This window comes from Spermophilus citellus (genome assembly GCF_964194105.1).
Source record: "Spermophilus citellus genome assembly, chromosome: 9".
NCBI lineage: Eukaryota > Metazoa > Chordata > Mammalia > Rodentia > Sciuridae > Spermophilus > Spermophilus citellus.
In genome coordinates, this window is record NC_138191.1 from 106691762 (window position 1) to 106817925 (window position 126164).

Genomic DNA, 126164 nt, shown 5'->3' on the forward strand with positions numbered 1-126164 from the left:
TGACATTTAAGCTAAGATCTGAAGGAGGAATGGGGGCAAGAGCATTTCAGGCAGAGAAACAGTATGTACAAAGATAAAAAAGGCATGAAGACCTTGGCTAGTTTGAGGAACTGAAAGAAGGCCAGTGTAGCAAAACCCTGGAAAGCAAGAGGCCAAGCAGCAGCCAAGCACTGGCCTCTGGCTTCCAGTCCATATCTTTTACTTGCTTTTGAGGACCTGAAAGTTCTGGCTCCGCTGACCCACTTCATATCTCATTTAAAGACAGTTTTCTTCGGTAAAGATAAAGCCAAGATGCTTCTTTGGAATAGAGAAGTCTTGAGTCCCGGAAGAGCCCAGCTACCTGGTATGATAATGTAATGGGCCGTCATCTTTGTGGCTGAACTTTTCTCGGAGGCGTATGCATTTTTTCCTGCTCTTGGGATCTGTTCTCCCAGGCAGTGGATGGCGTGCTAGCGGGCACACTGGTATGGAGGAGATGAGCTGGCTGTTGTGATAGGGGCAGGGGAGGGTGAGGAGGTGGTCACTAGAGTACTTTGCTTCTTAGCCTCTGCATGTCCCTTCTGTCTGCTGCCCCCAACACCTTCAGGAGAGCCTTGCTAAACAGGACAGCTAAGTCTCAGCTCTAGCCTTGAAAACTAACCCAAGAGCAGTGCCAAGAGTCAGTAAAGCAGACTGAGAAGGTGGTAAGCCTTGGAGACAACAGGCAGAAGGGGTCAGGAGGGCCTGTGGGCTTAGGTAGGTTATCTGGGCATTAGAGGGGCGTCTGGCTTCTGCAGGAAGAAGCAGGGGCTCTTGGGTTATATTCCTTTACTCTCTAGGACAGAAAGAAGTATCTTTCCTGGTACCTGTGTGTGGCTGAGTCTCCCAGGATGGGGCCCAGAAGCATTGCTAGAGGAAGAAGTACCTCTCAGAAATGGAGGTGCTGGGAAGGGCACTGCAGAAGATAAGTCTAGAGCGACGTGGATATCAGAAAAAGGAGGGTGGAGCTCTGCTTGTGGTCCTAAGAACAAGGTGTGCGTGTCATGCAAGATGGGGGTCCCTGTAAATTTGCATGTTTGTTCTTTAACTCTCTTCTTTTCCGTCACCTTTACACATACAAAAATCACCAGAAAGCCTCATGACTTTGCATCATGGAGAAGAAAATGTAGGTGGTGTTGTCTGGTCCTGACTTTACTGGCAAAGAAAGGAGGGAAGCAATGAGCAGAGTCGCCTACGAAAGAAACAGGCTGCCCTGTCCTCAGGCCTCAGGTGGCAGGAAGCCAGTCCCAAGCTCACTGCGATGTCCATGGTGCCAGGCAGCCCTGTGCCTGAAGACACAAGCAGCAGTGGCTTTGGACAACTCCCCAGTCCTCAGCTCCTCTCTTTCCCTCACCTGCCCTGGCCCTTTAGCTAAGCAGAAGTTGGACAAAGTTGTAAGCAAACACCTTTATTCTGACTGTATCCCCAGTTCCCAGGGCAAGAGAAAGGAGGGGTGGGTCAGTGTTGCAGGGACTGCCCGGACCCCGCTGTGAATCTGGCCTGGGGACAGACATGTGGTACTTGTGGCTCTAACTGGAGCTGGCTCATGCGAGGAATCACTTGCTCATCATATTGACATCTGAATCAGGCATGGAAGGAAGCCGAATTCCAGCAATAGTGTGGAACCCTGGAACCTGTTCTTGTTCTTGAATCTGGTCTCTGAGCCGCTGGATTTCTAGGCGTTGCATTTCGATGATTCTGTTAGTTTCTTCTTGCTCCTTCAGCCTCCTGATGGAAGAGACGCGGGGCAAGTCCCTGCTGGGGACTGTAAAGAACAGGGAAGGGCAAATGTGGCCTGTTTATTGGACTACTGTGGCCTCTGCCCTCCCTTCATCCCTCCTCAAACATTCACTGGGTACCTGTTGTGGGGATGCCACTCAGTCCTAGGGGTATGGAGAAAAATAAGCCCCTTCATTGTCTGGCAGAGAGACATACTTCCAAAAGATAAGGTGAATACCAGTGACGCAGCCCAGTCTCTCCCCTGGGCCCCCATGCACCTGTACTGAGATCCTGGCCAGTGAGGCTGCTCTTTGTCCCATTCCCCATGCCTCAGGCAGGATGGCACTCTCCTCTGGACTAGCTGGCTTTCATGCCACCAGCCCTACTCCTCGTGTAAACCCCTGCTCCCTCATGCACTCACGGTCCCTGAGGGCTTTCCTCACCCCCACTCGAAGTCTTCCTCCTTGTTTCAGGTTCTGCCATTTGTCTTGGGCAACGTTAGTGTTCACAAAAGTCCATGACTCATCCCATTCCCATGTCAGCACCTCCTTCTGTGTGGCTTCCCCTCTCTCCTCACCACCCAGGATTCTAAGTTTCACCCCAGCGTGCTGTTCTCTGGCCACAACCTCTCTTCCTACTGCTCAAGACTCAGGCTCTTTGACTCCACTTTTTTAATCACCACATGGGCTCCTTTGATACGAGCACCCCCTTCCGTGGCTAGTTAGACCCATTGAGTTTCTTCTCTTTCCTTGACAGCAGTCTCAGTATTCTAGTTGCCATGTCCTTCTGTTTCAGTGCCCTGCCTGGAGTGGTACCCCCTTTCTCCACAGAAAAGTATTAACTGGGCTTCTCCAGAAATCTTCACCATGGCTGATTTTAGGACTGTCAGCAAAAGTGTCTCTGCAAAAGAGTTCAATGTCGATAAACTTCCAATTTTCGTGTTGCTGTTTTACTTGGCCACTGGCCTGGAAGAAATCAGCACTACAGGTGCTGCACACCCCCACTAGTTTTTCACAAACATGTATCTAGTATAGTAGTTTGTAGAAATGTGTAAACAAGGCCTTTGGCCTTGAACTGAGCTTCACAGAGATGTTTACATTTCTAATATAAGAGAAGTTACCAATTGGGCTCCATGGTAACAGCTGGCAGGGGGAGGAAAGAAAGGGGAGAAGAAGCTCTCCCCTTCTCAGGTGTTGTCCTTGAAGGGTTAACGTGCCCAGAACAGTGGAAGAAAAAGCTGCTTTTATGTGAACTTCTACAAACTGTGAACCTCTGAGCCCCTCCCCTTACATGCTGGGTATAAAACTCTGAAATTACCTGAACTCGGGGTTCAGGGGATTGATTGATTACAGCAAAAGCTGTTCCTCTGAACCTGGCTGCAGCCAAATAAAACTGTTTCCTGCTATCTTCGATGCCTTGCTTCATCTGTCCCCACAACATGCCCAGTCCAAATCTGAGGTAACCAACCTTTCAGCGTCTCCATGTCTACATCTGTGTGTTACTGGAACAAGTAGCATGTAAGACTGAAATGCTTGGTCTCCAAACACTGAGGGGCTTCATAGTCAGCAAACTCTCCATTCCCCACAGCTGCATGTCTGACCTTTGAGTCCCACTTCTCCCTTTCTTAATAAATGACACTGCTACCTGTCTCCAGTTCCCTGAAACTGTCTGCAACTCCTTGACCCTATGGGCAAAGAGATGCTGGTGTAATCAGTGCTGCTCTAGTCAAATATCTCTCAGTGGAAAAGGGGTCTCTCTTTTCCACTACCCACCCTTCCCTGTACATCTGGAGGAAAACTAGAAAAGAACAGATATTGGAGGCAAAGGAAGAAAGAATTTCAAAGAGGAAGTGGTTTGCAGCGGCCAGTGGCCATACTTGCCTTGGGCCTCTAATTGGTCTAATGGGGACAACATTCAAACAGCACCTAACTTCCAGAAGTTTGGGCCATTCTCTCTCTGCCTTTGTTCCTTGAACACTCTTCTGCAATCTCTTTGTCCTCCTCACCCTCCATATTTTTTACCATGCATTATATTATACATAATGGTGGGATTTGTTGTTTTGTATTTGTTTATGATATAACAATATAATTGGTCAATATCTTTTCCTAGTAATTCCCCTTTCCCTCCCCTCTTTCCTCCCTCTGGTCCCTTTCCTTTACTCTACTGATCTCCCTTGGATTTTCATGAACCCCTCACCCGTCAACCTTTCTTTTTCCTCTTCCTCTCTACCTTCCACACATATGAGAGAAAACATACAACTATTGACCTTCCAAGTTTGGATTATTTTGCTTAACATGTTTTCAAGTTCCATCCATTTTCCTGCAGATGACAATTTCACTGTTCTTTATGGCTGAATAAAACTCCACTGTGTGTATATGCCGTATTTGCTTTTGCTTTTTCTATTTTTTTTTTTTTGGTACCAGGGATTGAACTCAGGGGCACTTGACCACTAAACCACATCCCTAGCCCTATTTTGTATTTTATTTAGAGACAAGGTCCCACTGAGGTGCTTAGCACCTTACTTTTGCTGAGGCTGGTTTTGAACTCATGATCTGCCTTCCTCAGCCTCCCCAGCCACTGGGATTTCAGGCATGTACCATTGCACCTAGCCTTTCATCCATTTATGAATACCAATCTCTAGATTCTTAATCTTTTAGTATTCCTTTTTTTTCCTCCTAGATTTTGGCTTTACATTTTACCTCTGCTACTGGTTGCTCCTGGAACCATCCCCTCAGCCAAGTGGTGCCCTAGGCCTGGGGCCCTGGGAGAGCAGAGCTCCTGGGGAAGGTACAAACCGCACATGCCTAGAAGTCCATCCACAGGCTCAGGTCTGCATTGGTCAGCTGTGCCTTGTTTCTGCTTAGCTCTCACCTGTTCCTTCAGCTACTAACATAGTCTGTGCCCTCTACCATTAGTCAATACACAGCTATTTACCTCATCATCATCTGGTTTCCTAGGGGGATCTGACCTGTTTATGAAGTCACAGTCCTAGAGGTATACTCAGTGGAATGAGTTTGGAAATTTCCCAGCACTTGGAATTCTCTCTGCCCTGCCAGGAGCAGCACTGATTACACCAGCATCTCTTTGCCCATATATGCTTCTGCAGGTGGCACAAGTAGCATTAGGGCTCTTCTGGCTGCCCCCAACTGTGAGTGGATGGACCTCAGAGACTGGGCAGTGGTATGCCCTGTACTGGCAGGCTCCTCCCACACACGAGGGGAGGGGGAGCAGATACAATGCAGGGCAGCTCAGGGCTGCGTGGAGCTGCAGGCTGGAGGCTCACCTCCAGGAGCTGTCATTTTGGAACATGACCCACAAATGTTCCCAGAAGTGTAGCTCACTTCCTGGGGGACCAGCTCACGTGGAAGATGGCCCAGTGGACCCAATGTGGTGCTTCTGCTTTGTTTCTTGGTCTATCTCCCCTCTGATCTGTGTCTCAAGGGCACAGGTTTGTTTTTCCTGTTCTTTCTTTCACTCCCACCATTCTCTTCCCTTTGACATTGACCAACCTGCTCACATACCGTGTTTCAGTCTTACAGGGGGCCCTTTGATGGTTCTTCCAGGAGCTGTGCCAGCGTAAGCCTCCTGGCCCCCATGGCTGTGTGAGGCCAGTTCTCTCCATGTGACCCACTCTCCTGTCTCTCCTCAGATCCCAGTCTCCTCGTCCCTTGCCCAGAACCTGTCATCTTCCAGACCTGGTCAGTCTTCTTCTCTGCATCCTTCCCACATGCTTCCTTGGATAGCTTCAAGTCTGATTTTAATTAATTCATTAAAAAAAATTTTTTATAGTATTGGGTATCAAACCTAGGACCTTGTATACATGCTAGTCAAACACTGTACTACTGAACTACATTCCTAGCCCAGATTCGGATTATTTTAAGTAATGGAAAATAAGAATGTGATTGCTAATACATCGGGGTTCAGTTTTACCTTTTTTTTTTTTCACTTTGTATCATGTTTTCTTTCTTCCTTATTAAAATGCTGTTTTCAAATTTAATATTTTTTCCCTTTATTGGTTTGTAAGGTTTTCCCTACTTCCTTCTCTTTCTTCTTCCAGTTTTTATCCTAGTTACTCTAAAAATTTTAACATGCATTTTTAACATGAGTCCAAAGTAGATCAGTATCATTAACCTCCTGTAAAATAACAAAGACTTAGAATGATTTAGCTCTGAGCCCTACTGGTTTTTATGCCAATACCCAGTGTTTTAGATGATGATGATGATGATGATGATTATCATTATTACTGTTGGCACCAGGGATTAAATCCAGGGGTGCTTAACCACTTAAGCTGCATCTCCAGGCTTTTTTAAAAAATATTTTTTAGTTATACATGGATATATAATATCTTTATTTTGTTTATTCATTTTTATGTGGTGCGGAGGATCAAACCCAGTGCCTCACATGTGGCTAGGCAAGCGCTCTCTGCTACTGAGCCACAACCCCAGCCCATCATCCCCAGCCATTTTTTGTATTTAATTTAGATACAGGGTCTCACTGAATTGCTTAGGGTCTCACTAAATTGCTGAGACTGGCTTTGAACTCACAATCCTCCTGCCTCAGCCTCCCAAGTCCCTGGGATTACAGGGTGTGCACCACTGTGTCCGTTAGTTCTATATTAATATTTTAAGACACAATTTAGACATTGCTTTTAGTACTTTGTAAAGTTAAATTTTTTTATTCTATATATTTGCCTTCTTTATTCATTGTTTCTTCTTATATTCATACTTTCTTCAGGAATAGTTTTTCTTCCTAATACATATTCTTTAGAAATTCCTTTAAAGAGGTTCTGTTGGTGACATATTCTGTTTTTGTCAGAAAAAAATATCTTTTCTTTTGGCTTCTTTTTCTATTTTGTGGTGCTAGGGATTGAATCCAGGATCTCACACATGTTGGGTAAATCATGTACCAATGAGCTACATCCCAGCCCTTCTTTTGGCACCATTTTTAAGGAGATAATTTCATTGGACAATTGTTACCCTTCTACACCTTGAAGATACTGTGTCACTATTTCTGGGTTTTACTGTTGCTATTAGGATGTCAAGTGCCAATTGAGTTGTCCTTCTTTTGTGTGCAGTCTACCTCTTCTCTCTGGCTGCTTTTAACATCTTGTTTCTAGTGTTCTGCAGTTTAGATGTAGTTTTCTTTTTAATTATCCTGCTTGGGCTCCATTGGGATTCCTGGATCTTCTGACTGGCATCTTTCATCCATTCTGAAAGACTCTCAGTTCTTCCTTATGGTAATGTTGCCTTTTTTTTCTTTCTTTCTTTTACTTCAATTATATATAAATTAAATCATTCTATTCTTTTTTTTTTTTTTTTGTCTTTTACTATATCTTTGTCTCTCTGGGCTATAATTCCAGCAACTTTTTTTCTTTCTTTTAATTTACAAATTCTCCCTTTAGAAATGTCTAATCTATTGTTCAATCTGTTCACTGACTTTCTAGTTACAATTATTATAGCTTTCGTTTCTGGAAGTATTTGTGTTTTTAAAAATATGCCTATACACATTTGGGAGACTCTTGCTTTTTTACCTTTTCAAATTCCTCTTTTATTTCTTTATACATATTAAACATTACCATTTTATAATTCTACCATTCACGGTCTTAGTTGGTTTTATTGTGTAGTTTGACATTTTTGTTGCTTTTCATGTATTTAGTGATTTGGGGTTGTGAGCTCCTGTTCCTTGGAAATGTTATCTATGGGAATTCATAGTTTGGATTTAAAATGTACTCTTCCAGAAAGAATTTGTATTGGCTTCTGCTTGGGATTTGGGACCTGCCAGCATGGAATCTTTTAAATGAAAACTTCAGCTACAGTTGCTTTGAACCAGAAGTTGACTGGACTTAAACCTGAGCATGGGCTTTTGATTAGAGATTCTCAGGGAAAGACTTTTTTTTTTTTTTTTCTCAGATTTTTTTTCTTTTATTCATCCAGAGCCAAGGCTGACAGATACTTATTTTACCCATCTCCCTATGCAAGGCAGCTTTCCCCCTCTAGTTTAGTTTCCTAATTCATTCTATATCATTTATACTACCCCCCCTCCCTTTAGAACTGGGGATTTACCCAGAGGCCTTCTAACACTGAACCACACTCCTGTCCTTTTAATTTTATTTGGAGACAGGGTCTCACTAAGTTGTCCAGGCTAACCTCTAATTTAGGACCTTCCCACCTCAGCCTCCCAAGCTGCTGGGATTATAGGTGTGGAGCTACCACTTCTTGCTCTCTTTCATTTTTAAAAAGATGGGTCTTCAGGGTGCTGGAAGTGTAGCTCAGTGGTAGAGTGCTTGCCTAGCATGTATGAGGCCCTGGTTTCTATTCCTGATACTGGGGGGAAACAAAAAGATATACTTGAAGTAGAAAATTGGAAGGCAAACATGCTTTTCCTAATGATATATTTTCTTAATTTGGTAATTATTATTTTCACAATATATGGCCATAATTTGGAGTGTATTAGCTCTTCACTGGTTATTACAGCAGTATCTCCCATAATATGCTTCTCCATTCCTCAAACCTCAGAGGCAAGTGTTTCAATTACTTTAGTTGATTCTTTTGGTTTCTACCTTTTACACTCTGCTTTGATAAATATGCTTATACTGCTTCTTTGATTTATTATTTTCAGGTATTATCTATTTGTCTTCCCACTAGGAGACAAGAGAATTTCTCTTTTCTTCAGCACCCTCCCCTATTCCAGGCATGCTTGCTATTCTCCCATACACCCAATTTTGAGTGGATTAATAGAATTTATGTTACCATGATTTATGTAACTGCTGGTCGCAGCTGAGCCATGTAGTATACAATGATTCAATTTCCTTTTCAATATAATAATTTGCTTTCCCTGGAGTTAATTATTTTGTTTTTTTTATTTGCTTGATTTTATAGGTACATGCTGCTAATTCAGTCTCAATTCTCTAGCTGTTGTGTAAATGTCCTCTCACTAGGTATTTAGACATTCTATCAACTTCATCAGGTGCCTTCTTACCTGTCCAGTCTTGACTGAGTACTTGCCAGTTCTGTGGTACAGCTACTACATGGGGCTCTTTGTCCACCATCATTTTGGGGGTTTCTTTTTGCCTCTTTCAAATTCAAATGTCCTGATTCTTGAATCCCATGTCTTTCTTGTTTTACTTCCTCACTTTTTTTTCCTGGTACAGAACACCCATTAGTGGCTTCCTGAGACCCCTGAACATCTGAAAATGTCTTAATTCCACCCTCTCCCTTGATTGATTGCTTGCCTGGTATGAAGGGTAATATGGATTGTCAACTTGATTGGATTAAGACACTTTTGTGTATGTTGATGAGAGTGTTTCCAGAAATTATTGAAAATGCGGGACAGCAAACTAAGGAGGACAGACCAACCCCAAATATGGACTGTACAGCCCAATGGGACAGGAGGGCAGAGAAAAAGGGAAATCAACTTGGACACAGGCACCATTTTCTCTCTCTCAGAGGGTGCTTGGACTAACCAGTAACTCCACAGGGCATTCCCAGGCCTCAGGTCCTAGACTGGGGCTGCACCACTGGTCCCTCTTCTGAGCTCTAGCTTCTTGGACTGAACAGCTACTGGCTTATCCAGTTCTTTAGTGTGTAGACAGCCATTATAAAACTCCACGGTTTCTGACCCTGTAAGCCAATCTAATAAATCCCCTTTTATAAGTCAGTCAGTCTGTCTGTCTGTCTATCTATCTATCTAATCTCCTGTCTGTCTGTCTATCTATCTAATCTCCTGTGTTTCTGTTTCTTTGCAGAACCTGACTAATACAAATGGGTATAGAATTCTGCACTGGAAATCATTTTCCTTTGGAAGATTAAAAGCCCTGGTCCATGTCTTCTGGCTTCCAGCTAGCTTCTAACTTCTAGCTATTGCTAAGAAGTCCAATGCAATTGAGATTTGTTATTATTGTTTGATAGTTTTAGATCCTCTAATACCACAGGCTAAATGAAGAAGCCCTTTTTTCCACTGTGATACATGGATGATTAAAAAATTTTAAAAATTATATGCTGTATAATTTTCATATATGCTCAAGTTTGGATCAGGAATGTCCCCCAAAGGCCCCTGTGTTGAAGTCTTGGTCTTTGACCTGTGGTGCTATTGGGAGGTGGTGGAAACACTGGGAGATGGGCCCTTGTGGGAGAAAGGTAGGTTATTGGGGGCATGTTCGTAAAGGAGAAAATGGGACCTTGGCACCTTCCTTTCCCTCTGCTTCCTAGCTGCCATGGGGATAAACAGGCCTCTGCTACCATGTACGTCCACTCATGGCATACTGTGTCATCACAGATTCAAAGCAACAGGGCCAAATGACCATAGGCTGAAACCTGTGGAACTATGAATCAAAAGAAACCTTTTCTCCTTTAAGTTGATTATCTCAGGTGTTTTGTCATAGTGGTAGGAAGCTGACCAACATAACAAAAAATTTACCATCCTAAATATACAGTTCTGTAGCTTTCAGTACATTCACACTGTTGTACAATTACCACCCAAATCTCCATCCATCTTCATATAAGCCAACTAAAACTTTGTACACATTAAACACTAACTCCCCATTATTCTTTATTCCCCAGTCCCTAGAAACCATCATTCTATTTTTCTTTCTTTCTTTTTTTTTGGTACTGGGGATTGAACTCAGGGGCACTCGACCACTGAGCCATATCCCCAGCCAGCCCTATTTTGTATTTTATGTAGAGAATTGCTTAAGGTCTTGCTAAGTTGCTGAGGCTCCTCTTGAACTTGCTAGCCTCTTTCCTCAGCCTCCCAGGTTGCTAGAATTAAAGGCATGTGCCACCATACCCAGCAATGGAATTGATTCCTTAATTTTCAGCTTGTTCACGGTTAGTATATAAAGAATACAATTGCTCTTGTACATTGATTTTGTATCCTATAATTAGGATTTTAAAAAATTTTTTTTGTTTGTAGATGGATTCAATACCTTTATTTTATTTATTTACTTTTATGTGGTGCTGAGGCACAAAACCAGTGCCTCATACATGCTAGGCAAGCGCTCTATCACTGAGCCACAACCGCATCCCTGTAATTGGGATTTTTGATTCTCTATATGCAATCTCTCTCTATCCCGCCCTTGGAAGTTTGGAGGAGTTTTTTCTTTGTACTTTTGCGATTTGAGATTTCATGATCATAGACTTGTTGTGGGTACTTGTAGCCATTATATTGGATACTAGGTAGATCTAAGAGCTTCTTAGATTTTTTTTTCTCCTGTTTTCAGCCCTATCTTCATCTGTATTTCCAGAGATATCTGCTACTGATAATTCCTGAGATTTCTGAGGGTTTTGTGGTTTATATTAGGTTCTCCTGTCCTCCCCTCCCCCACGCTTACCATTTCTGGTTTAGGATTTAGGCTTCTTGGGCCTATTTAATCAGTTCCCAGCTCTCAAAATTTTGTCTCTTACTCCTTTTGTGTTCTCCTTTTTTCTTATGGTTTATTTGTGCCATTTTAGCTTATTTTAAAGTAGCCATCTTTAGTAACTGAAAAGCAGGTGTGTCTTTTAGATCTGTTAGTTGATTGTCATGTGTATGAAAATTTAATATAAATGTTTAAATTTAATATAAACTTTTATATTATTTAATATAATATTATTATATTAAATAAGAGAAATTTGACAATTTCTCTTACTCAGATAAACAATTCTTAAATACCAACTGAACTGGCCAATTTCCTTCCCTTTTTTTTCTTTTTTGTAGTTGTAGATGGACATAATGACTTTATTTTATTAATTTATTTTTTCTGTGGTGCTGAGGGTCGAACCCAGTGCCTCATGCATGCTAGGCAAGCGCTCTACCACTAAACTACAGCCCCAGCCCCCCAATTTCTTATATAACTTGAGAATGTATATTTTGAGCTGACTTGTCTTGGTGGGCCATTCAAAATCAGAGGTCAGGGCTGGGGATGTGGCTCAAGCGGTAGTGCGCTCGCCTGGTGTGCGTATGGCCCGGGTTCAACCCTCAGCACCACATACAAACAAAGATGTTGTGTCCGCCAAGAACTAAGAAAAAATAAATAAATATTAAAAAAAAAATCAGAGGTCAGACATAGGCATTCCATGATCATGGTGCACAATTGATACAAATGAATGCTGCTCGAGTAAAACCTTTCAGCTACTTCCCCCCAGTGATAATATTGTAAATACCTACCATACATGAGACAACTGACATTTTCCCTAATCCATAGCCATGGGATGTTTCAGTTTATCCAGGTCTCTTAAGTTTTATTCCTGAACACAAACCACCACAAATGAAATACTTGAACTATGCTGGATTACTTTTCATAGATAAACCTTATACCTATGGATGTATCCGTTGTCCTTATGTAGATACCTAAAGAATGTTTCTTTATTGCCTGAAATGTCTATAATTTTTCCATCCACTGTTATGCAGCATTCCGTTCAAAAAGATCCATGTGGTAAATTTCTCATAGAATTTGGTGTCAGGCAAAGGCTTGTTTCTCCAGGAAAAAAACTTCCTTTTGCCATACAAGGACAACTATTTAAATAATAATATTTTCTTATTTCCCCTTTTATCTTGGCTATTAGTAATTCAGAGGCACCTGGAGTTATAACTAACTCATCGATTATTTCTTTTGTAATCATTCCTCTCCCCCTTTAATAGTTTCTCATCTTTTGGTCTTCATTTTAATTGTACAGATCCACAATCCCTTGACCACAATTCTAAAATGCAGAAAGATTTAAAAAAGGAATGCTTTTTTAAATTCATGAAGCTTAGGGTGAATATTCATATATCACTACAGAATACCAAAACATTTAATTTTTAGGGCACTACCCTGCACCCCTTTAAGGACATTACATAACATGTAGTATGCTCTCTCTAAAGCCTGAAAGATTCTCAATTCCAAATTGTAGCTAACTTGGGATTTCAGACAAGAGATGTGGACATGTGAGTGTTTGAATGTAGGCTGATCCTCACCATCCTACATATCTTTTGGAGTGCAAGCATGTGGCATGGAGAAGTTCTCAGAGGGCCATAGTGGATGTGACCTAATACAAGAGGAAGCTAAAGAGAGACCTGCTTATGGTTGCCATTGGTCCCTTCATCCCAATGCCCATCTCCCTAGCCACTGATGACATTACCTGTCTCTTGATCTTCTTGTGTTCGGATTTTTTTGGACAGTTTCAGAGCAGCTTCAAGGTCATAAACTTGAGAGCGGGTGAACTTCAGTTCCCTACGGAGTTCATTAATTTCCTTGATTAAGGAAACATTTTCCTTTAGAAAAGAAGGAACAAGAGTGAATATGTATGAATGAGTGACTGTTGGACACAAGGCATGGGATTGAGGGGGTGGGAATGGACAGTGTTGGTCTGGACCCAGGTTAACTCTCTGGATCTCTCTTGGGGTATGAGTATATTTGGCTTTCTCATTGTTCAGCCTCTCAAGGTAATAGCTAACTTACTTTCAGGTGAGCTCAGCACTATTCCCATCCATCTGAGCTCTTTTGAACAGCATCAATGTTTTCCTAAGTACTTTTTACACAACTTTAATGTATTTAAGCATCATAATAACCCTATGGCTAGATTCTATTACAATCATACTTTTTTTGGGGGGTGCAGAGATTGGACCCAGGGTCTCACACACACTAAGCACACTATGTCCAGCCCCTATGATCACAATTTTATAGAAGAGGAACCTCAGGCCCAGAGGTTGTGTAACTTAGCAAGTGGCTGAGTAAGGATTCTAAGCCTAGTGGTCTGGTTCCAGAGCTCTTAAATACTGAGCTGTCCTTTATTCATTTTTTCCCATTCATTTGTTGAATCTACATTTATGGGGCATCTGCTATGTCCCTCGGAATGCAGACTTCGGAAATAAAGCATGATCTCTGTCCTCAACATCATTCTATTTAGTAACACAGAAAAATAATCTGATAATTAACATCAGCTGTATCCACTGGAAATTCACTTCTCTTGTTTGTGTTTGACAAATATCCATCCATCTCCATCCAATACCTTATAGTGAATACCCATCATGCACCAGCCACTGTGATGATCCTGGCATTTTCAAAGTGAGACCTGGCCTCTGCTCTTGGTGGGGGATATGGGCTCATTTTAGCACGGAGCCACCTTGCTAAGGTGGAGGATAGGTCACAGAGGAAAGGCACTTAGTCAAGCCTGAATAGTGAATGGATTGCTAGGAACTGACCCCTGAGCTGAGGCTTAAAGGAGGTTCTCAAGAGAGGGTAAAGGGTGTCCCAGAGAACTGGAATAATAGGAGTCAGGACAGAGAAGTGTGAAACAGTTGACATAGGGGGACGGTAGCAGTTCTATATCACTATGAGATGGAAGAGGGAAGTAGAAGAGAGCGTGAATGAAATTTACTACAGGCCAGCTGCTGGGGTGCTGTGTGCTGGGACCAGATAGTCTCTTCTCCTTTTCCCACACCTCAAGCTTCTACCTTCCATTTCATATTTAGCATAGGGGCCCCAGGTGGCACTAAGGAGGAGGCCCCACGGGTCCAGAGAGACTCACTGCTTTGTTCCTAGAGCCCCTGGCCTCAGAATTCAGTTTGCTTATCATAGAGCCCCACCTAGGACTGTGAATAAATCATCTGAGCATCTTGTTAAATGAAGCTGCTGTTTGGTGGGTCTTGGGTGGGGCCTGAGAGTCTGCATTTTTAACCAGCTCCCAAGGGATGTTGCTGTGGCTTGTCTGCAGGTCAAATCTACATGAAATGGGCCTTGTCCAGGAATGAACTTGGGGCACAGTCTTAGAAGTGGGGAGTATGGGTCAGGGCTGGGCAGATCTCAGGCACCCTTCTCACTGATTTGTGCTAGATAAGCCCTTCTCTGCTAAGGGTATGGGCCCCTCAAGCCAGGAAAGAGCTGGGACTGCTGAAGATATCCCAGATTCCTTCCCTCCAGAGACTCTTCCTTTAAAAATAGATCTAGACTTTTAGAAGCTCAATATATCACTTACTTTCAGTTTTTCTCACTAAAAAAGATTCCCTCGCTCTTGGATGAAATGCCCAACCCTCACTGCCAAACCTGTTGTTCCCCAGGCCAGGCTTTGTGTCTATTTTTCTGTGTCAGCAGATTTTCTCCATGCAATGCTTTACCCTTCTAACCAATCCAGGCCTTGGTGATGAATTGCCTACATTTACTTTCCAGATGCTGCCCAGTGAAACTCTCTGATAGTCCCCTCCCCTGGAACTTCCCCATGCCAACTTTATATCATGACATGATTGATTTAATATATATTTATTGCTAAAACCCTGGATCCTGCCCTTGCATGTAAGAGGTGCTCAAAAAATATTTGTGGGATGGATAGGCAAATCAATATGAATGCACTGCATACCAGGTTGAAATAAGAGAAGATACTTACTAATAAAGAAATTAAGGGGTAAGGGTCAGGTAGAGGAGACTAGAATAGAAGAGAGGGTCTTAAAAAGAACCACAAGAAAGTCACAGGCAAACTTGCTGGCTTGGGAGCTCTCTCTATTCTTGGTTGGTTTTGCTTAGCTTCACTTGTAAAGTAATAATGGCAATCAGAATGAAGACTAGAAACTCAAAGTACCACTAAAAAAAAATTTGTTGTTGTATATGGATAGCATGCCTTTATTTTGTTTAGTTTTATGTGGTGCTAAGGGTCGAACCCAGTGCCTCACATGTGCTAGGTGAGCACTCTGCCACAGAGCTGCAGTCCCAGCTCCTCAAGATACCATTTTGAGCCCTCTCAGGTTACATCTTTAGTTATTTCCTTTTCTTGGTCATTTCCTTTTATCACAGAATCCTACTGATTTTGTGCTGGAGCTGCACCTTGTATTCACCTTGCTGTGATTATAACTGGCTCTTGGTCCCTCTCTCCTCTAGGACTATTGTGGTCCCACGGGAGCCCCTGCCCTAGTTTCTCCCTCCCCCCTCTACCACCTACACCCTGTGACTGGGATTTCTGGCTCCTGGTATATTTTGGTATGGTTGTTAATGATCCCACTGCCAGCCTTTGACACTTCCATGATCCTTCCTTGCCTAAATGGGCATCTCCAGGGCATGATTCCATCCTTATTAGAGTGTGATTGAGGCCCATGGCTCAATGAAAACTGATTCTCTTGTTTGTTCGTCCCTTTCTTCCTTCCTTCATCCAAAAACCAAGTCATCTATTAACCAGTTGTTCTTGAAACTTGCTGTGCTCTGGTCAATGTGCTGAACAGGGAAGGTTCCTCTAGGCTAATGCAGAGAGATGCCATCAGAGTTAGAAGCAGGGGCCCAACCCAGTGTGAGGAAGGTTCTCAGGGGAGACTGAGGTTGGAGAAGAGTATTCCAGGCCTGGAGCCAACAGGGAGCAAGCAGAACACAAACACTAAAAGCTTGCTATTAAGAATAAAAACAAGAATAATCATAATTGCAAGGGTCAATTGGATTCTCACAACATATCAAACATTTTACATAATCACCTTATTTCATCCTTACAACCACCTTATAGAGTAGGCATTATAGGACTTGCTTTGGATGTAGAAATAACGCAGAGGATAAATGGTAGCTCCCAAGGGATGTTGCTATGGCTTGTCTGCAGGCCACACTTTGACTAGCAAAGTCTTGCAGGTCAAATCTACATGAAATCGGTTTAAAGATGCCTGTCTGCCTCCAAAGTGCCCTGTTCCTCCCTGACTGCTGCCTTCAGACACTACTCTGTCACCACTCATTTACCTCCATTCCAATATCTTGCATAATGTGATGGCTAACGACATCCCCAATGAGTACAGGTTGGGTTCTTTATAAAATGTTTTCAAGGGTGGCCACAGTTCCGAGGAGTCCAAAGATCACACTCAGGTCAACTGTATGTACATTTGGTAGCTTTGTGAATTAAAAATTAACACACCAGGCTTCTGAGCCCTGTGTTCTGATAGCTCCCTGGTCAGGATAGCTTTTATAAACTCCTACAGTTCTCCAGACCCATTTAAGTACTCAGCTGCAGGAAAAATCTGACCTGAGCCTGGGAAATGTGAGAGAGACTAACTTGGGTAGAGGATGCTAAGGTCCATATATATGGAGGTTTCTAAACAAAGGGGCTATACCTAGCTAGGGTGACCAGAACTGCCATAGGCCTTTGGAACAGCCTGATGACCCTGGCTGTTCTTTCAGACACCCTTGATGGGCAGGGCAGGGAAAGAAATGTCTGTAGCACCACCTTCTGGCAGGCTCAGAGTCAACTATCTTTTGAAAAAAAGCAAGCAACAGATGCATTCATTGCTCTAGTAACTTGGAAACCTGGCATCCGGTGGTGTCTTTCTGGAACTCACAGTCGGTGGCATCTCCATCTGTCTAATTGCACAAAATGAACCATCTCAGACTCCTTTTCTGCTCTTCTTTTCACCTATATCTTGTGTTTAAGACATTTCTATTTGTCATTTCTGCTCTGAAATGCCTTCTGACATCATAACTTGCCCCTTTCTAAGGGGCAAATGCCCTCTCATTTACCTTTAATGCAATAGCAATCTCCTAATGAGTTTCCCTACCACCTGACTCTTTAGAGTGCCTATGGAGTGCCTCCAGTCTGTCTACCATGCCAAAGGAGTCCATCTTTACGAAACAAAGATAACATCCGTGCCAGCTTAAGAAGTCTTTCAGGTCATGGATGTGCTCAGGATGAATCTCATGATCCTGGCATGGTGTGGAAGGCCCTTTTCAACCTGACTGTAGACTACCTACCATTTCAATGGGACCTTTCTCTCCACCCCAACACTTTGCAACAAACTGAGGTCTGTGGACTCATGGGGTCTGCAACCATCTCTGTCCCCCCAAGACCCTCTCCTTTCTTTTTCTCAGGTTATTCTCTCTTCCCCTAGTTGGTCCCTGACTACCCTCTATCTACCCTGAGCTCAGCTCAAATGCCACCTTCCCTCAGAAATCTTCCATCGGTCTCCAAGGCATAATTGCACTCTGCTTCCCCCCATTAGCCCACTGCACTGGGATATACTAAATGGAGAAGAGATTACTTGAACCTGGTCCAAGTTTCCTGGGAGGAGCTTCTTGAGGGTAGGGACACCCTCACATTCATCTTGGAATCTTCCATGGCTAAAACAAACCTTACTGTATACGAGGCTCTCAAATGTGAACTGAATGTGTGTCCTAGATGTTTGTATTCCATAGCAACTCTAATTTCCATATCTGCAAGTATGCTGAGAATGCAGCAGGGAGGCCCCGAGCTCCTATCTGAATATACAAATGAGAAAGTGGCCTCATTTTTTGTTATTTTCTAATGAGTAGCTCTCAAATGCCATGTCCATCCCAGCTTTCCTCAGCCTTTTGGATTAAGGTGCCAGGGACCCAGCAGCTGCAGACACAGTTTCAGCAGGCTCCTGACAAACTCTTGCCAAAGGAGCAGGAGCACTTGAACACCAGCTGGGGGTCTGGAATCAGTTGTGCTGTCCCTTCACCCACCCCCAGGAGCAGCTACCCTGGCCCTTGGTTCCTATATGCAGTCTTTGTTAAGAAGAAGGGAAGGGAAATGACATTTTTTTATACACTTATTCTGTCCCAGGCCAGTGCCTTGTACTTTGCAAAGGTTATCCTGTTCAGTCCTCATAGTAACCACAGGGGTTAGTGTTTTCCTCTCCATTTTATAGATAAGGAGGGCATCTCCTGGAGAAGTCAAGGAATTTACCCATGTTCTGCTGGCCAAAGAGTGGCAGGAGCAGCACAACTCAGATCTACACAGTGACAGTGCCCATTTGCCTTCCATATCCTGGCTGGGAACATGATTCCAAGCTGAGGTTTGCTTGTATAAACCCTGCCATCTGGCCTGGCCCTGGCCCAGTCCTTCTTCAATTTTAACATCAAATAAGGAAACAATTTTTAGCATCCAGAACAGCCGTTCGAAAGTTTTCCTTTAAAAAAAACCTTCCTAACTTTTTGCAAACAGAATCCTACACAGAGCCCCACTGTGATCAGCAAGGAGCCTCTCTGGTTGAGGGGGAATGAACTCTGAGCCTGCCCACAGGGCCCCTTTCTTGTTCCCTATTGTTATCTGAGTCAATTCTCTGGATCCACAGGACTGCAAAGCACCTAGGCTTACAATGCTGCTTGGGAAGACACTCTTCTGGGGACTGGGCTTATGGGAGGGGCTGGGCTGGATAGGAGCTCTGCTGTATCTCCTTTTCTCCCCATCCCCACCTTGGCTTGGGGGGAACAGGAGAGGAAAAGAGGACACGATGTCTGCCCTGTCAGCCTCGTGTGGACTCCTGCATCCTATGACCAGCCTATGGTCTTCAGTTCCTTTCTTCTCTCCTTTTAGGACTGACATTTGCTTTGGATATCTTGCTTGGCATAGAGAAAGGGACCCAGTCTTCAGAGGACCTCTCCGGCTTGTGTGCCAGTACAGGCAGGGCACTTGAGACTTCAGCTATGACACCTGCTGACAAATATTCCTCTGTCATTCTGGTCCCACTGCCCAGTTTGCTACATTCCAGGGCCCAGGAATCTCTCAGTGCTCTGGGCACTTAAGGCCCCTTGCAATGGCTCTGTGTGGGGCTGTTGGCGCCAAGGGTCCTGCCTACTGGATCTACTCCCCTTTCTGGGCCTCTGACTGCTTTTGTGGCCCAGAGTTGAGTGATGGTTTGATGGAGGAGGTGGGGCTGGTGGTAAAATGACCTGAGACCAGCCATGCCTGGGTCTGGCCTGAGTTGCAATGTGCTCTGCCTAGCTATGTGTGCACTACCCAACTTAGGCTCTAGTTTCAATCTAACTGCAACCTGTTCCCATTCCAGCATTTTAATTAGGCTATTAAAGAAATGTAAATATAAGAAGGTATGTGTTTTATAAATGTGATTCCGATGTTCTCTTTTGATATTAATTCACCTTAATTGCCTCAGATGATACTGATACCAAACAGAAATCTGGCAGGAGCCTCCTGACCAGCAGTCCTGACAACATGCTTAGGTGAGGTGGCAGTATTGGGGCCAGGCTCTCTGAGCAGCCCTGTGAAGGATCCTGGAGGTTGGGCATGAAGAATTTATTAAGTCAGAGTGGGGCCAGCTCAGGTGGGTGTGGTTTGCTCTGGACCAAGAGATAAGGGTAGAGACCCGTGGCATCAGCAAAGTGAGGAGAGGCAGGTGAGACAGGCGTGTCCTAGCAGGAGTGAGCATCAGAATAAAAAGTAGCAAAACAAAATAAGATGAAACAAGAGTTGGAAACGGAGGAGAGAAGACAGAGAGAGTGACTTAGGAGAGCTAAAATACTGTGGATGAAGGTCCTGAGGGACAGGATGGTGAGAGGAATGAGTCAGGACACAGGTGTGCTTTGGATAGAGATGGGGCAGGAAGAGGAACAGGGATGCTGGTGAATAAGGGGGCACAGAGATGCCTAGAAAGGTTCCTTGAGTGGGCTCTTGGCCATGGTCACAGACAGGGCAAGTTCTGAGTGCACAGAGGACAGCAGCCAAAAGGGAGCTGTAGGGAAAGCTAGTGGGTCCTCTGGATGCCTGGGGAGCCCCGAGGATGGTGGTCTCGGAGGGACTCATCTCGACAGCTTGGCCTCCTGGGGGGGGTGGCAAGGGTGTGTGCTGATACCTGCATGATTCGGACGTAGTCGGTGCGGTGCAGCTCGCTCTCCTTGAGCACCTTCTTCTTGATCGTGGCCAGGTTCCTCTCTAGGTGCTCCCGCTGGCGGGCGTACTCCTGCTGCAGGTCTGTGTTCAGCCCTGCCATCTCCACCTGATGGAGCCCAGGGGGTTCTCAGCAAGGAGGGGAGGCTGCAGAGCACAGGGCAGGGCAGGGCTGCAGGGGAGGCTGCTTACCATGTCTGCCCGCTGCACGTACTTCTCAAACAGACCTCGGACCTTCTCCTTCAGCAGCTGGGGCTCCTGGATATATGCCACACAGTTGTGAAGGTCTGTCTTAAACCATTTGACCACTGCTTCCAAGTCCCGCTCCTGCAATTAAAGACATTTACTTCGGGCACGGTGGGCCACACTCCAGGTAGATGGGCAGAGGCTGCAGACAGAGGCAACAGCACAGAGAGGGACAAGAGACATCTCTTCTGGGACTTACAGCTGACTGCCAGGGGACGCACTAGGCACGGAGACCTACAGGGCCTAGTGGCAGCACTGAAACTTTTGTGCACCTGCCTGGGCCAGGCATCTGAACAGCCTACAAGACCTGGTGCTTGATCCTTGAGAGACCATACACAAGGCTTCTTTTATTGGCTCTGGAATCCTTTCAGGACCATGGGGCTTAAAAGATGAGAGGAGGCTCATGTGTCTACTCATATTCCTCTAGAGCCAAGATAGATGGTAACATCACTCTCTGGCAGGTCCCTGGCCAGGGCTTGCGCAGCTCCCCTTATGAGCTCATCTAGTGCTTACCCCTCCTGACAGTAAGGAGACGTGGAAGGGTATGGAGATAACCCCACAGAACTGGGCTGCTTCTTCGGCCTATTTGGACTAGTTCCCCCTCTTCAATCATGTTTCTCTGATACATGTTTTCCCTGACCCTGACCTAGAAAGGGTATTTCCTTTCTTTTCACTCTTCTAGCTCTTTATCCATATTCCATAATTTTCTACCTTGCATTACAATAGGCACATGCCACAAGTCACCCATTAGCCTCTCCAGCCTGTGAAGGGCAGAATCTGAACCAGCTCATATTTGTAGCTCAGCAGCTTCTAGTAAATGTTTGATGTGGAGTAAATGCTTGAGGTGGAGGATGGAAATTCAATCTGATTCAGCAAATGTTACCAGGTGGCTAGTGGTGGGGGTGAAGGTTCAACTATGTCCTGGCCCAGGACCAGAAGACTCAGGATGCACTAACAACTATGGATGCTGGATGAATTTCTTAACCTCCTAATTATTTGGGCTGATTGTCCTTATTTATAAGATAAAGAGACTGGTGCAGATGATCTCTGAGGTTCTCCTAGCCTCATCAATCTTTTTGTCATAAAAACCCTTAAATACTGACTACAAATGCCCTCCTGAGAATGTTCTTCTCCAGGCCAAACAAGGCTAAAGCTAAGAATGTTCCTCCAGTACTGTCTTCCTACCCCTGATCACTGTTTTGTCGTCTCAGATGAATTCTGAAATCAGGCAGCACTGTGGGCAAATAAAGAACTTAAAATGGGAAGAGTGTTTTAGCGATGGGCAGGCTGTCCCTGAGAAGCCAGCTGCCCACTGCAGGTAGGTGCCAGATTCCAAGTGCAATCGTGCCAGACTCTGAAAATCCTCACACCTTCTGTTTCTCTTTGCGCATCTCTTGATCGGTGGCTCTTAGTTTCTGCCACAGCTCTGTGATGTTCAGTTCCAGTTGTGTGTTCTGTTTATGAAAACGCTCCAGCTCGGCTTCCATCTATAGAGAACAAGGGGAAAACGCACCAAGAAAAAGAAGGTGAGAGCTCACAAATATATTTGAGAACTGAAGTCTTCCAGTGTATATGTGCCCCAAGATCAGGGTATTATTTTTCAGTTTCCACCTGTATCCTCTGGAACGAAGCCTTTCTTCTTACTCCCCACCATCCTAAAAGCCCCCACCTCCTTGGCTGATGTGGCAATTCAGGGCCATGGATATCTATGGCTTGATGGGAAGTTTCCCACTTGGCCACCTTCTCTTTCCTTAATTGCTGATCCCTTTCTCAAATCCCTTCTAACTCCATGACTCTCAAGTACCGAAGTCTCAACTGTAACATGAGGCAGGTTCTCCAGGGAAGCATCCTCTTTGCTGCTTGGTGTGGTTGTATGAGTGAACCTCACCCTCAGGGGCCGCAGTCATTCTAAAGCAGAAAGCTTAGTCTAAGCAGAGTTTGAGGGACTGGCATGGCTCAGAGGTATACCCAACCTAAGGCATAAAACTGGAAAGAGGAGGTTAAGTCAAAACCTCTGTCTCATCATTCTATTGAAAAGGTCTTAAAAAGTATAACTGAGGGGTATCCCATCTTCAAAGGAAGATCAAGAAACCACTAGGGAGCTTCTGAAAGATTTTCTGTACATTGGTTTATTTTATTAACTAAAGATGTGTCAATGAGGGCTGGGTTATGGCTCAGCGGTAGAGCGCTTGTCTAGCATGTGTGAGGCTCTGGGTTCGATCCTCAGCACCAAATAAAAATAAATAAATAAAATAAAGGTATTGTGTCTAACTACACCTAAAAAAATAAATATTAAAAAAAAAGATGTGTGAATGATAACTGAAACTTCCCATTAGGATGAGATGGGCCGTGTGTGAGCTTGCAATGAACTGAATTCCTGCCAAAGCAAAAGGTGATACTTGATTTGCGCCCGAAATTTGGTGGACACTAGGATTCCTGTTACTAGGGACGCTCAGTGGCGGGGAATGCTACAGCTCATTGGATGTTTTTCATGGCTGGATGGAGTAGCCTCCAAGTCTATCCCAGGCCCTTTGCTCAGATTCAAGGCTCTTGTCTCTGTGGGCTACCAGAGGCCCCACTGAGTCACATCCATGTTCTAGACATAAAAAGGGATGCTTTTAGAATTATATTTTCTTTGTTACTGGGAACATTGTATTTTGACAGAATAGCCCTTTGACACAATAACCTGGCATAAAGGTGGCACTCAATACATACCTGAGTGAATGGATGGCAGTGTGAAGGGCAAAGGGAGCCATGTGGGTGGTGCAAGGAGAGGGTGAAATAACCTGCCTCCGGAAGAGGAGTGATAAGATAAGCAGGGAGTGTTAGCAAAGCTATGCAGAGCCACCTTGCACAGGATGCACACAAGGGTTGTTTCGGCACAGCTAGAGAAAGAACATGCCCATTGGAAAGGTCCGCCCAGCTGCTGTGGGATTAGGGATGTAGAACTGATTAAGAGGGAGTCTTGTCTTCCGGAAGCCTCAGGACCAGAGGGATAGGAGAAGTAAGTGGGAAGTGAGGGAGCAATGGGAGAAACAGAGAAGGTGAGCAGGTGGCCCCCAGAAAAGGGATGCTTCAGCTGGCTTTTGTAGGAACAGTAAATATTAGAGAACAAAAGGGAAGAGAGAATTGCAGGCAGAGAGCAGCCTACACACAGGGGACCAGAGGCGTGGCAGCCTGGTGTATCTTTACCAGTGGTTCCAGGTGGCTGCAGGAGGGGGCAGCAGGAGAAGGGGAGGAGGAGGGAGCTGGGAAGGTCACCTGAGCTGGGTCACCCAGGCCCCAAAGGTAGAGGATCAAATGGTGAGAAGTTTGGCCTTTATCTGAAAGCTCTGGGGGCTGCCAAGGTTTTGCCAAGAGTGGCATGAGCTGCCTGATTTCTTAGAGGCCCTCATGCAGAGGTTCCGGTGAAAAGAGCAAAACTGGGTCCAGGGAGACCAGCCAGGAGGCTGCTGCTGGGGCCCAGGTGAGAGATGATAGTGTCCTTGACCAGGCAAAATGTAAGAGAGAAAGGGGTTTCTCCCAATTTGTAGGGCTCCCAAAAGTCATGCCTGAGTGGCTATCGTCAACTGTGCCTCTCTACAATCTTAAGTCAGCAATGACAAGTTGAGTTAGAGTGGAAGAGAGATAACAGGACAGCATTTTAAAAATCTCTGCTATTTTTTCCCCTAAGGCAAACCCTCAAATTACTATTTTATAGAAAAAATTATGAAATATGTGAAATTTGAGTATTTATCTAGACTGCCAGAAGGCTATCTTAGTAGTTGGAAGAAGCATCCTTTTCCTAGCTCGGCTTCCATCTATAGAGAACAGGACTCCATCTACATTTCCATGTTATTCATCATACTCAGTAATTCTCAATGTAATGGGGGAGGGAGAGGGTGCATCCCCACCTCCTGCTCCCATAGGATATTTGGCAATGTCTGGAGACATTTTGGGTTGTAACACCCTGGGCAGGGGATACAACTACCTCCAGTGGGGAGAGACTAGGGATGCTGCCAAATGCCCTACAATGCACAGAACAGCCCCCACAACAGGTAATCAATAGGTTGATGTTGAGAAACCCTTACCAGATGAATAAATTGATAATTGGAAACCCAAACAACAAGGATCCAGAAACCTTTCCCCTAGGAAGGAGAGAGGGACCCTGGAGTTGACAGTGAAAAGCTGGAAAAGTGTATATGAAGGGTGGTACCTGAACTAAGGAAGGCTATATGTTCATTCAGAGGTCTCAGCTATACACATGAACCAAGGGTTGAGGCCTCCTTCCTGCAGAAGAGGAACTTCACAGGAGATCTGCAGTGGGTGGGCAGAATAAGTCTGATCCCCAGAGGAAAGTTCCAAGGCCAGAGGCCCCTTGAAGGAACCAGACCCAGATATCAGCCCTGGTGGCATCTGGCAGGGGGAGGAGGTAGGAGGGGCCTTATTAAAATCATTCTCAAGACACAAGCATATACCCTGCTGAGTATCAATGCCATGCTTGGCCCCTGTTACTGCTTGGGAAAGTAATAATCCCCCATGTATGCTGGGATGGAAAGTTAGCTGAGCTTTAGCAAATTGTGATCTTAAATCCAGGTGACAAATATGTCAAATGAGGAGAGAGAATTAGGACAGTGATTTTCAGGAGTCTGTGGCATACTGACCTTCCAGGAGAAAGGGGGCTCCAATCTTTTTCTTATCTTCTTGGGATGCTGCTATAGTCTGAATATATGTGTTCTTCCAGAATTTATATGTTGAAACCTCACCCCCAAGGTATTGGTATTAAGTGATGGGGCCTTTGGCGGGTGATTAGGTCACAAGGGTTTTTGATTCTCTTAATGGACTCGGTGCCCTTATAGAAGAGGCCTGAGGGAGGCTGTCAGCCATCCCCCTTTGCCCTTCTGCTTGAGGGCACAGAGCAGTTGGAACTATGAGATATAGGCCCTTCCAATATGGAATCTGCTGGCCCCTTGTTCTTGAACTTCTCAGCCTTTACAACTGTGAGCAATTAATTTCTGTTGTTTGTAAGTTACCTGGTCCAAAGTGTTTTATTACTAAAAGGACTAATCAATTTTTAGGCCCTGAAGTCATTCCAGAATGGTAGGAGGCCCTGAGAAGGCAGCTCTGTAGTTAGGTGAGTTCAGAGAGAACAGCCTACAGCTGCTAGGGACACAGTCACTGCCACAGTCTCTAGATTCCTTTGTGCCCCCATCCTTGGACCAATCCCCACCTAGTTTCTTTAATGAACCTCCTAGAAAAAAGGAGTCTTTTCACTGGGCTGACCAGCACCCGATTCTAGCAGGGTCATCAGTGGTGACATACTTGTACCTATTATCCTTACTTAGCACAACCAACTAGAAGATGGAGGGGGAAGCAGGATCCTATTTTGTCTAGAGTGGTCAGAGAAGGTTCCCTTGAAGAGGTGACATACAAGCTGAGACCTGAAAGATGCAAAGAAACCAGTCACGTGACAACTTGGGGTAAGAGCCTTCCAGGCAGAGGGAACAGCCCTGAAGAGATCTTAGGATGGAAAAAGCTTGGCTTGTTGTAGGGTCTGTCAGAAAACTGGTAGATGGAACAGGAAACAGAGGCTGGAGATGAGACTGGAGAGCTAGGGAGACGCCAGGTGGTGCAGGGCTTGTGGGACTTTGGATGTTATATTCAGGGTGGGATAGGACACCATTCATTAGAGCACTTTTGCTCTGACCACTCCCTGGAGACCAGGCTGAAGCCTGGAGTAGAGATCAGATAAGAAATGGTGGAGGCTTGGGTGAGGATAATAGCAGCAGGGAGGAACAATGGATTTGAAATATCTTTTGAAAATTGATTAGATAGATGTTAGTGATGGTTTGGATATCAGCTTAAGAGAAGGGATGAATTAAGAAAGACTTCTAAATTTCTACTTTAAGTAACTGGGTAGATCACAGTACCATTTTCTTTTCTTTGTGCATGTGAGACAAGCACTCTACCAACTGTGCTATATCCCCAGCACCCTCACTGTACCATTTTCTGAGAAAAAAAGAAACTGGAGAAAGGGTGAGGTTTTAAAATCAAGAATTTGGAGAGGAAAATGCAAGAAAAATAAAGAATTCAATTTTAGATCAACCACAGACCTCACTGTAAGCTACTTTCTGCCCCCCGAGGGGAGGCTGTGAGGTAAATACATGTCACAAGGGAATGCAATGTGTAGGGGTCCAGGGGACAAAGGGGAACACTTACACCTCACTGAACTCTCAGAAACCCTTGTCCAACTGATCTTGCTTCTAATCTCTCCTCTCTCTACCTTCATCCTGTTTGCTTTACAGAACATATTCTTAACTGTGTCCTTCTTGGCTCAGGAGTCTTTGAGGACTTCTTATTTCTTATCAGATTAAGAAACACCATGCCCTGGCCTGGGCCCGACCGTTTCCAGTTGAGAATCATTGAACTGGTGGGTTGTGCCAGGTGGTGAGGCCGTTGGCTGAGTATACACTGCCCTCTGGTGGTCGAAGGCCTGGGGCTGGTGTGCTGAGGGTAGGCAGGGCCCCAACTTATCCCAGAGCCCTACAGCAAGCTTAATTCTGAAGCATTTTACTTTCACACTACTGAGCCCTCAGTTGCGCCAGGGCTTTCCTCGTGGCATGGTCTGTGGAGTGGAGGCTGCACATACCTAGGGAGCAGAGAGGGACTAGAAAGGAGAGTTTACTTTCATTCCCGAGGCCAACTTGGAGTAGCGAAGGCAGAGAGAAGGTCTGAGAGGCTAGGGTGTCGCAGAGGGCTCTCACCTCCTGAATCTGTTCCTTCATCTCCTTGATCTCATTCTCTCGAGGTTCTATTTGCTTCTTCAGCTCTTTTATTTTGTAGTCAAGCACAAACTTGAACTTCTCTAGTTCTTGATTCTTCTTTTTCAGATCATAAATTCGTTTCTCCTAGGGGTAAGATGAGTGAGAAGTGAGAGATCACAAGGCCCTGGCATGTGGAATCGCTTTTGGGCAAGGAGTATAAATCCTGTGACTCTCCTGATTGAGGAGGCCCAGTCTTCTCTGCTCACTGGGGATACAAAGGCCAACTCTCCCCCACCAGGTCACAGCACTGATTCCTTAGCTTCTGTGCTTGCATACTGGGTTCAAGAGTTCAGAATTTACTTGTGGCCAGGAACCTCACTCACTCACTCACTCACTCATATATAGGTTTCCGGCAGCTGCATCTCCTTCCCACACTGCAGCTCTTCTACAGTGTGACCTTGATGCTTCTGTAGCAGCAGGTACAATCAAAGTTCCTCCCCTTGCATCTGGCTAAACTTAAGACTTACTTGTCATTTAGCAAATATACCTGAAGGGAGGCTGTGTGTCTTTCAAGACTCAATCAGAAAAGTCACATGGCTTCTACATGAGTCTACCCATTTTATCAAACATTTACTGAATGAACATCTTTTGCCAAGAATTGGAATGCCAAATATGGGTGTGGCATAATCTGTCCCTCAGGAGAAAACAAGAGCTAGGAAGGCAGATGTGGAAACAAACACAACCTCAAGCTGTGATAAGTGCTGTCAAGGAGGGGTGGTCTGTTTTGAGGGTGCTCGGCATACCCTGCTGGAGTGTCTGGTGGTGGCTCACAGGGGAAGTGAGAAGTGGGGGCTGGGGGGATGGGGAAGAAGGCAAGGAGTTCAAGAGTTCAAAATTTACCTTGTAGTCCAGGGTTGGCAAACTTAGCCAGGGCTAAATTTGGCCTGTTGCCTAATTTTGTCAGGTCTTACAGAACACTGCCAAGTCCATTCATTGTTATTTTCTCTATGGGTGTTTTCACACATGATCTTTGGCGTCTTTCTTGTCTGAGAATCTGAAGAGAGCTTTGAGGCTCCCACCCAAAAGCCCAGACCCATACACAAACATTCATACAGAGAAATGGCTTGCAGGTTCTATCTCATTCAATCCTTATTAGGCCCCTTGATAGGGGTCTAAGAAATGAAGACTTGGAGAAGTTGCCCAAGGTGCAATGCTGGGCCTGACACTGAAGCCCATGTTGGCCCACAGGACAATTTCTGGCTAAGACAATAGATGCAGAATGTGTGGAGAGGAGTGCATGGAGTCTGGATTTGCTCAGAAGGATGATATTAAATTTTGCATGCTGAAATGGTATGGCCCTTAGAATGTGTGTCTGTGTTCTGAGTGCTTTGTGAGAAAGGCATCCCTAAAAGTGGTACCAGCTTCCTGGGGCACCCAGGAGGTACAGGTTCAGCCTCAGGGGAGTCCCTCTCTGACCAGGGGGACCATGTGGGCAATATATTCACAGATAGATACCTGGATCTGGGAGGGCAGGGGCCTTGGAGTCAGCTGACTGGGTTCCTGTCCCAAATCCATCCTGTATACACTGTGTGACCTTGAATACTCAATCTCTTGGAACTCATCAGCCATTAACACTGTATTGCTCATACCCTGGGGTTGTTGGCAGAACTGAGTGTGCCATGTTGACAGTAATCGGCACAGTGCCAAGTATACCACAGGCACCTTGCTGACCTCTTATTCCCAGAGATCAAGTTAAATACATGTGTTCCAAGAAGCCAGGGGCCCTCTCTTTTCCAAGCCTTGCCCTCATGGCTTGGGTCCCTCTGGACTGTGGCTGGGTAGGACAGGAGATAGTCTTCACCTTGTCTTGAATTGTCTCATCTCTCTCCTGGATCTCTCGTTTGAGGCCTTGAATGTCTTTCTCTAGGGACCTGATGACTGCCTGCAGCTTCTCCTGCTCTCCCTTCAGCATCTCAATGTCGTTGGTTCGCTCTTCGATCTCCTTCTGCAGGCTGCTGAACTGCAGATGCAAATAGCAACAGCAGAGACCCCTGAAATCTTGGAGCTCATCTCCACTCCTTCCAAACCATGAAAAAAGCTCCCCATCACTGACCAACTGTGAGCTGGACCGCCTCTCTTCTGTCAACTGAAAACTCCGAGTATACAACATTTCTAAACTTTGGGGGGAGTGAGTTTTTGCAGAATTTAAAATGGCTCAGAAATTTCCTAGGCCAAATAGATGATGGAATAATCTGTCTAATAATGTCCAGGTCCATCCCCTGTATGTGAGGATGGCCTCTTTCTGCACAAGAGGCTCCTGATCCCTGCATGGACTCTGGGTCTTCCATGATCATATTGACCTTAAAAAGTTTGAATCAGTGGCCCACCAAGTTCACAGATGCTGGCCCTACCCAATGGGCCATCTTAGTCATGTCCAAGACTATCCTCTAGACTTCCTAGCAGTATAATTTCTAATACGAAGAAACAGGAGCTCACTTTGAACTTGGCTTCTGTAAGGCTAAAAGTTTTGGTGAAACTGACAATTCCACAAGGAACTGTGAATTGAATAGCCCTTCACTCAATCACCAGTGAACTAAAAATACTTGCTCTACCTTGTAAACAAAGCTCTTCTACCTGTCTCCTTTTCCCACCTGTGGAGCCTGAACGGGAGCCACCAGAGCCCAGGACACTTCCAGACTGAGAAGACTTTATTTCCATTTCTAATTGATCTTACTTGGAAGTGAAAGCCCAAACAGAGTCTATCAGCCACAGGGGAGCTCAACATCACTGCCAAAAGGAGAGAGGCCAGATGGCTGCCTTTTCAGAGGATATGGCAAGGTCTGTCTGCCCCCGCAGGAGCACCTGCCAGTGCTCCTTTCCTAACCTGCTCACTGGAGGTGAGGACGTTCAGGTGAGAACTCTGCACAGCACCCAGGGCTTTCTATTCACCTGGCCCAGCTTTTTCTGCAATCCGGCCCTTGCCCATTCCCAAGTCTCTTAGAGAACAGCCTGATACCTTTTTCCTCATAATGCCTGTTTCTCCCTTGAGCCGCAGGTTGGATTCCTTCTCTTCCCGAAGTTTTTTCTCGTACTTGATTTTGATATCTTGGATTTCTCGGTCTTCATCTTCTTCAATCTGCTTCTTGGTCTCTTCAAATTCCCGCAGCTGCTGCCTGACATCCTCCTGGGCCTGGCTCAGAGAGAGAGAGAGAGAGGGAGAGAGTGCAATCATGGGAGAAGGGGCTCACGGATGCCTCTGTGCTAAGAATGCCTGGGATGAGACTAGTCGCAGAGCCCTATCATGGCAAATGGGAGATGAGTGTTATTACAGAAATGGAAACTGAGGCCGTTTGTCTCCTGACATGTGCACTTTCTTCCTGTTTCCCATATTTCCATCCAGGTCAGGCCTCGGGCTCCATCACTTCAACCACACATTTAGCAACATTCCCATATCCTGATTTGTCTCTGGTCTTGACACCAGCACCCAGGCGTCCTGTTTTTCCTTCACAGAACTGTGACAGCTGTAATTTTATATTTTTTACTAAATTACTTACTTTCTCTTCCATTCGATGTAAGTTCCTTGAGGATAGAACATTTTCTCTCATGCCCACCACTGAATTCCCAGTGTATAGCACATATGGGCACACAGTAGCTACTCAATGAATAGTCGCGAAAATACAACTGCTCTCCTTAAGCCAACCCATCCTGCCTTTTCTCTATGAAAAGGCACAGTGAGATCTTAGTTCCTGAGAGTACCTCTTCCAGAAGGGTGGTTTTCTCTTGCAGCTTGGCCTCATAAAATTCAGTCAGTTCCTCCAGGGCTTGGCTCTTGGTCTCATCATTATCTCGGAGCTGTTTTTCATACTCTTCCTGCATCCTTTGGGACTTGAGTTGTAACTCCTGGTATTTCTCATATTCTAGAAGCAACTTTTGGTTGTTGCAACATTCTGGAGAGAATCAAGAGGGAAGGTATTTAAGGTAGGTGAGAAGACCAGCCTCAGGGGCATGGAGCAACCCTGGGTGCTTTCCTACCCCTTCCATGCAGCCAGAGTAGCGTCTCTGGAACCAAAATTCCATGCCCTCAGCCAACTCCATCCCTCCTGCCCTAGGCAGAAATGTTTCTGGGAAGGTGCAGAGGGATGTTTGAAGGTTCAAGACCAAGAAGACTAGCCTGAGTATGCAAAATAAGTATTAGTGTCCTATTTTTACAGAACAGTAAGCTGAGGTTCAGTCAGGTTAGGTGTCCCTAGAGCACCCCACAAATGAGTAGTGAGTCTGGGAGCCAGGCAAGTCTATATCTCCTACTGGCAATGCAGTAGGTGTTTTTGTGTTTTGTTTTGCTTTTTTGGGGGGTACTGGGGATTAATCTCAGGGGCACTAGACCACTGAGTCACATCCCCAGATCTATTTTGTATTTTATTTACAGGCAGGGTCTCATTGAAGTGCTTAGGGCCTCACTAAGTTGCTGAGGCTGGCTTTGAACTTGCAATCCTCCTGCCTCAGCCTCCTGAGCTGCTGGGATTATAGGCGTGCACCACCATGCCCACCCTATAGTAGGTGTTTAACATGGTTTTATGGAAGAAGTAAATACACAGGAGTGAAAACCACCGTGAATTCTGGGGGATGAATGTAGCCTGACCATAGACAGGGCCACATTCCCTGGTACTTCTGCCGTGTCTGGGGGACTCCTGGCATTTTCTCAACCTGTCTCCTTCCAATGCCAAGCAGCCACCCTCAGCCCTCATGGCTTCTGCTTGTAGGCTCACCCAGGTCTTGCAGCTCCCGGTTCTGTTTGTCTAGGAGGTCTTCTATGCGCTCACGGTGACTTATATCCTGCTTTTCTTTTTCTGTTCTTAAAACCTAAACCATAAAGTGACATTTTCTGATTTCTGCATATCTGCTGAAGGCACCACAAGGACGAGAAATAGTTTTACAAGTGATACCCTCCTTTGCTCACAAACACACACATTTCTCAAGCCCTTATTGTGCACCATTGTTCTATGGAATGACGCATGCGCTATCACTTCCTCCTTATTTGCATTATATTCTGCTCTGAAAGTTCTATATTTTCCCTGTCTATATCCTTGCTAATAAATGGGTTTGTGAGTGATGAGTTTAGTTTCAGATATGTGTCAAGTGAATTTTGGGGTGAAAAAGTAGAGATTCATTCAAATCCCCTGTTGCCTGCACCTTACTCTCAATGAACTCCTTGGGATTAGCTGTGAGCTTCTAAAAAGTATCTTCTCTACTGGAGCAGGACAGATCCTCACAGGCTGAGACAATGCCATCCCAGGACTTAACTTTGTGCTAGGCTTATGTGGGGCACCAAAGAAAAATGTTTGTTGACTAACTGAATGGAATTACAAATGAATGAATGAATAAAATCAACAGCCGTGGTTTTTCAGACAAACTCTCTGACCCACAGAGATAACATACTAGAACAAATTTTCTTGAGCAAAAGATTGGGGGCTTTGGATGAGAAGATCAGATAAATTTTTGTAGAACAAAAACAAAACTATGTAATTATGTAACCTAGACTATGTAACTTTCTGACAATCTAGAAATCAATATTCTGCTAGTTCTTTCTTTCTATACTTTTTTCTTGCTATCTTTTCATTTTGTTTTAAAGTAAGTTTTTCCTGATTACAAAAGTAATGAATTATCTATCACTGCAGAGAATTTGGAAACTATGGAAAGGTATAAAGAGCAAAATATAAAGTATCTATCATCCCAACATCCAGAAATAGTTACACTATTATCTATTTTATTTTACCTATTACCATAGTGATAGAGAATTTTATATTCTTTTTTTCTACTTAGTGCCTTACTGTACTCTGATGATTTCTGACATTATCAACAGTGCTTTATGTTCTTTGAGCATAACTTGGGCAATACATGCCAGCCCCATGTTGAGCTGAGTAGAAATTTTTCTGGCTTGTGGCTGTTGGTTCTGTCTCTCAAACAGACCTGGTTTTTGGTTTTCAAGGACTCCATTTCCTGGAGGAACTTGTCTGTAAGCTCCTTAATCTTCTCAGAGTAGTTCATATCCTTTAGTCGAAGTTGATACTCATTCTCCATTTTTAATTCTTCCACACGAGTCTTTAGCTCCAACATAATCTGAGCCTTTGGGAGAAGGGCAGAGAATCAAGAGCTTCCATAATGGGGTGAATCAGAATATTTAAACCTGTGGCCTTGACCTGAGACCCGCAGCTCTGTCTAGTTTCAAACTCAACATGTCTCAGGTAGAGCTTATCATCTTTCCCCACAAGATTCATTCCTCTGTCCCCACAATATCCACTGTGTGCTAACAACTCTCACATCTCCTTCATTCAAATTGGCTCACATGTTACCTGCTCCATAAGGCCCACTTGAACCCCACTATTTAATCCTGCCACCCCCTTCCTATTCCTACCATTTCCTTCATGACCTCCCCTCCTGCCCTCTACTTTGGGTTACTTCCTTAGATCTTGGCACTTTCTAATATACTATATAATTTACTTATTATTTTGTTTTCTCCCCATTAAAGCTTAAGCTCCAAGAAGGCTGGGATCTTTGTTGGTTTTATTTGCTGATGTTATGGTTTGGAAGTGAGGTGTCCCCCAGTAGCTCACATATGAGACAATACAAGAAGGTTTGGAGGAGAAATGGTTGGGTTATAGCCTTAAACCTAAGCAAGTAGAGGCAGCTGGGGTGTGGCTGGAGGAAATGGTTCACTAGGGGAGTGATTATGGGGTAAATATTTTATCTGGCGAGTGGAGCCTCTCTCTCTCTCTCTCTCTCTCTCTCTCTCTCTGCTTCCTGATCATCATGTGAGCTGGTTCCCTCTACCACGCTCTTCTATCATGATGTTCAGCCTCACCTGGAGCCCCAACGAATGGAGTCAGCCTTCTATGGACTGAGACCTCTGAAACTGTGAGCCCTCAAATAAACTTTCCTCCTCTATAATTGTTCTGGTTGGGTGATTTAGTCACAGCAGTGAAATTGCTGACTAAAACAACTGATGTACCCCAAGTACCCAGAACAATGCCTAACACACACTAGATACTCAAAAGATATTTGTTTAATCACAATCCTTGCCCCATGGAACTTACATTCCAAATAAAAATATAATTAAAATGTGATAAGTGCCCAGAGCTGGGTAGTTCTCAGAACTGTTAGTTGTCCATCCTGATGCATCGTATACCCATGCTGGCCTCAGTGCTATTACTTTAACATAGGTCCTAATTCTTCTGCCTGGACAACTCCTGTCTCCACTGTCTTCCCTGATGCCACAGTTTTCTAAAACTACTCTTAACACATACACCTCTCACTTCCTATGAAGTCAATGTTGATGGCACAGTGGGTGAGGACACAGGAGTTTTGTTCTCCCTCACCTTGATGACACCCCATGCATCCCTATCAATCATCTTTACTTGTCTTTCCCCTACTGCCTGGGAGTGACTAGACCACAAGGAATGTGTTATGCTTGGCTCTGCACATGGCTATCATGCTAATGTGGACCTGGCATGTAGGAAACACTGAGATGAAGTATGAACAAAAGTTGCATGTACAAAGTCAGGGAGGTAGGAGCGAGGGTACAGTCAGGGCCCTCATATGACTTGGTGACAATAGGAGGCAGCAGGAGAGGAGGCTGAGATTGGGCAAGTTTATCAAGGTCCCTGTAGGCCATGTAGGAAATTTATACTAGAGGGCCTCCAAGGATCTTCAACTAGCTCGATTAAGCTGACTTTGATGTTATAAAGGCCTCTCCAAAGACAGTGTGCAGCATGGACCACTTTAGAGATGGAATGAAGGCAAGGTGATTAGTTGGGGGACAACAGCATGGTCCAAATGAGAGATGGTTAAGGACTTGCACAGTTGTGGAGGAGGGGAGCAGAGAGGCATGGGAAGACTAGAGAGAGATATTTTGGAGAAATGGTGCTAACTGGGTGGGGGGGGTGGAGGTGAGAAGATTGTGCATGAAAACTTTTTCCCCAGGTAGAGTTTCCAGGACCTGAGGATTAGGCTTGGCCTGTCTTGCTTCACTGCTTTCTCCCCAGAGCTCAGCATAGAACCTGCAATGCTGTCAGCACTGATAAATATTCATCAGATGAACAGACGTCTGTCTTGGACTAATGGGATACATTTATAAGTGGGAAAGATTCAGTTTTGATATGTGACATTTGAGGTAACTGCTCATTCCATGTTGCTGTAATCTCTCCAAAGCGTGAACCTTGTCAAGATGCTCCCTAACTTATCAGTAGTGGGGCCTTATGAACAGTTTCAGTCTAAAATGTGGCTTAAAAGCCCCTCATGATCTCTCTGATTCTCTCACCACCCTTTCTCTCTGACACACCCTCTATTCTCCAGCCACAGCCACAGGTACCGTCTCTCCTAGAGCACCTGACCCTCATCGTCAGCACGTACTCATTCCTCTGTGTGGAACGCCCTTTCCCATTTGTTCTGGAAGGTTGTGTGGGGCTCACTTCTTTTAGGTCAGGGTCCTTCCCCTGTGTTCCCACAGCATCATTCTTTCATAACATCCACTCTCATTGATTTCCCTATTTTATTTTACCCAGCCCTTCTCTCAGGATATAAGCTGAAGGACTTGCCATGTCTTTTTCTCTGTGTCATATCTCTGTCAATATCACATGGAGAATGAATAATTGAAAAACGTAAAAAGGGGGTAAATCCTGGGTTGACAGAGAGTTACAAAGAATGTCACAGAATATAAAGGAAAAAAAAAAAGAAAGAGCTGGCAATTCTGGGGAATGTGACTTTTAAGAGACAGGTGGAAGAGGGGCCAGTAAGGAAGTCAGGGAGGAGGAATCAGAGAGGTTGACCGGTCATAAGCAGAGTGTGGTCATACAGATGTTGAAAGAGAAGGGAGCCAGGAAGGGAGTCTCCCGTTTTCAGCCTAGCAATAGTGCTGTCAAGCATAGCTGGGGGTCAGCCATCAGCCCAGACATCTTCAGGCCTTGGGTTCAGCCTGGTGTCTCCTACTTGGCTTCTTTTCTACACCACGGTTAGAAAACAGAGAGAAGGAAGGGAAAGAGACAGTTGCTTGCCATAAGGAGGCCAGGCTGCCCCTCTCCCTTTCTTTCCCCTTTGTCTTTCTGCAAGAGGTTTGAGGGGGCTCTAGTGGGCATCTCCAGGAAACACCAGAGGCCTATCATCCAGCTCTGTGGCTGCCTTCGAATTGCTGTTCTCACAGTTGTTCTTGTCTCCAGCCCCTATCTGGCTGTGAGCTTCCTGACCACAGGGCCCAGGCCTATCTTTTCACATGTGCATCCCCAGTGCTTGGCTAATGGCAGATATTCAATAGTACTCTTAGATCCTTGATGAGCATCAATGAATGCATGACTCTCAGATTCTCCATGAACCATCCAGTCAGCTTCTCTTAGGTAGTGCAGCACAGAGCTATGCAATCAAACTCCAAAACCACATCTTTATGGAATGCTTACTGCATTCACAGGAGGGATGTCCCTTGGGCATAGTGATGAGGAGTGGGCTCTGGATGAAATCTGGATTAGAAAACTGGTCTACACCTTGCCAGCACAGTCACTTTGGACACAGCACTCTACCTCTCCAAACCTGTTTCTTGAAATATGGGATCAATAACAGTACCTTTTTCTGAGATGTATTGGGAGATATAAATGAGAAATACTTATAAAGTAGTCAGCACAGTGCCTGCTTCTTTGCAAATGCTTGTTATTTTTATACTTATGGTTTTATTGTTTAGAAGTCTGGTTAAGAGTTTTTAGGAATGTTTCCTACATCCTTCATTTCTTTTATTTTTTTTAAAGGAGGTTCTCAGTACTAGCAATGACTATGTTTCACAGAAACAACTGGTATATTTGGTTTGTCGGTATATTTATTGTCTTCCACATGCCTAGCAAGAACTAGAAACTATTGGTCATACAGGAGAATTGGATGCCATGGTTCTGTTCTCAAGGTAGCAAAAGAAAGCAGGATCAGTGGATCAAAGTCAAGATGACCACGTGGAGGAGGCAGTGTGGGGGTATAAAAAGAATCAAGTACCAGTGAGAAGGACAGTCACAGGGTATAGCCAGGCTGAGGAGGACCTCAGATACTGCTCTGAGGAGCTGGAATGCAGTCTGGTAAGGATTTTCCTCTTCATTGGGCCCAATTCTTACCTTCTCTTCCATGTCTGTTTTAGTCACGAGCACCTCTTCAGCAAAGCCCACCTCCCTTTCCCGCTTGATTCCGCGGCCATCCTTATCGAAGACCTTCCAGGTGAACAGGCAGCCATCCTCAGCAGTAGTCAGCAGGTACTGATCATCAAAGGTGAGCAACATCTGCAGGGTAAAAGATCATAGGAAGCTTTTTAGGGCCATAGATGACCAGGGTGACTGTGCAAGGCCTCCATCCATACAACCTGGGAACAGCCTCATAGCAAGGCAGACCTGGTTCTGGGTAAGAATGAGGCAGGAGCTCTCACAGACTTCTTTCTGTGAACAAATAAAAAGAAGCAAGGCTATAGCTACATTCCCTGTGGATTTGAACTCTTGAGTGAAATATGACCTAGAATATATAAAGAATTCTTAAAACTCAATAGTAAAACAACCTGGCAATCCAAAATGGGCAAAAGATTTGAGGACACTTCGGGGAAGAGGATATATAGATTGCCATGTATGCACATAAAAAGATGTTCAACATTATTAGTCATTAGAGAAATGCAAATTAAGACAATGATGAGATATCACTACACACCTATTAGAACAGCTAGAATAAAAATTGTGATAATCCCATGTGCTGGCAGTGATGTAGAAAAACTGAAACATTGCTGATGGGAATGTAAAATGGTACAGTGACTCTGGATAAGCTTGGCTGCTGCTTAAAAAATTAAATACCCACTTCCCATCAGATTCAGCAATCATACTCCTGGGCATTTATCCCAGAAAAGTGAAAATGAAAGCCCACACAAAAACCTGCACAAGATTGTTCAGAGCAGCTTTATTTGTAAAAGTCAAACTGGAAAAAAAATCAAAATATCCTACAAAGGATGGATGATTTAACAAATTGTGCTTATTGTGGAATATAACTCAGCAATAAAGCGAATCAACTATGAGTACACAAAGCACCTTGTTAGATCTGAAGAGCACTATGCTGAGTGAAAAACCCACCCTCAGAAGGTCACATAATGTATGATCCATTTATATACAATTCTCAAAATGACAAAATTATAGAAACAGAAAAAAAGAATTGTTGGTAGGGATTAGGGATGGTGGGGAGGGGTAGGCATGACTACAAAAGGGTGGCAAGAAGTGGGTCTAGGTGGTGAAGGAGCAATTCTGCATCTTGACTGTGGTAGGTTATATAAATGACCCCTGTGATGAAATGACCAGGCTCACACTCAGGCAGTGGACCAGCGCCGGTTTTCTGGTTTGATATTGTACTGCAGTTACATAAGATGATCACTGGGTAAACTGGGTGAAGGCTATACAGGACCTCTGTGCTGTCTTTAAAATTTCCTGTGACCCTGTAATTAATACCTAGTAAAAAATTAAGACAAAAGCGTTAACTATAAAAAATGCCTTCTAATAATTAGCAATGTGCAGAACTTTAAAAATAGTAATACTCTTTTACTTAGGAGTTCTATCTCTGTCTAGGAATTGAGCCTTAAAAAATTGTCAGAGATGCACATATAAATTTGCAGACTAGGATGTTCATTATAGTTCATAATGTAAATGCCTAGTTGAAAGAGAAGAGTTAATAACTTATGGTCCATCATATAATAGGATACACACACACACACACACACACACACACACATATATATATTCTACCATGATGTATATATATGGACTTTTATTTCTAAAATAGACATGCATTGCTTCTATAATAGAAATTATTTTATTCATAAATAGTATATCTTAAAAGAAGAAGGGGAATATATTACAATAAGTTACTTTGGATCTAAGGCCTAGCTTAGCACAGGGATATTTCATTTTATAATAAAAATACTTTCTTAATAAGAACAATGCCTACAGGTAAGCCAATATTGAGTTTGGAACATATTAAAAACCTCAGGTATTCATGTCATTCAATCTGAAATGAGAGAGAAGGGAAGGGAGATGATACACATTTTTCCCAGGTCCTATTTTTAGTAAACTACTTTTTTTTTCTATGAATAACCTTTAATTTGCTTTTGGGTATGATTTCTTTTTCTTTCTTTTTTTTTTTTTTTTTTTTTGTGGTGCTGGGGATTGAACCCAGGACCTTGTGCATGAGAGGCAATCACTCCCCTACCAACTGAGCTATATCCCCAGCCCATATTGGGTATGATTTCTTGGAAATCATCTTTCATGTCAGAGAATTATTTTTTATTCACATTTTTACTGTGGCAAAATACGTATAACATAAAATTTTACCATCTTAACCATTTTTAGGATTTCAGTTCCCTGTTAATACAAACACTTCTTTGTAACAGTTGTATTAACATTTGTAGTTGCTCTGCAGCTATCACCATCACCCAACTCTCTTTTGTCTTGTAAAACCAAAACTCTATACCCATTAAACAAGAATTCCCCACTCCTCCCTCCCCCAGCCCACCGCATTCTACATTCTCTTGATGATTTTGACAGCTCTAAGAATCTTACAAAAGTAGAATCACACCATATTTTCCCTTTTGTGATTGACTTACTTCATTTAGCACAGTGTCCTCAAGCTTCCTCCCCATTGTAGCATATTGAAGAATTCCCCTCCTTTTTTTTCTTTAATATTTTTTTAGTTGTTGATGGACCATTATTTTATTTATTCCTTTATATACTGTGCTGAGAATCGAACCCAATGCTTCACACATGCTAGGCAAATGCTCTATCACTCAGCCGCAACCCCAGCCCTTCCCCTCCTTTTTAAGACTGAATACTATTCCATTGTATGTCTATGCCACATTTGGCTAATCCACTCATTGGCTGATGGAAACTTGGGTTGTTTTCACATTTTAGTTATTGAACATAGACACTACTTCATGAGAAGAAATAGAAGGACAATTTACAAATGTGTGCTCATATTGTTGTCCCCAGCAGTAGCCTTTTGCATCCTTGGGGAGTGGTAGTAACTAGTCTCCTGGTCTATGATTCCTTTTAGTCCAGGACAATCTCTGGAGGAGGAAATATCTGAGAGTCCTTAGCAGTCAACACTCACAGAGCCTGGGAGATGTGATGGTGACTGGTGGCAGTCACCAAATGGCCATTACTGTGCATAATATTATGGTGAACAACCTTGTACATAAATCTTTAGGTGTAGCTCTGATTATTTCCTAGGATAAATTCCTAGAAGTATTTAAACATAAAGTCAATAGAAGCTTACTGAATGGTTGGTAGGTGAATAAACAAGGAGGAAGGAATAAGGAAAGAGAAGACAATGGAGGCTGAAGGGAGGAAGAAGGTATGTTGGTTAGGGTCTGGAGCTGGACCCCTGAGGAAGGGTCCCTCTCACCTTGGTGATAGGACCAGCATGAGCCTGATACTCATTGAATTCTTTCTGCAAAGGCAGGGGGTACTTCATGGCGCGGATGGTTCCCACTGAGGTGCCCACAAACATCATGCGCCCCGAATGGGAGATGACAATTGCCGTGTAGACGACGTCAAATGCTGACATCTCTCGCAGGACCTGGAACACAGACAGCTCTGTTCAACTGAGAGGCTGAGCTATGTTTCCTGTGTCCTGTTATCATTCTCTTCCTTCCCTCTAATAGCACTCTTGGAGTCTGTATTAAAATAATGTGGTTTTTTCCCTATTCCTTATCACATCTTGCATGGTGCCTAGCACATAAAAGGTTCAAACTAGGTATTTCTCAGTTGCTTGACTGATGAATAACCAATGGTAGAAGTTAGGAATGATGCCAATGACTGGAATCTTTGTACAGCACTTCCTCTGTGCCAAGTGCTATTCTACACCCTTCCCATGTTGTAACTCGTTCAGCCTTCACCAGAATCTGGAGAGAGCGACCATTAGGCCTATTTTAAAGATGATGAAAAGATGAGTCCAAGAGGTGAAAAATAACTTGCCTCAACTCATAAACCTAGTAAGTGCAGTCTGACTGTTCTTTCTTCTTTTTTTTCCTTCTTCTTCTCTCTCTCTCTCTTTTTTTTTTTTTTTGGTACCGGGATTGAACCTAGGGATACTTTACTGTTGAGCTAAATCCCCAATCTTTTAGTTTTAATTTTTTAATTTTGAGAAGGGGTCTTGGTAAGTTGTTTAGGTCCTTGCTAAGTTGTTGAGGCTAGCTTCAAACTTGCTATCCTCCTGTCTCAGCCTCCTGAGTTGCTGGGATTATAGGTGTGTGCCACTGACCAGTCTCTCTCTGCTCTTGATGGCCATGCTGTCATGTACCTCAGAGAGAGAACAGGAGGCTGATCATAAATTTATTCAGAAAACATTTATTAATTCCCACTATATGAACATAACTCCATCTCCAGGGAACTCATTCATTTCTTCACTCATTCTCCCACCCATTTATTGAATGTCTATTGCAGGCCATGCAGTGCACTAGCTAGTAGGAATATCAAGAGGAGTGAAATTCCTACCCCGAAGGAGCTTTATTTTAGTACAGTGCTATAGAAGCTGTCACAGAACTAGGACCAAGTTACCTAGGGTACAAAGGAGTCACCATTCACTGAGCTATGTTCCAACCGTGGGGAACCTGCCTTAGGTCGGTTTGTTGCTGCAGTAGCTATGTGCAAACCCCACCACCCCCAGCATCAGCCCTATGAGAAGAGCTGTGGAAAAGTCAGAGAAGCCAGTGATAATCAGCTCTTGCTGGGCTCCTGGAAGACCACCCAGCCACATTTATGTTAAGTCTCTTTCCAGAGCCAAATGTGGTAATTCTAACATCTGAGAGATGAGGGATTTCGAAAGAATACAGAGGCAAGTCCAGGTGACAGCAGCTAACTATACTTGTGCTTTTACCCCAGCTAAGTGCCAACCAAGGGCCAGAGTGCAGTTTAGAGACATTGCTGACCTCCATTCCTGCAGGGCAGAGGGGAAGTTACAGACAGCAAGCAAAATGGAAATGGAAAAGGGGCCTACAGTTTAACCGCCAGGAAAGGCACTGAGCAAGAAATTCAGGAAGTGACAGTAACTGAGCTGACCCAACAGGAAGAACAGCCAGAGGCTGTCCCATGAGGAAGGGCTCTCTTTGCTAGCACACTGTCTGCTGTAAGCATGGGTGGCTGTCTTTTGTAAATCAACACAATAGCCCAGCGGTAGGGCAGGGGCAGACTCACTGAAGAATCTGCAATCTCCTTGAGGGTCTGGTCTGATCCAACAGCAAAAATAATTCTGCCATCAGGGGAGACAGTAACACAGTTGTAGCTGCAGGTCTTGAGCACACACTCTGTCTCTCTCTTTCCTGAAGACAGATTCCATTCATATATAGCACCATCTGTGCCACCAGAAATCAGTTTGCTGTCATCTGCGTTCCAGACAATTGAGCGAATCTGCAGATGATGAAGACACACCCAGGTAAGAGTGTTTGCACACACACTGCAACATGGCCATGGGACAAACTCCTCAGGTGCTCCACTAGACTGAGGCAGGATGGCTCTTCCTGGTAGAGGAAATCACAAAGCATAGCTTCTTGGAAATGTTAACATTCTGTTTTCTAGATGCTTGCAAAATACTGCAGGTAAAACATTCACATTTCTTTTATACTTTATGAATGCAAAGAATGACTCACAATGGTTTCTTAGTGCTACAGCCAATTAATTATTGCTACATTTTAAAAACTTTGAAATTTTGAAATTGTGTGTGTGTGTGTGTGTGTGTTTTCACAGGAAGTTGCAAAAATAGCACAGAGAGAGTGGATTTTCAGGGTGGCAGAATGAGGATCTCAGCTGATCTCCGCAGTGAAATGAGTTAACTGGTCAAAAATGATTGAAACAGTGAAATAATCTTTTAAAGTCTCTGGAAATTCTCCTAAGGGCAGGCGGCAATGGAGAAACATTCATTCAAGAGAATCTACCTGATCTTGGTAAGAACAGTCTGTGACATCTGAGTCATGACTGGCTCCATTCCCAGCCTCAGCTCCAGAAACGCCACCATTGTGCACTCTGAGCAGGAGCTGCCAAGATGTCAGGACTCCCTTTCCTTACAGCTCCTGATCTTGGGCTATGGTTCACCCTGGGAAGGTCAGACTGCTGGCATTTCTTATCCCCACCCTAGCCCCATGTTAACAAAAGCTCTGTCTCAGGCAGGCATGGCCAAGAAGACCTGGTTTCCCCACCACCAGTTAGTCCCTACTCATTGGCAGAAGAACTATTCCAATTACAGCAAGCCTAGAATACTGGTGCCCAATTGCTTGTGCCTGTTTGCTCACAGGTGGAGGCTCCTCACCATGAGGAGCAAGCTGAAAAGATCAGGGGTTCCATTTACCCTACGTACACACCACAAGTTCCACTCACAGAGTGGGGGTGTCACTCCAGGAAAAGCAGGTCCCTGCCCTGGCACTGGTGTGGTAGAACCAGGATTTTGTCCAGGGAAAAGTCAGGCCTTAAGACAAAGAACTCTATAGCTCTATTTGAGGAGACCAATTTTACTTTCTTAAGTCCCTTGGGTGAATTTTTCATTTCATTATTATACTTTTCAACTCCAGAATTTGTTTAACTTTTAAAATAATTTCTGGCTTCTTATTAATATTGCCTATTTGATCAGACTTGTCATCATTCCTTACTTTACTTGGGACAGAACCCAGTGAAGTCTGTGCCTATGGGCATGTTTAAAACAATGGAGACCTTGGTGGAGAGTGATTAAGAGGAGGCTGGTAATCATGATATAAGAAAAATCATAGTGCAACCAAGTTTCAATAGAACAAGGGAAAGAGTCGAGAAGAGCACTCTGTGGGCTGGAAGGCTGTGGGCATGTGCTAGGCTGCATACCCTCGGCAGCCACTGGAGCAGAGATGGGGAAACGTGAGCACACTCCTGCACTGCTGGAAGACCTGCTAGCCCCTGGAGGAGCCCCACTATGCACTGGACAATAAGCTCTGACTCTGGGCATCTCATAGGAAGCAAGTCTTAAAAATAAAGCCAAGTGCATCCCTGGCAGCCTGGAAACTGCATATCTGATCTTGCCATACCTTTTCAGGGACAATCAGAGTGGGCACATTACACTACCAATCTCTGCTGAACATGTAGCAAAACCCATAAACTCCCTGAAACTGTGATAGTAGCTCCCAAGTCTCACACAAATCCAATAGTAAAAGGTAAAAATAGTAAAAGGTTAAAAAAAAATGGTTAAGAGGGTTCATACACAATCCATGATTTATAAGCAGCTTACGCCACCTGGAGGCAAACCTTAGGCAGCCAGGTTAAAAACGATAAAAAGAAAAAAAAAATATAAGCAGGGATATCAGAGGCTTTACACTGCAGGGGAAAAAGACTTCATAGAATTAGTTCAGTCAAGTCACTAAATAAACAACCAACGGCCACCAACAATTTCCTATGGGGAATAAGAATCCATATCTAATTATTAGATATCTAGTATCTAATAATTAAGATAACATGTTATCTAAAATAAAGTCCATAAAAATTATGAAACATACAAAACCCCCAAAATCCCCAACAGATAGTCTGACCAAAAAGAAAAAAACAAAAGAAAAAAGTAAGCAGGCAAAAGAAACTGCCTTTGAAGGGGCCCAGAGGGTACACTCAAGACAGTCAGAGACCCCTGTGGGGGATCGCCTTCACCACCCCTGTAGACACAAAGGATAAATGCATTCCTGAATTTTTTTAAAATTTAATTTAATTTATTCTAATTTGTTATACATGACAGCAGAATGCAATTCAATTCATATTATCCAAATAGACCACAATTTTTCGTATCTCCGGTTGTACACAAAGTAGAGTCACACCATTTGTGTTTTCATACAGGTACTTAGGGTAATGATGTCCTTCTCGTTCTGCCATCTTTCCTAGCCCCATGCCCCCTCCGTGCCCCTCCTTTCCCTTTGCCCTATCTAAAGTTCATCTGTAAGCCAATCTCAAAAAACCAAATGTCTGATATAAGGATGTACTCCTAGATTTTAACTCATAGCTTGTTAGCTATTGAAAGCATGGGATGCGCTTCCCTGCACTCCCACTTTCACTGAGGGCTTGTTAGCTGCTAAGAGCATGATCTGTACCTTCCCACCCCCCACTAACTCTCAGTCTTATCAGCCTCCAAAGATCAGGTGTATCATTAAAGCCAGGACAGCCTTGCTATGACTCTCTGAGCACAAACAACATAAAGGATAAAACTGTTGAGGAGTTTTATCCTTTATGGTGAAACAGCATTGAAACCAGGGCCCTTGTTACCTGCCTTGATTTGTGTCCTTTTTCACTCCTACCCATGTGTTCTCTTAACAGCCACACAGCAGCTCATCCTCATCACAAGACAGAGAGGTTCATACAGGATGTCACATCGATTTGCAAGATGTAATATCTGGTGCCAGGATGATGGGCTAAGGTCCCCCCCTCCCTTCAAGGTTAAGAGCTTTCCCAGGAAAAGAAAAACACCTTTAAATATGTACCTGAAGCCAATTAATATTCCCATCCTCACATGAATAAACTAGCTCTCTCCCTCTGTCCTGGGAGCTAGCTGGACACTCTTTGGTCAGTGCTGTGTCTCCCTTCTGTTTGAGCAAGAAGTCCCAACAAAGTGTCCTGACCCTGTTAAGTTAGTGTTCCTTTATCTGATCTTTCTGATGGAGACCACAAGACCCCACCTAGCTGGTAACAGACGTAGCAGACAAAGACTTCAAAGCAGCTAATAAAAATATGGTTCAGTGAACTAAAGGAAACCATGCTTAAGTAATTAAAGGAAGGTATGATGACAAGTCTGATCAAATAGGCAATATTAATAAGAAGCCAGAAATTATTTTAAAAGTTAAACAAATTCTGGAGTTGAAAAGTATAATAATGAGGGCTGGGGATGTGGCTCTGGTGGTAGCGCGCTCGCCTGGCACGCGTGAGGCCCGGGTTCGATCCTCAGCACCACATACCAACAAAGATGTTGTGTCCGCCGAGAACTAAAAAATAAATATTAAAAATTCTCTCTCTCTCTCCTCTCTCACTCTCTCTTAAAAAAAAAAAGAAAAAAGAGAAGTATAATAATGAAATGAAAAATTCACCCAAGGGACTTAAGAATAGATTTGTTTTGTTTTAGTTTCCAGATTCTCACTATGTTGCCCAAGCTGGCCTTAAACTCTCTAACCTTCTGCCTCAGCCTCCCAAATAGCTGGGGTCATAGGTGTGTGCCACCACACCTGGCTTCAATAGTAGATTTGAGCTGGTAAACTTGAAGATAGGTCAATGGAGATTATACAATCTGAAGAACACAGTAAAAAATTTCAAAAAATTAAAAGAGCCTCAGGGAAATGTGGGTGCCAATTAAATGTACTAGCATGTATAACAGGAGTACCAAGAGGAGAAAAAGAAAAAGAGGCAGAAGATATATATGCATAAATATTTAAGGCTGAAAACATCCCAAATGTATTTAAAACACATTAACCTACACCTCCAAGAAGTGTAATAATCTCCAAGTAAAATAAATGCAAATAAATCTACATTCAGGCACACTATAGTTAAAATACCAAAAGCCAAAGATAAAAAAATCTTAGAAGCTATAAGAGAAAAACAATTTATCACAAATAAGCGAACCCCAATAAGACTGACATTGGACTTCTTATTAGAAACAAATGAGTACAGAAGACAGTGGGAGACATTTTCAAAGTACTGCCAGTAAAAATCAACCAAACAAACAACACGCCCTTATATCTAGCAAAAATATTTTCTATATTTGAAACATGAAAGGCAAATAAGGATGTTCCCAGATTAAATAAACTGATAAAATTAATTGCTAATAAGTCTGTCTTTCAAGAAATACTAAAGGAAGTTCTTTAGACTGAAAGCAGGCCACCCAACACAGCAATCTAAATCCATGCCAAACAAAACAAAACAAGCAATTTCAAAAGTAATCAAGACACTGTGTAATTACATATTGTATTTTCTTTATTCTCTAAGCTCACTGAAAGAGCAATTGCAATGAGAAAGTTCATAAAAAATTCATAAATTTACACTTGCTCTCATTTTTCTCTCAGCTTCTTTAAAAGGCAAAAATCAGGTAATGTAAAGTAATAAATAAGTTAGATAGTGTTTGAAGTGTTTTTTTTTTTTTTTTTTTTTGAAGCTGGTTTTCCATCTTTAGCCTGTTAATATGGGGGATTACATTGACCGATTTCATATACTGAGCTGGGCTCGAAGTCCTAGGAGAAACCCCACTTAGTTTTCCAAATTCATTTTCTTACCCTCTTGACTTAGGCCTCTTCCTCTTCGGGTCTCACATTTAATCTCCTCAAGGACCTTTTGATTTTATTTTATTTTAGCTTTTGAATCCACCCATTTCTTCCTAACATAGCTACCACCACCAGGATGCAAGACACTAACATTTATTATGGAACTATTCAGAACAGCCTCCTTATTGTTTCCATCTCTATCTCCTTCAATATATCGTTCATTCTGCAGCCCAGGTAAACTTTTAAAATGCAAATTTGGCCATATCATTCCCTGTCTTGAAAGTCTTCAATGATTTTAAGGAACAAAGAGGATAAATAAGAAAAAATCCTTATAAAACCTACATGATTCCACACACTGGGGCTCCTGTAAACCTCTCTAGTCTTAGCTCACCTATGATACTAACGTTCCATCCCCACAGACACTTCAAGCTCCTCTGCAATCTCCTGTCTCTGGGTCTTTGGATCTTTAACTGCAGTGGAGATTCCCACCAGTTGTTTGATTAATTCCTTCCCACTCCTCTATGACTGAGCCTTTGCAAGCCCTTCAACCTACATTATACCTATCCCTTCATTATTTCCTCTCATAACAACCCCATGTTTATTTTCATTAACTGCAATTTGTCTGTGTATTTTTTTTTTTAATCATTTCTCTCCCCAAGTAGACAGGGAAAGGAACCACTCCTCCTTGGTTTACCTGGGTCCCACTGACTAGCACAGTGCTCGGCCCTGTGCCCCATTTTCCCAGAGGCCGTGCATTCACTCACCTTCCCAGTGTGTCCTTTCAGGTTTGTGATGTTCTCTAGGCTTGTGGTGGTAAAAACGTGAATCACATTTCCATTGATTGCAGCAAACAGGTGGCCTCCATTGCTAAAGGCACACTACAGGGAAACAGCAAAAGAGCAAGCAAGAGGTGAGCAGTCGAACCGCATGCTGCCGCCAAGGGCTGCTTCTCTGGAAGAGTTCAGGTGGGAATTATGCGTGGGATGGCTGGGGGAAGGTGCAGTAGATCTGAGACTTGGCTGATATCTTCAGACACTGTCACTATTCTGTAGCTGGCACCAGCCAAGATTCAACACTGTCTTGTTTCAAGTCATCCTGGGGGATCCTGATGGGCTGGGCACTGCCTCTTACTGTTGATGATGACTCTCTGAGATTACTTTTCTTTTTCACGATTTGTTAAGGCTCGATGATCACAGAGCAGACTTATCACAGGTGGGATCCTACAGTGTTTTAGGTTCAATGAAATATTTTGGCCAGATGTGGTGGCGCACACCTGTAATCTCAGCGGCTCAGGAGGCTGAGGCAGGAGAATTGTGAGTTCAAAGCTAGCCTCAGCAAAAGTGAGGCACTAAACAACTCAGTGAGACCCTTCCTCTTTAAATAAAGTACAAAATAGGGCTGGGGATATGACTCAGTGGTCGAGTGCCAGTGGGTTCAATTCCCAGTACCTCCCCGCACCCCCCAGAAAAAAGAAAAAGAAATATTTTGGTGGGCATAAGAAAACAGGGATAAACCCATATGCTCACTTTTATGAGCGTGGTGGGAGAAGCATTGGATTTTTTTAAGCTTTGGTCTCACCTCCCCAGAGTGTTAGTTCATGATTTTTCAACCCTGGATTTCCAAGAAACCAGACCTTCATCTCCAGCAGGTTTTACCTCTCTGCATCCTCTGATAGAATACTCTTTGAAAGAACGTATATCATCAATGAGTAGATTCATAAGGCGTAGTTTATCAGCAAACCCTACTACAACGAAGTGTCCAGATGGGTGAAGGCTGATTGTGTATGCTTCTTCTTGATATTCTTTAAAAAGTTCCAGAGTGCTGTGAAAAAGATCCATGATTGAATTTAAGCCAAATTCCTAAGTTCCCCAAGTCCTCCATTGATGTGACATATATTATTATCACAGTATTAAAGATATTTTATTGTTTGCAATTATTGTTTCCTCTATTTTCTAGACTTTGGTTACTTATGGCACCTAGTATGGCCATTGGGGGAAACTGGTCAAGGTGTTGCCTAGTGATGTCAAAAACACACCTCTGTTGGAATTCCAAGAACCATGAGTACTATGCAACTATTCTTTTTGTTTCTAGTAGTCCCAACAGCTGCATACCAGAACGAAGAAAACACTACAGGTGTAGTCTAGGGCGGGAAGTTCTTAGGGAAGTTGCATCAGAAATCTACAATTGCTAGGGACTTGGGGGTGACTGGGGCAGTGATGAGGAGAGAGGAGTAAAGGGTGTGGATGCTCCAAAGAGTGAACAGCAGACCCAGGGAGAACTGGGGAGACAGTAGAGTTTATGTTAGAAGGTGAGACATTGGTGTGTTATCTTTATGTCCCAAGTGTACAGCACAGTGTCTAGCATGAAAAGCATTTAATAAACTACAAGTAATTTTCTAGTCCATTCAAGAGTAAAAAACAGGTAGGTTGACTGACTTGATTTTTAAAAAGGGCTTTTCCAACTGAAAGCTTCTAAGTAATTAAATTGTAAAACTCTGTAATTAAAATTTTCACATATGTAAATTTAATAGGAATTCTGCAAACTACAGCAGCAAAGCCTTTCATTTCTTACTTTGATTCATAATTCCAGATGCAAACAGATCGATCCAGTGAACAGGTAGCAATGAGGGGTTTGCGGATGCAGGTAGATAGACCGGTGATGGATGCTGAGTGTAATGGGTACATCAGGTACTCGAAATGAGCAGGCTCCCCCTGGAAACCATACAGAATGAGATCCAGAAGGGTGGGCAAAAAATCTGGTTATGTATTTCAGCTCTAATTAGTACCGAGGAACATTAATTAGCCTATATGCACAGAAATCAGGCCACGGAAAATTATTTTAATGTTATGCATATTTTCATATGCTGCATTATTTTAAAATATTATTTTTTAATGGAAATAAACATTTTATTCTATGAGTATCCCAAATTTAATTTAACCATTCCTTTATTGTGGGGACATTTAAGTGGTTTCCAATTTTTGTTAATTAGGAAAAAACATTAGTCTAAATATCCTTACATGTAAGTTTTTGAGTATCTCTCTGCTGTTTCCTTAGGATACATTTGTAGAAATGTGGTATGGATGATTTTAAGTATCTTAGTAAGTAACACCAAGTTTCTTTCCAAAGAAACTGCACTAACTAGTACCAGCAACAAATGAGAGTAAATGAGTAAGTGATTTCAAGTTGAAATGCATCCTATTGCATTGGTCATGAAGGTGTTTCTATGTCTGTCGACCAGAGGCATTATCCCAGGGACTTCTGCATGAGGAGTGAAGCTGGGAAAGTTAATGAGGTGGACATATTTTACATCTGTCCACAAGTCAAGACAAAGGCAGAGATGGAAATTCCCTCGAATTTTGGGTTTTTTATATGCACTCACTCCTTCCTTCTCTACCATCTCAGGGAAAGAGGTGCTATGCTGGATGGTGGGGGTGGCATGAAGTACTTCTATTCATCTCCATCTGTTACCCCCCTTCCTACCCCACCCACAATATCTTGAAGATCCCTGTCTCCACTTGCACATTCCCATTAGCTTTTTTTTTAAAAAAATATTTTTTAGTTGCCAGTGGATCTTTATTTTATTTATTTATATATGGTGCTGAGAATTGAACCCAGTGCCTCACACATGCTAGGCAAGCACTCTACTGAGCCACAACCCCAGCCCCCTCCCATTAGCTTTTAAATACACTCAAATCTTTCTTGCCTTAAAAATAAAAGCAACCCTTTCCTTTCCCCCTATTCTTTGCACCTGTGCCTGCAATAGTTGTTTGACAGGTGAGATGTCAGACAAATGGGTGTACTGGTTTCCCTTAGAATTCATGACTACAAACCTGTAGGGGTCATTTAATACTGCTTGGCAATGTTTTCCAAATATGTTTATTTTCTGAATCTCCAACATGACTATTTCATACTATTTATTCTCTCTTTTCAAACTTTCTAACTTTTTCATCCATGTCCATATCTCTTCTGAGCACCTCATCTCATATTTCTTTGATATTTTTGTTTTATTTTCTATCTCAAAAGCATAATTAAAATTCATATAACATAAATTTTACTTTATGTTTATTTAATCTCCTCCTCCGCCTTTAATTTCCTATTCCTTCCTTATCATGGATGGATTTTACTGATCTTCTTGATTATAGGTATATTTTGTATTTCTATAAATGCATGGTGCTTTAGATCTCATCCTGTATTTTTACTTTTTCCTCTCAATACTATATTTTTAAGGAATCACCTATGTTGTGGCATGTATAATTTATTGCTTCTAATAATGTTTGTATTCTCTAATTTTCTTCTAGTTACTTTATTTCTCCATTACCACTAGGGATGAATACTAGGAGCATCTTAACTGTCCATTGCTACAAATACAAAGATCAACATCTTTGTACATGTTTAGCCTGTGGGTTGGAATTTCTGGTATGTATTCAGTGGCAGACTATTGGATACCAAGACACATACATTCTCTATTTAGTTTTCTACAAAGAACTATCAGATTGCTCTCTAGAATGGTTGTACCTATTTATATGCCTATCAAGGCACAACAGGATTCCCATTCCTTTTTGTCCTCAGAAGTCTCTGGTGACCGTTCTAATTTTTGATAATATAATGAAGAAAATCCTTGTAAAGAAGGATCTCAGTATTGTTTTAATTCACATTTTTCTGCTCATAGGCAACAGAAACTGTGAGAACAAGGTGTTTGATTTAATAGACAGTGGTTTCAAGGTAGCAATTATAAACATGTACCAAGAAATAAAAGAAATCACGATTTAAAAAGAAAAAAGTGATGACAATGTTTATTAAATACAGAACATCAGTAGAGGTATAAAAATAGAAATTCTGGAGTTAAAAAGTATAATAATTGAAATGAAAATTCACTAGAGGGGCTCAAGAGTGAACTGGAACTGGCAGGAGAATTAATAAACATAAATCACTAAAGATAATGCAATTTGAAGAACACAGAAAAAGAATGAAGAAAATCAAGAGAACTTCAGATAAGTGTGGGACCTCATATTAAGCACACCAACATATACATAATAATACTTCTAATAATAGAAGAGAGGAGAGAAAGAGCCAAAAAATATTTGAATACTGGCTGGAAATTCTTAGAAAAATGCAAACTGAAACCGACTCAAGAAGGACCAGATAATCTAAATAGATTCATAATAGGCAAAGAGATTGAATTAGAAATTAAAAAAAAAAAAAACTTCTCACAAAGAAAATCCCAGGCCTAATGGTTTCATTGGTGACATTTATTTAATGAAGAATCAAGGCTAATTCTTCACAAACTCTTCATAAAGTAAGTGACGCTGGAATAGTTAATTCTAGGAGGCTCTGATACTAAAAACAAAGACATCAGAAGAAAACTAGAGATCAGTATCTCTTATGAATATCAATTCAAAAATCCTCAATAAAATATTATGGTTTGAATCTAACAACATATAAAAAGGATTATATACCATGACCAAATGGATTTTATCCTAGGAATACAAGGAAGATTTAACATCTGAAAATCAATTAATATAATATACTATATTAATAGAATAAAAAACAAACTACATGGTCATCTCAATATACACTCAAAAAAAGTATTTGATAAAATCCAACATCCTTTCAGAGAAAAACACTCAACTAGGAATGGGGGCAGGGAAATTTTGTAGCCTGATATATGATATCTTCCAAAACACTTTGGATAATATCCCACTTAATGGTGAAAAATAGGATACTTTCATCTTAAAATCAGGAACAAGACAAGGGTATCTGTATTCATAACATCTATATAACAGGGTTCTAGAGGTTCTAGCCATAGCAATTAGTTAAGAAAAATAAATAAAAGGCATTCGAATTGGAAAAGAAGAATAAAAATTCTCTATTGCAAATGACATGATCTTGTGTATGGAAAATTCTTAGGAATCCAGTAAAAAACTATTGAAACAAATAAATGAGTTTGATAAGGTTGCAGGATATGTATCAGTATGCAAAAATTAATTGTATTTTTATATTCTTGGAACTAATAGTTAAAAAACACAGCACAACTCTTATTTACAATAGCATAAAAAATATTAGCTGGGCATGGTTGTACATGTCTGTAATCCCAGCTACTTGGGAGGATTAGGTGGAGGACCTTTGAGCCCATGAATTCAAGATCAGTCTGTGCAATGTAGTGAGAAACCCCCATCTAAAAATATATTTAGAAATAAATTTAACTAAAGAAGTGCAGAAGTTACATTCTGAAAGTTATAGAACATTATCAAAATAAATTAAAGATCTAAACAAATGGGTGGAAAAATCCCATGTTAGTGGATTGGTGGGCCTAATATTGGTAAGATAGCAATAAGTGCATTAGGGCTGGGGATGTAGCTCCATGGCAGAGCACTTGCCTAGCATGCATGAGGTCCTGAGCTCAGTCCCCACTATCCCCACCCCCCTACAAACATATAAATGTAATAAGTCCCAAATTGCTCTACAAATTAAATGCTAATCCTATAAGGATCCTAGATCACTTCTTTGTAGAAATTAGCAAACTGATTCTAGAATTTATGTGGCATTGCATGGGACTTGGAATACCTATAACAATCTTGAAAAGAGAACAAAGTTAGAAAACTCATGCTTTCTGATTCCAACACTTACTAATAGGCAACAATAATCAAGACAGTCTGAAGCATGGCAAAAAGTAACACAGTATGGTACAGGCAGAAAGACAGATAATTAATGGAACAGAGAACAGATAACCTAGAAATAATCTGTGTATCAACTGATTTTTAACAAGGTAACTAAAACCATTCAATGGAGAAAGAATAATTTTTCAAAAAGTGGTGCTGGAACAATTGGACCCCTACTCTATGCCTCTTACATAAATGAACTCAAAATGGATCAGAGACTAAATGAAGAGCTAATACTGTAATACTCTTAAAAGAAATATAGGGGTAAATCTTTATGACCTCAGCTATGACAAAGAATTCTTGAATATAATATCAAAAGGACAATCAACAAAATAAAAAATAAATTCAGCCAGGCAGGGTAGCTCATGCTTGTAATCCCAGCAACTTAGGAGGCTGAGGCAGGAAGATTTTAAGTTTGAGGCGAGCCTTACAACTTAGCAAGACCCTGTCTCAAAAAGGGCTGGGGATACAGCTCAGTGGTAGAGCACCTCTGGGTTCAATCCCCAGAATGAGTGAATGAATGAATGAATGAACAGACTTCATCAAAACTGAAAACTTTCATGCATCAAAGAACACTCAAGAAAGTAAAAGGATAACATACAGAATGGGAGAAAATACCTTCAATTTACACAACTGATAAGAGACTTGTATGTATAATATATAAAGAACTCTCACAACTCAATAAATAAAGGACAAAAGAATTTAAAAAGTGGGCAAAAGATCTGAATAGACATTTTTCAAAGAAGACATACAAATGGCAAAAAGCACATGAAAAGATGTTTACTATCATAGTGATCAGGAAAATGCCAACCAAAACCATGATGAGACTCCACATATTGTGGGATGGCTATAACCAAAAAGCCAGATAATAACAAGTGTTGACAAGGATAAAGAGAAATCAGAACCCTCATATGCTGCTTATGGGTATATAAAATGGTGTAGCATTTTATATACCCATAAGAAAAACATTCTAGAGCAGCTCCTCAAATGGTTATACACAGAGTTACCATGCCACACAATTCTATTCTTAGGAAGAGAAATGAAACCATATACCCACACAAAAACTAGTTCAGGCATGTTCACAACTGTAGTATTCATAAATATCCAAAAGATGGAGAAACCTTAATATGCAAAACTGATGCATAAACAAAACATGGTATATTCATACCATGGAATACTATATTTAGCTATAAAAAGGAATGAAGTAGTGATACATGCTACAATGTGGATGAACCTTCAAAGCACTATGCTTGGGCTGGGGATGTAGCTGGGGATGTAGCATGCATGCGGCCCGGGTTCGATCCTCAGCACCACATACAAAGATGTTGTGTCTGCTGATAACTAAAAAATAAATATTGAAAATTCTCTCCCTCTCTCTTTAAAAAATACAAAATAAAAAAATAAAAGCACTATGCTAAATCAAAGAAGCCAGTCATAAAAGTCCACATATTGTATGATTCCCTTTATATGAAATGTCTGGAATAGGCAAATCTATAAAGACATGAAGTAGATTAGTGGTTGCTTAGGGTTGGGGAGGGTAGGGTAGGAGGATGGAGGGATAATAGCTAAAGAGTGAGGACTTTTATTTGGAGGTGGTGAATATGTTCTAAAATGAACTCTGGCATTGCTGTACAACTCTGTAAATACTCTAAAATCTGTTGTATGATATACATTGAATAGGAAAACTCTATAATGAATTAATTCAATAAAGCTCTTACTAAAATCCATTACTTAGAAAGGTATGTTAAAAATCTCCTACCACAATTGTAGGTGGTCTGTTTTCCTTGTTGTTTTGTCAACTTTCACTTTATATATTTTGAATCCATGGTGCTAGGTGCATACAGATTTAAAATTATGATAACTTATTAAGTGAACTTTTTATAAGTACAATGTGAGCTTCATCTTTAATGGTACTTTTAATGGTAATGTCTGCAGTGTATTTATACTAGCTTTCTTTGTCATTCTAAAATGAAGCAAAAATACAACAAAAACATTTTTATATAAATACTCTTGTGCCCATAAACAAGTATAGCAAATTAATTCCTTGAAGAGCAATTGCTGGTAAAAGGTAGATAGGTAGGATTTACATGTGACAATGCCAATGTGTCCTCTGAAGAGGATACAGCAACAATCACAATGCCACCCTGTGTAGCAGATGCTTCTAAGCTGACATCTTAAGGTTAGTGTTTCTTTTACTCAGTTATGAAGACGGGGTGGGGTGAATGATCCAGTCTCAACTTGTCAAGAATTTGTCCACACGGTGGCCAGTTCCTCCACCACCGCAGGCCCATCTGGAAGGAGGGAGGCCTTGCTGGGAAGACTCACTTTGCTGATCTCTGTCAGGGACATGGTGATGCTGTAGATTTGGTTCTTACTGGTGCTGGCAACCAGGGTTTCCTCCGAGGGACTGAAGCACATGCACAGAATGTCCTGTTTGTCAGACTGACTTGGGTCGTTGCTCTGTGGGTCCACAGGAATCTGCTCAAGACACAAGATGGCTGTTAGTAATGGCCCCACACGTCAGCATGTCCTCAGGCCTGGAGATCTCTCTCAGATCCGTTGAGCTTACAGACCCCCAGACCAGGATGCTTCCCAGGCTCCTCTTCAGGTGTGGAGAAGGCAGGGCCTCAGCACCTCTGCTTCTGTGGGGCTTCAACCCTGCTCTCCATTCACCTTTAAGTGACGAGTGGCTGAGTAACAAAAAGCACTATGAAAATTGTCAATCCATACATCTCCACTGGAGATTCCCCTTTCAGTACGCATTTATCTAAACCTCACTCCTGCCCACCTGTCGGAAGTCCAGGGCATGTGCTACCTGGCACCAGGCATAACAGTGTGCATTTCAGGGCAGCAGAGGGCTGTGGCAGCCCTTCCACCACGTGTGGTAGTGACAGGGCAGAGAAAAAAGAAGGGTCACACAGTTTCTGCCAATAGTCTCTGACAGGGTCTACAGTTCTCAGCTAGACAATAAAATCAGATTTCCTTTCCCTGGATGTTCATCTTCTTCTATTGGCAATCAAACTTATTGAAGGGCTGGTTTACACACCTATTTTTTATTTTTATTTATTCCCTTTCGTTATGTATGGCAGTGTGTCAGCTTAGAACCAACTTCCTTAACAAGACTCCTAAAGTGCAAGAAGTAAAATTAAAAAAAAATCAATAAATGGGATGGTATCAAGCAACAAAGCTCCTGCACGGCTATTTCTGTTTCCTTACCACAAACTCAATTTTTAATTTCTTAGCATTTGGCTTCCACTGCATCATTCTATCCTCAGGAAGATCAGAAATCTCCTTATCAGAAATCTCCCTGCTCAGTCCTCATTATCTTGGCTTTTCCTGATCTGTGGAGCTGAGGGCGGGACCCACCTCCCTAGGGGACAGGACACTGGGCTCTCATGCTTAGGCCCTTCTGCTTGGAGTGCCATCTTTCCATGCAGTCCAATCCTTCTTCATGCAGTCAATTCCCTTGCTTTGGCAGGTTAGAGCTGGCTCTAGGAAACCTTCCCTGGCCCGCCTTGGCTGGGTGGGCACTGATATTCCCTAATGTGCCCACAGTCTCTGGGAGTTCCTTCTTGTCACATTTATCACACTGTGAAAAGTACAACGGGTGCCCTGTACTGGAGACCTTGTCCCACCTCTGCATCCCAGTGCTCACAGCAATGCCTGGCATGTAGTGGGTGTTCAACAAATGGATGGTAGCAGCTTTCTTGTTCTCCTCCAGAGACGGAGGGTTCCTGCCCCTCTGGCTTCCCGTCCTCTTTTTTTTTTTTTTTTTTTTTAAGAGAGAGTGAGAGAGGAGAGAGAGAGGAGAGATAAAGAGAGAGAATTTTTTTTAATATTTATTTTTTAGTTCTCGGCGGACACAACATCTTTGTTTGTATGTGGTGCTGAGGATCGAACCCGGGCCGCACGCATGCCAGGCGAGTGCCCTACCGCTTGAGCCACATCCCCAGCCCGCTTCCCGCCCTCTTCCTGGCTTATCTTCTTCACTGAGTTGACCCCCATCTGACACCCTGATTGCATTTGTTTCTTTGCCTGTCCTTTGAGGTCTAACATCATGCTCCTCATGTGATGGCTTCTCACTGTATTTCCAGCCCCAGCCACAGAGCCTGGCACATGGTAAATACTCCAGTATTCATTAAATAAATAAATCAAGAAACATACGAGTGGGTTGCTTTATAGGCAAAGTAAGCTCACACCACTCCTGCCTTCTCCCTCTCAGCCCACACCCTCTCCTCACTCTGACCCCCGATTTTCCTCTTTGGCACAAAACCCCAAGCATCCATCTTCAAAGCCTGGCATCATTTCTGAGGGCTCCTTGCCTCTCTGACCTCCCACCTCCATTCACACTTAACCTTCAGAAAGGTGCTCTCTTTCCCCCCTTCCCTGGTACCTACTACCATCGTCCTAGACCTCACTACCTTTTGACTACCATAACAAACACCTCTCAACGGATTCCTAATCAGAGCTAAACAACTACCACTATTCTTGGAGCACCATACACCAAGCACTGCACACACTGATTTTCAGAGACTGTCATTTCATTCTTTCAACAACCATCCTTCTTGGTGTAAGTGTGCTACTTTTCTCAATAAAGAAACATGGATATTGGTAGATCCAGCAACTCATCTCGAGTCAGTCAGTAAATGGCAGATCTAAGTCAGAATTCATTCTTTGTATTTTTAGCAGCTTTCAATCCAATGCCTCTAGACTCACCCCCACTATGTATTACGGGCAGATCAGTGTTTTAATAAGCATGACCTTTCCCACTAGACAGCCTTACAGGGTGCTGCTGAGTTATGCAATTCACACCCCCAGGCTGGCGTTGGAGATCTTTGACCAACCTCAGCTCTCCTCTTACCCTTTCCAGTGCCTTCAATCCCTCTTGGCTGTGGAACAGGTCTTCCCCACATCCCCTGCTTGTCCCAGGATGCCTCTGCTAAAGCTGTCCTCTTCATCTGGAGTACCTTGTTTGTTTCTTCCTGTCAAATTCTATCCATCTCCTAAGACTCTGCCTCAAAGATTACCATTAAACACCAAGGAGCCTTCTAGATTCTTCCCCAACTCAATATATAATATCTCTCTTTACAATACCTTGTATCATTTATTCCACAAACATTGCTGGCTGCTTATTATGTGGCAAGTAATATGTTTGGTCTTAAACATTAAAACTGATCTAATAATTACTATGAGAACACTAAGGTTCCAAGAAGAAATGTAATTTACTCTACAGTTCTTTCCCAGGATTCAAAACTAGACCTTCCTGTTCCTAAACCCCAATTTTGTCGGCTTTATCCTGAAACCTCCCTCAAGACAGATACCATCTCAAGTCACCATTTCTGTTCAGCCCTCCAAACCCATCCCTCTCCATCAAGTGCCCTGTCAGAGCTCTGCTCTTGGAAAACAAATGCCAATAGGACCCTGGTTTGCTTCTTCCTTCCTCTCTTCCTTACCCGGATTTCCCTGCTCTCTCGGTAAAAGTCCTTTTCTTCTATCTTTTCAAACAGCAGAACTCTTCCGGGTCCAGCAGAGCAGGCAAACCCTTTTGAATAGGCAGCAATGGCGAACACCCGGGGCATGACCAGTTGGTTGTGGCTACTGGTCGTCACGATCTGTTCAAAGGAAGGGACTGGGGAACTGACTGGTGGAAATTCGACCAGGCTGGAAAAGGAAAACAGCACATAAAGGGGTCAGACAATCCCACGAGATGAATTCTGCCCAGAAGAAGAAAGAGGGCTGTCCTTGGATGTGGTAGAAGCCACTCAATGATCTCCTTTCCTATTGCCAAACTGCTGTCCTTTGGCCTGGGAATGCCACAAACTCCAAAGACAGAAGACTGGAAAGCTACACATTTATTTGGTAGTTTCACAACCCTCATGGTCATGATAATGATATGATGATTCCCATTTTGTTTAGATAAAAGTGTCTCAGAAGGGTTGACTTTTCTAAGGTCACACAACTGTTGCTGAGATTGGATCCAGGTTTCCATTTTTATTCACTTATTAATCCATTTGTATAATACATATTTATATTTGCTTATAAATATTTATCTGAAGTTATACTGTGTTAATGGCTTTGTGAAATGATGCTAAGAAGGACTGACACAGTCCCTGCTCTCAGAAGCTTACAGTCAAGAGGGATATATACCAAGGACTGTTAGGGGCAGCTGAGTACAATGACAGAGGAGCTCATCAGCAGATAACAAGGGCTTTCTGAGGACAGGCACAGAGGAGGTGCACCTATCTGAGGGGAGCAGAGGTGGAGAACTCTTAGCTGAGACCTGCAGCACAAACAGGAGCAAGTCAGGTGTGTGCATGTCTGGGGTATGGGGTGAAGTGGGGGATGGAGGGAATTGCATATGGCCTAGTCCACAAGCAAGGGAGAGCCTTGGGCATGTGAAGTAGATCCAGGCATGATGCTCCATGTCAGAAAGGGTAAGAATGTCAGGGATGTGTGGGATGAACAATGTGGTCTGGGCTTTGTGCTAGGAGTCCGGACCCACTGAAAGACTGTACATACAGCACACTGGAGAGGGCACAGGGACTTATTAGGAGACTTCCACATAATCATAACAAAAAGGAGCTATCACTGTCATGGGAAGATGTTGAAAATGGGTGGACTGAAAGTCACTGAGGAAGAAGAATCCACAGGATGCCCTGTGGTTGAGGGCCTGGGCTTTGGGGTTGGTCAGATCTCAGTCTGAATCCTGATCCTGCCACTTACAGTATGGTGATCTTGGGTGTCATTTAACAACTTTAAGCCTATTTCCTGGTCTATAAAATGGCCATGATAATCGTATATACCACACAGGTAGGACTCAAATGGGAATATACAGAATGTGATTAAAACAGTGTCTGACACATTCAATGACACTTTCCAGTATGTATGAGATATGATTATTCTTGGTTATAAGAGAGGTACTCCTTCCTGAACTCCTCTTTGCCCATATTCCTCTTTCAGATTTAGGGACAACATTCCCTAGCACTTCTGTTATCTGTCACCTCCCACTGAATTTTGAGCCCCTAGAGGACCTGCATCCTCAGTACCTAAAAAGATGCCTTGCACATTGCAAGCGCCTAGTGGGCATGTATATAATAGTTCAGTAAACCAGGCAGCCAGCCAATAGAACAAATATTTTTGAAAAAACTATAATTTTGAAGACTAGTTATGATAAGGTGTGTATAGAATTATAGAATACTTTCTTTATCTCCCCTTTATTTTGTGGTATTGGGGGTTGAACCCAGAGGCTTTCTATCACTGAGTCATACATACCCCCAAGCCTTTAAAAAATTTTGTTTTGAGACAGGGTCTTGCTAAGTTGCTGAGGCTGGCCTCAAACTTGGGATCCTCCTGTCTCAGCCTCCTGAGTCCCTTATAGGCTTGTGCCATTTCACCTAGCTTAAAATGTGTATAAAAGAAGTTAGGTATCATAATAAAAAAATTGTATCTAGAAATGGTTATAATTGGCAGATTCGTGCTTGAATATAGGAAGAAGGAAAATGAACATAGTTTTTAAGGTAGAGGGGTTATGAGTGGATTTTGAAGAATGCCCTCTCTGATTAATGTTCTCAGTACAGTGAGCATGCGGGTATCAGTCCATGGGGCACTGTTACCTCTCTGACTCGTGGATAACCTCCAGGTTCTTTGAGCTATCGGTGGGCTCCTTGACCATTATGTTGGTTTCCCAGCGCTGGTCTCCAGATTCAAAGAGAAAAAGCTTTCCTGTATCAGTGCCAACAATGACCTTGTCTTCAGCCACCCAGGCATGGGCCAGATAGTTTTGGGTTTCTCCTCTCTGAAAATTGGTTTGCTTTAGGGTTCCCTCAGCAAAACGCAGAAGCTTAAACATTCCATTTCCAGTGACACAAACCTGAGTGTTATCCTGGGGATTAATGCTCACCTGCAAAAAGTAAGAGAATAAAAGCAAAAGATATATAAAAACTAACCTTAATGGAATTATTTCCAACTTTTTAAATTAATACTCATTTCAGGTAGTTCAGAGACTCCCTTAGTATAAGGAAGTCAAGGAATTTTATACCATGTTTGATGAGGGCACACATGTGTATCCATGTAGATGTAGGGCCCATGAGTTCCACAAAGAAAATCTACAAAGGTGAAATGCAGAAAGAGCATGTTCCAACAATAATCAAACTCTGTGCCAACAAAATGGAATGAAGCTCAGTGTGAAGAGCGGTGACAGTGATTGGGAGACCAGTGCCTGAGATTGGGATCCCTGATAACTTCATGGCTGTGGCATGCTTGGTGCCTGGGAAAGTTTCTGTGCAAAGGTGCAGGATGCTGGGTTGCTGTGGTAATGCCCTCCATGGGGAGTCTCTATGCTAGAGCTTATCAGCTTCAACCTTGCTCTAAGGCCCACAAGCTCCTGGGAATAGAGGAATTCTCTTGCTAAGACAACCACAATGTTTTACCAGCTCTGCTGCTCCTGAACCTGCCGCATAATAGTAACTTTAAACAATGGATTTTCTTGAGAGCTACACAATGCTCCTATAATTGCAGAATGTAACTGAGGAATAAGCTGCATAATGTTGCTAACTCTATAACTTTCATGAATACAAAGAATAATACTTGCATAGTCTTTAATCTAATTAATGATGTGTGTGTGTATGTATATATATGTATATATATATATTAAAGATTGCTGGCGTAATTCTTTAGACCTGCTTCTCCATCAGAGAGTAATGCTCTACCCAATCCCAGGTGTCAATTTCATAATCTGAGTTTGTGAGTCTTTTTTCTTCCAATCTCCCATCACCCCTCACTGGAACCTGCTATTTTGGCTGTGCTGGTCACGGCAGCTCAGCTAGAAATGGAGAAATGAGGGCTGGTCAGGTGTGTGCACATGTCTAGGGGCATGGGGTGGAGTGGGGGGATGGAGGGAATTGCCTTGTCCATGGAGGAAAGAAATCACCTATCAGGAGAATCTGCATGGTCTCCCACCAACTGAGTTTCCTTCCCTAGAGGCTCTATCCTAACATACTCTAATGGGCAGGCAACCTGCTCTCCTCACTAGGCATGGAGCAAATTGCAGGGCTGTGTGTGGCTTCTTCATCTCTGTATTCCCAGCTGGGTTCATAGTGGGTATCCAATAAATGTTCAGTGGATCTACTTGAGAGGGGATGCTCTCTGCACGGAGCAGGGATGCCTCCTCAGGCCTCACTATGGCCTGCCTTTGGTTTGATTCTAAGATCACCAAGCAAACTTCTGATTACTAATTTCGTCTCTAACCTTCTCTGTATTAGGAATGAAATACACTGGATAAATGATGTGAGTTTTCTGGTTGTGATGTCAATCTCCTGTGAGATGAATAATTTAGGCTTGAGATGCTAATTGATTAGCTAGTATCTCTGGACATAAACAGAACTGAGATCTTGTAAAACTGAGTATAAGATCCTAGACTTGGGCTGGGGATGTGGCTCAAGCGGTAGCGCGCTCGCCTGGCATGCGTGCAGCCTGGGTTCAATCCTCAGCACCACATACCAAAAAGATGTTGTGTCTGCCGAAAACTAAAAAATAAATACTAAAAAATTAAAAAAAAAAGATCCTAGACTGAACCAAGATAAAACCTTTGAACTCCCTAAGAGGCAACGAGCTTCCTATGAGTCTTCTTTATTTTTCTCTCAAAGTACAATCAAGAATTGTTACCCATATAACCACAATTTCACTGAAAGCTTCCTAAAATGTACCATTTTGCACTGCATTCTTGAAATCTTCCTGCTGCCTAGGAAAACTGCTGGAAATGACCAAAGGGCTGGGGGAGAGCAAGAAAGTGAGCCTGTTTTAAAAATTCACCTCTGGGCCTAACCTGTAACCAGAAAGCAGTTCTAGGTAGAGGAAAGAAGGCAGGAGCTGGAGTCAGGGAAAATCACCTGTGTGATTTTGGATGAATTATTTAATCTCTTGGAGCCTCAGCTCTCTCATCTGTAAAATGGGAATAATAATTTTGCATTCCTTATATAAAATTTTATATATATATATATATATTCCTTGTGAGACCAAAATTTTAAAATGCATGTAAGAAATATATACTGTGGTGCAAAACAAGGATTCAATAAAAGACTGCTCTTACTATTCTATGAGCTACATGATACCTATTATACTAGGAGGTACCTGGTAGATAGGGTTGTTCTGAGTGTCAGTTCTAATAATGGCCATTACTTTCTGCTTTTCCCACAGCCAATAGACGAGGTTTGATTCTGGAGGTGATGTCTGAGTCAATAGATATTTGGAGTCTGGAGAAAAGGCCATGCTGATAAATTTCTGAACTGGAAAGTCAAAAGTATTAAGGACTTTGCGCTTCCGGCACGGGATGGATGACAGCTCATAAATGGTGATGACAGGTTTCTCCTGCACAATCTCGGAGATGGCGAGGTACCGCCGATTGGGGCTGATGGACAAGGCCAACATGCCCTGACTCTTGTCTGAGCCTGCAAACAGAGGGAAAAGGGGATAGTGAGGGTAGGTTGTGCTTTCACCAAGACTCAAGCAGGCTCAGCAGTGACACTGCTGACAGAGGGGAAAGGTGCACGAACACCTAGTTATCAGTTCCTGGCCATCCCTCCGTACAACTACTCCTGGGGGGTTATGAAAATGATCAGATGGGCACCTCACTGAGGATGAGGTGGAAGAAGTCAAGGAACCCTTCGTGAAGGAAGAGGAGTTGGGATGGAGGATGGGATATGTGGTGGCAAAAGTTGGAGCAACGTTGTGGAGGTGACAAAGAGTAGAGAGCTGTGGGGGAATTGGTAGCAGCAGGTATTGCTGGAGAAATGTATGTGAGTCAGGATGACCAAAGATGGATCCGGAAGAGAGGAACAGGTCCAATCATAGAAGCTTTAGTGCTCTGAGTGGCCAGCACTCAACACTTTTAAAGGCCAGGATATTAACTCAGCCTCTCTTATATTTAGGTGATCTATGTGACATTTTAGTTATGAGATGGATGCAGAAGTCTGCTGAAGTGGTTTTATGATAAAGCTTTATGTTTTCTTGAAGATCAAGGGCAGATGCATTCTATCCCCCTTCTCCTGGAATATAGAGGTAATGTCTCAAAATATAGCAGTTTTCTTGCATTCACGAAGTAATGAGCATGAAAATGAAAGCTGTGGTCCTCTAGAAAGCAGACCCTGAGGCAAAGATTAAAATGTAAATCTTTTTTTTTCAGGAAATTCAATGAGGGCCACATTGCAATTTTCATGGGCCCTAGACACTTTTGTTTACATATGTCCCTTCCTCCATAAAATAGTAATAATATATTTATTTTTCTACACTATTTAAAAAATACATGGAATCACACATTTGATGACTGCATTAATATAAAGATGAATATGATTCAGGCTGGATTCACTCTTATATATTCATTATTGTTATATTTACTTTTTCTTATTTTAAAACAAATTTAAAACATGTTCATGGGCCCCTAAAGGTATTGTGAGCCCTAGGCACTGTGCATAGTGGAAAAGTCTTCTGTGGGTGTGGGGACCTGGGCAGGGAGGATGTGTGAAGCAGGAGAAGAAGCGATAGGAAGTGATGGGCTAGGTCCCCGTCTGATGGACTCCATGCTGGGAGGGTCGCAGCAAGTTGCCCAGCACATGGAACTTTTCTGGAAGAGCTGCAGGCAATAAGGGAAGCTCAGAGAAGAACCAGGTTTTGGGGTCACTGAGAACTTTGCCGATGATTTTGGAATCCACCTGGGAAGCAATGAAAGCCACTGAAAACTTTTAGGAAAGGTCAGACAGGTGTATAAAAAGAGCCTCTGGCAGCCAGATGGAAGGCAGCCCTGGAGGGGATGAGAGTAGCCAGCAGGTTATTTGTAGAAGCGAGAGGTGAGGGTGCAATACACTATAAGGCGGCAGTAGGGGTGAAAGTAATGGGAGGAGGGGAGATTAGAGAAATGCCAATAGGTAGAACCAGTAGGATTTAGTGACTGCTGGAGTGAGGGAGAGAAATGAGAATGAATTCAGGTGACGGGGACGAGTGGGACCCCTGGGATAGAATTTAGACTGAGGGAGTTAGGGGTGACGGTGAAGATTATGCCCCATGACTCGCTTACACAGCCCATTCACATACTTAATATTTATGTGTATTTGCTCCCAGCTCTTTACAATTTTTTTAAGCTTAGACCTTTAATTCATCTTGGACCCATGATGATAAAAAATATGAAGTGAGGATATAAAGTGGTTCCCATTTCTCAAACACCTAGTCAGTTGTCCCAGCACTAATTAATAATGAACGAATATATTAAAGTTATATTTTTACATATATAGCATTGGGGTTCTAGAATATTTACGCTAGGACAACATGACTTTTGTAGTCATATCTTTATCATGAGTTTGAATATCTGGCAGTTTGATCTTTAGGAAATAGCAGGAGAAAAGAAGAAATGAGAATTGGATTTTTGATACAGTGCACAAGGTATATTGTGAGGCATGTGGGTAAAGAAGCCTAAAAGTTAGATATGATTCTAAAGCTCAGGGCAGAGGGTGGGACTAAAAACTCAGATTTGAAGTAAAAGGCCTGGTGAGAAGCTAAAGCTGGGAGCATAAGATTGCCTAGAGAAGATGAAGGAAAACTCACTCCTCCTGGGTTCCCTATTTTAGGTGGTCTTCTAGCTATAGCCCTTACCAGGGGATGGAATCCAGGGACCACCTGGCATTTGCATTGCATTTTCTATATCACGTTCCAGGTACCCAGGACTCTGGAATTCTCTGCCTAAATGGTCCTGAATCTACCAACAAGACCAGCATTGGCTCTTTCCTAGGTCAGTCTCTACCATCAGAGAAGTCCTAAAGATGTTCAAAGGGTGACTGTTTACAGGATATATGGGCAGCATTTAAGTGTACAGCTGAGAGGACCCACACATATGAAGGAGGTCCTGCTGATATAAAATGGAATTCAGAGCAGAAGAGATGTGGTATAGGTAGGAAGTGTGAGAATATGAGCATAATAACTGAAATGATAATCTCAACGGATATACTAAATTGTAGGCTAGATATGGCTGAAAAGAGATTCAATGAAGCCAAGAGATAAATACAAAGAAAAAAGAGTTTAAAAACATGGAGGGTTAGAGTTGAGATGGTCTGGAGTTCTTGGAGATAACAGAATGAAAAAGGTACTATATTCCAAAGTGACAATTGTTAAAAACTCTCTAGAATCACTGCGAGATGCCTACCCTTGGATCCAAGAATCCCTAGGAAGATTAGAAAGGGAAAATAAAACCTACACATATAATAAAAACAGACACAGAAAACTTCTTAAAAGCATCCAGAAAAAACAGACTGATCATCTATAGATAGAAGACCCAATGGCTAATGGCTTAACCACAACAAGAAAACAGAAGTAAAAAACAATGCAGCAAAAACTGCAATGTGCTGACAAAAATTCTATACCTGGCCAAATTCTTTCAAATATGAGGATGAAATTAAAGTAATTTTAAATTAACAAAATCTGGGAGCATCTACCATTAACACATCATCACTAACTGTAGAAGGAAAATGATTGCAACTGGAATATCTGATTTCTAAAGAGTCATGGTGGGGAAAAAAAAGAATCATGGTGGGCAGAATTCAGTAAACTTGAGAGCAATTATAAATAAATGTCTATATAAAACAATGACTGATTTAATATTAGAAATCCATATAATCTTATGGAAATATAGAAAGTGCATGCAATAAAATTCAGTATGTGTTCATTGGGGGGAAAAGCATAGCAATCTAGGAAATTAAAGGATTTTCCTTAACTTGATAAAAGACATTGACAACTGCCTGCAGTAAACATCCTTCTGTGTAACAAATATTGAAATAATTCCTTTTAAGAGTAGAAGCATGACAAGGATGTTCTCTTTCATTGTCCCTATTCAACTTTGTCAGGAGGTGCTTGCCAATACAGTGACACAAGAAAAAGAAATAAAACCATCATTTTTTGTAGATAATATGACACTCTATGTAGAAAACCCCAAAGAATCTACAGATTTGTTATTAGAATTAACAACAGTTGAGCAAATATGTTAGACATAAAAAAGCCAACTATATTTAGTACGGTTTATTCTAACAGAATAATACCTGATGTTTGGTAAATCTGACTTCACTAAAACTAAGAATTTCTGTCCATCAAAAGATAACATGGGGGAGAAAAATTCAAGCTCCAGATTGGAATGATTAGTACATAGACAATCCAAAGCGTGTCATTAAGTCAATAAGGAAGTTACTAAAACAAAACAAAACAAAAACCCCAAGCCCCATGAAGAACAATAGAAAAATGGATTAAAAAGCTTGAATGAGACATATAACACAAGGGTAAGTAGGAGTAGTCTGTAAATATGTGAAAAGATACTAATTTGCATTAATAATAGAGAAAGGCAAACTAAAATCACAATAAAATACCTCTTCTCAAGCATTAGACTAGCAAAAAATGAGAAGTTGAACATGACAAAGGGTTGGTAAAGTTGTGGAAGAATGAGGACCCTTATGCATTGCTGGCACTAAGGGTCCTCATTAATTTTATTCCTGGATATGAGTCCTAGAGAATCTTTGCAAAGTGCAGGAACATGTATGAATGCAAGAATATTTATAGTGGTAACATTTCTAATAGCAAATAGCTGTTATTTCCCCGAATGCCCCTCAAGCCTAGGGTGGGTATATAAATATATATTTAGAGACATTATATTCAGAGATTGGAATACTTGCTACAATAAAATGAACTCAGTTATATGTATCAAGATGCATGAATCTCAAAAGCATGATGTTGAACAAAAGAAGAAAGTTACAGACTACATACATTATGATTCCATTTAAATAAAATTAGAAAATAGCAAAAATAAAAATATATTTTGCATAAAGTCACACATGTATGTAATAAATGCTGTATGGAAAATAATTACAAAATTCAAAATGGGGGTGTGTGGGGATGGGAAAGAAGTACTAGAACTGGCAATGTTCTATATATTATCTTGGATGGTTCATAGATTTTCATATAATAGTAATTCTTTATTACATATATAGAGTATATACTTTTATATGCACATATCATAATAAAGCGTTCAACACAATAAAGAGTGGGGAAAAAGAGTGGATTGAATTGTCATAAATATCACTGACAGAATGAATGAGAACAAAAAATGTAATGTCATACAAATATTTTTTTGTGTGTGACTAAGGGTAAAATTTTCTGTGTCTTCATTGTACCAGGATTTAAAAGGTGTATTGAAGATGGTGTATTTTGGAAAACTTGTGTTTACAACTCCAAAAGGGGGTCTGGTGAGGACAAAGCCAATGACACTGAAGATGCATAAAAAGAGATCTAAAAAATATTGTTTTCCTGAAATTACAATGCAAAAATACTTCAAAATTAATATTAATTTTGTTAAATTTAACTATGGTTTTTTTTTTTTTGTTTCTTGTTTTTTTTTTCTTTTTCTTTTCATTGTTGTTGTTCTTTTTTTGTGCTGCTGAGGATTGAATCCAGGCCTTGTGCATGTGAGGGAAGCACTCTACCAAATGAACTATATCCCCAGCCCAACCGTATCTTTGATTGCTTTATAATAAATAATGCAAGTTGATTTTTAGTTCTTCTAACTTTATAAAACTGTAATATTCCAGTTGTCATAAACTGCCTTTCCAAATGCGGTTTTGAGATTACAGAGTTCTATTTGGCACGAGCTGTTAATGTATACGTCAGGATGTTAAGGATTTTACCTGGAATGAATTTTTGCCACTTCTGATCCACATTGTACTTCACACAATGATTTCCTGAAGGATATATAATAATCTGTTCATCGAAGAAAAAAATATTGTTGGCCACGTGGGCTCGAAGACCAAAAACATGCAGCCACTGAGCTACGACGGTAGACATGGTCCCTTGCCAGAGTTCTGCTAAAGACCAAGCAGCGGGTCAGAGCAGAATAAGTGCATCGCCCCGCCCCACCCAGGACACGCCCCTGGCCCCGCCCCCGAGCCCTCCTCCTCACCTCGGGGCGCCCCCCCCAATCTGTCCGGTCCCCTAGGGCTCTTTCTCCCCTTTCCTTTTCTCCCTTGCACGTTCAGCTCCTCCTGACGACCTCAGGGACCTCTCCCACCTTTCGCTTCGTCACTCAGGCTCAGCAGACCACGCACGTATCCAGAAGTGCTACCCCTAGGGATTCCAAGCAGCCCGGGCACTTCCAAACGTCGCAGCAGTTCCTATGGCAACCACAAACCGGAAGTGTGGCTTGTAGCCGGAAGCGGAAGTCCCGATCGAGGAGCTGAGCACGGTCGGTGAGTTGTTGGTGCTGGTGTGGCTTGGGCGCACGTGGAGCTGCGAGTGTGAGTGGGTGCTGAGCGCAGCATCAGCGGCGACGGTCTCCCCTGCCAGTCCCGCGGGCCTCGGGCTACCCTGCGCTTCCCGGTAGGCGCGGGTCGGGCGTGCGACGAGATGGACACTCCCCCGCTCTCGGGCTCGGACTCGGATTCTGATGATTCTCTTGTCACGGACAGAGAGGTATGTCAGCAGAGCTCGCCGATCGGGGCGCGGAAAGAGGGGCTCTTACTCCTCTGATACTGACCGCCACTGTGTCTTGCAGTTGCAGGATGCGTTTTCCCGCGGACTCCTGAAGCCAGGCCTCAATGTCGTGCTAGAGGGGCCAAAGAAGACTGTGAATGACGTGGTAAGCGCGGGCGCCGGGCAACTGGTACTCGGAAATGGGATGCGCACAAGGCAGTGTTGTGTTTGGAGACTGACTGATTCTTGTCCCAGGAAGATGCAACCTGCCCAAAGCCTAGAGGGTCGATTTTCTGTCTGGGTATTTGGGTGTAGCACTTTTCTTATTGGGTTTGTGCGTGAGAGAGACAAACTCTTGCTTTTCTTATGAGCTCAGTGTCTGAATTTCCTAGAATGGCCTGAAACAGTGTTTGGCTGAATTCAAGCGGGACCTGGAGTGGGTTGAAAGGCTCGATGTGACCCTGGGTCCGGTGCCAGAAATTAGTGACCCTCAGCCTACACCTCAGAACAAAGACCAGAAAGCTGTTAATCCAGAAGATGATTTCCAGCGGGAAATGAGTTTGTATGTTTATTTTCCACTATGGGAGAAGTTGGGGGTCCTTGTGCTAGAGAATAAGGGAGAGAGGGAAGTAGTGAGACTGCACTCTCTGGATCCCCAGGGAGTTAGCACATGTTTGGGAATGGGAAGACTCTTCCCTAGAGGAGGAAGAGCTAAGGGATTCTCCTTGGTTGAGAGAAGAGCTCCCTGGTCTACTAGTCCTGATTTTAAGTCCAATTTATAGATTATTTTGAAATATTCACTTGTAAAGCTTATGTGTGTGCACATGCAGTTAGTTATTAGAACAAACTTTGTTTATGGGAAGGGGGGCTTCCTGACTGTACTTTGTTTAGTAATTATATAAAAATTCATAATTGACGTTAATTTGTGTGTTAATTGGCACCTTTAGAGTGGTCATTCTTTTAAACTGCTAACTTATTTTTAGCAAAATTTCTCTCCTTTAAAATAATGGTGTACAGTGAAATCTTTCTAAGATGCCAAATTAATAAGGTTTCATTCCCACTTTTGTGTGTTTATTCATTTGTTCTTGTTAGTGAAGGTCAGATGTTGAGTGCTTCTCAGCTTGAAAAACTCATGAGAGGCAGTGAGAAGGAATGGAAGCCTTTCTCCCTCATCTCATTTCATGTTTTGCCCGTAATCTCAGCTACCGCCAGGCCCAGGCTGCTGTGCTTGCAGTATTACCCCGCCTCCATCAGCTCAAAGTCCCTACCAAGAGGCCAACCGATTATTTTGCAGAAATGGCTAAGTCCGATCAACAGATGCAAAAGGTAAGAAATGTTTTTGTCTGGAAAGCCAAGGCTTTGTACTGAAGTATATTCAGCTGGCCTATCTCCTGTAGTGTTTTAGAAAGAACTATAAACCCAATATTGCGGAGCTGGTTGTCAAAGACATTTATTATCTCTTTCAGAGATTTTCTACTTTAGATTTATGGTTGTTACCACCCATTAGATAAATATAAGAATGACTTTTTCCTAATTTAAATAACTAAGGAGAAAGGAAGTAGTATAAAAATGGTCCTAAAGTTAAGATGGCTTTCATATTTCCTAGTTGCCATGACACGGTGTACAGAGAACACAGCACAGTTGTTCTGGTGCTTCTATTGCCAGGAAGCAATACTATCACTTGTAAATACATTTTCTTCTTGGGCCCTCACTTTTCTGTAAAATGACAGATTAGTATGTGGCTCAGATACAATAAAATTTAGAGTTAGGTGGCACTTGGTCCTCATTTTAACTTTGAGGGGGAGAGAATTGCCAACACTGAAGCAAGGTTATATTTAAATGGATCCCCTGGGTATCAAGTTAGATGTTAGGGAACTATTGGTGGTACCCAGAGAAGCTAATCTAGAGACCAGCCCAGACATGTCTCTTGTTTATTTGTAGTGATATCTTATCCTTCAACTGAAATGTGTATGTTTGATGGAAGAGGGTGGGTATTAGATATCTGCTGGAGTTTTTTTTTTTTTTTTTTTTTTTTTTTTTTTGTCTGTGTGGCCTGTTAGAGAAGGGCACTGAGGCTGCATGCAGGCTTAACCTTTGTACAGACAGTGGGCATGGGGAGAAATTGGTTTTCTTTCACAGATGACAACTTTTGTGTAATGGAACAAACAGCACACTGGGAGTAGGAAGTCACTTTTAAGCTCTGGCCCCACCACTGATACTTTTGTGTTCTTGGGCAAAGTGCTCAGCCTTTGGGCCTCCTTGTCTTCATATGTGAAACACGGGTCAGAATAGATGATTTATAGGTTCCATGGTATACACTGTTCTCTGCTCTTGTGCACCCTAAGTAGATCTGACAACCTTTTGCATTTTAGATTCGACAGAAGCTGCAGACTAAACAGGCCGCCATGGAGAAGTCTGAAAAAGCTAAACAACTGCGAGCACTTAGGAAATATGGAAAGAAGGTGAGAAAGAAAATGTGTAAGGAATAGAACAAGACCATATTGTATGTGAAATCAGATTGCCAGGGTCTGATTTGGTTCCAGGCCTTAAGGGTGTTTGATCATGTGTTATCTCACAGTGGATTATGTGCAGTGCCAGGACTAGGGTGGTAAGGGCAAGTGAGCTGACAGCTTCTCTGGGCTTTGATCTTCATATCTGAATAGTAATGGGTTGAGTCCAAATCGGTGGTTTCCATACCTGATCTCTCAGCAAAATTACTAGGTGAAAATTTTTGAAACATTTCCATGCTTCAGAGTTTCTGGGAATCTGTATACTTTCTCCCATGCCCCCCAAAAGCTTCTCAGGTGCTTTTGATATGCATCTTGGATGGAACTCACTGACCTTGATTTTCCTGGTCTGAGGGAAAAAAATGGTACACATGTTTTTGACTATGATTATCTGAGTTCTAATGTAAAACAAGATTAGGCTTTCTGTGAAACTGTTCTTTACTTCCTCTTTATTGTATAGTCATGTAAGAAAGATGACAGGTATTATAGTTGTGGGAAGGAATGAGTGAGGAGGATTCACATAGGAGTTAAGGCTTTGTCACAGTATTTTGGACATAACCCTTGTGATCTGGGCATGGAGCCACTTGGGGTAATTTTCGGATAAATCCTCAGCAGAGGAAGAGGAGACTAACATCCTGTCCTCTGCTAAAGATCAGCTGTGGATTTAGTGTTTCTTTGATCTGGAGGTGGGTGGTTAACATTATCTCAAACATACTGGCAATGGCTTTGTTGAAAGCAAAGCTCAGCTCATCTCACTTTCTAATTTGAGGATACCGGTGCGCAGTGGTTCCCAATGTGAGGTGATTTTGCTTCCAGGGAACATTTGTCACTGTATACACACATCTTTTGGTTGTCATATCTTGGAGTGAAGGGTGCTGCTGGCATCCAGTGGGTAAAAGGCAGGGATGTTGTTAAACATTCTGCGATTCACAGGACAGCCCCTGTGCCAAACAAAGAGTTACCCTGTCTAGAATGTCAGTAGTATTGAGATATAGAAGCCCTGCCTTAAAGTATATTGTCTCCTTTTGTCTTTAAAGCTTTTTTCTTTCTTGTTTTCTGGGGAGTTTTTTTTTTCTCCCTTCTCTTTTTCTTTTAGTGCTTTCATGTCTAGTAACAGTGGGTTGGATATTTAATCTTCCCAAGTATGACCAATGAGAAAAATTGACTGTAGACCTAAACACGATCTGCAGGATTGTGTGAAGAGGTAAGAGTACAGACAGTGGAGTCAGGCTGCTGGCTTGTGCATCTCTGCTCTGCACATTCTTGCTATGTAACTTGAACAAGTACACCTTCTGTGTTTCAGTTTAATAGATAATAAGAATTTAAAGGTGAACTGAGAATATATAGAGAGCCCTTAGCACATAGATGTAAATGTTAAATGGTAGTGATATTAATCACAGCATGTGGTTGTGTGTTTTCTTATCACATTGAGAGAATGTGGACACTTGGAGTAATGATTTGAATGGGTGTAACTGTCCTTGTTTCCATATCACAGGTGCAAACGGAAGTTCTTCAGAAGAGGCAGCAGGAGAAAAAGCATATGATGAATGCCATTAAGAAATATCAGAAAGGTCAGTCAAATATCTCTCTGCCAAGGATGTAGGAGAATGGGGATAGAGCATTCCTGAGAGGTAATTTGAACATGGAGTGCTTTGAGTCTTCTTGATTGATGGGTAACAGTTGGACCTAAGTTCTGGGAATGGTATGGAGAGCAAGATGTGCTTCTTAAAATCAGTTTAGAAAATAACACCCTTATTTTGAGTTTTAAACCTTTCTTCTTTCTTAAAACATAATGGTGCTGATCAAAGTGCTTCTTCACTCATAGGCTTCTCTGATAAACTGGATTTCCTTGAGGGTGATCAGAAATCTGTCCCACAGGGCACAAAGGCAGCAGCTAAAGCCCAGCAGATGAAGAAAGGGTAAGAGGTTTTTGGTTTGTTCTGTGATGTGTAGTGGGTGGGAGGACCTTCACAGGAGTGGCCTCTGAGTTGAGAGAATGCAGCTGCAGATTAGATCCAACAATTATAGCACCATGTGATGGGTCTTTTTAGCTATATCAGCCTTTGAAGATGAAAATAAGGTACTTGGCTTATGTTAAGTGAACGCTGAAGCATCGTGTGGTTCCCCATCACACAATGTGTTAGTTAAAAGCACACATCTAGGGGTCAGATCTGGATTCTGCTGCTCATTAGGAGGGTAGCTTTGAGGAAGTCACTTGTTAATTGCCCATTTACTATAATGAAGAAAGGTGTGAGGTTATTGTACTGTGAATATTAAAGGGGAGAATGTTGGCTATTATTCTTCTTAGTCCACCTTTCTGTATACCTGCATACCAGGCCTGATGGGGGAATGATAATTTCCATAAAATACAACAAAAACTATGATAAAGACATTTAGGGAATAGTTTAGAAGCACATTTTAGAAGTTTCTTACATAGCCTGGGCGTGGCTGCCCGGAGAAGGATCCCATCTGAGCCTAGTGTGAGGAGTAAGAATTGACCAGGAGAGTAGGAGAGAGAGAGGAAGGAGAAGGAACTCCAGCGAACAGAGGCATAGAGTCTTGAGACAGCAGGTTGTGGATGAGGAACAGCCAGCATCTGGCCCCACTGGGAATGCAGTGGGAGGTGAGGAGTGGGGAGACGGGCTGGGCTGGGCTGGGCTGGGCTGAGCTGAGCTGTTATTCACTGTAGAGGAGCTTGGGCTTCATCCAGGAGGCAGTGGGGAGACACTCAGAGGCTTTACTGAGAATGATGAGCAGATCATACTCATGTTTGAAAAGATTACAGTGGCATTTGGGTCAGTGATGCACTTGAGGGAAGTGGAGACATGATTAGGTGTCTATTTCAAAAGTCCAAATGCACAGTTAATAATGCTGTACACATGCAGAGGATAGTGAGGAGAAAACATGTTGAAGAAGCATCTAAGAAGTCACACCAGCATGACTTAGTAACTGAAGTGGGTATTAAGAGTGAGTGTAGAGCCGGGCACAGTGGCACATGCCTGTAATCCCAGTGGTTTGGGAGGCTGAGGCAGGAGGATTGTGAGTTCAAAGCCAGCCTCAGCAAAAGCAAGGCTCTAAGCAACTCAATGAGACCCTGTCTCTAAATAAAGTACAAAATAGGGTTGAGAGTGTGGCTCAGTGGTTGAGTTCAATCCCTGGTACCCTAAAAAAAAAAAAGAGAGAGAGTGAGTGTCCGCTGCCTGGGTGCCTGGGCAGATGGTAGGAGCTCTAGCCCCAAGGTGGAGCATTTACATAGGAAGTCTAGGAAGGGAGATGACATATGATTTTGAATAGGCTGAATTTGATGACTTTAAAATTTATTACATTTGGATTTTGACTGCATCTTATATCTTTTTTTTTTTTTTTTTTGGTCTTCCTGCTCTGGGGGTTAAAACCATAAATAGATGAGGTAATTTATAAAAATGCAGGGCCAAGGATGGAGTTGTGGTGATAGTAGTGCCTGCAGAGCTGTACAGAAAGGAACTGGAGAGTATCATATCATCAGGCCATAAGGTCATCAGGGGTTACAGTGCTGCAGTGACCTGTAGGACCCCCTTTCTCCAGGCCCAGTGCCAAGCGACGATACAAAAACCAGAAGTTTGGTTTTGGTGGAAAGAAGAAAGGCTCCAAGTGGAACACTCGTGAGAGCCATGATGATGTATCCAGCTTCCGGGCCAAGACAGCCCATGCCAAGGGCACCAAGAGGCCTGGAAAGAAAGGAGCAAATGTAAGTGGTGGGGGTATGCAAATCAGGGTAGGCTCCATCTCCTCTCCCCGTAAACCCACTTTCCTCATCTGCCTCTTCTCACCCTGGGGCAGAAGTTCAAGTGCTGTGTTGACCAGATGTGATTTTTTTGTGTGTGTGTAGAAGAGACCTGGAAAACGAACGAGAGAGAAGATGAAGAGCAGAACCCGCTGAACAGCCTCTTTATACAAAGAACAAAGCAAAAGGCATGAAGCCTTGGAATTTCAAAGTACATTGGTTTCTTTTTGTTTAAAAAAAAAAATATCAATGAAATGTATACTCTTGGACTGAAAGATTTGGAAGTGACTTTGCATATTAAATAATATTCCTGTTTATTAATAATTTAGACTTTGAGCCTTTTTATTACTATAGGTGAAGATTTAAACTCTGCCTCTCTCATTTTCTCTTTCCAGTCCTTCCAAATAATTATATCACAATCACTGGTTGTAAAGGGAGATGCGTTGTGATCACATTCCTGTTTTGGTTGTTCCTTGGTTATTGATCACCTAGACATTTTTCTCCTGCCTAATTTTCCTTCTGTGTCCTTAGTTCTGTCCAGATGCTTTACCATTTTATCCACCTTCTGCTGCAGGTCTGTCACTTTGTCTCTAAGATCTAAGTTGGCTCCACTACTTCTCAGATCCCACAGTTTCTTAGCTTACACCTCTTTTCATTCTGTATCATTTTCTGGTATCTTCTTAAGAAAAGGAGTATAAGAGGTAAACTTTATCTCCCCATGTTTCTGAATTACTTCTAATTTAGCTGGTAACACTTCTCACTTAAAGTGTTGAAGATCCTCTTTGGATCTGGCGTCTCTTATTCTCACTTCCCTCTGGAAGGTTTTCTTCTCCCTGAAAATATGAAATTTTATGGTAACATGTCTTGCTGTGGGCATATTTTTGTTCTTTGATTAGAGTGTTTAGAATGATTCATATTTTTCCATTCTGCGAAATCCTACTAGGTAACGTCTCTTCTCAAGTAGATGGCCATTTTTCTTTGTTCTGATTCTGGAATTTGTTAGTCAAATGTTGAACCTCTTCTAATTACTTGTAGGTTTGCATTTTGGGTCTAATTTGAAACATTTCTTTCTTTTTGTCTCATCATTTTATTGAATATTTATTTTAGCTTTCCTTTTGCCCCTGAAGGGTTATTCTCCAATTGATTCTTTTTATATAATTTTACATTTCTATAGTTGGAGTACCTTATCATATCATAAATTATAGGTCAAGTTTTTTTAAAATTTTTTTGTAGTTGTAGATGGATGGGATGCCTTTGTTTATTTTTATATGGTGCTGAGGATCAAATCCAGTGCCTCACACATGCTAGGCCAGCGCTCTGCCACTGAACTATAGCCCCAACCCTGGTTCAAGTTTTTTATACAAGTTTTCTTTTGTTCCTTCATTCTATTTCCTTAACCCCCACTTGTGCATTTTGCTTTTCCTTTTTCTTTTTTTAAAAAATTCAATTGTACTTTTATGAGTACCATGGTGTTGCAGTACATGTATACATGATGTACTGATCAAACCAGAGCAGTTCATGATTTTAATCTCATTATTACATTGTGTATTTGGAGCCTTCAAAGCCCTTCCTAGTTAATCATAAAATAGGTAAGAGGTTATTGTGAACTATAGTCACTACCCAGTGCTGTAGAACACTAGAAATTACTTCTCTCTGCTGTGTTTTTGGTACCATTATTTAACTTCCCTCCAATCTTTGCAGCATGTAGTAATCACTGTTTTATATTTATTTTGATTTTTTATTTTGTATTCACATATGAGAGAACATTCTGTATTTGTCTTCTCTCTTTTGCATGTTGAGCAATAGTGTTATAGAAACTAAAAACTTGGACTATTGGGTTTTGTTGCTTACTTCCTATTTGACCTTTGTCATGTTATCTGACAAAATGTACACAGTATAGTAACTACCTCTTTGGATTTCTGTCAGTGTTAATATATGTAAAACACCTAGAACATTGTATACCGTATAATTAAGTAATAATCTTGATAATCCACTCCTTCCATGCCCAATAATCCTGTTTCCCTTGTTTAGGGTTATTTTCTTGGTGTGGTTTATTAGTTCATTTTGTTGCTATAGCAAAATAACTGAGGCTGGGTTCTTTATAAAGAATAAAAGGTTTACTCAGTTGGATTTAAAGACTGAAAAGTCCAAGACTGGGCAATGACCTTATCTGTACAACCTATGTGGAGGGCCTCAGCTTGTGGAATCATGGTGAGAACGTGTGTGGAAGCGATCACATAACATGACACTAGCCTCAGAAATTCAGGTACTATTTTGCTCTTTTATAACAAGTTAGTTCTGAGAACTCCTTCAGAACTCCCTTGAGAGGGAAGTACTCTACCGAATCCCCTTGCACTGGGTCCCACTTCAAAGGGATCACCATCTTTTTATACTGCCAGAATGGGGACCACCCTCTAGCACATAATCATTTGGGGGACAAATCACATCCAAATTAGAGCAGGTAGCTTTCCTTGCTGTCTGATGAGCCTTGGTTGTCTGGATTTGGGAGATGGTCCAATGTTGACTGGAAGCTATGCAGAAGCTGTATGTAGGTGGGCAGGCCAATTTAGGTGCTGGCCTTACTTTGGGTGGTAAGCTCTTTTACCTGTCTATACCTGTTAGGAAGTCATACTTTATTTTTATGGAAACTAGAAATATCTGAGAAGTATATTCTTGAGCACATTTTAAAAATATTTTGTGATACCGTCACTGGTACAAAGAACAGTTCTATTTTCATACAATATTGAGTTTCTAGAGCAAAATTAATTTAGTTTTCATAAGCTAATTTCAGCTAGCAAAATTCTGATCACACAGCTCATGTTTTCAGAAGACAAAAGGGAAAAGGGTTAATGTAGAGTAAATTCAAATAGGGAGCCTCAGAAGCAGGTAGACACTTTGAATTATGTGTGGACCCTTACCAGTATGTACTGGTAAGACCAAAAGTAAGTTATTAGTGCTAAGTAGTTTTAAAGGGCTTGAAAACTATTTCCCTGCCTTTTGTCCTTCCTTCCTTTTTTCCTTTTTGCCTTTTTAATTTTACAAATGGAATCCCTTGCATTAGTCTCAGAACTGTCCTCTAGAACTCATTGGCACCAGTTCTATATCTTTCCTGCCCTTGGAGTAAAGCATGACCAGGATGCAGGCAATATTATCCCTTTGTATTTCTTACTTTAAAGTACAGTCCCATGCATTGAGAGAGAGCAGTCCCTAATGCTGAGTACAGGCAGTTCTTTTCATGATTTAATATCCATGGATTGCAGTTATCCAGGTGCTGTTTAATATCAGCAGTATCTCAATAAGACTGCTTTTCATTTACCAAAGTGTATCAACTGAGTAGTGAGTGGCCTAAGGTAGAGACAATCTCTGCTGGCTCTTCAGTGTACAAATCACTACATAAATAACTGATGCACAATAATCAGTGGTTATTCATCATTTCTTTCGAAGTCCATCTGTGATTGGCCACTATGCATCTGTTATTTATTTCATAGACACATGGAGAACAATGTGTATAATTGTGTTTTCTCCTTGTCTCAGCAGTGAACCCACACATTTTAAAGGAGCAGATGATGGAAAGAGAATTGATTAGCAAAGATGAAGGTGCAGTTGGGCTGGGTTTGTGGCTCAGAGGTAGAGCGCCCGCCTAGCATGTGTGAGGTGCTGGGTTTGATCCTCAGCACCACATAAAGTGAAATAAAGACATAGTGTCCACTTATGATTAATAAATAAATAAATAAATAATAAGTAAATAAAAATTAAAAAAAAGATGAATGTACAGTCAAGAAATAAAAAATGATCAGGCTTGAAGTGAAATCTGAAAATAACACCACTGCAGTTACCGAAGCAGCAGCTGATACACCAGTGTTGTTCTGCTCTTCTGGAGACTAGATATGCAGCTTGAGAAACTTAGGGAAAGCAATCTACTGATATAAATGGGGAAAGATGAAAAGGGGGAAGGTGTTCCCCAAGAGGTGACACTGGCAAAAGCAACTTTTTTTGGCGGGAGTACTGTGGATGGAATTCAGGGGCACTTGACCACTGAGCCACATCCTCAGCCCTATTTTGCATTTTATTTAGAGACAGAGTCTCACTGAGTTGCTTAGCAACTTGCTTTTTGCCGAGGCTGGCCCAGCCTCTCAAGCTGCTGGGATTACAGGTGTGCTTCACTGTGCCTGGCCAAAAGCAACTCTAGGAGACAGCATTTCATTCCATGGAAAGCACAAGTGATAAGATGTTGGTACTTAGAAAGGACTAAGATGATTTGCCAAGGCTCAGAAAACATGCTTGGCTGAGGGGTGGAGTTCAGAACTAGAGCTCAAGTTTAGTGTGTGTGAGGCTCTGGGTTCAGTTCCTTGCAGAGTTCCAGGAAAAAAAAGATGCTGGGTCTGTATCTAAATTGACTCATAAAGAAAAAAGACAAGGCTCCTCTCCTTTTTAAAAAATTCACCATGTTTCTATTTTAAATTACAGCTTATATATATATATATATATATATATATATATATATATATATATATATATATATCACTGTTACTATTTTTTTCTTATATTTAATAGTAAGAGTATTTAAACTTTGAAAAATCTTTTAAAGGCCACAGAACAATTTAATTTTTTTCTCCAATGCAGAGAGCCCCATTTTGGGGATTCGTCAAGCCTTTTTGAACCTCAAACACCACTCTGAAACTCCAGCTGAATAGCCTCTTGTAGTTCCACAACATCTGGATCCAATTGGATTTTGGGGGGCATATTCTTTTTTTAAAAAAATTATTTTTTAGTTGTAGATGGACACAATAACTTTATTTACTTATCTTTATGTCATGCTGAAGATTGAACCCAGTGCCTCACCTGTATTAGGCAAGTGCTCTACCACTGAGCCACAACCCCAGCTCCTGGTGGGGTGTGTGTGTGTGTGCATTTTCTTACTACGCCACTAGCCACATATGATGGCATTATTCTTAAGTTCACAATGATGACAAGGTGTGCAGGCCCCTTGTAAGTAGGACAAAAATCAGCCTAGTCTGCAAGGCCCACAAGAAGCTGAGGAAGGCAGCCTGGGCTGGGCCAGCTTCACTTGTCCTGAAGCACACTGAGTTGCCAGGAGGTGCCCTCCGAGGTCAGTGAAGCAACATTTCCACATGCACTTTGCATCCATTGGAGCCAGGCCTCTTTTTAAAGAAAAGAGAAGTGTTAAGTAACATGTGCTCTCTAATTTATTTTCAAGTTGCCCAATTATCTAATGTGGAAATTCCTTTGTTCCCACGGCCTTCCTTTTTCACATCCCTCCTTCCTTGGCAAAGATTCTGTCATTTACCAAACTCTAACTAGCCTGTATTCATCTGTGCATCATCCAATTTTAGCAAAAATCTTGCTAAGTCAGTTTAACTAGAACTCCCCACCCTTGGGATATCTGATCACCCTTGGCATTTAAGTTCCTTGTTCTCCACCATCTCATAGATGATGTCTGATTTCTCAGGCTGCCTTCATCAAGAATCCTGTTAGGTTAGTTTAGCCACATTCCCTCTGTACCCCTGATGTTTCCTTCGAGTAATTTTCCATCTATTGACCTCACACCTTGATTCTTGGCTTCAAATTCCAACTTGTCCATGCTGTACTCAGAGTTGAATCCAATCTCCCTTATAGCAGAATCCCATTTCGTTGCCTATTCCTATGGCAATAGTAGCCTCCCTTGAAGAAAGTCTTCCTTCTGGTCTTTAAAAGTCACTGAACAATTGATTCATTATGCATATTCAAGAAATGTCTTTGAATTTTTTCTTTAACGCCTTCTCTTACTCAGTAAAATTTGACTTTCTACCCTTCTTTTTCCCTTTGGTGTCATCTCTTCTTCAGCCTCTAGCCATATCTTTCCCTTCTATACTCACCCCTTCTTTGTATAAGTGGTGGGGGCTCCCACAGGAACCTTCTGCCTAAATCCTGCAATTTCCTGTCTCAGAGGCGACGCCCCATGTCTGAAGAGGAGCTGGTGCAAATGAGCAGCTCTATTACTGCCCTGCTCAGTGGTTCAACCTGGACTAAAGGAGCTTTGAATTAAAATCTCCATGAAGCAGGCTGTTGCAGAGCCACATGCCCCAGGCTAAAGGTGAGTAAGGGAAGACAAGGCCAGGCCCCTGGAGTGGGAGCTGGAGAAGTGCAGGGTGCAGAGAGCTCCTGGGAAGGAAGCACACCCTGGAATCACTCAATGGATAAAGATACCTGGGGTGAAGCCAAGGAAACAGGAGCAGCATCCAATGGGTCTGAGGTTGGCCTCGTACCCTCCTTTCTGTTCTTCCTGGTTTGCATCAGAGTAGCCTGCCCATGTGTATTGGGCATGGGTGGACCAGGCCTGGTTCTGGGCCCACCAAAACCACCACCTCTTTTGCTACTTATATATCCAAATAAGAGAGTTGCTGTAATGTCTCCATTCCATGACTGGGGAACTAGGTTTAAAAATGACATATAACTTACCTGAGGTCACACACCTGTGAAGCAGAACCCAGGCCACCTGGCTCCCTACTCTGCCCTCTTAGCTACCACCTCTATTGCCATGGTGCTTCCTAGTGTTTATTAAGTGTGGGAGCCACACTCATCAACACCTCTGCGTCCCCTCCATTTCTTGACTTTCACCCCATGTCTCTGGGTGTTTCTTCCTTGGTCCTGGAGCAGCATGAAGAGTGAGATTCAGAAACCTGGCAGGGATGCAGCCCGAGTTAGGCAGGAGTCAGGATTTGGCACCAGCACTTGTGCCTGTGCTTGTCCTTGGAAGCACCTGTGTTCTATGCTGGTGTCACACCAGCCCCATCCCCTGTTCACTTGTCTATGTCCTCACAAGACTGCTTGTTTGTCTCTCATGAAGCTGTGAGGTCCCCATACCCAGCCCCATCATGGTGACTACCACATGGTAAGAATGCCAACAGTAGTCACAGCTACCATTTCAGGAGCCCAAGCACCAGATCCGTCCTAGCAACCCTAGGGAGTAGGCTCAGAGAGGGTAAATCCCTGAACAAAGTCACCCAATGAATTAGTGGCAGAACCAGAGTGTGCGCTCAGTATGACCCCAAATCCTCTGCTTGTGCCATCTAAATGTTTGATGAGTGAATGAATGCAATGTTAAGGTCATTAGGAACATTTTTGTTGCTGGACATTTATGAAAATGGCACTATGGTTGAAAGTGTGTCTTGTCATCTTGGTTGGTATGAGTTTCCATCCTCAAAGCAGAAGACTGGGAGGCGTAGCCCAAGTTGACAGTACCATAAAAGGTCTCTGTAGCCGTATCCTCTGTGTGCTTTATGTGACGGTATTCTCATGCCCCAGGATGTACATCTGTAAGTTCCTCCATGTTATAGTGCCAAGACATGGGCTTTCTGGTGCCTGTGTGAACCAGAGATAAACAGCGTCATGGTTCACATTAGAACACAACTCGGCTACCTGCAGGGCTCTGAAGAGAACAAAAGGGACCTTCTTCCCTTCTTGCCCATTTTTCAAGGGCAGAAAATGCCTAGTGTGTTGTAGAGTCCTAGGATGAGGGAAAATGGAGTCTAAGAGGAGCCAGACTTAAACAACTATAGAAATTATCCCTGAATTCCTAGTCTTTAGGAAAAGCCAGACTTAAATAAAACAGAAATGCCTTGAGTCTTCATCTATCTGTACAGGGCCTTAGGTCCTGCCTGAGAGCCCTCGCATCTGTCTTTCTTGCCCTCAACTTTACATTAGGGCACTTCACAGGTCTTAAGCTCATAGAGCCCCTTCCTCACACCCTGCCCTAACTGGGCCTGCAGTTTGCTCTGTGCTTATAGCCCTAGTTCCACAGAGAAGCCAGGGACAAATGCAGAGCTTCCTGCAGGGGGCAGAGCAGACGGGAGGGAGAGGAACTGGCTCTCTGGGAAAAGGAAATTGTTAACAGTCTCTCTGACATCCCAAGAGGGTTACCATGATAGTAAGGTAACCAGAGTCTGGACACGGGAAAGGGTCTTGGAACTCACCAGAGAGATGCTCCAGGCTGAAGCTTGGCTTGCCCTCGCCCTGCATTTCTTGGGTTCCCAGGTCAGGCTGCTGGGCATTCAGATCCTGGCCATTCTGAACTGCATGGGGAGTAGGGACGCCATCCCCAGAATGCAAGTCATCAATGGCTCAGTCTGGTTTGGGATGACTGGATTGTGAGCGGGACAAGAGAAGAGGGAACTAGAAGGAAGGGCTGGGAGGAGGAGTAGGGGCCATGATGGAGGAGTAGCAGGAAAGGGGAGCAAGACGAACAGGCTGGCGAGTGGGTGGTCCAGAAGGAAGAGAGGAGGAGCTGGGCATGGAGATATTTAAGGTGGGGTAGTAGGAACTGGCACCACTAGCTAGAGGAGGGAACCAGGTAGGGCAGAAGATAGAGAGGGAGGCATTGTGCTGGACAGTAGATGGAGGGAAGAAAAATGGAGTAGTCAGGGGAGGAAGGTGGGTTGGAGGAGGAGCGGTTGGAGGAACAGAGGGAGGAGGAGGCTGGGGACGAGGGTGCTTCCTTGTCACGTTTCAAACACTGCTAGCTTCTCAGTTTTCCATAGTCAATCAAGGTTAGCAACTGAGCTTGTGCCAGAACTTCGCCAGCAGTTATGCCACACATGAGGGCCCACATCACCCAGGACTGTATCCCCATTGTGATGCTGCAACCCTGCCCTTTGGCCAGTGGGTGGGTCTCACCAAGAGACAGCTGTCCCAGTGCCTTGGCCTAAGAGTGATTTTGGGACATAGGGCCATTTCTGGTGAGATGACTGTCCACTCCTGACTTCCTGATGACTAGGTTTGAACTCTCTTGCTCCTTCCCAAAAATACCTAACTCCACGTGGATGTTTAAGAAGCCTACTGCATCTTCCTTTTGTCCGAAAGCTCCCTCTCATCTTAATATTCCTAATTTCTCTGATCATCATGCAAATTCTGAGCCCCCTTGGTTCTTCTTCTCTCTTGGACTCATCACTATAATCTGATTTTTCTCGATTCAGCACTACTTTTCTCCTGTACATCACAAAACGTTTCATTGTACTCTTTGCAAGTCCAGCTCTATGATGACTATCTTCTCTATTTCCTTTGCTTCTTCATTGACTGTTCCCTGCAAATCTTGGCTTTAACTTTAACCTTTGATTTCCCATGAGGAGTACATGCTTCCCTTCTATCTCAAGTAGAGACTGCTCCTCCTCTCAAACTCTAAAGGGTGGTCTTTAAGGGTGGAGATTTGGTGTGTAGATTCTCCTTGCTCCTTCCAATTACTTTCAAGCAGGTATTCCTCCATTTCTATTAGAAATCTCTTGTTCCTTAAAGTTTCTGCTACCTACCACCATTTCCGTGACTTGCTTACCTTCCTATGGCCTCTCTCTCTCTCTCTCTCTTTCTCTCTCTCTCTTTTTAAGAATTTACCTTTTTAAATTGGTTTTGTTATGTGGTGCTGAGGATCGAACCAAATGCCTTACCCATGCTAGGCAAGTGTTCCACCACTGAGCTACAATCACAGCCCCTATCTCTTTTTTCTATGAGAACTTTAACATGTCTTGAAGTCTTATTCTTGAGTCCATCATCCTGAGAAAGTTCAATGTCAATGCAGATAACCTGATTTGAGACTCTGGTTTCTCTTTTCCTTGATTTTTTTTTTTTTAATCTCCAAAGCCTACCATCTACTTCAGCCTCCTATGTTCCTGTCTGATACTTTTCATGATCTAGGAATTACCTCATTTCTGAAGACCCATTTCTAACTGCTACCTCCTGTCCTTAATTGTGTATTGACTCAGTTGTTTCCACCTGACTGGGACCTTTGGATTTTGGTGGCTATCTAGATAAAGCTAAAAGACTACCCAATTTTATGGGTGTACCTTAGTGGTAGTGTGCTCACCTAGCTTGTGTGAGGCCCTGGGTTTGATTCCCAGTCTGCTAACCAAAAGTCTACCCATTATCACAGAGAAATGACAAAGTATCTGATTAGAATATGGGTTTAAAAAAAAATTTCACTCGAGAAATTGAAAACCCTGGACCTACGTCCTTTCTAGTTTTGAGTTAAAATTTCAACTGCAGGGTGTCAAAGCCCAGAGTTAACAAAGTTGGTTCCAGGTTACTGCTACTTCTGATGTGTCAGGAAAATGTAAATTTACTATTCTGTATAAACATTATCATAACCCAGGCCTCTGGACTTGCCACAGGAAAGCCCCACTGAAGATGAACTGACAAACCAAAACTTTAAAGCAAATGAGCAAATAACCATGTGAGGGATTGTCAACAGATACAAGAAAAGCAGACTTACATACACCCCACCAAGAATGCATTATAATTAAAGGCACAAAATAAGAACTTGGAAACCTAGAATCAAAACAAAAGAACAGGAAAAATAATTCTAGAATACAAAATATGGTGACTGAATTAGACTCATTGGAGAAGACAGACTTCAGATTAGACACACTTTCTAATATCAGAAAGAAAAATATGGTCACTGAAAAAATAATAATACCTGTGTGAAAAGGATAAGCTTGACAGTAGAGACTTTGAAGAGAGAAAGATGGTTGGACGTGGTAGTGCACACCTGTAATCCATAGCAAATTGGGAGAATGAGGCAGGAGGATGGTAAGTTTTGAGGCCAGCCTCCACAATTTAGTGAGATCCTGTTTCAAAAATAAAATTTAAAAGGGCTGGGAATGTAGCTTATAGTATAGCAGAACTGGGTTCAATCCCCAGTACCTAAAGAGAGAGAAAAAAGGGAGAAAGATGGATCCATCTGATGGAGTTATAGAGAGATAGCACATAGAGATAAAAAGGAGGAAATTATGAAAGAAAGGTTGAAAGGTATGTATGTAGAATAGAATTTTAAGATCCAACATATTGTTACTCAGCCTGTTTTGCATGCTGTGTAATTTGTAAATTGCCAAAATTTTGCAAAAAAGAATTATGTGGCAGCCAAGTATGTAGAGATTGGAAAGAAAGTCTCAAATCTGACTATCTGAGGTTAAGAATTTAGAAGTATTCTTGGGATAAAGAAGCAGAATGGTATAGGACCTGAGGGAAAGTGATTGGAAAGAAGAAGAAGCAAATCAATTGGTAGTCTGCTCATGTGCCATCCTACTTCACAGGTCTTCATGGGACACATGTTCAGAAAGTGGCAGTGTGGGCATCATCTTTTGGTGATAATATCAATAGGTCATCCATCAGACGCTTGTTCGGTCTGGATTGAAGGGGTCAATGGTTTCAATGAGTTTCTGCTAGATAAAGCTTCCTCTAAATTCCTGAAAATCAACCTAAGCACTGTTACCACTGTGATCCTATCTGAGGTATTATTCATAGCAAATCTACTGGGGGGTCTACTACTCTATTGTTCAGCTAAGTGACTTAAAATCAGTCATGAAAGCAAGTAACTAGAAACCAGTAAAACCAGACAGTTTATCCTGGCTTCCCCTTTATTTCGGTCCCCCTTGCTTAGTTTATTTCTCATTCTTGAAGGTTCCGGAGCAGCAGCTGATCTGTATACTTCCTGCTGATCCGTGGTGTAGATCTGGGTTAGGGGAACAGAAATGTACAGCACTCATTGGAAAATATCTGTGAGTTCCCTGCACAGGGTAAAATAATATTAGAAGACAAGGGCGTACCCAGAAGGAGACAAGGTGGATTTTAAACAGTGATTGAAGCATGTAGGTATCACCTGAAGAAGGAGCCAGATGCTGAAGCCTAATATTAAAAGGATCATTATAAACCCCATCCAGATCATGGCTTTCCTTATTGTCTGATGAGCCTTGGTTGTTCATGCTTGAGAGGTGGTAAAATGCCAATGCGAGTTCAAATGGAACTGAGGCCCAAATGTTGCCAACTAAAAATATCTGAAAATGGTAAATGACACCAGCTTAATGGGCCAGGGGATGGAACCCCTTCAAGAGGTTTAGCCAATCTTAACATTTTAGATCTCTCTCTCTCTCTCTCTCTCTCTCTCTCTCTCTCTCTCTCTCTCCTCTTTAATTTTAGTTGTAGATGGACACAACACCTTTATTTTTATTTAATTATTTTTATGTGATGCTGATGATCAAACCCAGTGCCTCACATGTGCTAGGCAAGTATGCTACCACTGAGCCCCAGCCCCAGCCCTAGATGTCTCTTGACTCCACCTGATTGGCAGTGTTCATCCCAATCACAACATGAGATATTTACTATGGCATCTGCTCCACCCTGTAGCTAGGAGATAATCCATGGCAATTAGATTGTCCAGCATGGTCTAGGCTAGGGATTCTACTCTGTTGAGCCCTATGGACCTAGAGGAGAAGTGGCAATCCTACCAACTATATAGGAAGTTCCTGATCATATGCTCATCCTACCCAGAGCTGATTGATAACCAGGATCCTAATATTCTTCCAAGTCTGCCCCCACCATGGGATCAGTGCCTCCAGTGAATCACATCCTTGAGGAGGTCCACAGTTATCACCTTTATAGACAAGGAGTTGACATTAGGATAGGCATTCATGATAGAAAGAGCCTTTTAAAAAGAGACTGATGTTGAAGAGAACCTTGTATCCTCTGTTGGAAGATAGTAAAGGGGTAGTTAGGTATCCCAAAGGCCCACGAAATTCAGGGACCAGCCCTTGCTCTTTTAAAACAACTTGCTTTTGTGATAGTCAACTTAGTGAAACCAGCATGAATACCTTCCCAGGGCAATGTCCCTGTGACCTAATGAACCTTGCACTAGGTACCACTTCTTACAGGGGTCACCACGTCTTTATACCACTACCTCTAGCACATAAACGTTTAGGAGACAAACCACATCCAGATCATGGCTTTCCTTATTGTCTGATGAGCCTTGGGTTGTTCATGCTTGAGAAGTGGTAAAATGCTAACACAAAGCTACACAGAGGCTGTACATGTGGTGGGGGTGGAGCTACTTTAGATGTTGGGCCTTTCTCTGTTGGAAAGGTGGTAAGCCCCTTTGCCTGTGTTCTCTCTTGCCATACCTGTTCAGAAAACATACTTTATTTTTAAGGAAGTTAGAAATGTCTGAGAAGTATATTCTTGAGCAGAAAAAAATTTATTTCCATCTTTTCTGATACCATCACTGGTGTAAAGAACAGTTTTGATTTAATATAATACTGAGTTTCTAGAACAAATGAATTTAGTTTTCATAAGCTAATTTCAGCCAACAAAATTCCAATCACACAGGTCATGTTTTCAGAAGACCACAATATTTTACCCTGACCTCTTTTTTTGGGCTCTATGCAATATTAGTCAATGGGGATAATGTAGAGTAATTCAAGTAAGTAGCCTCAGGTGCAGTAGAGATTTTGAATTATGTGTGGAATGTATTGAGAGTTTTAAGAAAGGACACAAGTTTGCAGTAGTAAGGCCAAAAGTAAGTTATTAATGATAAGAACTTCTAAAGAACTTGAATACTGTTATCTTTCTCCTGTTCTTCCTTCTTACCTTTCTTCCCTCTTTTTTATTTTGGATTTTTGGTTTCCAAATGGAATCCCTTTCATTAGTCTAGGAGCTGTACTTCAGAACTCATTTGCATCACTTCCTTTACCATTCTGGCCCTCAGAATAAAGCATAATTAGGACATAGGCAGTATTATCTCTCTTTATTGCTTTAACATACAGTCTCATGCATTGAAAGACAGGTTAGAACCTAGCAGTTCCTGATACAGAGTACAGGCAGTTCTTGGCACTGAGTAATTCCAACATGCATGGATTTCAGTTATCAAGTGCACTTTTATAATAGCAGTTTTTCAACAAGACTTTGCTTTTCACTTACCAAAATGTCATTGTTTTAGTCAGCTTTATGTTGCTGTGACCAAACTACCCAACAAGAACAATTTAGAGGAGGAAGATTTTATTTGGGGCTCATGGTTTCAGAGGTTCAGTCCATGGTCGGCTACCTCCATCACTCTTAATCACCCTAATCCTCCTGGTTCCAGGGGCTTCTATTCTTGTCTTTTACTCCTGCAGCATGGGGACTTCTGGCAGTGTGCATGTCCCCTAACAAGTTCTGGTGGGAGACTTCCTACTTACCAGTGTTAACTCTTGGTTCCCTGCTCTACAGCCTTGCCTCTTGCATTTTCTTCCCCCTGGATCAAGTTTCTTCTTCTCATCCTTGTTTTATTGCTTTAATGATAGCTTACTGGTGGTGAATTCTCTTTGTTTAAAATTGGTCTTTAATGATGAGCATGTCTTTAAGAATTTTATAATTTAAAATTTTATTTTTAAAATTGTTTTGCTTTTAATTGACATATAATAATTGTCCACATTTCTGGGGTACAGTATGTTAATTCAATACATATATACAATGTGTTATGATCAAACCAGGGTAATTAGCATTTACATCTCCATATACACTTATCATTACTTTGTTCTGGGAACCTTCAAAATTCTCTCTTCTAGTTCTTTAAAAATTATATAATAAGTTGTTACAATGGACAGCCTACATTGCTGTAGAACACTAGAACTTAACTGTATACATTCAATTTTGAATGATTATTTGGCTGAGTATGAAATTCTAGATTAATAGTTATTTCCTCTCAGTGTTTACAAGATACCATTATTATTAGGGAAATGCAGATCAATACTACATTGAGATTCCATCTCATTCCAATCATCAAGAATACAAATAATAATTAATCATCAAGAATACTACTAATAATAAATCATCAATAATTCAAATAATAAGGATGTGGGGGAAAGGGAACACTTATACACTATTGATGGGATTATAAATTGTAAGTGTACAATCACTATGGCAATTAATATGGAGGTTCCTCAAAAGACTAGGAATGGAACCACCATATAACCTAGCTATATCACTCCTTGGTATTTGTCCATAAGGATTAAAGTTAGCATACTCTACCCATGTTTATAGTAATACAATTCACAGTAGCTTAGTTATGGGACCAGTCTAGGTATCCATCAACAGATAAAAGGATACAGAAAAAATATTATATATATATATATATACACACACAGTGGAGTTTTACTTAGCCATAAAGAAGAATTAAAATTATGTTATTTGAAGGAAACTGAGTGGAACTAGAGAATAACAACTGAAATAAGCCTGATTCAGAAAGTCAAGTGTTGTTTATTTTCTCTCATATGTGGAAGCTAGAGAGAAAAGGGGGGAAAAGAGGATCTCACGAAAACAGAAGGGAGTCCAGTGGAGTAGTGGAAAGTAATCAGAGGGAGGGAGATTGAGAGGAAAAGAGGACGTAGTATTGCAGAAGGAAATTGATCAAATTATGTTATATGCCTGTATGTCCTGGAGCAAAAAGAACTGGATGCTGTTTATTTTCCATGACATCAGAAATCAAATTGACTGACTGCTCAATAAATCAAGCAAATCAGGCTATGAAATAGAAACACATAGAACAACAAACAATAATACTGAATCTTGAAGTTGATTTAACAAAATATCAACTGAGGTATTTTCCTGACAACTTAAAAAGGGCCAAAGAATAGGAATTTGAATATAGGCCTAGCCATTCTCAGGATGTCGAGTATAGATATACCAAGGATCAATGGATTTATTATAGGGCAAGGTAAAGTCTTGTCCCTGAACATTTAATGGAAGCTCTTATATACTAGAATACCCATGGGGGTGGGTATCCACACTCTAATGAATAAAAGAAATTCAATATATGAACTCACATACAAAGAACTTACCCAAAGGTGACTCAAAGATGCTTGGTGAATGCTGAAAATGGCCCCCCAATAGGTCTCCCACCCATAATAAAAGGACCTTAATCCAGAAGCACTGGAGCCAGGAATCACTGGAAAGTACCTTTGGCTGAAGGCTACTTTGGACAGATAAGATTGATGCAATCTGGCGCTGGACCAATGCTGTTCTCTGCTGTGCAGCTGGGTCTTGGGAATCTCCCCAAGAATCATACTAGGAGAGGGGGGCAACCAACTACTGGGTGGAGGGGCACAGTAGGTCTTGAGTACTCTACCACCCACAATGATGGCCTTCACACGAATCTGGTCAAATACCTGACCCCAGCCAGCTCGTTGTCCATGTCACCAGTCAAAGGGAATGTGAGCTGCACTCCTTCCTGCATTGCTGATCTGAATCTCACTGCATATGATCTTCTCTGTGCCTGTTTCCGTGGGTACATGGCCTTTGTTGTCAAAACTGATGATTAAAACAAAAATCAAGATCCAAAGACAAAATATGCCTAATTCTATATGAATAATGAGCAATGTTTTTTTCTGGTAAGATGCTACCCCCCTCTTCACTCTGGAATAAGATATCTTCAACAGTGTGTCTTTATCCAACCATTTCAAAGGAAAAGCCACATTGATGAGCATGTTTCAAAATTTAGAAATTAACTTCCCATATTTTCTGGTTTAAAAAAATGGTAAAATGCTCATTTTCTAGTTTAAATTTACAATACCCAATAAGTAGAAAAACATCTAGAAATTCTAATAATGTATCACTCTAAAATGTTTCTAATGCATTAAGTCAGAGGAATAGAGATAATCATCAAAGTTTCCTAGATTATTTTTTCCAATGAGGACAGTTACTTTGTTTTAACTATTGTGATGTACAATACCTGATTTGGAAATTTACTTTCCCTTGAGAAAGGTGACTGTTTTTCAAAAAAGAGTTATCCTTGCCATCCAAATTTGGCCAGTGATTTATTGACAGGATCCATAGCCTTTAGGTTCATCTGAGAATTTTACATGTCTACGAGAGACTGAGCACAGACCGCAGTTCAGCATTATTTCTAGGTCCTGAACTGCTGTGAGAACTTTGTTCTTTAGAATTATACTGAGCTGAGACATTTCTGCTAATCCAGGCCATTCCTCCCTACTCCCTTGTTACCCATAGTCCTCAAGGAATACCAGCCAGGGCTGCTCCCCATCTGCCTTCCTATCCCCTTGGCCCTCTCTGGTGACTCCCAATGACTTGCTACTCTGGGCTTTCCTTAAGCTGCTCTTCCTCACTTTGTGCTCCTCTTTTCCGAAGCAATCTGCAGTCCTCTCAGCCTGCAGCTGAGCTTCTCTCTTCATCTTACTGGTATCCTTAGGGAGCAGTCACAGACTAGCTGTATGGTGTGCACTCTGTGAGGCTGAGCTGGATCTAGGGCTCTAGTGCACCCTTGGATGGCAGCATTGGCTGCTGCAGAAGTACAAAGACGACTCTCTTGGTGCACACAGTGACCAACTAAGGGTCTACTTGATGGTAGCTGGGAACAAGTCATTAACTTCCTGGATCTCATGCCAATCATTTGGTGATTCAGTGGCACCAAGCTTATTTCATTTGCCTGTTCTGTTATCTCCTTAGTTACCTCTGCAGTTTCATTTCTCCTTTTGAGCCCATGTCTGCTCATGACATCTTCATGATTGATTCCCAGGTCATTGGCTCTTGTGTCTGTAGGGACTCCTCTAACTTGTCCCCTAGTTGGCTCCCCACTGGCATTTCCGTCCAAGCTCTAGAGGGGCAGGTGGGACTGCATCCCTCATGCCTCCCAGCCTCTCCTCAGGGACATGCAGCATCCAGAGGTGCAGGAGGCCAGATTCTGGCTCACACTGCCCCACCTTTGCTCACCCTGCAGGTGTGTGTGGCACAGGTGGCAGTGCAGGGGGTGGTGCTGGCTGCAAAGACTGCCAAGATGCTGAGCTGGCAGCAGCCTGAACCAGGGGTGGCTCAGCGGAATGAGGTTCAGTCGCAATGGTTAGTGGTGTGATGGGGAACTGACTTGTCCCCTCTTCCTTAGAGGACCTTCAAATGGTCCTATGTGGGAGTCTTTTCCTGACATCTGTTTCATTTTGCAAAGGTGAACCTCCAGCTTCAAACCTAGGGTAAAACTGCAGCATATGTGTGGGCAACACGTGGGTGAGAGACTCAAACTTCACTTTGCAGATTTCCCTTGATAGTTTTCACCCCACACCTCACTCCTGTGTTTTAGGGTCCCTGAGCCCTGTGATTCTCCCATTTTTCCAAAAATACTCCTCCAGTGTGGGAGAGAAGTTATAAACCTGGCTGAACTTGTGTGTGGAGGGGATAACCTGCAGACCCTGTGTCAGTGCCCACCTGCAGCTCTCTGGACCACACCCTGCTGTCTGGGTCCTGAGTCTCTTTCCTGAGACTGTCTTAGGGTAGCCCAGCTCCATGCTTGGGCATCCCATTTGAACAGCATTTGTGGTTGCTTCCTCCTCCACCAGCTTTCCAGGCTCTAAATAGGTCTTTAATTTTCTTGACTCCTAGTATTCCCCCATTCTCTCTGTTGTGGGGCTTCATACCTAACCTTGGGATCCCTTTATTATTGGTGATTGGTAAGGCAGAGGAACTCATTATATGCACTTAGTCTTCAGTCTTTGCCTGGAATTTACACACTAGTGTATATGATAAAGGTTTGACCAGTGGACTTGGGCAGAAATGAGAAAAAGTATGATTCAGGAAAGGAAAAATCAGGCTTGGGCTTAAAAGTGTTAAATTTGGTCTAAAGTTAACCCCATACATTTTATGTTTGGTGTAAACGTTTTCTCCACATGCAGAGAGCTGGACTTAACCTGATGTGCAAACACTGCAACCTTCTTAGTAGAAAATAGCTGAGAATCAGCCAATCAGAAAAGGCCAACTGTTCAAACCAGAATCAATCAAGTGCTAACCAACTGGGCTTTCTCTGTCCTCCAGTTCCCTTTTCTGTATTTATCTCCTTTTCCCTGGCTATAAAACACCCAGGTGATGGAGCAGAGCATTTTGGACTATTTTTTTTTTTTTTTGGTCTGAATGGGTGCCCTATTTGAGAATTGTCAATAAAGTCATCATTACCTATAAAATAAATTTTGCTGAAATTTTATTTTAACAAAAAGAAATATTTATTTTCTGGACAGTATACATTTGGGTATTCAATACAGTGCCAGGCCCCACCACTGAAATCCTGCTGTGATCGTCTCCCAAGTTCCACATCGTCACCTTGGAGAAAGGAAGGTCACTGTAGACCCTGGAGTGGTTCAGCCTGTGGTCATGGCATTCTGAGTGGACCTAGAGGGGAGGCTGCTGGATCTGAAAGACCCCTGTGGGGATGTAAGAGGTCCTGGGATTGAGGCAGGTGCATCTGGTCTGAAATCAAGACCTTCTTTTCTCGTGTGTGGCCACAGGTGATTTTCCTTGCTCAACCTGCTGTGGAATGGAGACACCAACATTAGTAGTCTGAGTCATGAGTTGAAGAACAATCTGTGCAAGGCTGAGGCCTACACTGAAGCATTGTCTGTGGATGCTCCCCTCCATTAGAAAGCCAGCCCAGAGTGGGGCATGCAGGATCTATTTTAGGGTAGTCCAGCTCCTAAGTTAGCATCCAGCACAGGGTAGGTATGCATACACATCTGTTGAATCAAAGAATGAGTTTGTCAAAAGAGTCACACAAAGAACTGAGTAAAAGTGAGCACTCTGATCACAAATCTTAAAAAGGCTGCACTGTGCAATTAATGTAAAGGGTGTAATTTCAGCAGCTATTCCCAGGAGACATAAAACTAAGAGGCGCTCATTATATGTGACTTCACTAGTGTCCCAATATGGAGATTCGGGGTAATCTGCTAGACAGGTTGTGGTTCTACCATGGGCCAGGAAGCCCATGTTGGGGCCAATTGAGTCTCTTCTGCCCTCAAACATGTCACTCTAAAACTCCAGCTGAGGGCTGGGGCTATAGCTCAGTTGGTAGAGTGCTTGTCTTGCAGGCACAGGCCCTGGGTTCAATCCCTAGCACCATAATAAAACAAAACCAAAAACCAAAAAAAAAAAAAAAAACCTCCATCTAAAAATTTTACCTTGTGGTTCCACAACACCTGGATCTAACATTGTTTGTGGCACACTTTCTTCCTCTGCCACTTAAACTGTCACCACCAATGTCCCAAGTTTATAATGATGAGCAGGCAGGCATCAAGTTTTTGGAGATTCCTTGCAACACAGACAAAAGCAGTCTCATCTGCAAGACCCAGGAGTCAGAGCAGGGTGGCTGGCCAGCCTCACTTGTCCTTCATCTCACGCACACTGAGTTTGTCAGAAAGTGTCCTGGAAGGTCATCGACGCAACATTTCCACACGCACTTTGCAACACTGGAGCTAAGCCTTTACTCTAAGACAGAGGAGGGATGTTAAGTAACGTGTGCTCTGAAATACTATTAAATTGCCCAATTATTCATCTCGTGATTTCTGTTTTCCCCAACCTCCTCTCACTTGACAAAGATTCTTTCATTGACCAACGTCTGCTCAGCCAGCCCTCGGCTTGTCCTGTGGCCTTTTCAACTAGACCTGATTAGACTCCCATATTCATCTCCACATTGTCCACTTTTACAAAATCCTACTAAGTCAGTTTAACCAGAAAGTCCCACCCTCGGTATCTGATCACCCTTGGCATTTGGTTCCTTGTTTTCCACCACCACACTGGTGGTGTGAGATCTCCCTGGCTGCCTTCAACGAGAGTCCTGTTAGGTGGTTCAGCCACATTCCTCCTGGGCCCCTGATGCTTCCTCTTAGTGATTTCTCATCTTTTGACCCCAGAGCTTGAGTCTTAGCCACAAACTCCCACTTGTCCATGCTGTTTTCACAGTTGAACCCCAAGTTTCTTCTCCTTTGAAAACCCCATCCTGTGCCCAAACCTACAGCAATGGTTCTCCCCACCTTGACTGGTTCTCCTTCCTTATGTTCTTGGACAATCACTGAATAATTGATTCATTATGCATTCTCAACAACTGTCTGAATAATTTCTTATCCTTTACCTCCTCCTTCTTGTCCTACAATCCTCCTCATGCTTCTTAAGTACTAGGGATTGAACCCTAAACCAGGGATCCCGTGTGGGAACAATCAAGTCTCTTCTGCCCCCAAACACATCACTCTAACACTCTAGCTGTAATTGGAGGGCTTTACCACTGAACTACATCCCCAGCCCTTCTCATTTTTTATTTTGTTGGGACAGGGTCTTGCAAAGTTTCTGAGCCTTAAAATGGAATCCTACTGCTTTGGCTTCCTCAGTCTCTGGGATTACCAGCCTGTGACACTATGCCCAGCCCAGAATAATTTCTTCTTGAATTCCTCCCTGATTCACCGAAAATTAGACCCCCCACTCTGTTCCTTCTCCTTTGACTGTCCATCTCTTCTCCAGCCTCTAGCCATATCTCTCCCTTCTATACACACCCCTTCTTTGTGTAAGTGGTGGAGGCTCCCACAGGAACCTTCTGCCTGAATCCTGCAGTTTCCGGTCTCACAGGCGACACCCCATGTCTGAAGAGGAGCTGGTGCAAATGAGCAGCTCTATTACTGCCCTGCTCAGTGGTTCAACCTGGAATAAAGGAGCTCTGAATTAAAATCTCCATGAAGCAGGCTGTTGCAGAGCCACATGCCCCAGGCTAAAGGTGAGTAAGGGAAGACAAGGCCAGGCCCCTGGAGTGGGAGCTGGAGAAGTGCAGGGTGCAGAGAGCTCCTGGGAAGGAAGCACACCCTGGAATCACTCAGTAGATAAAGATACCTGGGGTGAAGCCAAGGAGACAGGAGCTGCATCAGTCTGAGGTTGGCCTCGTACCCTCCTTTCTGTTCTTCCTGGTTTGCATCAGAGTAGCCTGCCCATGTGTATTGGGCATGGGTGGACCAGGCCTGGTTCTGGGCCCACCAAAACCACCACCTCTTTTGCTACTTATATATCCAAATAAGAGAGTTGCTGTAATGTCTCCATTCCATGACTGGGGAACTAGGTTTAAAAATGACGTATAACTTACCTGAGGTCACACACCTGTGAAGCAGAACCCAGGCCACCTGGCTCCCTACTCTGCCCTCTTAGCTACCACCTCTATTGCCATGGTGCTTCCTAGTGTTTATTAAGTGTGGGAGCCACACTCATCAACACCTCTGTGTCCCCTCCATTTCTTGACTTTCACCCCATGTCTCTGGGTGTTTCTTCCTTGGTCCTGGAGCAGCATGAAGAGTGAGATTCAGAAACCTGGCAGGGATGCAGCCTGAGTTAGGCAGCTGTCAGGATTTGGCACCAGCACTTGTGCCTGTGCTTGTCCTTGGAAGCACCTGTGTTCTATGCTGGTGTCACACCAGCCCCATCCCCTGTTCACTTGTCTATGTCCTCACAAGACTGCTTGTTTGTCTCTCATGAAGCTGTGAGGTCCCCATACCCAGCCCCATCATGGTGACTACCACATGGTAAGAATGCCAACAGTAGTCACAGCTACCATTTCAGGTGCCCAAGCACCAGATCCATCCTAGCAACCCTAGGGAGTAGGCTCAGAGAGGGTAAATCCCTGAACAAAGTCACCCAATGAATGAGTGGCAGAACCAGAGTGTGCACTCAGTATGACCCCAGATTCTCTGCTTGTGCCATCTAAATGTCTGATGAGCGAATGAATGCAATTTCAGGGCCACTGGGAACACTTTAGTTGGCTTGACAATTAATATGATGGCATGCGGTTGAGTTTCAGTCTCTGAGCTGGGTGAGTTGGAGTCCAGTTTCTAGCCACATACAGGACTGGGATGCCTGGACCAGGTTGAAAGTACCCTGAGAGTTCTCTAGCCATATCTTGTCTGTGCCTTGTGTCATGGTATTCTCAAGAACTTACCATCTGTAGGCTCCTCCATGTTAGAGTGCCAAGACTTTCTGTTGCCTGTGTGAGCTGGAGACAAAGAGCGTCACAGTTCATGTTAGAATGTAATTCTCTGCCCACTTAAGACTGTAAACCAGGCACCCAAGCCCTTACCAAGTGTCTGGCACATGTCTGGAGCAATGCTGGGTGCTAGGGAACACAACTGAATGTGATCCTCAAGGACTACACAGACCCCAATGACACTGTCAGGTACGTGTCCGCCAGCCCCATGTGGCAACCTGAATTAAATAACTAAAATTAGGCTCCCATCTCCACATTCTTATTTTTCCTTTATTCTTGGTATACACTCTGGACTTATTTCAGCCTAGCTCATTCCAGTCCAGTGACACTATGGGGCTAGTTTCTGACTGCTGGGTCTATCCAGGACACTAGGAATGCCTTTAATATCTGTTATTACTTAAGGAAGAAAGAATTTGCTCATGCTTAGAGGCTATCTATTGAGGAATAGTGGGGAGTGGAGAAGCATACTGGCTCTAGCCTCTACCTTCTTACCCAGAGCTCTTAGAGGACAGGTTTCTATTGAAATCTCTGGGATCCTTCTTATTGGGATCAGATGCAGAGACCCAGCTAAGAGGGAAATCAACTTGTAGATCTAATATGAAAGAAGATACCATTTGCCTTAGCAACAAGCTGTATTATCTAGAAATTAGCTTCAGAATGAATGCACATGTCCACATCTGTGTGAGTCTGTTTCTGGACTCATTTCTAAGCCAGTTGTCTGTTTACCTACAATACTACTGCACAATCGTCATAGTGATTATGATGCATCATGTCCTGATATCTGGTAGGGAGGATGTCTTCTAAAGAGAGTCTTGGCTGTTCTTAGTCCTCTGCACTTCTCTACTGGTTATAATGTTTCTCAATTTTCCCCAACACATTGGTTGGGATTTTGATTAAAATTGTATTGGATCTGTATATGACACTGAGGAGCAGCAGGGGTCATTTCATACAGTGGTATCATTTCACTCAATGTCATCACATGGGCAGGATCAGGATCAGTCTTACCTTGTAGGCTCTTCCACCTCTGTCACTGGAGGGAAGAGTCGGTGACTGAGAGTCTTAATTTGTAGGGTTGTGACGAGAATACATGGGCCTCTCCCTCCCCCCCATGCCCCCCCCTCTTGCAGGAGACATTTCCCAAGGAAAAAAGTCCCTGGCATGTCATGTTGTGGAAAATGGAGTTGGGCTGGGGATGTGGCTCAAGCCGTAGCGCGCTCGCCTGGCACGCGTGCGGCTCGGGTTCGATCCTCAGCACCACATACCAACAAAGATGTTGTGTCCGCCGAGAACTAAAAAATAAACATTAAAATTCTCTCTCCTCTCTCTCTCTCTCTCTCTCTCTCCCCCTCACTCTCTCTTTAAAAAAAAATGGAGTCTGGGAGGAAACAGAATCAGAAGAGAATAAGCCTTGAGTCCCCAAGTACCTGTTGCAGGGGCCTCATGCCCTGCCTGAGAGCCCTCGAATCTGTCTTTTTGCCCTCATTTTACATTAGGGCACATCATGAGACTTAGGCTTCTAGAGCCCCCTGCTGGCTCCCTTCTATGCTCTATAGTTCATCCCTAGTTCCACAGAGAAACCAGGGACAAATGCAGAACCTCCTGCAGGGGGCAGAGAAGACAGGGAGGGAGAGGAAGTAGGTCTCTGGGAAAAGGAAATTGTTAACAGTCTCTCTGGCATCCCAAGAGGGTTACCATGATAGTAAGGTAACCAGGGTCTGGACACGGGAAAGGGTCTTAGAACTCACCAGAGAGATGCTCCAGGCTGAAGCTTGGCTTGCCCTCGCCCTGCCTTCCTTGGGTTCCCAGGTCAGGCTGCTGGGCATTCAGATCCTGGCCATTCTGAACCTCATGGGGAGTAGGGACGCCATCCCCAGAATGCAAGTCATCAATGGCTCAGTCTGGTTTGGGATGACTGGATTGTGAGCGGGACAAGAGAAGAGGGAACTAGAAGGAAGGGCTGGGAGGAGGAGTAGGGGCCATGATGGAGGAGTAGCAGGAAAGGGGAGCAAGACGAACAGGCTGGCGAGTGGGTGGTCCAGAAGGAAGAGAGGAGGAGCTGGGCATGGAGATGTTTAAGGTGGGGTAGTAGGAACTGGCACCACTAGCTAGAGGAGGGAACCAGGTAGGGCAGAAGACAGAGAGGGAGGCATTGCGCTGGACAGTAGATGGAGGGAAGAAAAATGGAGTAGTCAGGGGAGGAAGGTGGGTTGGAGGAGGAGCGGTTGGAGGAACAGAGGGAGGAGGAGGCTGGGGTCGAGGTGGGGAAATTTGAGGGCGCTTCCTTGTCATCATTTCAAACACTTCTGGCTTCTCAGCTTGCCACAGTCATGGTGAGCAACTGATCTCATGCCAGAGCTGCTCCAGCAGTTATGCCACACAAGAGGGCCCACATCACCCCAGGACTGCATGCCCATTGTGATGCCACCAACCCTGCACTTTGGCCAGTGAGTGGGTCTCACCAAGGGACAGTGGTCCCAGTGAGCATGGGAAACAGTGAAGAGAAGAAATGGGGCTGTGACATTAGTTCCCGTTCTTGAGATAATGTGTAGTTTTGACCCTTGATGTTCAAATATCAATGAAAGTATAGGACAGAGCTGAGAGCTTGGGGCCTGGCAGAACAGTCCTGAAGCAGGAATTGGGAAAGTAGAAGAAACCCGTGGCCCATAACCTGCTACATTTCCAAAGCCCTTTCACATCATTTATATCACTTCAGAGAAGAGATGTTGTTTTCACTTTACTAATGAGGACACTGAGGACCATGTGCAGGCAGTAGGTGACAAAGAAGTGGGGACTAGAATATGTACCCAAAGGAGGGTCCTGCAGAAGGAAGCATACGATGGCACAGAACTTTGAGGCAGCATGACACCTCAGTATTTTGGAACAGGATGCTGAAGCGGGTGCTTCAGAAAGAAACTTACTAGTTGTAGCTTATCTCTTGGACCCTGTGTTACCTCACCCAACTCTTAACAGGAATCATTAACATAGAGCCAAAACCAGTGGCATGACTGTCCACTCCTGATTGCCTAATGCTGGCTTCCTGAGATTCCCAACTCTGTCTCCATGACTAAGGAGGCTTCTACACACTTCCATCTCTTTTGCCACAATAATATTCTGCTTTTTTCTCCCTTGAATAAACACCGTTTTCCTTCTACTCTTTGCAAAACTTTCAGTTTTGCTCTTTAGAAGTCCAGTTATGTGATAGCAAATTTCCCTATTTCATATTCATAATATGAAACCTAAATATATGTGTGTGTGCGCGCGCGCGCATGCGCGCGCGTGTGTGTGTATGTGTTCCCTGTTCTCTTGTCCCTGCTCACAATCCAGTCATCCAAAACCAAACTGAGCCATTTGATGACTCTCATTCTGGGGATGATGTCCCTACTCCCCATGCAGTTCAGAATGGCCAGGATCTGGATTCCCAGTAGCCTGACCTGAATATAAATATAAATAAATATATTTATATTTATATATAAATATATTTATTTATATTTAATATATTTTGAAGGAGAGAGAGAATTAAGTAATTGTGGTATTGCTAAAGCAATTTAGGATATGACTAGAATAAATTATCATATTTGCCAATTTTTAGGTGAATGGACTTTGGTGCCCATTTAGATGGAACTAAAAAATTATCTGGGACTAATGGTGTAGCTCAATGATAGAATGTTTGCCTAGTTTTATGAGAATCTTGGCTCAATCCCCAGCACTATAAAAGAAAATCAAATCCCTATCCATTTTCAAGAGAAATAACAAGATATATCATTAGGATATATTTTTAAAAGAGGGTTCATTTGAGAAATTCAAACTCTGAACCTTCCTCTTGCCTAATTTTGGATTCAAATTTAAATTATATGGTGTAGAAACCCATATCCAACAACTATGGTTGCCGCAGTCTGGCTGCAGCAAAATAACCGGGGGCGGGGAGGGGGGTGACGAGCAACTTGTGTAGATTGATACAGCAGGAGTGGAAGCCGTTTATTGTAGGACAGGAGGGGTATATATACATTACACACAGCTTATCTTAATTAACATAAACTAGATACAGCAGTCAACCAATAAGGAATCTCCACACTTAATGGCTCACTGGCTTTACTTCACAAACCACTCCCTCTGGCAAAATGCCAGGCGCCATCTTGACTTGTTTATAAACTCTAACATTTCCCCCTTTTGTTTAATTTAAATAATGACCATAGTGGTTTTTACACAAACACCATAAATAATCTGCTACAAGCAGAAGGGGAGGATACAAAATGTCACAATACCAAGCCAATTGATGGCTCCATGTAAGAAGCCCTTGGAAAAATTATACCAGCAATGAGACCGTTAGCAAAGATACCGAGTTACAATTTGTTGTAGATTACAGTTTGTTGTCTCAGTCCAGGTAAAGCAGTGTCTCAATAGATTAACTCACAGTCCAGGTAAATCACAGTCCAGGTAAGTTCTGCAGGCAGCTAGCTTAAATTGTAGTCCAGGTAAGTTCTGCAGGCAGCTAGCTTGATCCGAAGTCTCGTCCGGTTCTCAGCAACACTGGAAATTCTTTTACCCTCGTCCTCATTGGCACTGGGATGAAGGCAGGAACTCTGGCAATGATGCTAAAGAAAATCCTGTAGTATTCCAGCAGGAACTAAGAAAACAACCTTCTGAACAATTTAGTACATTATCTCAAGGTTTTTTACATTTGAAATAAGCCTTAATAGTGATCATTACTCATTAGCTTCCAGGTGTGGGAGAAACATTGTAGTTACTGGCCTTGGAAATGATCAAACTTCAGGGACACAGGGCCGGTCTTCCGCCTGCAGCATCCTGGGCAGCGCCAGATGGCCCTGGGGAGAGTCTGGGGAGTGTTCCAGACTCAAACTGCCACTGGACACAGGGAGCAAGAGCCCCAGAGACTGTGCCTCCAGGTCAGGTCTAGATTTGGGCTTGCGGCAGTGGAAGAGCCGGCTGCCGCCACTTGGAAAGTCCTTGTGGCGCCATGACTGGCTGCACCGATTCATGCATCCTCCAGTAATGAAAAGTATTTAGTAGTAGCCTTTTGCAATTCCTTTCTTGATAATCCTTCCTCCTCTGAACTTTTTTCTTCTTTCTGACTAGAGTTCCCGGGCTTCCATCAACACATGCCCTAACTATTCTTGGTTCCACTGGGGTGCCTCCTTCCCTTAGTAATTTACTTCTGGTATCAATCCTCTCCATTTTCTCGAAATGGCCATTTTTCCTCTCACCCTATCTAGGGACCAGCAGATTTGCTCCTGTCCTATCTATGGAAGGGCAGCTTTTTTTCGTCACTTACCCCCGAGTGTCCCGGGGCTCCCCATACGGGCCACCATCTGCCACAGTCTGGCTGCAGCAAAATAACGGGGGGGGGGGGGTGTGACGACGAGCAACTTGTGTAGATTGATACAGCATGAATGGGAGCAGTTTATTGTAGGACAGGAGGGGTATATATACATTACACACAGCTTATCTTAATTAACATAAACTAGATACAGCAGTCAACCAATAAGGAATCTCCACACTTAATGGCTTGCTGGCGTTACTTCACAAACCACTCCCTCTGCAAAATGCCAGGCGCCATCTTGACTTGTTTACAGACTCTAACATATGGTTGGTTCCAGGTCAATGTTTCCTCCAAGGTTTTAGGAAAATTAGAGCTTATCACTCTGTAGAAATATTATCATAACCCAGGCCCCTAGGACTTCCCCAAGAAAGCCCCAATTAAGATTGGCCCATAAACCAAAATTACAGAGCGCATGATCAAACAATTTGCATAATGAATTGTCAGCAGATAGGAGAAGGAGCAGATTTGTAGGTACTTTACCTTGACTTAAATACAGTTAAAAGCACAAAATAACAACTTGAAATTCTAAACAAAAGAACAAAAAAAGAATTCCAGAATGCAAACTGTGATTATTGAAAAAAGAAATTCTGTGGAAAGTATAAATTACAGATGAGATAATTTAAAATACTAGAACAAAAATATGGACATTGAAATAATAATAACAACAACAAATCACTGTACAGAATAAACTTGATATTATTATTATTATTTTTTTAATATTTATTTTTTAGTTCTTGGCGGACACAACATCTTTTGTTGGTATGTGGTGCTGAGGATCGAACCCGGGCCGCACGCATGCCAGGCAAGCGCGCTACCATTTGAGCCACATCCCCAGCCCTAAACTTGATATTAGATGCCAACAAAGAGAGAAAAATGGATCCATCTGCTTGAATTGTATAGAAATAGTGCAAAGAGATAAAAAGCAAATTATGAAAGAAAGGTTGAGAGGTGTGTAGAATAGAATTTTAAAGTCCAGTAAATGGATTACTGAACTAGGCCCATTTTGCATGCTATGCAGTATGCCAATCACCAAAATAACAAGTTTGTAAAAGAGAAAGAGTTTACTCATGAGGCAGTCAAGCACATGGAAGACAGGAGAGCAAGTCTCAAATCTGACTACCTGAGGTTAAGAGTTTGGGAGTACACATGGGATAAAGAAGCAGGTGGTCTAAAGTCTGGCTAAAGGCATCTGGTAGTAAGGAGGAGTGAAGTAATTGGTGGCCTGCACACGTGTAATCCAATTTTGTGGTCTTCCTAGGACAGATGTTCAGAAAATGGCGGTGTTAGCATCATCTGTTGGTGGAGGTTTTTAACTGTGTGACATCAAATGTCACCCAGTTTACATTTGTGCAGGATCAAGTAATGTGGCTGGTGGCTTCAATCAGTTTGGGCTAGAAAAGGCTATACCCCAATTCCTCAAAAACAACTTACTGTGGTGACCACACTTGATAGGTATTATTTAGGGCAAAGTTAGTGGGGGTATGATACTTTATTATTTAGCTACGTGACTGCTAAAGTTAGTGATGAAAGCAAGTAACTAGAAACAACTGAAGCTGGAGGATTTAACCAGGTTTCACTGGGCTTCAGTTCCCACTGTGTGAGTCCAAGCAAAACTGATCTGGATGCTTCCTTCTGGACTATGGTGTAGATCCGGGTTAGAGGAACAGAAATGTACAGAACTCATTGGAAAATATTTGTAGGTTCCCTGCCCAGGGGTGAACTAATATTAGAAGACAAGGGGTACCCAGAAGGAGACAAGTTAGATTTTAAACAATGATTGAAACATGTAAGTATCACCTGAAGAAGGAGCCAGAGGCTGAAGCCTAAAATTAAAAGGATCATTATAAACTGTAGGGCAGAGTGCAAATGGAACTGAGGCCCAAATGTAGCCAACTAAAAATAATCTGAAAAGGGCAAATGAGACCAGCTCAATGGGCCAGAGGATGGGACCCCTTCAAGAGGCTTAGCCAACCTTAACGTTTTAGATGTCTCTTAACTCCCCACCTGACTGGCAGTGTTCATCCAATCGCAACACGAGGTGTTTACTATGGCACCTACCCCACTCTGTAGCTAGGAGATAATCCATGGCAATTAGATTGTCCAGCATGATTTAGGCTAGGGATTCTACTCTGTTGAGCCCCAATGGTCCAAGAAGTAGAAGGGAGATCCTACTAACCATAGGGGAGATTATTGATCATATGTTCATTCCAGGCAGAGCCAATTCCAGCCAGGATCCTTACATACTTCCAGGTCTGCCTAACCTCCACCATCAACTTCTTCTGTAAATCACATCTTTGAGGATGTTCACAATTACCATCTTCAGAGTCTGGGAAGTTGTTGCAGGATAGTCATTGATGATAGAAAAATCCTTTTAAAGAGATGGTGATATCGAAGAGAACCTTGTGTCATGAGTTAGAAGAAACTAAAAGGGATAGTTAGGTATCCTAAAAACATTGTCCTCCCATATGCCATGACCCTAGGCATTCATAAGCCTAGGGATGATTTTTGAATTCACAAACAAAAAGGACCAGAGAAGGCAATAATTTGCTAGTTCTGTTGATGAAGTTTAAAGACTCATTGGTTGCAAAAATTTGGTAATGTTTTGAAAGCAGGATCAGTGTTTGGGTTGGACTATAAGGTACTGTTAGTTTCAGAGAACAGGAATATGAACTGTGTGGTCAGTAATCAAAACATAGAGGTATGAGATATTGGGGATCTGTCTAGTTATAATAGGATTTTTATAAATCATTTGTGGACTTAGGAAGTGAATAAAAGGTGGCATTACCAAAGCAAAATGTTCTAGTCTGTTTGCCAATCTTTCTTGGAAATGTCCATTTGTCCATAAGGAACTGCATCTTGAGTCTGAATAAAGGATAGGAGTTGTCTGGGGGCTGGGGGTCTGGCCAAAAGCATGGTATGTTTTTACACAAGAGAATGAAGTGGACTTGATAGGCAACATCTAGGGGTGTTTCTTCATAGGTTATAGGAAAGAGGAGAACCAGGGATTGGTGACAGGTATATCAAGCAGAGCATTATCTCATGAGAAGGAATTCACAAATAAAATATGGCAAATCCAATAGTCAGGTTACAGTAGAGATTGGGATCGCTGAAAAATAGTATCCCATTTCCATTCTTTTTTGGTATCGGGTATTGAACTCAGGGTTATTTGGCCACCGAGCCACATCCCCAGCCCTATTTTGTATTTTATTTAGAGACAGAGTCTCACTGAGTTGCTTAGCACCTCGCTTTTGCTGGGGCTGGTTTTGAACTTGCAATCCTCCTGCTTCAGTCTCCTGAGCCACTGGGATTACAGGCATGTGCTACTGCACCCAGCTCCCTTTCTGTCTATTAAAGGCAAAGCCCTAAAATGGAAAGTATGGAGAAAAAGGCCAAGGAGAGGAAGAACCATCTCATCATAGAACCTAGTAGTTACAGTTACAAAGGGAGTGGTTTAGCCCTTCAGGTAGCACACAGTAAAACATAGAAAATAGAAGATTGAGACAGAATAGAAAAATGGTCCAAAAGTAAAATCAGAACCAGGGAGCCATTCAATATTTATGGGTAGGAGATGGTCTTCAAATTGAGGATGGTCCAGGGTTCACTTGCCATTTGGGAGATTCAGCCAAGGATTGGGTGACTTTGGACAGTATGTTCTTACCCAGCATATTTTCTGTTTCCCATGCTGTTCACAGGTAGACAGGACACAGAGGACCTGATGACCTTTGAGGAACCAATTTAACTCAAGAGCGAGGGATCCATGGCCTGACTCCTGTGTTTCACTGTAGCACTTCATAAGGTCCAGTCCAGAAAAGATGGAGCTCATCTTCCAGATGCTTATTTTCAAGCAAGATCTCAGTAGGACCCAGTCTCCAGGACAGAGGCAGAAAATGTCTGTAGGAAACATCAGTTGGCAAGAAGCAAACTTATGTATGGCAGGTGGAGTAGCTCCCAATCATTGTCCATACATGATGGTGTCTCATTTTAATCTGAGTTCTCTACAGGTTTCCATATTCATCTCTAAAACACAGGAAGGTTCTCCCATGGAACATTTCATAGGGGCTTAATTGGAGTTTGTGTCTAGTGGCCACACTCGCTTGAAGCTGTTCAACAGGCTGGATTACTTTCCTGAGAAATTTTAGCAAAGGTCTTTTTAAGTATATAATTCATCTTTTGTTTTGCCAATAGATTGAAGTCTCCATGAAGAATGTAGTTTCCATTGAATTCCTAAGGCCTCAGACAATTCTTGAGGTATTTTTGTCATGAAGGGTCCTCTATTATTATTCTGAATGAACATGGGTAGCATGAACCTAGGAAATATTTTTTTTTTGAAATTCTTTAAGAACCTCAGAGGTCTTATCAGAATAGTAATGAGAAAGGTTCCAATTAGTAACATTGTCCTCAAATACTAATAAGTACTTGAAAATTCTAGTGACTCGGCATCATAATAAAGTCAATTTGTTAATCACCCCTGGCTCTGGGGCCTCTGGATGGAACTTCTTTTTATGGGTAGCAGACCTGTTCTGGGGTTATTTGTGGATACTCACTATGCATATTTAAATTACCTTTGGAACCATCCTTGGCATATGAGTGTCTATAATGAATTTGTTTATTCATTGGAGGATGGCATCCCTCCTCAAATGGATACTATAGTGCATGTATGACTTATTACATCCTCCACAGGATGCTCAGAATGAGGATTTTACCTTGTGTGTTATAAATCCAACTATCCTTGGTGTATGTATAATTGACCTCCTGGGAGTGGTCAGAACCATATTTAAATTCCTATATATAAGCATATGGCACGCAAATGATAAGAGACGGGAAATGGGAAGCAAACTCGGGTCAGCAAGCTTTCCTTTATTCTGCAGCGAAGTCAGTCAGTCCAGCACAGAAGGGCTCATTTTCTAGGTATGGAAATGGTCCCCAGGTTACAGAAGGTTTACAATGAATTAATCATTGGAGACTGCAGACATGCTGTTCGGACAGTCAGGGACCTAGTTGTGCAGGTTAAAATTTTAACTCAGGAAAGCAGTTTAAAAAGTTTGAAAAAGCTCAGAATTCGGTGTTCACTGCTTATCTTCCTTCCTCTGGGACCCATTGTTACCCAGAGCTTCACTATTTGTTTTTCTCCCTCCAGAATGCATCTGCAATGGGAAAGGGTAAAAGTCTAGGTTTTCAGTATTTGCCTCCTCCCTTCAAGACCCATTGTGGTTGGGAAGGGGTAAATATTTGGTTTTGGTGGAGATGCTAAGGATGAACCTAGGAAGGGATGAGGCTTTTCCTTCTCAGCCCTCCATTTTTCCCAGGAGGCTGTCTTGTAGGAATATTATTTTTCATAAACCTTCACTATACATTGACTCTAAGTCATCAGGGGAATGCTGAAGATGTCTCCCCCCACAAATCTATATCAGGATTCAGGGTCATTAAAGGGGATCTAGATATTTTTGTCTTGGAGTCCACCTTTGCAGCCTGATTGTTTAAATACTTCCTTAAGCAGTCCATCTGATTTCTGATACTCTGGAAAATAGATGATGATCAGTTCTTTTGACTCCAGGACAGCTTCTTAGCACGTTGAATTTTTTTCTTTACAAGCAATTAGCAGTTCCTTCTTTTTCCAAATAGCTCCATGGGCATGGACCACCAAAAAAGCATATTTGGTGTCAGTAAAAATAGTTACTCTCTTGTTCTTACCTAAATGAAGGACCCTTTTCAGAGCCATAAGCTCTGGCAAAGGGTTTCTGCTTCCAGTGTCTTGATGGATTATCAATGTATGCATGTCCATTGTTGCCCTTGGTCCGTACAACCAATCCCATGTGTGAACATCTCAAGGTATGGATTCTCCAATGCAGGTGTGTTAGATCAGAATGGCTGTAATAAACCCTTTCAATTATCTGGGTATGATCATAAACCAATTCTTTAGTATTAGTGGGAAGCAGAGTGGCTAGGTTTAAAGTCATTACTATGTTCAGGGTAACATTAGAATTGTCTGGGAGTATAACTTGATATTTGCCTACTATCCCAGACGTGAGCCGATATCCACCTTTCATTCTAATTGCCACAAAGTGACAATTGTCAATAGAGGTGGGCTGGCCCAAGATAAACTTATCCACTATTGTAGGAAGTGGCCAGTGGTGTTGATACCCTCAGACACAACAGCCATTTGTCACTATTTCTACTTGTTTTCAAAATATGCAACAGGTATTCTCATATTATTTAGAGTTTTGGGTTGAGATCCCAGTGCAGACTCCTTATCTTTCATGTACAAAGAGATCAAAGGACTTTTTAATGCTTAGTAGACCTAGATCACCAGCAGTCACTAGCTTGTCCTTAGTGACTTTGAAGGCCTTATAGAATTTATTAGTTCAGTTGAAAAGTTGATTTTATCCTCCTTTTAGAGCATCAACAAGGGCTTTGGCTATTCATCCAAAGTTGGGCCTCCAGAAGTGTGATAGATCCTTGCCATATCCAGGAATCACTGTGATTGCTTCCTGGTAGTAGGCTTCCTAGTTCCTCTTTCCTGCCAAGATAAATTTCTTTGCTCCCAAGACAGCTCAAACCTAAGATATTTACCAAGTGGTTGAGAGATATGGCCCTTTTTCATGCAGACCTGGTAACCTTGCTCTGCTAAGAAATTTAGTCAGAAGTGTGTTCTGACTTTATCTTTGCTCTTACTAGCAATTAGGATGTCATCTACATATTGAAGAAGAGCTTCTTCTATCACTTGAGAAAATCTATGTCTAAATTTTTGCTAAAAAGAGTGGGTATTTTTAAAGGCCTGATGAAGGATAATATCATTATTTGAGATTTGGGACTAAAAAATGCATCTTAGAGATGAAGAAGGACAGGAACAGAGAGACAATATAGAATAGAAAAAAGAAAAGAGTAGCAAAGTCTTTGGCATCAGACTGCTGTTGGGTTAAACACTAATCAGTGCCTGGGAAAGTTTGCAGTAGAGAAAGGATTCTGAAGAATGTGGTAACAAAGGATATGGAGAGGGGAAACCAGCCACTTCCCCCATCTCCGATCCTTAGGTGAGAATGAAAGCAGAGTGAGCTAGGCTGTTCAGAAAAGGAATGTACTGATAAAACACCCGGGGAAATCCACCTGTGCAGTGGGCATGCAGCCTATCTGACACATTGCAGTGTAGCCCTCCATTGTATCCTGGCCTGCTACCACTGAGGAGTGAGTAATAAAATATCCAAAACCTCTTCATTGAGCCCTCCAAGTTCTTCCTTTGGGCTCAGTAAACAGTACACTGGAGCATTTACAGCCCTGGGGCTGAACAATTGGCATAGTTTGAAGAATCCCTAAGAGAAATATGTTGAGTTGACTCTGGAATTGGAAAAGGACATGGAGTATACAGGAAAAATTCTGGGTTGGCCCCAAGCACCGATTGGCTTTAGGTTATGCTATGGTTTAGATATGAATTGTCCTACAAAGGCTCATGTGGAGACAATGCAAGAATTTTTAGAGGAGAAATGATTAGGTTATGAAAGGTGTAACCTAATCAGTGGATTAATCCACTAATATAGATTAATTTGGTGGTAACCATAAGCAGGTAAGGTACAGCTGGAAGAAGTAGGTCACTGGGGGTATGCCTTTGGGATTTATATTCTGTCCCTGGTGAGTGGAGCTCTTTCTCTATTTCCTGGTTGCCATGTCCTGAGCTGCTTTCCTCTGCCATGCCCTTCCACCATGATGTTCTGTATCTCCTCAGGCCCAGAATTATGGAGTCAGCTGCCTATAAAATGAACCTCTGAAACTGGGAGCCAAAATAAACTTTTCCTCCTATATGTTGTTCTTGTCAGGACTTTGGGTCACAGCAATGCAATAACTGATTAAAACAGATGGCTTCCCTGTTGGAGGGATGGGGACCACCAGATGAATATAGGGATGCCCTGAAAACACTGAGAGTATCAGAAACCATATCCAAAGTAGTTGTGCGAAGGATAAAGGAAATGAAGCATGCCATGGCAGAGTGATGTGGCCCTTGCTGTGTGCATTAAAGTTAGCCACAGATGGGAATCACTCAGGCTCAGCTCCACAGAGTATAGGAAGAGTTAAAACAAAAGAGAGATGTTTGTTGAGCACAGGTAAGACAGAGAGGATGTGCTGTCTTGGAATTAAGAATTTGTAGATAAATGTCTGCAGTCAAGGCATACTGTTATACTACACTGAGGGGAGAGACATCATGGCCCAGAGCACATATTAGGGTATTGATGACTTGTGAATAATGGACCCTCAGACACAAGGTTGATTCATGTAATCCACTCTTTCTAGTGAGGTGGAAGATGAAGATATAATAGATGCCAGATGGGTAGTGGTCCCAAAGTTAAAGACCCAGCAGGAGTGGCCTGAGGGGGTAGATATAGATCTGATCCCCACTCCAGAGAGATATTTACATATTACTGTGAGAACATAGACCCATGCATAGGTGGTGGAATTGGGAGCTAAGTTCAGGTAGAAAGCAAAAGAAAGTATACCTGCATGGCTGCTTCATTTGTGGGACACTGGAATAGACAGATTGTCTTAAATGGCATAGAATTGTCTAAAATGGCTTCAGTAGCTCCTCACCCTGCTTTACATCAGCAGCTTTACACCAGTGCCACTGATGAAAGTGAAGTGTCATTGTTAGCTAGGCTGCTTCTTGCAGCTTGCAACATGTGGCCAAATTCAGGAGATATTCCTATGCTTAGAGGTACGTGGCCCTCTATGGAAGAACTACAGAGCTAATTGTGGTAACTGGGAATGAATCAAAAAGTCTGTTTATGTCCAGACTTTCTCAAGACCAGAGAGTATGATTTTTACTGCCAGGATAAGGGATGCAGTATTACATGTGGACCCTCTGTTCACTTATGGTGCCCTGGTTTTTCACCGCTGTGACCAAAAGACCTGACAAGAACAATTTTAGAGGAGGAAAAGTTTATTTGGTGCTTATGGTTCAAAGATCCATAGATGGCTGACCCCATTTCGCTGGGCTTGAAGTGAGGCAGAGCATCATGGTGGAAAGATGTGGAGGAGAAGTGCAGTTCAGAACATGGCAATCAGGAAGGGGAGAGGAGAGAGAGAGAGAGAGAGAGAGAGAGAGAGAGAGAGAGAGAGAGAGAGAGAGAGAGAGAGAGAGAAAAGAACATGCACTTGCCAGGGACAAAATATATACCCCAAAGGCATGCCCGGAGTGATCTACCTCCTCCAACCATACCCTACTGGCCTATAGTTATTGCCAAGTTAATTCATTCAAATTGTTTAATATGTTGATTAGGTTAAGACCCTCATAATCTTATCATCTCACCTCTAAACTTGCATTTTCTCACATGTGAGCTTTTGGGGGATACTACATAACCAAACAGTAACACTTGGTATTAATTTTTTTCTTTTTTGTTATAGATGGACACAATATCTTTATCTATCTATCTATCTATCTATCTATCTATCTTTTATTTATACTTCAAACACCCAGTGCCTCATGCATGCTAGGCAAGTGCTCTACCACTGAGCTACAACCCCAGCCCTGGTATTAGTATTAATCTGGTTAGTATGACAGCCCATCCAATGAGCAGCGCAATTTAGAGGAGACAGAAAGATTACAGCAGAAAACAGGGTCAATGAAACCAGCCCAAACTGGAAGGACCTCTCTGGGTCTCCTGTAGACAGGTTTGGGTGAACTTCTTAACAGCAGGAATAGATGAAAGGAAAATTGATAAACAACCAGTTACTACCCTGGTACAGTGGTGGAAGCAATTACCAAAAGACAAGAGGTTTTAATCATTACCTTTCAATATAGAAAAGAAAGAGAAGCAATCGGAAAGGTAGAATGAACTCTGCCTCCAGAAACAGACCAAGACAATCATCTCCTAATAGGAGATGTAATAAAAGCAGAGCCCAAGGCTTCTCCTCAGGAGTCAGAGCCCTTGGGTATGGGACGAGTAGGGGAGAAGTCAAGGTTCTGGGGTCTGCCATGTCTCTGGAGCAGAGGCCACATATAGAAATGGTAGTATTCCATTGTGTATGTATACCACATTTTCTGTATCCATTCATCTGTTGGAGGGCCCCTAGGCTGGTGCCATAGTTTAGCTATTGTGAATCGATGTAGCTGTGTCACTGTAGTATATGTCAAATCTACTGTCATGTGTAATTAATAAGGAAAAAAAAGAAATGGTAGTACATTGGTCTTCAAAAAATATCCAGAAAGTAACAGCATTAGCGAACACAGGAACTGAGAGTACATTGATACATACGCTAATCTTGACAAATTCTCATGGAGGCTAACTGCTATTGATGGATATGGGGAAAATACAGTGAGAGTCTGAGCTATAATGTTGACTCTGTGGCTTGCACACCTACCACCCACCCACTACCTGGTAGCTCCTATTCCTGAATATATAATAGGTGTTGATATCTTGTGGGGTAAATGGTTTCAAACACCCAAAGGAGAGTTCCATTTGCAATGTTAGGAGATTAAGCTTGTGTCAGCTGTAAAGTCTATATTAAGAAGTCATGCTACACAACCCCTCGTTGTTTGGTCTACTGTGGGGAGCCATTCTGACACGTGATTGGGTGACTCCCGTTAAGGGCCTGAGGCGCTCTGGCTGTGTCGGAGCTTTCCCGACCCTTTCCTGATGAGAGAGCCCATCTGTGTGGGGGTGTGCCTGACCACTGACCCCGGAGACCCAATCACTGACCCTGACCTTGGAGTGCAGCCCCCCCTCAACCTTCATTGGATGGAATTCTCCCCTGAATCTCTTGTCCCCCAAATAAAAGGCTACTCCCCGGCGTGTTCGCTCTCTCTCTCTCCTGCTAGCCCAGAGTAATCCTCGCTGCCCTGCTGGGCGGCTGGAGGCGGGAACCAGGGAGGCGAGCCGTCTCGGACCTAGCAATGTAAATAAGGTACTGGTTTGTGTGTTTTATTTTGATCTCTTCTAACTAACTTAATGCCTAGAACCTCATTAATGAAACCACTGTGCTGGCCGCGTGGTAGAGTCTACACCCTGCAGAATGTTGATACTCAATAGTATTGGCTCCCTTGTGGCCATCAAGAGATAACAGAGACCATGTGTGAACTGGCCAAGGTAAAACATAATTAGCCAAACCTGTAGTCCTTTTAACTCTCCTGTGTGACTTGTAAGAAAGTCAAAGGAACTTCGTGCTTGACAGTGAGTTGCAGGGAATTAAATAAGGTGATCTGCCCACCTTATCCACTGTTCCCCAAATAGCCACCATTCTAGAAGAGTTCAGCCATCTCCTGGGAACATATCATCATATACTAGATCTTGCTAATGTTTTCTTTAGCATAGATGTACCCGTATGATTCAAGACCCATTTGTCATCACATGGAAAGGCCAACATGGACATTTGTGATTGTTACCTCAAGGATAAATCCATAGCCCCACTAACTATCATTCATGGTAGGGTAGTGCAAGAGACACAGTCCTGACCTCCATGGTAAAAATGTTTCATTATGTTGATGGCACTCATCTCACTTCTGAATCTTTCTCAGCACTCACTGAGGCTCCACTCATGCTTTGGACTCAATTACAAGAGCAAAGATCAGCCATAAAGCTGACAAAGTGCAGGCCCTGGCTTATCAGAGAAGTTCTTTGGTGTTTTCTACTTTGGGAAGACAAAGATTATGCCTCAGGCTGTACTAGATAAAGTTCAGGTGTTTCCACTTCGCAACATGGTAAAGCAAATAGGAGAATTTGTGGGGCTACTGGGAGGGCTCCCATCCTTCTTCTGGTTCAGTTATTACAAGTCCTATATCATTTGTGCAGGAGGGGTACAGTATAGGACTAGTTTGATGGCACACTGAGGTATTTGATCAAGCCAAGTGAACAAACAGGAACAAGCCCTTGAGACATTAGGCTTATTGAAACCTGCTGAGCGTACTGTCCATATCACTCTGGGTGGCTTTGGATGGGGCTATGGCAGTGGATTAAGGGACATAAGACCCCTTTGGATTTTGGTCACAGTAGTGGAAGAGGGCAGAGGAACATTATAGTTTGTTGGAAAAATAATTGTGTGATACTTAAGCTGCTCTTCTTGCCATGGATACCATCCCTAGGGAAGCTACACTCAAGGTTGTGACCATGTACCCCATGGGTGGATGTTATAACAAATGGCCAAGTCCCCATAATTGGAGGCAGCTCAGATGGCAATCATTACTAGCCATTTGCCATCCATTGATGACAGTGAGGAATGGAAAACACTTCACTTCTCAAAACTTCAACAGTTCCTGATATGGGTCACATATGTAGCAGAAGGATGACATGCCAGAATTCACGCCTTCATCCCTTCACCCTTACAAGAAGGCTAAGTTCCAACACCAGAGTCAGCCTGGTACACTGATGGATCAGCAGAAGAAACCCCCAAGAGCTGAGGGCTGTGGCCCATCATCCAGTGATGGAGACCCTGCAGATTGAAGAAGGAAAGGACTCAGCAACCAGTGGGCTGAACTACAAGTGGAATGGGTGGATATTGCTCACAAAGTGGGCCGTGCCTGTCTTCACAGACGTTGGGCTGCATTCAGAGGACTTCTAATGCACTTGCCTCAATGGCAACAGAAACAGGGGATAATGAATGGCAGGTCTCCATGGGGGAGAAAACAGCTATGGGGAAATTTTGGCCTTGTGTCAAAACCAAAGTTTTCACAATGTTCCATGTGACTGTTCATTGCCCTCTCCAGTTTTCCAGAAAATGATGAGGCTGACCAACTGGCAAAGATATGATGGCTAAAAAATCACAAACATAAGAAATTGCTATTTGGTCACAGTGTATTAATAAGCATATAGAACAAAAGACTATGTGGGCAGCTGTGACACCCTGGGTGACACCCATAAAGATGCCTGATGTTGCTGCTGCGTGCCAGAACTGTCTTGCCTGCTCTCATTCCTACCCTTGATGCCTGGATGCCACCAAGGGCCATATCACTGCCTCTTCAGTGATGGCAAATAGACATAATTGGCCTTCTCCCATTATCAGAAGGGACCAAATATACATTGACTTGTGTGGACACAAATGCAGCCTTGATGCAAGCCTACCCCAGCCAAAAAGCCAATAACAAACCAGCTATTTAAGGAACCAATCTGGCTGAGAGATTGGTCAATTGAGATTGACCAAGGGACCCATTTCACAGGCCATGACATACAACAGTGGGCTCAAGACTAGGATATTATGGATTTCCCATCTGCCATACAATCCAAGAGGAGCTGGATTGATTGAAAGCAAGAACAGCCTGCAGAAACAGGCCTTAAGGCCAAGAGTAACTCCATGCAGGGCTGGGCTACTCATCTGCCTGAGGCACTGACAGCGAGAAATGAGAAATCCATACATCAGCGCCTATTATCTTGCCCATGGCCACCAGCATTAAGGTTACAGATATAGGAGAACATTTTCTTTCTTTTTTTATGTCCTCACTTTTTTACAAGTGTATTATTGTTGTATGTATTGATGGGATTTGTGTCACATATTTGCACATGCACATAATATAACAATATAATCTGGCCATTATCATTCCTGAGCATTTCTCCTCTCCCTCCCAGTCTTCCACCCCTTGATCCCTTTTCTCTACTGATCTCCCTTTGATTTAAAAAAATTTTTTTAAGTTGTTGATGGACATTTATTTATTTATATGTGGTGCTGAGAATTGAACCCAGGGCCTCACACAGGCTAGGCTGGACCCATGACCCCAGCCCCTCCCTTTGATTTTTAGGAGCTCCACCTGCACCTTTGTTTTCCTTTTTCCTCTCTAGCTTCCGTGTATGAGAGAAAATGAACAACCCTTAACCTTCTGAGTTTGACTTATTTTGCTTATCATGGTGGTCTCTAGTTCTGTCCATTTAAGGAGAACATTTTCGTAAACCCGCCTGGGGTACAAGTAACAAAGCCCCCAGTGGTTTGCCTTACTGACCCCTTGTGGGGAGGGAGGATGTCTAAATTTACAAGTAAAGCCTACTCTGTTGGGAACCTGGCCTCCACAAGTACAGGTGATGTTACCCTCGGGTGTCATCACCTAAGGAACACTTTGTATCAGTTTATGGCAGTTATATATTCCTGGGGTGTATCATTCTTTCTATACCCCCAAAGTGCAAACACATAGGTTGGTATGCTGAACTTGCCCAAGCAAGCCTACTGTGCAGGCTACTTTACTAACATGAGATTGAAGAGTGGCCTGTATACTGCCTCATGGAGCTGATTTGCCATTATTGGTGCCTATTAAATGCTTGTCATAGGTTAACAATGAGCAACCTGTTGTTGCTGGACTGGGCAACAGAAGTTAGACATCATACCAACAAGGCAGGTTGCTGATCTGGCTTAGAACTCTCTGTGACCTCAGGGAGTTAGGGTTAGGGTTAGGGATAGGGTTAGAACTTCCCTGGAGAGCCCAACCTGCAAATTAGACAGAATGGACTTGTCTGATACAAAACCAGACTGAAAACACTCACCCCCCAATATGGTCATCATATCATTACATTAAGCAAAATGTTTTTGCTTTGATTGGAGAACTGTTAAATATCTGTCAAGTACCTGGGTATTCTTATATATAGAATGGGTTTTCATGGAAGTAGCAACTCAGGTTCTAGTTAAAAAGACAGCTTTCCTTTGTGTCATTCAGTATGGTCATGATACAAGATGGTGGGCTTTCTGCCTGACTCTCAGTGTGAGACCATGTCAGTTTAAGAGATGTCCTTGCCCATTACTCCATGTTACTCATGGGGCTTTCTTCATGGGGTGTGCTGTGGACATGAGGACCCTAAGGATGACCTTACTTACCTTGCCCTTGGATAGGACATTTCACATGGGGATGGCTGTTAGGACAGAATGCCCAAAGAAATATATTGAGACAGAGTTTCATGCTCAGAAAGCAAAGTTTATTAGCAGGGAAAGTCTGCCAGGCTGCCCAGTAGAGTGGCGCAGCAGACAGAGGTATCTCACTAGGGTTTTTATATTCTTTAACAAGGAATAAGAGCAAGTTGGACATGGCCTTGAGAGCAGTAAGAATTGACCTAGAATTGACCTGAGGTGCAGGTGGTTGGGTAACAACAGAGTCCTGTATTTAGGGACCTTGAGGTGGGACATGGGAACAGGGCATTCCAAGTTTCTTTTTCTTGGCAGCTCAGAAGCTAGGGCCCTGGGCCAAGATATAGTTCCAGAACCAAAATGGAGTCATTAATGTTCAGGAATCCCATTAGTGGCCCTATATATCCAGCCTCGTTTACCACACACTAGTAATTGAGACAGTATAAAGTCACAGCACTCAAGACACCACTGTGCCTTCCGGTGGCTCCATCCATTAGTTGTTCTTTCCCTGTGAGCTGCAGCGATGGATGCAGAGACTCAGGTCTCGGCTTAGCCTCCTGCACTGCTCAAGCTCTGAAGCAGACTAAACATGCCATAACCTTGTTAACTGAGGAAACTGCTCAGATAAGAAAGGAGTTTTGCAAAATAGGATGGCACTAGATAAGCTCATAGCTGCCCAAGATAGAGTATGTGCAATCTTGGGGACAGTGTGTGCAGCTGTGTGTGTTGCTGATAATGAACATAATTACTCAACACTTTAACCCAAATGTCTGAACAAATTAATGCCATCTTAATTACCTTAGCATGCTTGCTGGTAGATTCTTGCTCTTTGTACTGCTGTTGTAAGATATAGATGCAATGCCCTGTTCCAAACACTTAACAGTATGAGATTGTGAGGAACATTAGGAGCTTCTGAGGCACTGGAGGGGCAGAGTGTGGGGTTAAACACTAATCAGTGCCTAGGAAAGCTTGTGGTGAGACATTTGAGGAAATGGAGAAGTATAATGCCACCCCATGGGTTTTGCAGGCCACAAGCTTTTTATCTTAAGACCTCTGGAAAGTTCCTGAAGTACATAAACCTGGAGGTGATGTTCTAAGATTTGTCATTTAAATGGGTAATTCTAGCTGCAGCCTGGGGGACAAATGATCTGGTTAATACATGCAGGCGTAGATCTCTTTCCTTGAATTTTCCTGGAACATGGTGGGACATCTTGATCTTCAGAGTATTTCTTTTGAGATTTAGAAAGTTTTCCTATATCATACTTTTGGATATTACCTTGGATACATTTACTAATTTCTTCTCTAGAAATTCTTTAATATTTGTAGAATGGATTAATGCAATTCATCTTACCTTCTGCAATTATCATAATTTTCTTTCTTTTCTCCTGAATTCTGAGAATATTTAAATTTTTATAAGAGGTCCATTTTTCATGTACTGTTTCCAGTGTCTAATTTTATTTTATTGTATTTAATGCAATTTTCTTACTTTGGTTGATTACCTTTTTATCATGGCGTGTTTTGTCCTCTTGCTCCTGATTGAAGTCACATCACAGATATTTAAAGATATATTTTCTTGTCTGTTTTAAAAATAAAGGCTTTCCCAATGAGTCCTCAGGACATTGTCCATTTTGAGCTGCTGATATATATTGTAGTGGTGGTCAAGGGAACGATGGAGGGGTGAAGCTGAGTGCTGGTGTTTGTAATGGTGATGGGGTGATGATAATACTGACGATTCTGGTGGAACGGTGAGTTAGAAATAACAATGCAGTAGGGAAAGGATGGTACTTTGGGAATGATGTTTGATCAAAGGGATGTGAATACTGCTGAGGAGATGAGGTGGTGATGATGTAATGTATGAAGAAGAGAACAGGGTATTGGTGATGGTGAAAGAGAAGGTACCTTGGATCTGTGCTTAGTAGCTAGTGTGCACACTTGGGATCAACTTAGGAAAAAGTTAAAACAAGTTTCTTCAGGTGCCTCTGAGGGACACTGAGTCACTTCTGCCTTTTAGCTGCTAGTGTTGGCCCAGCTGCCTAATAAGTTAAGTTCTTAATGATGTTCCTTCCATTTTCTTAAGCACTGAACTTAACAAGCCTCCCAGGAATTTTCACTTCAGAGCTACTCAACTGTGGCTTAATTGGGCCACAGCTGAGAAGGGCTCCAGGGGGCAGAGGGACCCAGGAGTAGCCTCCAGAAACTGGGGAATAAACATGGAGACTCATAGCAGGAGGGGGAAGGAGGAGGAGTGGAGACTTTCAAGACATTTCATTTATCTCAGTTGGGATTAAAAGGGTGCAGCTCTCTGTGTGGTTGGGAGCTCTTCTATTCTCCCAGGAAGCATCAGGCTAGTGAAGAACTTGTGGAGATTCTCAGCAGCTCCAAATCTGGGGCCTACTATTGCACCTGTGAAGCCACACACAGGATCCCAAGACAGGTCTCTGAATTCAGGAGCCATGTGCTGCTGCCTGAGGAGGTTTTGCCCCCTTGAGCTAGCTTTGACTTGCAAAGCAGACGCTGAAGGTCAGAGCTTTTAGGAGCCTTAAAGTTTGGCTTTGTTAGCTCTTAAGTGACAATTTAAGGATGGGTGATAATCTGGCTGTATCAGAAAACCCTGAAGTTTTTATTGCCATTCTTTACAACTTTTAAAATTCTTCTCTAACGACACAACTAAGTATTAGTATCCTCTTTATAAACAGCCATAGAGCACAGATAAGTAAAAGTTAACTTTGATCCTTTCTTTAATACCAGTCCCCACATCTCTAAGTGTACTTCCAGATTTCTTAGAAATATGCTTTAATGTTGCATTTATGTTAACATACAGAAATATGATTTTCTTCCATTTTTTTCCTAAGGTGGAGGCAAATAATGACATCATAACAACATAAAAATACATGATACACTATTTTTTACTGTTAGGTCAAAGTTATATTTACTTTTGATAGATTCTTCCAAAAAGCACTATTCCATTTAAAGTCCAATAAAAATGTAAATAATCTCAACCTTATATCTGAGTTGAAGCCAATTTTTTATAGTCCTTGTTACGATGAAGCCAACATACATGTGGAACTCCTTGGAGGTGATGAGAATTTTATGATTACACAATCAACAGCAATCATGACAAATGACCATCAGACCATCTTGATTATCTCTTTTCATTAGCTTTGGGAAAGAAAAACGATAGAAAAAGGAAAGTATCCTTAATGGAGTGTTCATATGTCCTAAGAAAAAACCTATGATATAACAGTATAACTTGGCCCATTTAATTCCCCATTATTTTTGCTTTCCCTCCCCTCCTATCTGCCCCTGGTTCCTTTCCTCTATTCTACTGATCTCCCTTTGATAATTATGAGGTCCCCTTTCTTTTCCTTTTTCCCCTCTAGCTTTCATAGATCAGAGAAAACATATAACCCTTGTCATTCTGAGTTTGGATCATTTTACTTAACATAATGTTCTCTAATTCCATTCATTTTCCTGCAAAAAATGAATAATTTAATTTCTCTTTATGACTAAACAAAACTCCATTGTGTATATATACCACATTTCTTTATCTTTTCAACCATTGATGGACAGCTACGCTGGTTCCATAGTTTGGCTATTGTGAATTGTGCTGCTATAAACATGGATATTCACATTTTGCTATAGTATGTTGACTTTAATTCTTCAGGATAAATTTCAAGGATTGGTATATCTGGGTCATCTGGTGATCCCATGCCTATTCTTTTGAGGAACCTCCATACTGATTTCCATAGTGGTTGTACTAATTTACAATCCCACCAACAATGTACAAATGTTCCTTTTTCTCCACATCCTCTCCAGCATTTATTATTTTTATTCTTGATGACAGCCATTCTGACTGGTTTGAGATGAACTCTCGGTGTTGTTTTGATTTGTATTGCCCTAATTGCTAATGATGTTGAACATTTTTTCATATGTTTGGCCATTTGTATTTCATCTTTTGAGAAATGTCTGTTTAATTCATTGGCCCATATATTAATTGGCTTATTTGATTTTTGGTATACATTTTTTGATTTCTTTATATATTCTAGATATTAATCCTCTGTCAGAAAAGTAGCTATGCAAGTATGATTCAACACATGCAAATCAATAATTTAAGTATCATATTTCCTATTTTTCTCTCGTTCTGCAGGTTCTCTCTTCAGATTCCTAATTGTTTCCTTTGCTGTGCAGAAGATTTTTAATTCAATGACATCCCATTTATTAACTCTTGATATTATTTCCTGAGGTTTAGGGGTCCTATTGAGAAAGTTGTTTCCTGTGCCTATATGCTGGAGCGTTAACCCTACATTTTGTTCTAGGAGTTGCATAGTTTCTGTTCTAATTCCCAGGTTTTTGATCCATTTTTTTTAAAGAGAGAGAGAGAGAGAGAGAGAGAGAGAGAGAGAGAGAGAGAGAGAGAGAGAGAGAGAGAGAGAATTTTTCAATATTTACTTTTTAATTTTTGGTGGACACAACATCTTTATTTTAGTTTTATGTGATGTTGAGGATCGAACCCAGCGCCCTGCGCTTCTGCTTGCGTCACATCCCCAGCCCTTTTGATCCATTTTAAGTTGATTTTTGTGCAGGATAAGAGATAAGGGTCTAGTTTCATTTTTCTACATATAGATAACCAGCTTTCCCAGCCCATTTGTTTAAAAGGCTGTCTTTTCTCTAACATATGTTTTTGGCACCTTTGTCAAGGATCAGATAACTATAGATGTGTAAGGCTTATCTGTGTATCTTTTATTCTGAATCATGTCTATTTTTATGTTAATGCCATGCAGTTTTTGTTACTATAGCTCTGTAGTATAATTTGAAGTCAGGTATTGTGATGCCTCCAACATTGCTTTTGGCTTAGAATTGCTTTGACTATTCTGGGTATTTTGTTATTTCAAATGAATTTTAAGACTACTTTTTTTTCTAGTTTTGTGAAGAATGTCATTGCTATTTTGATGGGGACTGCACTGAACCTGCATATTGCTTTTGGTAGTATGGCCATTTAAACAATATTAATTCTGCCTATCCATGAGCCTGGAAGGTCTTTCCAACTTATTGTGTCTTCTTTAATTTCTTTTTTTAGTGTTCTATATTTTTCATTGCAGAGGTCTTTCACTTGCTTGATTAGATTTGTTCCTAGATATTTTAATTTTTTGTGTGTGTCTATTGTGAATGGGATTTTAAAAATTATTTTATCAGTAGATTCATTATTGGTATAGAGTAAAGCTATAGGTTTTGACATTGATTTTGTAACCTACTTCTTTGTTGAATTTGTTTATTAGCTCTAGCGGTCTTTTGGTGGAGCTATTTGGATAATGTAAGTATAGGATCATATCATTGGCAAACAGTGATAATTTGAATTCTTCCTTTCCTATTTGTATCCATTTTATTTCCTTTTCTTGCCCAATTGCTTTGGCTAGAATTTCTAGTACTATATTAAATAAGAGTGGTGAGAGTGGACATCATTTTCTTGCTTCAGATTTTAAAGGAAATGATTTCAATTTTTCCCCATTTACTATGATGTAGGTTTTGGGTTTTATATTTAGCCTTTATGATGTTGAGGTAGGTTCCTTTTATCTCTAGTTTCTTAATCATTTTTGTCATGAATGGGTGCTGAATTTCATCATAGTCTTTCTCTGCATCTATTGAGATAAGTAGTTTTTGTCCTTAATTCAATTTGTGTGATGAATTCCATTTATTGATTTGCATGTGTTGAATCATACTTGAATATCTGGGATAAAACCAACCTAGTCATGACATATAATCTTCTTAATACGTTGTTGAATATGATAAAGCTTTTTGCATTTAAGTTCATCAGAGCTATTGTCAATAGTTTTCTTTCCTTGATATGTCTTTATTTAGTTTTGGCATGAGTGTGATACTAGATTTATAGAATGAGCTTGGAAGTGTTCCATTCCTTTCTACTTCATGTAATAATTTGAGGAACATTTGGATTAGTTCTTTAAAGATCTGGTAGAATTCAGCTAAGAATTCTTCTGGTCCTTGGCATTTATTTTTGGTTGGAACGCTTATTATTACTGCTTCTATCCCATTGTTAGTTATTGGTCTGTTTAGGTTAGTTCTATGTCCTCTTGATTCAATTTTGGCAGGTTATATATGTCTATGAATGTATACATTTCTTCTAGGTGTTCCAATTTTTCGAATATGTTTTAAAAATAGTCTTTAAGGATCCTCTGGATTTCTGTGATATCTGTGGATATTTCTCCTTTTCTTATCTTTTACTTTATTAATTTGAGCCCCTCCCCCTGTCTCTTGGTGAGTAGGCTTTTCAATCTTGTTTATCTTTTCAAAGAACCAACTCTTTTATTGTTGATTCTTTGTAGTTTTTTTTTAAATTTTGATTTTATTGATTTCAGCTCTGATCTTAATTATTTCCTTCCTTTTACTGGTTTTGGAATTGATTTGTTCTTTTTCAAGGGCCTTGAGATGCATCATTAGGTTATTATTTGGGAACTTTCTGATTT

At 42.4% G+C, this 126164-nt stretch overlaps 2 protein-coding genes across 2 annotated transcripts; one reads left to right on the forward strand and one right to left on the reverse strand.

The window, feature by feature from the left end:
- Positions 1-1574: 1574 nt before the first annotated feature.
- On the reverse strand, positions 1575-70490 carry CFAP57 (cilia and flagella associated protein 57; the record flags this gene model as incomplete). The annotated part of the gene is made up of 23 exons (XM_081307716.1): positions 70305-70490; positions 69925-70101; positions 64346-64662; positions 61831-62117; positions 59671-59878; positions 56543-56695; positions 50130-50269; positions 49214-49379; positions 48323-48436; positions 42514-42726; positions 40724-40897; positions 37417-37578; positions 33248-33403; positions 32047-32140; positions 31037-31227; positions 30297-30470; positions 29142-29300; positions 27281-27424; positions 21908-22024; positions 20484-20618; positions 20257-20400; positions 12834-12966; positions 1575-1783 (listed from the first exon to the last, which is right to left on the reverse strand). Exons 2-23 carry the CDS (start codon positions 70079-70081, stop codon positions 1575-1577), a joined length of 3747 nt encoding a protein of 1248 aa, XP_081163842.1. The 5' UTR covers positions 70082-70101; positions 70305-70490.
- Positions 70491-77293, forward strand: EBNA1BP2 (EBNA1 binding protein 2). Its single transcript, XM_081307723.1, has 9 exons — positions 70491-70705; positions 70788-70871; positions 71098-71267; positions 71908-72031; positions 73078-73167; positions 74708-74783; positions 75038-75131; positions 76777-76939; positions 77081-77293. The coding sequence occupies exons 1-9, from the start codon at positions 70640-70642 to the stop codon at positions 77129-77131; spliced, it is 918 nt and encodes a 305-aa protein (XP_081163849.1). The 5' UTR covers positions 70491-70639; the 3' UTR covers positions 77132-77293.
- The last annotated feature ends 48871 nt before the right edge of the window (positions 77294-126164 follow it).

Coding starts and splice junctions, on each gene's coding strand:
- EBNA1BP2 (XM_081307723.1), top strand. CDS start 70,640: ATGGACACTCCCCCGCTCTCGGGCTCGGACTCGGATTCTGATGATTCT. Junction 70,872..71,097: donor AGAAGACTGTGAATGACGTG/GTAAGCGCGGGC, acceptor TGAATTTCCTAG/AATGGCCTGAAACAGTGTTT. Junction 74,784..75,037: donor CATTAAGAAATATCAGAAAG/GTCAGTCAAATA, acceptor CTTCACTCATAG/GCTTCTCTGATAAACTGGAT.